This window comes from Moschus berezovskii, chromosome 17, assembly GCF_049115385.1.
Source record: "Moschus berezovskii isolate FMDL1 chromosome 17, NW_MosBer_1.0, whole genome shotgun sequence".
Classification (NCBI taxonomy): domain Eukaryota; kingdom Metazoa; phylum Chordata; class Mammalia; order Artiodactyla; family Moschidae; genus Moschus; species Moschus berezovskii.
In genome coordinates this window covers 40,593,644-40,726,964 of record NC_142476.1, presented here as the reverse complement: position 1 = coordinate 40,726,964, position 133,321 = coordinate 40,593,644, and the positions used below count along the sequence as shown (strand labels likewise).

The 133,321-nt window shown below is 58.6% G+C and overlaps 9 protein-coding genes and 1 pseudogene across 20 annotated transcripts in view; 4 read left to right on the top strand and 6 right to left on the bottom strand.

Moving 5' to 3' along the window:
• Positions 1–10,649, bottom strand: part of LOC129551400 (tyrosine-protein phosphatase non-receptor type 11-like) — a 12,400-nt gene extending 1,751 nt beyond the window's left edge. The window contains exons 1-11 of the mRNA XM_055419308.2: positions 10,616–10,649; positions 4,690–4,812; positions 3,465–3,662; positions 2,579–2,765; positions 2,384–2,503; positions 2,069–2,182; positions 1,820–1,916; positions 1,527–1,606; positions 1,039–1,194; positions 698–829; positions 1–9 (exon numbers count right to left, since the gene is read on the bottom strand). The exon at positions 1–9 is cut by the window's left edge and continues 146 nt beyond it. Coding sequence (XP_055275283.2) covers positions 1–9; positions 698–829; positions 1,039–1,194; positions 1,527–1,606; positions 1,820–1,916; positions 2,069–2,182; positions 2,384–2,503; positions 2,579–2,765; positions 3,465–3,662; positions 4,690–4,812; positions 10,616–10,629 — 1,230 coding nt within the window. The 5' untranslated portion in view covers positions 10,630–10,649. The remainder of the gene's footprint in view (positions 10–697; positions 830–1,038; positions 1,195–1,526; positions 1,607–1,819; positions 1,917–2,068; positions 2,183–2,383; positions 2,504–2,578; positions 2,766–3,464; positions 3,663–4,689; positions 4,813–10,615) is intronic.
• A 1,635-nt stretch (positions 10,650–12,284) lies between these two features.
• On the bottom strand, positions 12,285–44,687 carry AGRN (agrin). 3 transcript variants are annotated; one of them, XM_055419306.2, is made up of 36 exons: positions 44,387–44,687; positions 41,953–42,214; positions 30,648–30,695; positions 26,948–27,163; positions 26,389–26,613; positions 26,076–26,300; positions 25,684–25,890; positions 24,405–24,623; positions 24,136–24,330; positions 23,844–24,044; positions 23,613–23,761; positions 23,421–23,526; positions 22,596–22,712; positions 22,350–22,514; positions 22,065–22,208; positions 21,834–21,958; positions 21,635–21,740; positions 21,210–21,542; positions 20,993–21,130; positions 20,408–20,535; positions 20,157–20,271; positions 19,959–20,078; positions 19,420–19,551; positions 19,110–19,302; positions 18,786–19,001; positions 18,065–18,294; positions 17,842–17,976; positions 17,648–17,744; positions 17,378–17,542; positions 17,155–17,266; positions 16,584–16,700; positions 16,237–16,429; positions 16,071–16,158; positions 14,671–14,895; positions 14,102–14,205; positions 12,285–13,728 (listed from the first exon to the last, which is right to left on the bottom strand). In XM_055419306.2, the coding sequence occupies exons 1-36, from the start codon at positions 44,591–44,593 to the stop codon at positions 13,571–13,573; spliced, it is 5,916 nt and encodes a 1,971-aa protein (XP_055275281.2). In that variant the 5' UTR covers positions 44,594–44,687; the 3' UTR covers positions 12,285–13,570. The 3 variants fall into 3 exon arrangements, with proteins under 3 accessions (XP_055275281.2, XP_055275280.2, XP_055275279.2); XM_055419305.2 differs by having other exon boundaries at positions 19,420–19,767; positions 21,210–21,491; XM_055419304.2 differs by having other exon boundaries at positions 12,286–13,728; positions 19,420–19,767; positions 44,387–44,686.
• On the top strand, positions 31,616–41,659 carry LOC148775135 (uncharacterized; annotated as a pseudogene).
• Positions 44,688–46,823: 2,136 nt separating the features above from the next.
• ISG15 (ISG15 ubiquitin like modifier) lies at positions 46,824–47,942 on the bottom strand. Its single transcript, XM_055419307.2, has 2 exons — positions 47,794–47,942; positions 46,824–47,349 (listed from the first exon to the last, which is right to left on the bottom strand). The coding sequence occupies exons 1-2, from the start codon at positions 47,794–47,796 to the stop codon at positions 46,879–46,881; spliced, it is 474 nt and encodes a 157-aa protein (XP_055275282.2). The 5' UTR covers positions 47,797–47,942; the 3' UTR covers positions 46,824–46,878.
• A 9,418-nt stretch (positions 47,943–57,360) lies between these two features.
• On the top strand, positions 57,361–65,548 carry HES4 (hes family bHLH transcription factor 4). 3 transcript variants are annotated; one of them, XM_088845355.1, is made up of 6 exons: positions 57,361–57,583; positions 57,685–57,780; positions 57,867–57,954; positions 58,036–58,471; positions 60,178–60,270; positions 60,814–62,468. In XM_088845355.1, exons 1-4 carry the CDS (start codon positions 57,476–57,478, stop codon positions 58,410–58,412), a joined length of 669 nt encoding a protein of 222 aa, XP_088701481.1. In that variant the 5' UTR covers positions 57,361–57,475; the 3' UTR covers positions 58,413–58,471; positions 60,178–60,270; positions 60,814–62,468. The 3 variants fall into 3 exon arrangements, with proteins under 3 accessions (XP_088701481.1, XP_088701482.1, XP_055275278.2); XM_088845356.1 differs by adding an exon at positions 62,475–65,548 and having other exon boundaries at positions 57,362–57,583; positions 58,036–60,270; positions 60,814–61,025; XM_055419303.2 differs by having other exon boundaries at positions 57,362–57,583; positions 58,036–60,270; positions 60,814–61,025; positions 61,716–62,468.
• A 10,171-nt stretch (positions 65,549–75,719) lies between these two features.
• Positions 75,720–81,400, top strand: PERM1 (PPARGC1 and ESRR induced regulator, muscle 1). 2 transcript variants are annotated; one of them, XM_055419294.2, is made up of 4 exons: positions 75,720–76,039; positions 76,984–79,407; positions 79,922–80,047; positions 80,310–81,400. In XM_055419294.2, the coding sequence occupies exons 2-4, from the start codon at positions 77,124–77,126 to the stop codon at positions 80,423–80,425; spliced, it is 2,526 nt and encodes an 841-aa protein (XP_055275269.2). In that variant the 5' UTR covers positions 75,720–76,039; positions 76,984–77,123; the 3' UTR covers positions 80,426–81,400. The 2 variants fall into 2 exon arrangements, with proteins under 2 accessions (XP_055275269.2, XP_055275270.2); XM_055419295.2 differs by having other exon boundaries at positions 75,720–79,407.
• PLEKHN1 (pleckstrin homology domain containing N1) lies at positions 81,387–89,830 on the bottom strand. Of its 3 annotated transcripts, none has more exons than XM_088845354.1 (16): positions 89,672–89,830; positions 88,766–88,865; positions 85,843–85,989; positions 85,672–85,752; positions 85,501–85,573; positions 85,077–85,204; positions 84,875–85,006; positions 84,690–84,770; positions 83,895–83,970; positions 83,627–83,775; positions 83,358–83,504; positions 83,045–83,185; positions 82,744–82,875; positions 82,373–82,582; positions 82,062–82,110; positions 81,387–81,979 (listed from the first exon to the last, which is right to left on the bottom strand). In XM_088845354.1, exons 1-16 carry the CDS (start codon positions 89,695–89,697, stop codon positions 81,864–81,866), a joined length of 1,788 nt encoding a protein of 595 aa, XP_088701480.1. In that variant the 5' UTR covers positions 89,698–89,830; the 3' UTR covers positions 81,387–81,863. The 3 variants fall into 3 exon arrangements, with proteins under 3 accessions (XP_088701480.1, XP_055275276.2, XP_055275277.2); XM_055419301.2 differs by lacking the exon at positions 89,672–89,830 and adding an exon at positions 88,966–89,606; XM_055419302.2 differs by lacking the exon at positions 89,672–89,830 and adding an exon at positions 88,966–89,606 and having other exon boundaries at positions 84,875–84,970.
• Positions 89,831–89,885: 55 nt separating this feature from the next.
• On the bottom strand, positions 89,886–95,695 carry KLHL17 (kelch like family member 17). Of its 3 annotated transcripts, XM_055419300.2 has the most exons (12): positions 95,435–95,559; positions 94,346–94,605; positions 94,113–94,234; positions 93,732–93,953; positions 93,145–93,261; positions 92,724–92,937; positions 92,303–92,447; positions 92,052–92,219; positions 91,556–91,644; positions 91,401–91,474; positions 91,021–91,202; positions 89,886–90,753 (listed from the first exon to the last, which is right to left on the bottom strand). In XM_055419300.2, the coding sequence occupies exons 1-12, from the start codon at positions 95,542–95,544 to the stop codon at positions 90,525–90,527; spliced, it is 1,932 nt and encodes a 643-aa protein (XP_055275275.1). In that variant the 5' UTR covers positions 95,545–95,559; the 3' UTR covers positions 89,886–90,524. The 3 variants fall into 3 exon arrangements, 2 of the variants coding, with proteins under 2 accessions (XP_055275275.1, XP_055275274.2); XM_055419299.2 differs by having other exon boundaries at positions 93,732–94,234; positions 95,435–95,692; XR_016039610.1 differs by lacking the exons at positions 89,886–90,753; positions 91,021–91,202 and having other exon boundaries at positions 91,556–91,670; positions 93,732–94,234; positions 95,435–95,695.
• Positions 95,696–96,978: 1,283 nt separating this feature from the next.
• NOC2L (NOC2 like nucleolar associated transcriptional repressor) lies at positions 96,979–109,080 on the top strand. Of its 3 annotated transcripts, none has more exons than XM_055419298.2 (19): positions 96,979–97,125; positions 97,268–97,420; positions 98,862–99,036; positions 99,125–99,241; positions 99,792–99,909; positions 99,996–100,086; positions 101,888–101,966; positions 102,055–102,165; positions 102,491–102,604; positions 103,008–103,196; positions 103,346–103,485; positions 104,349–104,460; positions 105,245–105,358; positions 105,580–105,681; positions 106,826–106,969; positions 107,073–107,186; positions 107,899–108,034; positions 108,396–108,491; positions 108,781–109,080. In XM_055419298.2, the coding sequence occupies exons 1-19, from the start codon at positions 97,100–97,102 to the stop codon at positions 108,885–108,887; spliced, it is 2,238 nt and encodes a 745-aa protein (XP_055275273.2). In that variant the 5' UTR covers positions 96,979–97,099; the 3' UTR covers positions 108,888–109,080. The 3 variants fall into 3 exon arrangements, with proteins under 3 accessions (XP_055275273.2, XP_055275272.2, XP_088701479.1); XM_055419297.2 differs by having other exon boundaries at positions 99,789–99,909; XM_088845353.1 differs by lacking the exons at positions 103,008–103,196; positions 103,346–103,485; positions 104,349–104,460 and having other exon boundaries at positions 99,789–99,909.
• A 139-nt stretch (positions 109,081–109,219) lies between these two features.
• Positions 109,220–129,027, bottom strand: SAMD11 (sterile alpha motif domain containing 11). The gene is made up of 14 exons (XM_055419296.2): positions 128,118–129,027; positions 126,930–127,021; positions 123,165–123,346; positions 121,783–121,833; positions 117,815–117,939; positions 114,819–114,908; positions 114,510–114,644; positions 112,563–112,725; positions 111,456–111,571; positions 111,161–111,239; positions 110,557–111,071; positions 110,200–110,324; positions 109,796–109,906; positions 109,220–109,680 (listed from the first exon to the last, which is right to left on the bottom strand). Exons 1-14 carry the CDS (start codon positions 128,632–128,634, stop codon positions 109,435–109,437), a joined length of 2,547 nt encoding a protein of 848 aa, XP_055275271.2. The 5' UTR covers positions 128,635–129,027; the 3' UTR covers positions 109,220–109,434.
• Positions 129,028–133,321: the final 4,294 nt, after the last annotated feature.

Below are 133,321 nucleotides of genomic sequence, written 5' to 3'. Positions count from 1 at the left end.
CGTCTCCTCCTGGGTAGGGTGGGCTGGTGAGTGCCAGCTGGGAGGTCTGGGCTGTCCCAAGCGCCTCGGGCTGCTGTGACCCTTGGTTTGGAGGGGCATAGGGACTGAACCGGGGAAAGACAGGGCGTGGCCCAGCGGGGTTTGCCAGAAGGAGTGACCAGCAGGGCCCAAACAGAGCGAGAGGGAGTGGGAGGAAAAGACGGGATTCAGGGCTCGGAGGACCCGCAGATGGCCCCAGGCAGCTCGGGTCCCTGGGGAAAGGAAGAAAAACGGTCCTGGGGAGGAGCAGCTTCCAGGAAGTGAATTCTATCTAAGAAGGGCCAAATGCAGAGGCTTGCAGGAGCCCCGGTGGTTATCAAAGGGAACTGGCCAGGAGGGAAATGTGCCTGGGAGAGGAACAGGCACCAAAGGCATACAAAGAAGGCCGAAGGTACTGAGACGCCCAGGGAGGAACTGGAAGGAGAGGCCTATATGGGTGTGAGGCCACCCTGGAGCCAGACAGCTGGGTTGAGAACTTGCCTGACTGGGATCACTGTCCAGCAGGGCCCAGGCCAGGACTTTGCCCACTGGGTTGAGCGATGTGGAAGCCACCAAAGCCAGTGGGGTTGGGTGGAGGCTGGGCCAGCCCAGCTCAGACCTGGGGACTTCCCGAGCACGTCACCCTGGTCCTGAGGCTCCCGAGGCTCTTCAGGCTCACCTGGTCTGGCCTCCACACCTGCAGTTCCCGCACACAGTAGCCCTGGGCCCAGTGTTCAGCCATGTTGCACACATGCAGGTGGCTGTACTCTTGGCTGCCGTGCAGCTCTGGCCAGTATCGGAAACACTTGTTCTGGGGGGTGGGGGCATGGCATTAGCCATGCTGGAAGGCCACCAGCACCCATGCCCCTCCTCCCTGCAGGGCACACACGGGGTCTCTCCAGGGCCCTCGCTGTGCCCCAGCAGCTCTAAGACTGAAGAAGCAAAGATGGGCCAGCACCGACACAGGTCCAGTGGGGCCCACGGCAGGAGGAGGGGAGGAACATGAGCAGGAGCTCCTACCCGGCCTCTCTCCACCTCCCTGGTGGTCATGACGATGACATGTGTGTTCTCTTGGTGCACCATGGCCCAGAAAGCAGCCACTGTAGTTGGTAGACAGCCCTGGGTGGCGATGTACACCTTCCCCAGTCCACGGCCTGGCTTCTCCTCTGGGTCACTCTGAAAGAATGTGGGGTCAGCTGCCTGCTGTTTCCAGGAATTAAAGTGCCAGAGGACCAATTCAAGTTGATGCAAATGATATGCAAAGTAGCACAAGTGGCTCACACACAGTCCACGGAGGGTGGGAGGGGCTTAGGACCAATATTTAATCCAGCAGATTCTGGTTTGGCCCCTCTGAGGATCCAGTGTAGACTGCTGCACCCTCCCTGAGTATCTATTGTCTTTCCAAAGTCCACAGACCACTCCAGGAGCTCCAGGCTCATTATTATGGGGAATGGAGTGACCAGGGTTTGATTCATGTAGGACACAGGTGCAGCAGGCCAAGTACCTACCCTGATGTAGTTGGCGTTGATGTAGTCAGCTCTAGGCACTCCGTCATCCACATCATGAAGGATGACACGAGTGGTATCAACTGAGAAGGGAAGATGTGGCTCAGGTCTCCAGGGAAGTGGGATCCCCGCTTACCTGTGGTGAGCAGAGGCAGAGGACGAAGGGGCAAGAGAGGGCATCACACCAGTGGTGGAGAATGACCCCTGCCTCCACCCCCCAGGACCCCTCTGCCAGATGGGCCCTGCACTTGGTGGGTGAGGACCTGGTCCCCATGTGACCCCAGCCCCAGCCTCACAGGGAAGGATGTTCTTGTATCGATTCTTGGGCTTGTTCTCCGGCCTCTGGCCTTCCTTCCGGGGGTACAGGAGCCGGCATTCCTGCTGCTGCAGCATCTGGAGGAGTGGGGCTTTAGCCTGTGGCCCTGACCTTTCCCCAGAGCCCTCAACACCCGCCATACATGCCCTGACCCACACCCCTCTGCTGGCCCTTGCCGCAGCCCAGAGGATGGGAGTCTGAGAGGGGGCAGTGGGCAGCAAGCTGACACCTCGAACTCCTCCCAGAAGCCCTGCTTGGCCTTCTCGCTGGCATCCGTGGCCTCGCTGAGCTCCTGCACACGGCTCTCAATGCTTGCAGCGCTGATTCTTGTGGCCTTGAGGGGCTGGCAGGTAGAGGCTAGAGTCCAAGCTTAGCAAGGCCCGGTGGACCCCAGAGCACCCTGGCCCCCACACCCTTGCCTTCAGCCACCCTGCCCCAGCACTGCCTGGTGCCCTTTTTCCCTGGTGGGGCTATGCCAGAGCCCATTGTCCCCCAGTGGGAGAAGCTCACTCAGACCCCAAGGCTCAGGTGCCTGGGGACATACCTGCCGGAGATGCACCACAACCCCTGACCTCTCCACCAAGGGGTTCTTCCTGTAGCGCTCCACCAGATCTCCAAGGGTGTCAAACTGCTCACCACCTCCCACGTCGTACTTCCCATCTGGCTGTAGGGTGGCAGTGAGGGCCTGGTGGCTACCCCCTCCCCAAGCCACACCCCCAACCCCACCCCCGCCTCTTACCTGGAAGTGGATCATGATGTGGGTGACGCGCTGCTGGCGGTCTGCCCTGTCCAGCTGCTGCGTGAGCACTGACAGCACAAAGTCCCCAGGTTTGCTCTGACTCTCCCGAACCAGGAAGCTGCCTGGACGCCCTTTCTCCATCAGCAGCTTCTCAGCCTCCTTCCCAGACAGATGCCCATGATACCACCTGGCCCAGGGCAGCACACGTGAGAAAGGAGGAGGCCCTGGACTGGCCAGGTGAGGGGCACAGACCCACGAGTAGCTGAAGTCTCTGAGGCATAGACACCAAGAGAGACACACACACACCCAGACCTCGTGGGCCCGGGCAGCACCCATACCCAGGCCAACCTGGGTCAGCCCTTCCCACCTCTCGGACCCTTCTGCAAGCCTCCTCCAAACCTCCTCCAACCCAGAAAGTGGCAGGAGGCAGGACCCGCAGGCCCTGCAGGGCCCCAGGGTGGCCACCAGGTGGCAGCCTAGTCCTCAGCAAGGAGGGGGCCAGGCCGTCTCCCCAGGCCAGCCCCACCCGGCTTCCTCAGCAGGTGCAGCTGGCTCAGGCCTCCGCAGTGCAGCCAGGGAAACCGAGGCAGGGAGACCTGCTCTCCCCAGGTCACCGCCAGGCAGGCAGAGGGGAGGCCGGCTGCAGCTCTTCCACAGGCACCCCTCTGTGGCTGGTGCCTGGGACCTGGAGAACCGAGGCCAAATCCCCTGAGGGGGGAGTGCTTTATGCTCCCTCAGCTCTGCCACAATGGTGCCCAAGCCTGACCTTGAGTCCTAGGGGCAGAAGAAATCCAGAGACCGTGCCCATAGACCCCTGCCCCTCGGACCCTTGCACACACACAAGCGCAGACACAGATGTCGGCCAGATGCAGATGCAGCCGCTCACCGTTCCGACGTGGGGTCCTGGCAGCCCAGAGGGTGCCGGAGCTCCACAGGGGCCCCGCCACGCTCTCGAAGCAGCCCCCCATGCTGGCCTGTGTAGTGCTGCACCAGCTCGGCTAGCGTCGCGAACTTCTCCCCTCCATACAGATCGTAGTAGTCACCTGTGTTCTGGATCTTGATGTGAGTAACCTCATCGTGGCGCCTGGAAGGGCCAGGGCACCAGCCACCATCAGGGCCACTGTTCCCACCAACCACCCTCCTTCCCATGAGCACTCAGCTTCCCGAACAGCCCCAGGGGTGTTCTTGCCCTGAAGTCTTGGCCTCTGCCATCCCTCTGCCGGGAACAGTCACAGTCAAGGTCAGTGTCCCTCGACTGCGGCTCCCTCCCTTCTGCAGGTTCCTGCCCAGTCAGTGTCCAGGCCTCATCCTGAGTGGCGGGCACCCTGCCCCCATAGCCCCTGGGGCAGCCAGGACTGGGTTTGGCAACTACAGGCTTAACTCTCCCTTGGCTTGGTGGCCGAGGCTGGGGCAGCCTCTCAGGACAGACTCTGCCTCACCCCAGGCCACCTCCCCAGGGGCTCTGAAGGACAGGGAGCTGGACTGCTTCTCCCAGGTGCCCAGTGTGGCTGGGGAAGCCCCAGGTAAGAACAGAATGCCTGTCTCTCGGGTGAGGGAAATCCACCCTGAGGACTCAACCCACCTGCTGCCTCAGATTTAGCAGAAAACCCAGAAAAACTTGGAGTGCTTTTGGAAGACACCCCCCTCCCCAGACTCTAGACTGACCTGCCTCATGCAGGGCGGGCATGGGTCTGGCTGTCCACTCTGCTGGTCATGGCCCCTCCTGCCCATCCTCCCTACACACTGGCTCTTGCAGAGCTCTGGGCAGATATCCAGTGAGCGACATCCCCAGCAGATGGGGGTACAATTATGGCCAGTGAGGCCCCTCAGAGGGATGAGAGCATCTTGCTGACCAGGGCCCACCTCACTGAGCCATCCCTGAAGGTCTAAGTGGCCCCTCCTGCCCAGGGGCCACCTGGCCAGAACACAAGACCCTCAGATCTTGCATGTCTAGCCCCCAGCAGAGGTCCCTGCTGCTCAGAATGCTGTCCTCCCAGCCCTCTGGGAGGACTAGGGAGCCTGACCCCCTGTGGAACCCTCAACTGAGGTTATTCCCACCCCTTGAGGTCCCCTGGGGCCTCAGGCCTGTCCACCCTACACCACCCACCCACCTGACAGACAGTGTGAAGCCCCCGGGGCAGCTCTTGCTGGGTCTTGCCAAGAAGCTTCCATGCTGGCCATTGGACATGAGTAGCTGCTCAGCTTCAACTCCGCTGATGTTGGGGTGAAACCACCTGAAATGAAGAGGCAGAGCCACTGATGAGAGAGCTGGGAGATACTGGGCTGTCCTGACCACACCCACGATGCCCACTGGGGCCGCCCTGTGCCCACCCCCATCCTTGGGCTGTGCCCACAGGATCTGGGGTCTGTGGGGAAGGAGGTGAGGCTGGGAGCGTCCAGGGACATAGATGGGCAGAACCTTTCCCACAGTGGCAGGTGGGCAGGGCAGACCCCCCCTTCCCAGAAGGATACCAGCAGGAACCTCAGCTCAAGCCCTCTGCTGTCTCTCCCCAACTCAGTGCCCACCGGGCATCCCAGCTGGGCCAAAGGCACTCGAGATCCCCCATGGCCACCGCGGGGGCCCCGCCCCTCCCACCTTCTCCACCCCTCTCTGTCCTGCCACCACCCTCTCCCGAGGCACCCTAGCAGGTCTTGTCAGTCATTTGAGCAGCGCCCCTGGGAGAAGAGCACAGCCCACAGGCCCAAGTCCATCCTCCACCTGCTGCAGCCCACCAGCCTCCGCCCCTCACCACACAGGGCCATGCACCGCAGGGCCCCCCGTACCAGCTGTTCTCTCCCCCCGGGCCACACTGCGGGACTGAGACCCTCTCCCCTCACTCTTGGATGCTTATTCTGCTTCATTGTTCTTCGTAGCGCTGAAAACCGTCCTGACATACGTTACGTATTTATTGGCTTGTCTATCTCCTACAGGAGGATTTAAGTTCCACAAGGGCAGAAAACATTCTGTGCAGTGTGTACACCAGGGTATAAAACAGAGCCTGGGTACTAACAAACATACGTGAATTCAGAAGTGAATGATTAATGAACCTAAGGTGGCTGGTGGGTGGTGAGTGAGCTGGGCCGGGTGGCTGGCAGGAGCAGGTCAGGAAGGCCAGAGAGTCATCATTTATTCTGCTGGGGGTCCAGGCTGGGGGTCCAACCCTGCTCTCTCCTGCTGCTGCCCTGGGACCACCCTTCACAGTCACCCCTATTGAGATGGGGGGACAGGTCAGGGGGCCATCATCAGGGCTGCACAGGTGCCCACTGCTGAGATCATAACTGTTGTTTTCTTTACCTGGGTGGCTTCTTTTGACCAGTTAGGGCAAGAATTTCTGGGCTGGGGATTAAATCTACTTGTGTGGTAACCCCAGAGCATCTCAGGGCAGGGGCCTGGCTTGACCCCCCAGCGGGACTCTAACACAGTAACTGGACTTCCACCGGCAACAGTGAGTCTCCCATAGAGGTACAAAGGTCACTGCAGGAGGGTCTCGCGCCCTCTGGTTCAGAGGTGTGTGTCCCTGGTTCACTGCACAGATGACACACAGTGTCCAGGGTAGCCCTACCTCCAGTGGGACACCAGGGCCCCTAACTCCAATTCTGCCACCTGCCACCTCCAGGCCCCACCCAGCTGTTCGCTGTCATAACCTGGGCACAGGTGAGGCAGGGGCTGATGTGCCCTGGACAGACCCTATCCTGTCCTGTCCTTGCAGATGACCCCAGACCATCCTGCTCCATTGAGATCTTCCTGGAATGGGAATCAGTTCACGCCTCTTCCAGGTACTCCTGCCCCTCCCTCTGCCCCGTCCTGTGCTCCATTTGCCCCTGCTTTCAGCTGCTTCCTTACTCCTCCAACAAGTCATCTGTGCTCAGTCTATACCTCACCATCTGATGCTCAGCCCAGGGCAGGTGTGGGGTGTGCAGGTGAATGGATCAAAATTCAGCACAACCATAATCCCAGTTCCTGGGTCACAGTGGCCACATTTCACTGCTGAAAGCCATGTGTGGCCAGTGGAGGCTGTTGACTGCATGTGGGAAAGAATCATTTCCACCATCACAGAAAGGATGGTCCTGCACTGGTCCACACTGCTGAGTCCCCACAGGACAATTTCCCTGGGCTCTCAGGGTCTCCTCCAGCCTCCTGGGGCTGGTGGTCAGGTCTCCTCCAGAAGCATAAACTCCACTTGGGAGTTCCCCACACTCTCCTGGTTCCCCACCTCACCTGGCCTGGGTCCCCTTCCTCCTCCTGACTCCATGGTGTTGGAACCTCCCCACTGTGCCCTCCATATGTCTTCACATCCACACACCAGGGATCTAGCCCCACCTGGGATCTGAGCTTCAAGCTCACAGACACAACCCTTTCCAGCATCTCTGTCTGAAAAGGTAACAGCATCTCTATCTTGACATTTGCAAGATTCAAAAGTCCTGACAAGGCCCCTGAGGCCCTGTTCCACACAGTCCTCAGTTAGTGAAGAGAGTCACTGCCTGACATTGCCCAGTTCCCTGCCCTCAACACCCCAGCACTCTCCCAACGCTGCACCCTCTTGTCCTGACTTCCAAACAACCCAGACCCAGACCCAACCACTTCTCCCACTCCCCTGGGACCAGTGCCCACTGGCTCTTGCCTGGACTGCAGTATTGATTTCAGACCCCATCTGTGACCCCTGGCTGAGCCATGGCAGACAGACAGGTTCTCAGAAAACACACATCAGAGCCACGTAAGCCTTGTCAGTGGCCCTGTGTGGCTTTCAGGATGCTTGCACACCTCAAGGACCGCCCCCCACCCCCACTGGAAAGCACCCTCCCATCCCTTTGTTCATCTCTCTGTTCTCCAACCTCACCCCTCATCTGGCCACCTCTGGCTGGTCCTGCAGGCCATGGCTCACACTCCCTCTCTGTTCATTTCCTGAGAGACACACCCCAGCCCCCACCCTGCAGCACTGCAGCTGCATTTCTGCCCCTCCTTCCATGCGTGACAGCTGCAACAGCAAGCAGGCAGGTGTTTACAGGCTTCTGAGCTTACCTGTCCCCCAACCCCTGCCATGTCTTCACCATCAGATGTGAACCACAGGGAGGGCAGGCTCCGTTCTGACCTCCATGGCTCCCCAGGGTCCACATTCTGAGAGGTTCTGAGAGGCCCAGAAGCTCAGGTGACCTGCCCGGGGCCACCCAGAACTCCCATTCAGCTCTCCCTGGGGGAGGGAGGTATCCTGCCAGCCAGTCATTTCCTGGGCATGTTTTGGGGCTGGGGTCTCGAGCTCCCTCCCATGCTGGCTCTAGAGGGGCAGTTTTTGTTGAGTAGTCCAGCAGGTGAGGCTGCAAGGGAACGTTTCCTGGGCTAGGAGCTGCCACAAGATGAGTTCTAGGGCCAGTCACAGATGACCAGGCCAGGCTGCCAGGAAAAGGGTGAAGGCCTCCTGCTGCCAGAGACACTGCAGTGTGGAGGTGGTGGGGGGAATGGAACCAGAGGAATGTTTCTGACCCCCATCCTGGGACCACCAACTCTGCTGAAACACATCCTATCCCAGATGCCCCACCCCAGGCCCCAGACGCCTCCGACTCCAGTCTGAGATGGGTGATGCCCAGAGTGTGGGGGTAAGGGTAGAAGGGGCACCCAAGCCACAGAGCAGGGAGAAGGATGCACTGTCCTTTCGGGGGCTTTTGCTCATGCTTTCTGTCCCTCTGTCCTCCCCACAAGCTGCCCGTCTGTCAGGTGGAAATCCCCAGAGCGGGGCATCCTGAGCGGTCACAGCAGCTCACACCGCTGCCTGCCTGCAACCCCAGGCTGAGGCAGGCTTCACACCCGCCACCAGGTTGAGAGGTAGAGTCAGGTGTCCAGCAGGTTGGTGCAGCCACGGCCCTGGCTGCGGGTGGGAGGAGGTGGGAAGCTGCAAGTCCCATTTCCAATCTCCATACTAGGGTCACTTCTGTGCCGAAGGGCTCCCTGCTCTGTGGCAGGTCAGTGACTCAGTTCTGCCCTTGTCACATGGTCAGGCATGTCCGGGAGAGGGGCAGGTGGGGTGGGCAGGATACACTGGGCTCCCCACAGAGTCAAACAGCTTGGGCCCTTCAAGGTCCAACTGAGTCTGGTCGGTGCTCAGGAGTCCAAGAACAGTCCAGCCTGAACCCATTGGCCAGTGTCTGGTCCAGTGTTCTGTGTGGCCTTGGTGTCTCATCAGTAGACAGGACACCCTGGGACCCTGGGAATTCCATGAATGGCCTGTGGACATGCTATATACACGGTACCTGCAGGAAAGACACTGTTGGGATGATGGGAGATACACAGAACAGAGCGGAGGGCCCCAGGCTGGAACTCCAGGGCTGAGGACCACAGAGCACAGTTAGTGTTTGTCTCCATCTCCCTACCCCAGCCCCTCCTGGTCCCTGTTTATGCAGGCCTGTCCTGTCTATGCAGAACTGAATTAACCAGAGACATGCTTTCCTCTCCAACCTGGAGCACAGGGGGAACTCGAGGGGGCTCAGTAGCCCCCCATAGGACCCAGCTCCCTCCCAAGCACCAATATCAACACATCAAACTCAGTGCTAGACAAGACCTGAGCCCAGCCCTGCCCACAGCCAGAGTCCCAGGGTGAGTGGTGCTGAGTGTGATGCCCGTTGACCCACAAACCACAGGGCAACGGGAAGGGGCCACTGGGTGGGAGCAAGCAGGAGGGGGGTTGTGTTTCGCTTGGGATTTGGTTGGGCCTGCCCAGGTCTGATAGGGCTGTGGGCAGTGACCCAGGGGTCAGAGGAGTGACAGTCCAGATGGTCATCACAGGGTGGGGCGGGAGGGTTGGCAAGGGCAGGCAGAGCCCCACCCGGGGCTTTCCCAGGCTGACCCAGGGTCACATGAACATGACACAGACATGACCTTTTCTGAGCACCAGAACTTGCCTGGGGGACCAAGAAATGAGGCTTAGGGGAGCCTGAGGGTCATTCCAAACAGATCCCAAATGCCCTCCTCCCTGAGCTCCAGCTGGATGTTACATCTTGGAACCACAGGACTCTAGGCTGACAGGCTCTTGGAGATCAACTCACTTCCACTGTTCCTGAGTCTTAGAGGGCCATTGGCCCTGCCAGAGACCACCTTGCCAGGCCCACCACACCCCCTGTAGGGATTCTGGGGCCCTCATCACTGAGGCACTGCCCTAGACACGCAGATCAGATCTTGTCCAGCCCCTCACTGATCTAGGGAGTCATTTGGGGTGTTAGGGCAACCCCTCGTGTGACCTCCAGCCTCACCCAGCCCCAGAGAGAGGTGTTCTGGATGCACCAAGTGCTAGGAAGTGGTGACAGGCGTCTCACACCTGTGTGGCTCCCCACTGACATCCATATCCAGCTAGAGTCTGAGTTCACATGCGTGTGTGCACAACCAGGGAGTGGGGATCTGGTAGAAAGGGCAGGAAGTGCCCCTTCCTGCACATGCCCCACCTTTCCTCTTCATGGGGGCAGAGCTGCGTCCTGTCCCAGGTTGCACACACACCATTGCCAGGGATCTTGCCCCTAAACCTGGCCCTTAGGAGAGACTGGGAAGGGATAAGCCTACCTTGCAGGTCAAGGGGCTTCCAGGATGCACCCAGTCCTGAAACTGGGGAAGGGCAGACCCTCAGGTGAAAAACATCTCTGGTGGCCAAAAGAAAGGCAAGGAGTCCAGAAGAGTGAGAGAGAGAGGATCTGTCAGTGACTTGACACCTGCTGTCCACTCTAGGCTCCAGCGGCTGCCATGCAAGAGCACCATCCATTCCCTAGGGTCAGGGAACCTCTGACCTCCACCCGGGCCCAGCCCCAGATTGAAAGAGTCCTTTCCACCGGCCAAAGTGAAGCTAGGCCTCACTGTCCCGGGGCCCAGGCATCTGGCCCTGGCTGTGGCGATGTCACAGGTCACAGGTGGAGATGACATGTCAGAAGGTCAGGCCTGGGGGCCACAGGTCAGGAGCAGACTTCCCGGGTCGCATCTCTCCCGCACCCCCTGTCCGCACCCGTCGGCCCGAAGCGCATGTGGTGGGGTCCAGCGTCAGGCCACCGGGGTGCCAGGCTCACCTGCGCGAGGTCATGTCTGCTGGGCTCCAGCTCTCTGGCCGCTCTGAGGGGGCCCCGCCTACCCAGAGGATCCGCCCATCATATCCCCGCCCACCGGGACACGCCCCGCCCGAGGAGCCACGCCCATCGAGAGGTCCTGCCCCCTCCATATCTCCCTTAAAGGAGCCGAGCCCTCAGGTTTCGCTGCCTTGCTGGCAGTTTGGGTTAATAGCACCAGTTCCTAAGGTCTCTCCGAGCTTCAGGACAAGGAGTTCACGCCATATTATGGGCTCAGAGGGTGCAGGCGCCAGGTGGCCCTGGCCGGAGCTGCACGGAAAGTGATTAATTATGGGTCCTGCTCTTTGGGTGCTTTCCTTCCAAGAACCTTTCTGGCTGCGCCTCTGTCCTGAGGGAGGAAGGGTTGCACTCTCCACAACCTGGAGGGAGGGGCTGGGAGCTAGAGAAGCGGGCGGAACAGGCCCCACCCGCCCTGTGTCCCGGAGAGGACCCCAAAGGGACGGAGGTGGGAGCCCACCTGATATCTGGGTCCTTTCCTCTTACCCAGTCCTAAGTTGGGCTGCTAAGTTCCGTTCTAAGTTCCCTTCTCTCCACCTCTGCCACTCTTCTTAGGCAATGCTGACACCTCTCTGACCGTGGGGCCTTTACTCCTGCTACAGATGCCCCTGCCAGGTCCGATTGTCCCCACTGGCCAATCGCGTGGGGGCTCCACCCTTCCTTGCCTGAGCTCCTAGCTTTGGGATCCCCATTAGGAGCCTCAGCGCCTGCCCAGCACCCCAGCCCCTCTCCCTCTCAGGAGTGGTACACCACACATGGCTTGGAAACTTCCGCAGCTTGCAACCCCGACCCCAAATCCCCACCCTGAGCTCTTCCTCCTCATGCTCCCAACAACTTTGAAGGCCCAGCACCCTCAGCACTGGTTGCCCTGAAAGCCCCTCCTGGAAGCATCAGCTCCCAGAGCACCCGTTCCTGGTCCTCCCGGCATGGAGGTCTCCTCTCCTCTCATTCAGCACCAAGGAGAGTCACCTACTCCCCAGTGTGCTTGGCCTCAGCCCAGACTCCCCTCCCCCTGGTAACACACGGCCTCGTGGATTCCATTCAGGTGGCCTCAGCTCCTCAAACCTAGCCACTCCAGATGCTGCAGGAAGCCCCCCCCGCAAGGTGCTTCAGCACCTCAGTCAGTGTCTTCTCCACCCCATGTCCAGCCCAGAACAGGCCCACCCCATCCCCACCCACCAGTGTCACCCCCACCCCATCTTGACTCCCCCACAGACCCCCTTTACCCTTAGTATAGCCAACCTGCTGTCCTCATAGCTCCTCTTCCCACCCTGTGCTCACAGACACACAGACATAGGCAGATATGTGTGCAAATATGCACACACATGCACACATGGCAGGACCTGCCATCCCTAAGGAGGCTACCTGGGGTGCAGGCCTCATGGATCCACCTGGCCAGCCCCATGCACAATAGTGTGTGCACTCACTGCACAGGGTCTCCTTGCCAAAAGCAGCCCCCAACCCAGCACGCTTCCTTCATCCAGAGCCACCTAAAGAAGGTTGAAGCCTGCACGCCACCGTGAAGCTGAGCATCATGGCGCTCTCAGGACAGAAGCCAGCCAAGTGGGAGAGTGTAGGGCCAGGCGGGGCTGAGGAGGGTGGCATTGGTGTGGATACACATAAGCACCTGTTGAAAGTGTTCAGACTTTATTTCACGGTGATTGACACAGACACAGGTTGGAGTTAGTAACAGGACATATAAGGCTCCTCCAGCCTCTGAGTCTGACAGCACAGGCCTGGCTGTGAGAGAGGCTGTGGGAGGGTTGGGGTTGCCACCCCCACCATGAGAGGTGTGGATGGCTGGGGGGACGGGACCAGATGAGACCTAACATTGCAGTTTAAGGCATTTCTGGCTTCGCAGCCATCTCTGCCACCCCTGCACCTGCCCCTTGGCCTTGGTAAGACACCCAGTCTACTCCTGGTCACTTCTGGATAAGGACAACCACTCCTCACCCCAGAACCGGACAGAAGGTTTTCTATGTGGTGTCCTCAGCTGTCCTCAGGCCAGGACAGGAAAGACAACAGCCCCGCCACCCCAGGTGCCAAATAAAATCCATACATAAAGACTCCAGTTGGTGGCCATGCCTGGACATGCATCCTTGAGAGGGGATGCTCGCCAAAATCAAGCAGTCCACCATGTCACAAGTGACCCTGCTCCTTCTCAGGGCTCCTCCCGGGGACTTGGGTGGTGGGAAGGGGTCACAGCCACGTCCAGGGTGGCTGGGTGGATGGGCAGGGCCAGCCATGGGTCAGGGTGCTCTGAACAGGCCTGGGCTTGGCCTCTGCTCTCCAGTGCCCTGGGATGGGTGGGCACAACTAGAGGGAGGGGCTAGCATGGCCCCAACAATGACATTGTTTCACAGGATTGGCACATGAGGCCCAGGCTCAGCGGGCCCTGGTGAGGCTGGCCCCACCCAGCACAGGCAGGGAAGAGGGGCAGCTCAGTTGGAATCCAGAAAGGCCCCAGGCCTACACAGAGGAGGGGCCCCTCCAAACCGCACAGCGCCTTGCTGCTCTAGGGACAGGCCTCACCAGAGGGGATGTGGGCAACGTGTATATGCAAGGTCTGCCAACAGGCTGGAGAACACAGGGGCCAGCACAAGTGGACACTGTGCAGGCACAGCCTGAGAGGCCAGGACACAGTGTCCTGAGGCAGAGGGTCGCATCCCAAGGCTGCTGAGTGAGCCAAGTCCTCCATGTGCCGAGTTACCCTCCTGACCCTGAGAGTCCCTCGGCACCAAGTCCGTCTCTGCAGTTCGCCTGCCTGGTTAGGAGGGAAGCCGTGCCAGCAGTCCCTCCGGCCATCACATAGGCAAGAAAATCATATCAAAAAAGCAACAAGTTTACAAAAATAGAAAATAATTACAACAGGGTGGGCAGCAGCTGCAGCATGGCAGTGTCTCACAGGGTGGGGCAGGGCCGAAGCTCTGGTTTGGTGATGGCGTCCTCCAGCAGGTGCAGTGGGCGCTGACCCACCACCACGTCCCGCAGGCAGCCCACGAAGCCTGTGCCATAGGCTTTGGGCAGGGCCTGGCCCATGGGCAGCTTCTCCAGGCCACCTGCAGGAAGACAAAGGAAAGGCCCCCAGGCCGTGACTCAGTGATGGGCAAGTTGGGCTCTAGTAGGCAGAAAGGCTAAATGACTAGGTGAGTTACCCGACTAGGCTGGTAGTGCCCTGACTAGGCTGTCAGTGCCCTGGGGAGACCAGGTGACCAGCAGGTGTGCTCCAGCTTCCTGGCCCCACCTGCTTCTGGCTACAGCAGGGGCTAAGACAGGAGGGGAAGACCCCACCCCAACCCCAGCCCAGCCAGCCCGCCCACTGTCCTGGATGGGGCTGATACGTGCCCCTCTTATTGCCAGCCCCAGGGGGCAGAACCTGTCCTTCAGAGACTCTTGGCTGCCCCTTCCCTGGCCTCCCCCACAATCACTCACCTAGCCACAGGGCTCCATCTGTGTCCAGCTGCGTGGCACCCAGCGGGGAGGAGCCAGTCACAGGGGCCTCGTTGCCCACCTGAAGGGAACCTTCCCTCTGTTTCCTGGGGCATGGGTGGAGGGAGGCCGTCAGGGCTCCAGATCCTGACCCCCATCCCTTTCGTCCCAACACCACACCCCAGGGCCCATCACCCAGTGTCACCCTGGTGGCCTGGATAGAATGGCACCAACCCCAGGAGGGCACCTGGTAGCCAAGGGCGGGGGGACCTCCTGTGAGAAAAGCACTGTTGGAGGGGCAGCCGGACTCAGACCAGCATCCGGGCAGAGCAGGGACTCCCCTTTCCAATCAGGGGTCTCTTGGCCATCGCTGCTTCTCCTGTACTCTCTTGTCCCTCCCTCCTCATTGGCAGTGACCTCAGGTCGGGCCACTACCAGCCCTACCCACCACCCCTCCCCCCAACACACACACCAAACTCCTACCCTGGCCACAAGTGGCCAGGCATGCCCTGGCTGGGCAAGTCCAGACACCACCCGCTGCTATTCTTGGTGGCCCCGGGCTCCCTGCTGACCTGTGTGCCCTGACCCGCAACCAGCGGTTGGTATTGACGGGTACGGTGGAGCGCAGCACCACGGGCTGGGAGCCCAGGTCGTAAGCTAGCTGCAGGCGCCCGTCCACGATGGCCAGTGCGATGTAGTCAGCCCGCTCCGTGGCCTTGCCACTCCACAGCACCAGCCCCTGTGTGGCCTCCGTGCGCAGGCTCAGCTCAAAGTGGTTGCTCTGGAGTGCTTTCTCACTAGTGGGCAGAGGGCTGGTCAGGACCTCTGGGAAGGTGGTGGGGATGGGGTAGGGGAGGGAGGAAGGTGAGGGGTATGACTCCAGAGGCCATAAGGGCAGTGACGCCACCAGAGCAGCTTGGTGGGCAGGTGGTGGACATGCCCAGTGGGACGAGAGACAGATGGTGGGGCCAGGTCAGCGATTAGAGGAGCGCGTTGGACAGACAGAGGGAGGAGAGATCGACGGAGATGCTCGGAGAGATGGGAAGGCAGTGGGCAGACAGCAGGGGCCAGGGGCCACTGCTCACCTGGGACGGGCCCCGGAATCCAGAGTTTCAGGGCTTAGAAGCAGGAAAAGAGGGAGGCAGGTGAGCAGGGGGGCAGACAGGCTATAGCGCAGGGTGGGGCAGGACCCAGCAGCAGCCCTCCCCACACCCCCTCTTCACCAATGGAAGGTGGAGGAACAAACATCCATGGAGAAACACTGGCCCCACCCACTAGAGCCCTGGCAGTGACACACACGTGGGCAGACACAGAGCTGGTGGGCGTGGCCCAGGCCAGGTGCAGAGGGAAGCGCTCTGACCCGGGTGGCACGGAACAGTGACCGAGGGCCCCCGGCTGGGAGAGAGCCCTGGATGGGCCCCCACACATGTGCGTGTGTGCACATATGGGGGTGCAGGGACTCACATGCACACTGTGACACACTTGCATATGTGTGCACGCAGACGTGGGTGTGCACATGCTTACACACCGTGCTGGCGCCCTGTGGTAAGGGGCCCGGCTGCAGGGGTGGAGGGGTAGACTGGCACCCAACACGCATCTCGGAAAGGGCGATTACCTACTTCCAAGCTAGGAAGCTGAGCCCCATGCAGCGCCCCACAAAACCCCATCCTCCTCCACTGGGGAGGGAGAGTTCCGCCCTCGCCCTTGGGATGTGCTGCCAGGAGGGAGAGGAGCAGAGGACCAGGAAATGGACTACTGGTGAGAGTGGAGGTGGGGCTACTTACGCTGGGATCTCATTGGTCAGTTCGCTTGGAAACAAAGAGACAGAGACAGTGAGAAAGAAGGAGGGTGGAAGAGGGACAGAGGTGGGCTCAGAGCAGGGGCAGGTGTGGAGTGTCACGCATATGGTCCTGTACAGCTGGGCAGATGGGACACAGGACTGAGGGGTGCCTAGCTCCAGGAGACGTACTACCTCTCGGTCACAGCGTTGAGGTACTCAATGTAGGTCCGTCCATCAAAGGCCAGTGCGTCCAGGTCCCCAGCTGACTTCTCAATCAAGCCTGAAGACAGCGAGGTGAGCGCAGCCCCTGGCAGGCTCCCTCCCATGTCCAGCCTCGGCCCACGTGGGCAGCACTCACCCTTCTCACAGTGCAGCCCTGAGAAGCCCGCAGGACACAGGCACTCATAGGAAGCCTCGCGGGGAAGACAGGAAGCCCCATGGAGGCAAGGCTGACCCTTGGCCTGGGTACAAGGGTGGTCTGCAAAGGACGAGACGTCCACAGCCCGGACCACGTGCTCACGGGTCAGCAGTTGGCGGCCGTTCAGGGAGACCTGGAGGGTGGGGTGTGACAGCTTCTGTCCTGTGTCCTCCGGCCCAGAGGACAGAGGCCCCCTCTGGTATGGGCCCTTCCTTGAGACTGTACCAGGGCATCGCTGCCCACCCCCGACCCTGGGCTCCCCAGGCCCCCACCCCTGCCGTACATACCAGCTGGATGGCTCCATCAAAGCCAGAGGACACGGCGGCTGCTCTGGCCAGCTTGCTGAAGTCAGGGGCCCCCCCAACAAAGAGCGGCTCCTTTAGGTTGAGAACGGTGTGTGGCACCTGTGGGGAGGTGCAGGGTAAGGGGCGGTGAAGCCTACCCACCAGCAGGAACAGGATGCGAGCCCCAGACCAGGGCCCGCCCGCCTGTGGTGACCCACCCCACGCCCTCCAGCATGGTGGAGGCAGTTAATCACACAGATGTGGCCGTGATGTGGGGGCTTAGTGGGGAAGGAGCTACTCTAGGGGCAGAGGTGGCAGAAGATGGATGAGCAGGATGAGAAGAGACGGTACCTTGCGGGATTTCTGACATCCGAAGAGCGAGCGGGGTGGGGGTTGCAGAGCAAGGGCCAGAGAGCAGTGGGAGCAGAGAGGAGGCACAGACAGAGGCCCAGGACAGAGGGGAGAAAAAACAGTCCGGTGAGCGCCAGCTGTGGGGCGGGGGCTGTACGCCTCCCAGGAGGAGGAGGGAGGCAGGGAGCGGGGGGAGGGGGTGGCCCAGGAGACACTGACTCACCGGGGACTCCCCCAGCACGCGGGGCCCATCGCCAACCCGCATGGCTCCTTTGCGTCCATTTCGCTCCAGGGAGACCCTGGTCCAGGCACCCAGGGCCACCGGCTCCTTGCTCCTGGAGAACAGGAGTCATGAACAGACTGTGGGCTCTGACAGTCTACCTGCCAGGGGCCCCAGAAACACTGAGCACAGGCCCAGTTCAGCCCCCTGCAGCCCCCCCACCCACCTGATGACTGCTGCCCCCTTGCCCAGGTCGTAGCGGAACTCCAGGAGGCCATTGTGCAGCGCCAGGGACACAAAGTCGCCCTTGCCATCTGTCTTCTGTCCATTATAGAGGAGCAGGCCGCTGGGGCTCCGAGCCAGGAACACCACCTCCAGTGCCATCTTCTCCCTGGGGCCATGGGAGGACAGGCGGGTGACCTGATGCCCCTCACTTCACAGCTGGATGGGGGTTGGGAGGTGCTTCTTCCCCTCTTCCACCTCTCTGCCCACTGACCCCAGGTCCCGCTCAAAGGTGTGCAGGCCTTTCAGCTCCAGGTAGGAGAAGCTGCTGAAATCAGCCAGGAAGGGCTGGTTGTCCTCCGGTTCTGAGACTGTGAAGACAGGAGAGGGTCACACAGGGTTCTAAGCTTTGATTCCTGGAGCCCCCTCACCTCCCACCCTCCCCGCCCTGAGCACCGCTGCCCCCACCTGTCTGGCAGAGGCTGCCCTCCCGGCCATGGGGGCACTCGCACTTGGCCTCTCCCTGGGGCAGCATGCGGCAGGGGGCTGCTCCATGGCAGGGGTTCGGCTGACAAGGGTCCTTCTCGTCGGCACAGGTCGGGCCTGGATGGAGTCAGGATGGGTTCCAGGAGACCTGAGCCGTGCCCACAGATACACAGCCCCCCAGCACCCAGCCCTGTCTTGCCCTCACCAAAGCGGCCCGGTGGGCACTGACAGTGGAACCTGCCTGCCTCCAGGGCCTGGCACGGGGCCCCTCCGAGGCAGGGGCTAGGCAGACAGGGGTGGTCCCCGCACTCGCCCACTCTGGAGCTTTGAGTCGCAGACTCTGGCCAGCTGCTCAGCTCCAGCCTCTGATTGTTGACGTCCAGCAAGCGGATACAACCCCTAAGACCGACGCTGACAGAGGTCCGCTCTAGCACCCTGCCACCAAGATGAGGGGCAGGGGTCAGAGACCAGAGGCATTCTCTCTCACGGCCAACCATGACACTGGAGTTCCTCATGCAGTCAACCATGACACTGGAGTTCCTCATGCAGTCGGGACCACGAGTCTGGCTGCTCCCCATGCCCACCCCCTACCCTGGTGCTCACAAGATGGGCAGTCCCACAAACAGGACAGAATCAGGAGGGGGCTGGGCTGAGAGTCAAGGCGTGGGACTAAAGATCAAGGCCAGCCCAGCCCCTCCTTGGTGGTCACACTGCAGCTGGGTCCTCAGGATCAGGACAGAGTCAGGATCACTGTCAAGGGTTGGGGCTGATGCCAGTGTCACAGCGATCGTCCATGCCCATCCTTCCACCCCTGTGTTATCCCACAGGGAGCGTGGACCTACTGGATGCCACCCTCAAGAGTTGAGGATCAGAGCCAAGGTTGGGGGGTCTCTGGTTGGGGACACTCCACCCTCCTCCATGCTCACGTGGAAGCCTGATCCTCAGGAACGCCACCCACGAAAAGGTCAGTGTCCAGGTTGAGACCGTCAGTGCCACTGGGGCTCTGGCCCAGAACAGGAGTCTCACCGTCCACGGAGAGAGTGCCTTGGCGCCAGTGCCGAGACAGCTCCAGGCGATGCCACCGGCCGGGCTGCACAGGCACGGAGCTGGTCAGCACCGCCGGCCCTGAGCCTGTGTCGAACCTGGGGCAGGAGCAGGTGCTCAGGACAGCCAAACGGAGCCAGGACCACTGCCTGGCCCTGGCCCCCGCCCCTCACCCTCATCCCTGACCCCCACCACCCACCACCCACCTGAACTGCACACGGCCTCCCAGCAGCGCCAGTCCCAGGAAGTCCTTGCCCCGGGCATTGCCATTATAGAGCAGCAGCCCCTGGGGCTCCAGTGCCCGGAACTCGAGCGCCAGGCGCAGGGTGTGGTAGGCACGGAGGGTGGGAAAGGCCAGGAAGGAGTGGCCCCCGAAGGCTGGCACGGAGGGGTGCAGGGCTGCAGGAGACAGGGAGGGGCCAATGGAGGGCATGGGGGCCACAGAATCCAACATGCCCCTCACCCCACCCTGGCCCCCTCTGCCTCCCTGTCCCTCTCTGGCATGGAAGACCTTACCCTTCTCACAGACGGCACCCCCCGTGCCTGCTGGGCAGCTGCAGGTGAAGTCTGGACCGGAGCCCTGCTCCTGGCAGGTCCCCCCATGGAGGCAGGGCTGGGAGTCACAGGGCCTTCGGGGCTGCTGGGTGCCTGGGGGCAGGGGACGGCGTCCAGGCACACGACTAGGGGCAGTGGTGAGGGGCTGGCGCGTGGTCGGGGGAGGTGTGGTCCTGCTGATGGGCCGGCTTGTGTGACTGGGAAAGTGGGCCCGAGGGGTTGCAGCTGAAGGTGGCAGGCGGGCCACCGTGGTGGCTCTGGCTGTGGCTGCAGCTGGGGTGGCTCCCGTGAAGAATGCAGGAAACCAGTCTGGGGAGGGGATGCCATCAGGACCCAGAAAGGGAAGGGTTCCCAGGGCAGTGCGGGGGTTGGGGGGACAGGAAGATAGGGACAATCTGAGGGGACGGGACACCATTAAGATACACAAGAAGCAGGGGCCCCGAGGGCAGGCGGGGCACAGGGAGGGAACAAGCCATGGCAGTGCTGGACCAGGCACTCACCGAAGTCCATGAACCGCACGTGTTCCTGCAGAGGCCGCCTCACGCCCAGGGACCTGCGCCTGGACACCTGGAGCTGCCGGAGCAGGGCCCGGCCCACGTCGGACGCCCTGAAGGCTGTGGCTGGGGATGAGCAACCCTGAGTATGGTGGAGCCTAGGTTGCCCCTCCACCCCCCAGGGGGACCACGGTAGGGGCTCACTGGGGTCAAAGTGCACTTCCACAATGGCCCGGACCGAGCTGCCTGGCCCCAAGTCCCGTAGGCGGACACTTCGGAAATCCTTCTTAACGTCTGAGTTCCGGAAGAGGTCATCCAGCTATCGGTGGGGAGTGAGTTAGGCTCTGGGAGGCTGCCCAGGCTGGAGCTGGGGCCCACCCCCCAGCGCTTCTCTTGGTCAGTCCTGGAGAAAGGCTGGTGGTTTGGCAGGGCTGCAGCTCCAGCCCCACACTTACTGCGCTCTCAATGCTCCTGGCAGTCTCCCCAAACAGCTCAGACTTGGGGTCCGCCATCTCCGGCGTGTAGAACAGTTCTTGTCCCTCGACCCCCTCGAGCTCCAGCACACCCTGGAACGCCTTGGTGGCTGCAGAGGAGGGTCCAGTGAGGTCCTGCCTGGCACCTGCCTGGCTTCTGAACCAGCCATGGGCATAGGCCCCAGCAGCAAGCCACGCAGGGTGCAAGGCAGGTGGCAGTTAGTCAGATGGTCATGAGGTTAGTGGGGACCCCAGGGCAGGGGTGGCTTCGGTTACCAGGCAGACTCCTTGGAGCAGTGCCCCAGGCCAGCTTGCAATAGGAAAAACACGTTAGCCATGGGGTCCTGGGCACCCACGCGTGTGTAGGGGCAGAGAACACACATATACGTGCTTGTGCTGAATCCCCAGGACCACTGGGCACGTGTGTGCTATTAATAAAATCAGAAGACCACAAACCCTGGGTGCCCACCTGCTGGGCAGGCCTGTGGCCTGGGAGGAGAGATGGCGTCTCTAGCCGTGGCTAGGCCACGCCTCACGCTCCGCCCCAGCCCAAGGACCCCTACTCACCAGGACAGTTAGAGCCCTCTGAGTCCAGGGAGGGTGTCTTGCCATCTGAGCAGCAGCCCATAGGCGAGTTGTAGCAGGAAGCCCTTTCCATGGGTAGCCCAGGGGTCCCAGCACTGTCTCTTTCCGGGGACTCAAGTCCTGGGGAGGTACAGTCTGAGCCCAGCTGCAGTTGTAGCCCTCCTAGGCCCTGCCCCCCAGTCCCAGAGCCCATGCTCACCTCCTGAGCCAGCCCCACTGGCCTCCAAGTCACCGCTCAGCTCCTCGTCACCGCTCCCATCAGCGCTGCCAGATTCGCCGAAGGCAGAGGTGACAAGGCTGGCTGCCGGGGAGGGGGCCATGGGAGGCATGGTCAGCACTGGCCTTGCAGTGGTCCTGGGGATGCTGGCCATGGTCCAAGGTTGTGATGAGGCTTGAGAAGTGGGCTGGCTGTGGCGGGTACTGCTGGGAGCCAGGGGCAAGGCGCTGGGGGGCAGCAATGGTGCCTTGTTCAGGTCAAATGCTGAGGAAGCCACAGATGCGGATGTCAGATGGGGACCAGAAGTGATGCCTTCTGCGAGAAGAGGAGAACCCAGGTGGCAGGGTCCAGGGTCAGAGCACAGTCAGGCCTTCCTGGTCAGTCTGGGGCAGTGGGTAAGGCCTCACCCTGGCAGGGGCCGAAGCTCTGGATAGAAATCTCCAAGCCCTGGCGGCAGGCGATGGTCCTCAGTTGGCACTCATTGCCATAAGTGACTCCATCTGACCCGCAGACCTGAGGCACAGGGCAAAGATGCAGAGGGTAGGGCCTGCCCCCGCCCCCGCCCCCGCCCCACTCCTGCCACCCTCCACATTCCCCATCCCTCACCTTGGTAGCATCGGCCCCTGGACAGGTGGGTGTTGGGCACACACAGTGGGCAGAGCCAGCCTCCTCCACACAGGATGCCCCAAACTCACAAAGCATCTCAGCACAGGTGGTGGGTGGCGAAGAGTCTGGAGCACAGACACGGGAGAGTTCGCTGACTCAGGAGGCCCCATCCCTAAGACAGATCTACCCCCTAGCAGAGGGGCCTGGGGCAGTACCAGATCTGGTCCTCACCTGTTTCACAGCCAGCAGGGCCCAGAGCATGGCCATCTGGACACTGCCCACACTTGGGCCCGGCCACCCCAGGCTTACAGGAGCATAGCCCAGTCATCTGCTCACAGTCGTCCCGCACGGCGCCCCGGGGGTCACAGCTGCAGGCTGGGAGGCAGGGGGAGGAGGCTGAGGTCTATGCTGGCTTCTCCATGGGCTCTGCAGCCTGACCCAGCTCCTGTCAGGTGGGACAAGGGACACAGGGACAGGGTGGACAGGCAGGGACTGACCATGGGCCCTGTCACTCACGGGTACAGCCGCTCCGGCCGTCAGTGACGATGCCACGGAAGTTCCAGAAGCCAGGCTCACAGCGGTCACACTTGAGGCCCCCCACACCCGGGCGGCAGGAGCACTGACCTGTGACTGGGTCACAGGTGCCACCGTAGGAGCCGTGTGGGTTACATTGGCATGAGCCTGCAAGGCCAGGACAAGACAGGGTCACTCTAGTCACACGGCTCTGCTGGCTGCGGGTCAGGGCTGAGCTTGGGTACTCACTGGGGCAGCCAGCCAGGCCCACACCCCGGGCAACAGTGATGTTGTCCTGGCAGCAACCGTAGGGGGTCTGAGCGCAGTGCAGGGGAATCGCCGGTGGCAACGGGGCCAAAGTGGGGCCTGCAGGGAGGGAGAGGGGGTTTAGGTGCCAGGCAGGACTGGATGCCGAACCTGGGTGTGACCTCTCCACCTCAACCTCCCCAGCCATCACCACTCAGCCCTCCTGATGCCAATTCCCACTGGGGCCTCTGGACTGCAGCTCGGGTCACAGGTGAGAACCTCATACAACATACAAAAAAGAGAATACCTATATGCAAAGGACCAGCAATACATGAGACACCACGAATTCTGGATGTGAAGCTCTGCGTCCACGCGCACAACCAGAGCCACACTCAGATTAGTGAGCCTTTGCACGGCATCAAGACGCACACTCAGCACATCCCCTGCATGCAGACACACACAGGAGCACTTGTGCATGCTCAAAGATATGACTGCTGGTCACCATCGGTCTCCTCCCACAAGAGAACGTGCCTAATGGGTGCGCTTCACTGGTTCACTGCTGCCCTCGCACACAGCAGGTGCTCAGCGAACACTTGCTGACCAGCAGGCACACACATCCACACACCACAGTTGCATGAAGACAGATACGCACCAAAACCACACACTTCAAACACAACACACACGTTCACATACACCCACCACAGCACACACACGACAACTTCGAACAAGACGCAGACTCCCACTTCCCTCATACCCATGGGCCCACGTACCTTTAAGCATGCACACATGTGCCCACATGCAGCCTAACATGCCCACACACTCACTCACCACGGCAGGCTCCCTGGGCCACGACATACAGCTCTGGCTGTGATTCACACCTGGCCTTCTTCAGCTCACACTCAGTGCGGTAGGTGACTCCATCCGAGCCGCACACCTGGAGGAACGGCATCAGGGCAGGTGTGGGCGGCCATGGCCCCTGCCTCACTGGCCAATCAGAGCCGGGTTGTGGGGGATGCTCACCGGGCTCCTCAGGACGCCCTGGCAGCTGAAGCCGCAGACGCATGGCCCATCCTCTGAGTCCTCATCCCAGATGCCACCTCGCTGCCGGCACAGCTCAGGCTCACACTCGCCATCCTCTCCCGAGCCCGAGCCTCCGGAGCCACACTCGGCTACAGGGAGGAGGCCAGGTCACCTTGGGGTCCCGGCCGAGGCTGGCACCCAGCAGCCCACCCTAGCTGCTCACCAGCGTACCCTGCTCACATGGCCCTGCCCGGGCCTCCTCGATCTGTGTCTGCTGCTGACAGGCAGCCTCACGGAGCTCACATGAACTGCCATAGGTCACGCCATCGCTGCCACACACGGGGCCGGGTGGAGGGCGCTCACACCGGGGACACACGCACTGACCCGCTGAGCACACAGCCCCAAAGGCACACACTGTGTCTCCACAGGTCTCTAGAGAAGGCGGAGCCAGAAGGGGGTCAGTGGATACCGGGTGAAGGAGGCACGGGACCACAACCCACCAGGTATACCCAGCTCCACTCACGGCAGGGACCGGCCGAGGCCACGTGCAGACTGATCTGGCGGGTGCAGGCGTGGACGTGTAGTTCACATTCACTGGCATACGTGCGCCCGTCAGAGCCACACACAGGCTGGGCTGAGGCCACACATTCGGATGGGCACACACAGCGCCCGGTCTCAGCTTCACACAGGGCTCCAAAGCGGCACTGCCCACAGCGGTCTGGGGAGAAGACTCCATCACCATGGTGACAGGGACAGCCTCCCCACAACCAGGCCCACTTATCCACCACTGACCACAGGGTCCTCGGCGAGCCACTTGGATCTCCCGCCCAAGGGCACAGGCTGTAGCTTCCAGTTCGCACGCACTGCCATACGTGATGCCATCACTGCCACACACGGGGTCATAGACTCCTGAACACGCCTGCCGACACGCACACTCAGCTTCCCCATTCTTCACAGCACACGTTGCCCCAAATGGACACTGCACCCCACGGCATGGGGATGGGGGCTGGTCTGGGGAGGACATGGACACTCAGCAAGGTCTCCACCTGCTCTCCTAGGCAATGCACAAAGCCCCTAGCCCCAGGCAGCAGACCCCCACCCAGGGTGGGGATGGTGGAGGAAGAGTGGACCAGGAGAAGGACCAGATGCACAGGACACAGCAGAGAAAGGGACAGACACAGGAGAGACATGGACAGGGACACAGACCCAAACGGCCCTGGGCCCCTGTATGAGTGTGGGATGGGGCTGCCCTCTAGCACAGGAGTTTCTTGACTGACTTTAGTGGGGTATGGGAGGGCCAGGTTTACAAGCCCACTTAGGCCACTGACCCTTGACACAGCCCTGGGACCCATGCATGTGCAGGGGGGAATCTCTGTGGGTGGAGGAGTCTGCAACCCAGGGCCACACCCAGGGCCACACGGGGGAGGAGGTGTCTGTCCACTTGCTCTGAGGACCACAAGGCCAGGCAGCAGCGAGCCACCCCCCCCTGCCGCACGGGGGGCAGACCTCGGGCTGTGGGCTCCTGGCGGCAGGCGCGGTACCTCATCCTGCCAGCAGGTCAGGCTGGAAGACACAAGAGGTGGAGCCAAGAAGGAAGGGAGGGCAGAGGAGAGGATACAGACGTAGAAAGAGAGACCAGAAAGATGGACAGAACAACTGACGGGGACGGAGTGAGAGGTGGGCAGAGCCCCAGTGCACGCAGGACACGCTGTCTCTGCCCATCCCTGGCCCATCGAAGCTCCGCTGAGACTCTGCCTCTAAGGTGGCTGTGTGTCCCAAGAGCATGGGACCCAGAAAACCTGAGAGCTGCTACGCAGGTACCAAGGAGCTCTCCCACAGACACCAGCCTTGCACCCAACATCCCCCCAGGTGCTGCAGCCAACTTCCTGACAGATCCCACCCCCTAGAGCCCACCGACAGACAAAAGCCCTGCCAGCCCTCTTCAGAGTGACCAGCCCTCGCCCACAAGCCCAGGAGGAGCATGATTCAGCATGGAGATGGCATGTGATGACAGGCAGCGTGGACCGCCGAACCAGCCTGCTCCTGGCATGGAGCCTGCCCGCATGCTCACCACACAGGCCCTGGTGCTTCACGGGGATGCTACGCTGCTGATGACACTCGGCCTGCTGGCGCCAGCAGTCGTTGTCATACGTGTGCCCGTCATGAGCACACACAGGTCTGTAGGCCCCGTCACAGATGACGCGGTCGCAGGAACAGTGGGGGTGGCCTCGGCGGGACAGGCAGACGGCATTGAATCTGCACGGCTCCGGGCACTGATCTGGGGGAGCAGGGAGATCAGAAGAGTAAGAGAACCACACCAGACCTCCCTGGGATGGGTAGGGGCTCTATGGGCACATGGGGTGATGACTGGGGACCCAGGAGACCTGAGGGGAAGGGGGGGACGAGCAGGGTCCTGGGTCATGCAGAGTCCCAGGAAGGGGCCCTCCCCCAGGAGCCACCCACCTCGAGGCTGGCACTGGCCAGAGCGCACTTTCTGGAGGAGGAGGCCTTGAGCAGCCCCTGTTCGGCCCATGATGCAGTCATTATCGTAGGTAACCCCGTCGTCCCCACACACGGGTGTCCCACGGGGAGGGCAGCTCTCTGGTCGCAGGAGCATCTCCGGCCGCCGTGTGCGTGGGTTCACACGGCAGGTACGGCTCAGGTCACTGAGGGAGCCCTGGCAGGGGTCTGGGGGCAGGAAGATGGATGTCAGGGCACTGCCGGTTGTGTGCAAACACTGAGGGAGGTCGGGCTACAAGCGCAGGGCAGCGCTCACCGCAAGGACCGTCGAACTTCTTGAAGACGTTCTCTTGGTGGGCACAGGCTTGGCGCAAGAGCTGGCACTCGCTGGGGTAGTCATTACCGTCGCTGCCGCACACAGGGCCTTCTGGGGCCCCCAGGCACGTGGCAGGGCACAGGCACGTGGCTGTCAGTCCATCCACAGAGGGCACACAGGTGCTGCCAAAGCTACAGGTGACATTGGAGCAGGGGTCCCGGGTCCCTGTGGGCAGAGCAAGGTGGGCCAGCGGCCATCCGTACATTGGCCAGCGGCCCTCCGCATACCCACTCATCACAGGCCCCGCCCAGCCCTTCCCAATCCGCTTCACCGCAGGCCCCACCTCCATCCCCACAGGCCCCGCCCCTGCCCAGCCCTTTGCAACCCCCCTCACCGCAGGCCCCAGCCCCATCCCCAGGCCCCGCCCCCGCCCCCGCCCCGCCCCGGCCTTCCCCTCACCGTGGGGCCCCGCCCCCATCACCACAGGCCCCGCCCCCACCTTCCCCTCACCGCGGGGACCGCCCCATATTCCCTCCACCGCAGGGCCCCGCCCACTCACCGCAGGGCCCGCGGCGCAGCAGGCGGATGCGCCTCTGCTGGCTGCACTGCGCCCGCTGCAGCTCGCACTCGTTACTGTAGGTGGAGGCATCCGAGCCGCACACGGGCGCCACCACGCTGGGGCAGGCGCTCTTCTTGCACACGCAGGAGGCTCGGCCCGGCTCGTCTGCGCTGGGCTCGCAGACAGCGCCGAAGCCACACAGCATTCCTCGGCACGCTGCGGTGTGGGGTGGAAGATGCAACGGGGTGGAAGATGCAACGGGGTGGGTCGGGGCCCGGCCTCTGCCACCTCCAGGCCTCCGGTCATCACACGGACCAATGTCTGCACACCTGCCCAGACCTTGCATATGCGTGCACCCATGTTCGTGCTAGTGCTCACAGGAACCCTGGTGTGCCCATCGTGGCCAGGGCCTCAAGCCTCCCCCTCTCAACAATCCCCCCTCCCCCACCCCGCAGAGCTCCCCCATTAGAGCCTTCTCTGCTCAACTGTGGAAGGGCATCGCATCCGCTCCTGACCTAGTCCCCACACAGAGAGCAGACGGCCTCCAGGCCAACTCTGTCACAGGGAATCAGCTCCTTCTCATCAGAATTGAAGCCCCTCATCCGACTGTGGCCTACTCCTCAGAGCCTGGTCCTCCCCTCCCCATCCCTGGGAACTGCTCCAGTGACCACCCTGACACCTGGCCCCTGTCACTTCCCCAGGGACCACCTCCCCTGCCTTTCAGGGTCAGGCCTGAGGTCACACAGCTGTAGAACAGGGGGTGGGAGTATCTGAGGTTGGTCACATGCTCCACCCTGGCCCAGGACCCAGTGCCCTGCCTGCTCCAGGGCTCCTCAACTCTTCTCACTCCTTCCTCCTCCTGCTTCTCTAGAGGTCTCCCCTCTCCTCAGGCCTGTCCCCACTTGAGCCCTTCTCTGCCCACTTCCCCATCTTCCATGCCCCCCAGCCAGCATTCGCCAGGTGCATGCTCTGCTGTGGCTCCTGGCCCGCCTACCCTCCTAGGCCTCCTCGCTGCAATCTTTCCCTGGGGCCGGTGGTACTCACCCACCTCATCCTTCCCCACCTGTCCTCCTGAACTGCCACCTCAGGTCCTGCCGCCCCACATCACACTCAGCATGACCTCCTCAGGGACCCAAGCCTACACAGGGCTTTGCAGACCCGTTCTCTTCTGTAAACATTTTATCACTTTTTTTTTGGCTGTGCAGGATGCAGGATCTTAGTTCCCTAACCAGGGATTGAACCTGTGCCACCTGCTTTGGGAACTCAGAGTCTTAACTACTGGACCACCTGGAAATCCCCTTTACACATTTTAATTCCTGACTTTGTAGTGTTGCCAGTGCACGTCCTCTCACTGAGCTGCAAAGCCATCAGGACAATCCCTCCTGAGCATAGCGTCAGGGCAGGGGCAGGTGAAATCCTCAGGACCCCTGCCCAGGATGACACCCCACAGGCAGGGTAGGCCCATTACCGGTTGCAGCTGTCTGGATCTAATAAATGTTTAATTGGGTCCAGTTATCATTAATAAGTTATAGAGAGCAGGGGTGCACCTCCTCATCACTTCCCAGGGGGCTCAGGAAGTGGGGCAGAAGGAAGTACCCTCAATTCCGAGGAGGGTGGAGCCACATAGGAAACTGGAGCTGTCACCACAGCAGCAGCCCACCTGGGCTCCTGTGTATCTGTCTGGGAGTCCCTGCCCACACCCCACACAGGCTGAGTGAGGCAAGGGTAGGGTCAGCATGGATATCCCAGCCTGAAGTTCCTGCAACATCCCTGTCCTAACCCTACCTCATATGGGCAACTACCCAGATCCTTCATCGGATCCTGGAGCCAGGATTCACTGGCCATGTGACTGCGGGCAAGTTGTCACCTGGCCAAACCTCAGGATCTCCTCCCAGGAATGGAGACAATAGAACCTACCCCCCACCTCCGGGTTGTTGTGAGGCTAAATAGGCCAATACCTGCGAAGGCTCGCAGAGGCCCAGGATGCCACTGTGTGGGGGTCAACCTCCCAAGGACCACAGCTATAAAAGCTGCCAGCACGTCAGCCACTCCTCTGTCCAGGATCAATACTGTGTCCACTCTGACCTCTCTTTTCACTTGCCATCTCAACCATCTCCTTCTCTCTCCCCTCAGCACTTCCTTTTACCTTCAGCCCTCCCTTGCCCAAGGCCCTGGTGATTCCCCAGGCCAAATCCATAGGCACTTTCTCTGGCTGGCTGGCTACTTTGTTTGGCTTCAACTAGACCTACTGATCAAGGTCTCCCCGACGGTCCTGACCCCATGGCTGAGGACCTGGTCACCTCACTGTACCACAGGCTCCCTTCTCAACTGCTCTGTGTCTGTGCCCTTGGGCTCAAGCCTACCTCTCCCTCTGGTCACCCTGGTTCAACCAGACACCACTCAAGGTCCCAACCCCTGGGCCAAGGACACTTGCTTCTGTATGATCACTAGGTTCCTCATCCTCCAACACTTTCATCCTCGTCATGTAAAGTGCCCCTTCTTAGGGCAGGTGGAGTGCCCAGAGACCTGTAGGCAGCGTGGCCTTTAAGGGTCACCTCTGGAGCTTGGCCTCCTGCAGGAGCCTCACTCCCTGCTTGCCCAAGGTCCCCCTCACAACATGCAATGCTGGAGGCGGCAGTGGCTTTTTATAGCCTCTGGTTAGAGTGGGTATATTTAACTCTCTCCCCACACTTGGGTAGGTTGGAGGACGGAGCTGATGCCCTGAGCCCTGCCTGTGGCCAAGAATGTGCAGTGTGTGTGCCGAGGAGGAATGACGATGGTCAGGGGCGTGGGGGGAGGGGAGCTGTCCCCAAACGTGTGATGAGTTCAGGATGAGTTCAGAATGCAGGTGTGGGGCCACGTAGAAGGCCTGGGGAGGAGGGGCAGTGCACGTGTGAAAGCAAAGAGACATGGCAGGCCTTGGGGCTTGAGGAGAGGAGACTGAGGATACTGTTTAAATCCAACCAGCTCCAGGCCTCTTGCCCACAGACCATGGGACACAGTCCTGGGCCCAAACTCCCTGTCCAGTGCAGCCCTGCCCCTTCCCATGGCTCATCCCATTATGGATGGCCCTCTGTGTGTGTACTTCAGTCGACCTGGGCAGATGCCTGCCCAGCAGGGTTCCCAGGCACTGAAAGCAAACTTGGGAACGCTCCCTGTCTCCCAAGAGGACCTCATCCACCCCCTGCCCTCCTGCAGCACTGACAGTGTCCTCTCCTCTCATCTCACATTAGCTTAATTACAGCAGCCTGCACAGCAGGAGGCACCCAGGGGGCTGGGACCCAGCCCGCAAAGCAGGGCAAAAAGGCCAGGCCCAGCCTGCTCAGTCCAGGAACAGATCCCCCTATCTCTCCTCAGACAGCTGTCACTGGTCCTGCTGAAACCCTCCCCCTGAGCCCGAGTCCCCAGCCCTCTAACCCCTCTGCACACATCTTGTCTCACAACCTGGGGGCTCCAGTCCCAACTTTGAGGCCAAGATGCAGCCAGGCCCAGGGATTCCAGACTCCATGTTCCTTTTGTTGTCCACTACTATGGACTCCTCAGATTTCCTCCTCCAGGCTCCTCCTGCTCCAGATACTCCTAACAAGTCTGAAGTGCACACCCCAAGGATGGCTCCTGACCCCCCCCCCACAAGAGTGCCACTGCCCATCCAGGCACAGAGTTCCAAGTTCAGTCTGTCACTAGGTGAACCCCTACTCACCATCCGGAGGTGTTGGGGGCACTGGCGTGAAGTGGGTCCCAGGTTTGTCTGGAAAAAAAACAAATCTCAAGTTAGTTACCCCGGAGCCGGTCCTTCCCTAGCGTGTTCCACTGTCCAACCTGGAGGTTGTCACCTTTGCCTGCACACATCCCTCCCCTGGCTCTACTCAGAGCCATGAAGACTGGCCAAGACCTGGCAGTAGACAAAGACAGAGCCTTTGGCTCTTCTCTGCCCCTCCAGCTGTATCATCCTGGCCTGACACCTGTCAGGAAGGCCCAGTGGCAGGGGTGTAGGCACCACATATTCCTTAGATGAGCCCCAAGCCCTTCCAAAGCCCCTATTCCCAATGTAGCCAGCTGCCCCAACTCCCCAGATCCCAAAGAAAGTTGTCAATGCAGCTCAGGATGAGAGCTGGCCACCATCCTCCCACCCGTCCCCCCAGCCCATGGACAGGCTTTTGGGGACTCAGGCATTCAGAGAAAAACCCATGGTGTTCCAAGAAGATGCAGCTAATGGCCTCTCTGTAACTCTGCCTGTCCCCTAATCTTTTGGCTGAGGCAGGGGACCTCAGCCAGCAGAGGCAGGGTCACTTGGGTCCAAGAGGCAGTCACACCGGCAGACACATACAGTTGTTGAGGAAGAGTAGCACCGCGAAGCCAAGCGTGGCCGTGGCCAGGAGAATCAAGCAGACGTTACAGGGGATCATGAAATACCGCACCAGGACGGAGACCCCGCGCCGCTGCCGGCGGTCCCGCTCCAGCAGCAGTGGAGGCATGACCCAGGCTCCTCAGCCCCCACTCTTGAAGTGTGGGGCTTCTTACGGGGTGCCCTTGGGCCTCTTCCGTGCCACTCTCTCCATTCTTGGACCCCTGGGGCAGTTGACAGCCGCTCTATTCTCAAAGCTCAGCTCCAGTCACAGCCAGGGAGTGGGAAGCACCAGGCCCCCTCCACAGCCCTTGGGGCTCATAATGGGTGTGCAGAATTCTCCTGGAGCAGAAATCCCAAAATTGGACTCGGAGGGAGGCGGAGGAACAACCAAGGGCCAGCACCACCCCTGCTGTTACACCAGTCAGGGCCTGGGCCAGAGGCTCCGGTAGCTCTCGGCCGGGCTCCGGCTGTGCTCAGTCTTCCCGGAGCCAGCCTCAGTAGTTCCACAGCCCCGGATCCTGCCCGTCCGGCAGCCTGGGAGAGGCTGGTCCGAGGGGGACTGGCGGCGATCGGCCCTTCACCCAGGACTCAGCTGGGCGCGGGGCGGCGGGTCCCAGCTGCTCAGTCCCCGGCAGAGGCGGGAGCGGCGACGGCAGCGAGCGGGAGGAGCGAGCGCGCGTCCGGAGAGAAGAAAGAGCCGGCTGCCGAGGGCCGCGCCCGCTCCCGGCGCCCAGGCCGGGGCTGAGGCGGTGAGTGAGGGGCGAGGGGCGCCGCTGAGCGAGGGCGGGGAGCAGAGACAAAGGAAGACGCCTCCGGGGACCCCAGCGTCCGCGGGGAGTCACGGCTTGCGCCGCAAGAAGGATGGGGCGGATGAAGACTGGAAGGCGGCGGCACAAAAGGGAACGCATGGGCTGGGGGTACTGGGGGGGTGGCTGTGGGGACCGGGGCTGGAAGGGAGCAGGGTCTGGGGAGGGCGCAGAGGTGGGGCGCTGAGGCTGGGGAGGGTGCAGGGTCGGGCTGGGGGGCCGGGGTCGGGGTGGGAGATGAAGGGAGCGGAGGCTGGAGCTGGAGACGCAGGTGTGGGGGTGGGGTGGGGGGCTGCAGAGAGGGGTTGAGTAGGTGGGCGAGAGTGGGGTGGGACAGGGACGGGTTCCCTCCCGCTCCCAACCAGTTGGGCTGTCTTGTGCGTGTGAGCGACGACGCGGCGGAGTGTCTGAGTCCCCGCGGCGGGGCTCAGCTTGCACCAAGGACCCGGTTCTGGGCTGCAGGCTGAGTGTGCGTGTCAATGTCTCTGCTTCTGCTGGCCCCACCCTAGTACTGTGGGGGTAGCATCTCCAAGTACATATACACAGGTGGGAAGTGGGCTGGGTTCAATTGAGAGGGTGGGCCACCCCTCCCTAGGAACTGACATCAGCACCTCAAATTATCCCCGCACTCCCAACTCGCGTCCGCACGGAGAGAGGATCATGCAAATAAGTCCCATGTAAATAAGCGTTATGCAAATAGTCGCGGGGGCTCCAAGCCCGGTCCGCGGGCCCGGAGCGCCCCCCAGAGGCCGTCCGGGAAAGTCGGGACCGTGACGTCACAGCGGGCCAGGGCGCGCAGCCCACCTGGCACTCGCGTCCTCCCCACCACGTGTCCAGCTGCCTCACGAACACGTCCCTGGAGTTCTCCCACGCACACCCCGCTCACTCCCTCCTCGTCAGGTGGGCTCTTCACACCTCCCAACCTTCCTCGGCTGGGACAACCACCTGCCAGCCAGCTCTCAGTTCTGTCAGGTCCATCTCCTTGGACTCCTTTCCGTCCCACGGCCCGGCACACTGCTGCCAAATCCCAGCGGGATCAGCCCATCCTGTCCGGGTCCCCCATCACCCACGGCAGAGAAGCCCTGGAACCTAGGGTTCTACCGAAACTTGGAGGAAAAGCCAATACACAAAGTGCGACAATGGACCCAGAGCAGCAATCAGTCAGGCTACTTGGAGACTCTGCCCTGGGCTGTCCTCACTCTCTCCTCAGAGGAGCCTCCCACCCTCTCACCTCACCCTGGCACTGCCCACACCACACTGATACTGGCGGTGCCCCAGACTGGGAGCACCCAGGGCAGGGTCTGACTTTTTATCTCCTCCAGGCAGGGCTTGGCCCAGAGCCCAGAACATGGTGTGGTGAGTTCAGGCAGTGACACATTTCCCGTTTACTTTTCACTGCAGCCCCCCTAGGACTGCAATCTGATCCCTTGATTCGGGGAGGGGTCCACAGTCAGTGCTAGGAGTTAAACCATGAACTTGCCCACTGGATACATGCTGGCACAGGAGCCCTGTTTGCTGCTGCCACTGCAGCTGTGGAGCATCACGGGTGGGCCATGGGAGGGAACCAGCATGTGGGAGGGGTAAAGCCTGGGATCAGGGGGAGGCCTCCCCCAGGCAGAGATCCTGGAATCTGCCCCCAAATGAGCTGGCCTTAGATGCTCCCATGGTGGTGGTGCTGGGTGCCCTGTTGGGCTTGGCCTGGGGTAAAGGCAACCACATGCAGCCTGGTCCCTTTCAGCTCCAGTCTGAGCCCCCACAGGGGTCGGATGCCTTCAGAGAGACAAAGGGCCATTGAGGCCTCAGATCCAGTCGAAGGGGAGGAGGGCTCAGGCTACTCCGGCTATTTTGGGATCTCCAGACTCAAAGTCATTCAGCCTTGACCAGCCCAGGCAGGATCAGGTCCCAGGAAGGGAGGATGAACCAAGCCAAGAATCAGACCCCCTCTAGGCTTAAACACAGCAACATGCTACTGCTCACATGTGTACACACATACTCCGTGTTCCAGGTCTCCCATATGCGGACATACGTACAACCACTGACTCAAGTCTGCACAGGCACTGTGCAGTCACACACACACCTGCGTGCATACACACTGCACACCTTCATGCAATGCAAAACTTGCCCCTCATCCACACAGCACACATCGGGTGTACCCCCACATACACGCGTGTAGTTGGGCCCCTCCAGACGCTTCCCTGGCCCTGAGAGGAAGATGGGGAACGAAGTCCAGAGAGAATAGCAAGTCCTACCTACTTGCTTCCCTCCGATCCCTTTCACTCCGTAGGGGAGGGGCCGGCGCGCTCCAAAAGGATGGGGTGGGGGAGGGGCGGCACCGCCCTCCTGGCGGCAGGCACACTCCACGCATGCGCACACACCTTTGCTGTGGGGACCTCCGCCAGTCGCCACCCCTGGGCCCTCGAGGGTACCCCGCTAGTGTGTAAAGTGCATCGAACAGTCCAGTGCCAGGCGGCCTCCAGCCACAGGTGTCTAGCTGCCCTGGCGGGGGAGGGGAAGAGGACCGGGCAGGGCGGCCCCCTCCCCCAGCCTCCTAGTGTCGGGTCTCAGGGCCATCCCCTCCCCCTCGGCCTCAGCAGACAATGGGCGTTTCACAGCAGGACGTCGCTGCTGGACTGGGGCCAGCCGCTGGGAAGGAGGTGGCGTCCAACCGGGGCCCCGATCGCCCCCTCAGGTGAGGCTAAGGCCGGGAGGCGCCCACCTGAGTCCGCGAGCTGTGTGCCCACCCACGAGACTCCGGGCAGGGCCCACACTGCCGGTTAGACCGCGCCGTCGGGAGGTGGCATTAAGTGAGAGCTTGTGGAACAGTTGGGGCTGGTTCGCAGGGCAGCGGCCGCTGACCCCGGCACTCCTCCTCCTTCATTACTCAGCATTCATCCTGCCCCGGCCCGGCCAAGCTACTCCGGGGGTGAGCTCAGTGCAGGAGGCAGGTGCCGAGTCGGGTCAGCCCTCTGCCCCTGGGAGGTTACCCTGTAGCAGAGCTTGCCCAAATCGCAGCATCTACGTGGGGGATGTCTGTACAGAGACCCGAAGGATGGGGTCGAGGGGTTTGCACATCCAGGCAGAGCCAACTACAGAGGCCCAGTAAAAACAAGCTCAGGAGACTGCACGAGACCAGGAGAAGCCAGCCTGGTGAGGCCTCAGGGAAACAAGGGCCAAGGCCAGACCAGCAGGCCTGGGGAGCCCAGGGCCGGGACGCCTGCCAAGACACGCTTCAGCCACCAGGGGGCGCGAGCCGAACAGAGGAGGGCGTAGTAGACACCTGGAGAAAAGGTAGGGGAGCTGTCCCCAGTCTTTTGGTGCCAGGGACCACTATCATGGAAGACAGTTTTTCCACGAATTGGGAGTTGGGTGGGGAGAGGTTTGGAGATGATTCAAACGCATTACATTTATTATGCCGCCACTGATCTCACAGGAGGTAGAGCTCAGCTGGTAATGCCAAAGTGGGGAGCAGCTGTAAACACAGATGAAGTTTCGCTTGTTCACCAGCCCCTCACCCCTTTGCCGTGTGATCTGGATCCTAATAGGCCACTGACCAGTAGCGGTCCATGGCCCCGGGGTTGGGGACCCCTGAGGTAGGGGATGGGGTGGAGCTAACTGACCCATACCTCCTGTCCCTCCCCTCTAGGACAGGCCCAGATCTACCTCTTTTGGCCAGGTCCTGCCCATGTCTAGGAGGAAACAGAAAGCTGGAGGAGCCAGGGTGGCACCCAGGTGTGGTCAGTGCCAGTGAGTCAGGAGACCCTGTGTTCCTGCTGAGGCCACGGGCAGGCCAAGAGAGATGCACAGTCCAGCACAAAGGTCTGAGTCGGGGGGTGGTGCTTCTTGGAGGTATTGACCGGCTGGATGTCAAGATGAAGAGGAGTGGCAGACAGACACCTATTGGAACCAAGAGAAGCTGGGAACAAAGGGACAGAAAGACCGACCAGACAGGAGAGAGCCGCGTGGGTAGCAGCCCTTTTAGTGGTCCTATGAGGGTCTGCTGCTAGGCCCTGAGCAGACGGGTGGGTGAGGAAGGAACTGATGGATGGATTCAAGAGTGGACTCTAGCAAGCCTCACTGCCCCCCGCTCCAGGAACAGAGGTGGACACACATCCTTTCCCCACTCGTGGGTCAGGACAGGCCATAATCTGGCCCAGATGTTGTGCTTTTATTTTTCCCCAATGTACATAGAAATCATGTACCTGTTGCCAGAGGGACAGATGCCTCAGGGAGCAACAGCAGGTTGCCTGCTTCTGGGCCTGGTATGCAGAGGAGGCAGTGCAGAGGCAGCTGCTAAGAGGAGAGGCTGGGAGCTTCAAGCCCACTTCACATCAAAGGCAGACCCACCTCTCCTGACCTGCCCTGCTCCCTAATTTAGCCAGACACAGGGTCCAGCAGGCATGTGAGGGGTCAGGGAACCCAAGTGACCCCAGAGACTCTTCCTGTCCAATGCAGCCCTTCCATCTCTGGCATTGAGAAACCTAGAGCAGAGCCCACAGGAGGAAGGGCCCAGCTCTCTGCTGGGGATGGGGTGGTGGGAGGGGAGCATAGCTGGACACTGGGGCAGCAGGCAGGAGATGGGACCAAATGAAGGCAGAGGGCTACAGCCCTGTTCCCAGAACTCTGGGACACAAGCCAAGGTGGCCGGCTACCATCCCATTGGCAGAGCATCTGCAGGGTCCCCTCCCCAGGCTGAGTCCTGCAATACAAGGGTGGCAGGAACCACAGGCCACCAGCTGGAGTTTCAACCAGAACTGTTGTGTGCTGGTTGGTACACCTGAGGTTGCAGGCACACGTGCATACAAATGTACACACACACACACACATGTGCAGGCCACACAGCTGGAAACAGCCTGCTGCCTGTGAGGACAGAGAGCTTGCCCCTCCCACGCCTTGGTGGGAGGGGAGGTGGGAGGGACCATCTTCCCCTTCCCAGGTCCAGCTGTAAGCAGCCCCTAGCAGGGGGCCTTCCTCAGAGGAAGTTCTCAGGATCTGCTCTGGGGGGAGAGGCCCCTTTGAGGGGAGCTTCCCTCCCCACTGGAAGCTCCACCAGAGGCCTAGGTCACCCCTCCCCGGCTCCCAGCCACAGCCTAGGACAGGGCCCAGATCCCTCCTGAGGCCCTGTGTAGCCCATGGGGACACAGTACTCTCTGATGAGCTGGGTCACTCTCATCAGGGTAGCTGTCACTAACTGTCTCATTTCTGAGATCCCTTTTTCTCTTTGTGAGAGGTGGGCACTTCCTGGGACTCTGGAGTGTCAAGTACTATTGGGGCTACTTCAGGGATTGTCCCTGCAGCCCCCAGCTCACTGGGCTGGGCCTCAGGGACCTGTGTCAGGAGCCACAGTTCTCTGTCCCAATGGTGAGGGGGTTGCTGGGGCCTGCAGAGCAGTTCAGGCCTCTGGGCCAGTGGGGGAGGGCAGCTGGCCTGAGCCTTCAGGTGAAGGCAAAGGACTTGGGGGGCAGGGGCAGGAGAGAGGTCAGTTTCAGCAGCTGTTTTCCAACCTTCTATGGTGATGGGGTCGCGGAGAGTCGGACACGACTGAGCGACTGAACTGAACTGAACTGATGGTGATGGGGTAGGGGCAGGCTTTGATTCTCAGGGGATTGGAAAGAAAGCAAAACAGGCTGGAGGAGGCTATGCAGGGCAAGCACAGATGGCTAGATCTACAACCCTGAAGTCTGGGCTCACTCCCCTGCTAACCTTACCTGGGGCAGCCCCATCCCACACTCTGCACTCTCCCTACCTCAGTCTGAAAGGATTGGCGGGGCAGGAGGCTGGAGCCCCAGACCCAGACCAGCTAGCCCTGACCAGGTGATCCAGTTCTTCCCAGCACCCCAGAGAGGCTGAGAGTACCCCTATGGCTCTGCCTTCCTTCCACAGGCAGGCCCCACTGGAATCTACTCTGTCCAGAGTCCTGGGGAAGGCAGGTATAGACACAGCAGGGGAGGAGAGGACAGTTTCAAAACAACTTTCTTTTTTCCATTTCCAATCTGCTGGGGAGTATGGAGACTGGGGCTCTTCTCTGTGTGGGGAGCAGGGTGATGGGGTGGGGTCTGGAAAAAGTCAGGAGCTGTTTCCACCAGCTCAGGCCTGCAGCAAAGGAGCGCACTGCCTTGAAGTGATGGATCTAAAGCCCTTTGGTTTCAGCAGCAACCCTCTCCCCACCCCCCACCACACCCCAAGCCCCTGGGGCCGCCCCAGTGAGGGTATCAGCCAGCCCGCTGTGGTCCCACAAGCCCATGCTCTCGCAGACTTCCTACCGGGGACCCTAAGTGAGAGAGGACAGTGCAGGAGGAGGTCACACTCCACCTGAGCAGATGCCCCACCCCCAGTGGCTGGAAGGAAGAAGAAAGCCCGGGCACGCAGCCTCCAGCCTGGGCCTGCCCCTGCTCCAAGGACCTGCCTGGGGGAGGGGCTGCGGACGGCACTGGGGCGGGTCTGGAGGGGGTGGGGTGAGAACTTAGGTCTGGAAGAGGGAAACAGGGACAGGAAGAAGCCACCTCCCACCTCGGCAGGGAGGAATGTGGGGGAGTAGGGCGGGCTCAGGACTTGGGGGTACAGAAGCTAAATGCCAGACAGCAGAGGGAGCCAGCTCTGGCCCTGAGGGAGCCAGCCCTGGAAACTGCCCTGAGCTCCTACCTGCCCCGCTTTGCTCTGCGGAGCCAGTCCCTGTCTGGGGGTGTCTGTGTCCACATCCGGCTCCCAGGCCACAGGGCCTGCACCAAGGCCAAGGCCGGCGGTCCGGGACCCAGCATCTCTCTGGCCTGAGCTATAGCCTAGGACTACCTTCCCCAAAGGCCCAAGACTGGCCCAAAGGCCCAAAGGCTGGCGTGGCAGGGAGGAAGGGAGGGTGCTCACTGGAATCAGGCAGGCCAGGCTAGGCTGTGGCCGCCAGGACCCCTGGGTTTAGGACTGGGCAGGGCTGGGCTGGATTAATGCCAGATTCTCCGACCCTGTTCCTGTGCCAGGCCCGGAGAGGGCAGACAACACTTCCTTTCTCTGCTCTTGGCTCAGAGTTGGGGAGGGAAAGGCCTGGGGAAGGGCCCCAAGCCTGCATCCCTCCTAGGGGATTCAGGGGGGCCCAAGGACCAGTCTTCATTAGGTGGGGGAGAGGAGGGTGGTGGGAGTGTACGGATGGTGTCTGGACCAGGGTATAGTGGCCAAAGGCTGCAGGAGATGCCCGCTCAGCTGCCAGCCTGGGCAGCTCATGGTGCGTGGGCAGCTGGCACTGGAAGAGGCCAGGCCACTTCCCTGACAAAGCAGGGCGTGAGGGTCTCCTTCCTCCTTCCTGGAGCAAACCCACAGTCTCCTTCACCCACAAGTGGCGCAGAGGGAGGGACACATACCTGCCTCAGTTATGCTCGGAATGTGGCTCCCCAGGCAGAGGATTGGGGAGGAGGAGCTTCCTGGGGGCTGGAGGCTGGGAAAGGGGCCCAGAGCCAGGAAGACCCTGCAGGCCCTAAGGGAGAAACTGAGGAAGGCGATCCCCATGGACCTGGGGACCAGGCATGCCTCCCAGCAGCAAGTGCCCCTGCAGGGAGCAGGGTCCAGGTGGGGATGAGGTGGGGGTATCCAGGGGGGTGGGTCTGGCAGGATGTGTCCCCTGACCTTGGCTCCCGTGGGCCTTTTGGGGCAGGGGACAGGTGTGATAGAGACACAGGTCTTGGGGTGACTTCCACAATCAGTAGCTTCCCAGCCTTCACTCTGGGCCCTGAGGGATGGGGGCAGCTATGGGGCCCCAAGAGGAGCGAAGGGTCAGGGTCAGATGAGAGGTCATTGTAGCTCAAGCTCTGCCCATCCCTAACCCTAACCCCCATGCTAGGGTGAGGCTTGGCTCCCTGGAGAGCCTGGGGTGGGGTCAGAGGTCTTTATCTCTTACAGAATGGGAGGCATCTCCTACAGAATGGGAGGCGGGCCCTCCTACTGCCTACTCCCTGCTGAGGGAGGTGGGAAGAGGGCTGTGCCTTCCTCAAGCCTGGCCCCAGCTCCTTGGGGCCTTATCCCTCATGCCTTGGGGATCCTTAGAGGGAGGCACCCCCATCTAATCTACCCTCTCCCTGGCCCCCTGCCCTTTATGGCACTGCTTTCGTTCCAAAGAAGGGATCCGTGTCACCGGCTCAAAATTTCCAGGGCTCCCCAGAACCTTACAGTGGACCCCAAGCTTCTCATTCTGGACCCCTCCCTCCTTGGGGGCTTCCTCTCCACCACCATCCCCACACTTGCCCAGCTGGAGCTGGGGGCCTAGACTGGTCCCTATCCTGGGTAGCCAGCAGACAGCAGATGAAGTCTCGATGGGGGCTTTCCCTGTAGACCCTCCTTTCCAGGGGTCCTGTGCCCAGCCTGACATATCCAGAGCCAGGGCCTGGCCTGGGTAGAGTAGGACCTGGCAAGGTGGCAGACCCTCTTCTGCCTGGGGTGGCCCCCCTGCCACATGCCCTCTGACCCCACAGACCCTCGAACTAGACCCTTCCAGCTATGGAGTTAATGACTTGTCTTCTTGGTCTTGCAGAAACAGATTTTCTGCAGCCTGACCCCTCTTCCCACCTCTTCTTAGCCTCCAACTCATTCTCCAAAACTGGGGATCACATCCCACAACCTGCCTTTTCTCCATGCCACTCTCCCATCTTTCCCCTAGAGTACAAGCTTCCAAAGCACAGTCAGGGTCTCCAGTCCTCACCTGGTGGGAGGGCCATGCTGGGACCCCTCAGCTAAGCTAGTGCTGGGAAGGGACCAGCGACACAGCCCTGCTGGCGTCTCTGTGCAATGTTGCATCAGGACCATAGATGCAATCCCAGGAGCAAATGACTGCAGGCCAACCAGGATGCTACAGGACTCTCCACTTCAGGTTCCATACCCACCCAACCCCCCGACACACACACAGTCTGCCCCAGGCCAGATGAGTCCACCATCCAGGATCCCACAAAAGCAAGCCAGCACCACAGTAGTAAGTTGAGAAGAGGATGGAACTTCCCTACTGGCCAACAGAGCAAGTCACAGAGACAGGGTCACCTTCCCAGGACAGGAAGTCAGGGACCCTGTCTGCTGCCCTGGGAGGAAGCGATCTCTCCGCCTCCTCCCATACATCCCTCCCCAGGCAGCCATGAGGGGACAGACAGGATGTGAGGGCGACAGGCAGTTCCTACTTCTCCCTGCTACATTCCTCAGCCAAGGATCTTAGCCCCCAACTGGGATTCTCCTGGGGTGAAGGGAATGGGTGAGCCCTGGTCATGTGATTCCTGCTCATCTCTCAGAGGTTAGGATGAGGGAGAGTTGCTCTTGAGCCATTCAGAGTAGACACATGGGGACAGCAGACAAGGAAAGATACTTCAGCTCTGTTAGGGGATCCCACACCCCCTCAAATTCCTAGAAGCAGCTCACTCCACATAACTGTCCCTTCCCAGAAATGGCAGGTGTCTGGGAACACATAACAGGGTAGCCTCCCTTCCAGCACAATCTTTAAGCCCCACCCCAACGGTTCAATATCTGGGCCCCGTCTAGACATGTGTTCGGGCTTCTGCAGGACACAAACAACTGGTGTTCATTCACCTGGTCCCAGCCTCTCTCCTAGAACAGGGAACTCCAGGAAGGGGTATGCAGAGCTGGGGAGGTAGGGGGAAGAATGGGAGGCCTATTCCTTTGCAGGGCTGAGACTCCAAGATGAAAGATAGTGGCATCGCTAGGGCCAGGATGGGAAGTGCTGCTTATGTTAAGAGTCTGGAGCTGAGGTGGCCAGGAAACCAGGGAGCCAGGACCCAGAAAAGGAGGTCGGACCACAAGATGCTATGTACCCTAGCCTAGGACAAGCTCTCTTCTGCCCCCAAGGCACCTGCTCTGCTTGGCCCCACACACACCTTCCACACAGTGCTCGACCTCCTCCAGGTTCCGCAGGGTGATGCGCATGAGGCTGGAGTTTAGCATCAGCTCATTCTTGTGGGCCGGCCACAGGTATGGCGGGGCAGGGTTGACAAAGAAGATCCTGGTGTCTCCAGTGGACACCTGATTGTCACAGATGAGGGGGTCTCCGAAGCCGCCAATCACCACTTTGTTGCCTCCGTCCAGCAGGCTTTCCTGGGCCACCACATCTTTGCCTTTCAGGTACCTCCAGACCCGAACCTAGGGTGGACATGAGGGGGTGTTCAAGTATCACTGGATCTCTTCTCACTGGGTGGAGTGGGGAAGGTGGCCACAGAGGCCAGAGGCAAACACCAGACTGGTGCCTGGACTTTTCCTTCTTTTCCCACCTCACTTGCTCAGGCCAGATGTCCAGAGTATACCCAAACCCTGGGCAGATATGTGAAGTCAGCACCCCCCCAGGAGGAAGCTTCAGGGAAGCACACACACATGACAGATGCCACTGCCCTTGTCATACTCCAGGATACCTGGCCTGAGAACACACCCCTTCCCTCAAGAAGCAGCTCCCCAACCCTCAGGTTTAGGTGACCCCAGCCACCCCCATTCTAAATGTCCACCTCACTTCATGTATGGGAAGGGGACCCATCCAGCCTGGGGTGCCTGCCTTCCACACCTTACTCTCCCTGTCAACCCACCCAGTACTTGGGCCCACCTCCGGGAAGAGCCAGGAGCAACCAACATGGATGATGAAGTTTCAAGGTGATGGGATCTGAGCTCAAGGCTTCTGTCCAGCTTGGCTCCATGCAGCCCTGTGGGTGGGCTAAGACACGGTCCAGCCAGGAGGTGAAAGACCCCTCCTCCTGCAAGGCTCCTACAGTGAGTGCTGCCAAGGCAGCCTGTGAACCACAAAATCAAGTTTGGGCAGCACAGGGCAGCCCCACCCTCCACACACTGCTCTTGGGGCCCTGAGGGCACCTTCTCAGACAAACCAAGCCCTGGGGTGCCCATAGACGACTGGCAGTAGGGGCAGGAGGGCCGCAGGCACTGCAGGCAGAATGAGCTGCCCTAAAGAAACAGGCCCACGGGGACTGCCCGTGAATGCTGTCCCTGAGAAAAGACACCCCTTTCTTCAGGATCTCTGGGGGCCAGGACTTCTGGAAAGGGGAGTGAAAGACAACAGTTGCCTGTCCACCTGGCCTCCCCTGCTGGGAGCCTTGGGTCTGCAAAATCTACAGGGACTCCTTTCACCCTCCAGTGGCCCAGGGACAGTGGGGGTGCCAACTCCCCACCACCATCCCATGCCTAGATACAGAGTAGGCTCTGGAAGACCAATAACCAGCAGGGGAGGACTGGGCGGCTTTCATCGCCTCCCCCCACCCCAGCCACACCCAGGAGCAGCGGGGAGGAAGTCGGGAAAATCCTGCAGGGACTTGGCAAAGTGCCCTGGCGGTGGTGGAGGGGAGGGGGCCTGGCGGGGGATCCCAGCTGTAGTCCGCACAGGCCAGTCTGAAAGGAGCTGCCACCCCTCCCCATCTCCAAGGAAGAGGAATGATCCGATTTCTGGTCGGGGAGGTGGTTTTAGGGGCCAGAGGGGGGCAGGGGCCTGGGTCCCGTCAGCCCTCCATAGGAACAGATTGTGGGAAAAAAACCACCAGACCTACCCCAGGAGCTCCCAGATCCAACTGAAGGAGAGGCCAGGCAAGGCCCCTCTCCCTAAGGCGAGGGGAGATACAGCTCTCCCAGGAGAGGTATGGGGCACCTGCCCTGCACCCCCCGCACTTGAGGCTCAGCGATGGCCCCGCCCACTTCTCTGCTCTGGCCCCACACCCATCACTGCAGCAAGCCCCACCAGGACCCCCGCGGCTGGGAAATTAGGTGTGCACCCCTCCTCTCTCTCCGGACCACCCCTTCTCACCTCTGCGGAGGGGGCGACAGCACTGACCACAGGTCAAATCCCCACCTCCACCCCAAGCAGAAAGCGTCACCTCCCCTCGTCCCTTTTCCTTTGGCCAGTGGGGAGGAGGCACAGTAGCCGAACATTCGCCGGGGGGCGGGGCGCACTTGTTTCCAGTAAGGGAGTGGGTTTGGGGTGAAGGAGCAGAGGCCATCGGGTCTCCAGGGCCCGGGCACCGCGAGCGGGACTGCAGCGGCACCGCAGGAACTTTCCCTCCGGCGCTCGTGAGTTTTCTCAGACCCGCACCCGCCCCCACCGGGGGTCGGCGGTCGCCAAGGGAGCAGAAGCCGGAGCTGGCGCTGCAGAACGTCTGGGGCTCGTTCCCACGGCCCGGGGCGGGGGTCTCAGCGGGCGGCCGGCATCGCGACGGGAAGACCTCCGGGCTAGGGGTCCGGGATCGCGGGGGAAAAGGCCCCCAACCCGGGCTTCTAGAAGGGTCTGAAGGGGCTCAGGGTCCCGGGGGTCCCCAGGGGGCCCACCTTGCACGAGTATGTGTGCTGCACCGGGTCCACGTTGAGGATCTCCTCCACGGTGCCGGTGAGCACCACGTTCGCCTCCTCCTCGCGCCGCTCCAGCGCGCGTTCGGGGCACGTCCCGTCGGCGCTGGGCAGGGCGCGCACGGCCACCACCAGGAGCAGCAGCAAAGGCTGCAGCAGGGCCCGGCTGAACGGCCGCAGGCTGGCCATGGCGCGGGCAGAGGACGGCGGAAGGCGGCCGGAGCAAGCGCACGGACCGGGCCGCGCCGGGGACGGGACTGGACAGGACGGGACGCAGCTCAGGGGAGGCGGCGGGAGCGCGGGCGGCGCGGGGGCGGGCCGGGGGCGGGACCTTGGGCAGCACCACCCCCTTCCCGCCCCCAACAACCCCCCCCGGCACGCCCGCCCGCCAGCCCCCGCCCCCGGCTCTCCCGGCGCCCTGCGACCCGCGGCAGCCGCGAACAAAGCGCCGGGACAGCGGCGCCGGGCGGAGGCCTGGCTGGGGGAGGGAGGGGGCCGGTCTAGGTTTGGCCAAGGTGGGTGGTGGGCCTGGCCAGGCCGAGGGGCGGGGTTGTGGCGGGCTCGCGGGTGCTCTCCCTGCCGCGGCGCACTCCCACGGACGCCCCTCCCCCGTCCGCGCGGACGTTCCACCCCCCGCCCACCCGCCAGGAAATGCGGCTGAAATCGGGTTAATGCATAATCTGGAGACGACGTGACGGGACTTCCAAGGGGCTCCGGGCTGCGCCAGGGCTGGGGCGGCGGGGGCTCCCTGGCCGCAGGAAGGGGCTGCCAGATCCGAGGGCCTGCCGCCCCTCGCGCCCTAAAAGGCTGCGCCCCTCCCCCGGCGAGAGGAACCTGACGGGGTACCCTAGCCCCTCACAGGAACTGGGGACGGAAGCTCGGCCGCCCGGGACCACCGGCCAGCGGGGACCAATGCGGGCTGGGAGCTTCGGCGATTGGCCGCAGCGAAACGCAGCCCCGCCCACCTCGCGATCCCGGGTCGGCTCCCGGCCCTCTGCAGGGCGGCGGGCTCCCCCTGTTGTCTAAGGTGGGAATAGCAGCAGCGGTGGACGACCAGCCACGCCCCCTTCCCAGCTTCCCAAAGGCACTTCTCCAACCATTCCCGCTGGGTTCAGGGAGAAACTGAGATCCAGAGGGTGCAAATTAGAACCCGACCTAGCTGAAGATGGTGGGGGTGGGAGAAGGAGAGGAGATCCCTTCTGTTCCTCCAGGGCTGAGTCTGCTGCACACCCCCTCACCCAAGCCAACCACATATCTCTGAGCCAGAGGCCATGAAGGGTAAGCAGCCCAGAGGCACCTTGAAGGACCCTACCTCGCCCAGACCCTGGTGAGGGGATTCAAGAAAGGAGAATGTCACCCAGAGGGTGTGCTCACACTTGCTAAATTACAGTATGACAAAGAGGTGAGGGTGGGGGCCCAGGAAATGAGGCTAGAGCCAGGAGTCCCCCTACACACACACAGACACCTGCGTGTCTACACATAAGTGCACAGGCAAGCCAGACCTGGGGGTCCCCCAGCTCAGATGCAGACTCCCACAGATAAGAAAGGGGTCTGGGTCTCCAGCCAAATGCCCCTGAAGAGTCCAAAAGCTAAGGTCTGAGTGTCCCCAGAGTCATGGACTTTGGCCCAAGAGGTGTAGGTTCTGTGTACCCCTCCCTACCCCCGGCATTCTATCCAAGGCCGATTCGTTTGGGAAACTGGCTCAGAAAGAAGCATCTAGTGTGGAAGCAGGTATAGTTTGTTCCCCTGCCATCCATGTGAACAACAGGAGCCCCCATCCTGGGTGCCCCCTCACCTGCTGGCTGTGGCCCTTCCACGAAGTGAACTCTGAAGGAGCAGCTCACCCTAATGGTGGTGTGTGGGCCCAAGGCCCAGTCCCCAATTCCCTCCAGACCAATGCAGGCTGGACAGTGTATTCTGGTGGGTCCTGGAGGCCCTCAGCCCCCAGCTGGTGTGGGGGAGCCTCCCTTACAACTGGCCAAGGCAGGCCCTAGGGACTCACCCCCTCACCACTTCCAGGGACACTCACCGTGTGGCCTCTGGGACCCAGCCAGGCTTTTTCCCTCCCTGTGCTATCTGCTGACCCAGCTGTGAGGGTGGGGAATAGTTTTGCAGGGCTGACTGAGGCTCAACCGGAAGACAGGGATGGGCTTCAACAGACCTGCCTCTTTTTATTTCTCTAGCAGTTAATTTCCCAAAGCGGTGGGGACACATCTTCAGTTTCTCCAGAGGTTGGAGGAGGGTGTCACTATTTTGATCCCACAAAGTTTGTCCCTTAACTTGGCCACCCTAGCCTGGTGACCACCCCGTGACCCTGGGTCCCCTCACCCACTCCCTCCTCCACTCTTCCCCCAATCTCACCAGAGAGTGCAGAATGGAGGGCTGATGCTGGCCAGGGTGGAATGAACACTTCGCTACATTCGGCTTTGCTACAACTTTATTCACTGTGCTGCATGGGCCCTCCTGGCCCTTCCCTAACCCCCCCGCAGACGTAGATTCATGAACACGGTGCACCCGGTTGTGAGGCCGTAGTCCCCCAGCGGGTGCTCATCATCCATGGGCTTCCCTTCAAAAGACAGCCAGAACTGGTCCGCTTGCACATGCTCCTTTTGGCACACCTGCTGCTTGAGCACGGCCACAGTCTGTGTCAGCCGGACCTCATAGGTGCTGCTGCGACCCTTGTTGTTCCTCACCAGGATGTCCAGGGGGGCGCTGCAGTTCTGCACCACCAGCAGGACGGTGCTGCCAGCTCTCAGGCCCTGGCGGACAAGGGGCACCCCTTCCTGCAGCACCTCCCTGCTGTCAAGGTGGGCCAGGCGCTGCTGGAAAGCCGGCACGTTGATCTCCTGGGCGATGAACTGCTTCAGCTCGGATACCATCATGGAGTCCCTCAGAGGCACCAGGATCTCCTTGCCCCCTAGCATCTTCACCTTCAGGTTCCCGTCCTGTGGGCATCACACAGATTCAGGAGTCCTGGGACTACTGCACGTGTAGCACTGGCAGTGGGGCGAGTATCAGACCCTGAGGATGCAGCTCCCTCCTCTTCACCCTTCCCACCCACTGGGAGCAGGACCCCAGGCACTGGAGAGTGCAAGGGAGCAGAAGAGCCACTACCCACAGCCGTCATGTCATCTCTCCAATAAAATACCCCCCTGCCCTGTGCTGATCCCAAGGGATCTCAGGGTTGGCCGTTGGGCAGAAGCCACCTCTCAGGACCCAGACCCTGATTTCAGAAAGAGCCCTGTCCCTCTCCTCACACCTAGGGAACTGGATGCTTTGAGCAGCTCTACCTGCCTGTGCATATGTAGGCATTCATCCCCAGGGAGGTGCCACCAGGCAGGGGAGTACAGAGCCCACCTGCCCCACCTGAAACCCGCCTCACCACTCACCATGGCCGTGGGTTCTGGTGCCAGGTTCTCTGCAGACACTGGTTACCTGCGGCTGCCTCTCTGCTCTCAGCTCTCTCCAGCCCTGGCAGCTCAGCCCTTTAAAAGCCTGAGCAAACCACGTCAGAGTTGCATAGGCTAATTCAGCTTCAGTTTCGGTTTCCTTTTCCCAGGACAGCCCCAGAGTGAGAAACAGAAACAAAACAGAATGTCGATGACACAAGGAACGGAGGTGGACTGGGCAGGGGGGCTTTCCACCTGACCAGCTGGGTCTGGGACTGTGATAGCCTCCCCACCTCTAGGGCTGAGTGTTCAGAAATCCCTGCATGTTCCACACCTTGGGTCCTTTCCAAGATGCACACACATCATAATAACATGAGCTAACAATCAGAAACTTTCACTTTCCATTTACCAGTTTGCAAAATTAGTAACCTTGAAAAATATTGCCAGGGTTAATTCCAAAATAACAAAATATTGACAATCTAAACTACTCAGAGATAATCACTGTGTGTTTATGACAATATATGTTCAGATTGTTTTAATGAAAAAGAATGTATCTTTTCTATAAAAATGAACTCATGGACACTCTTGAGAAAGTGAAAAAACTACACAAAGTGGGAGAAAATATTTGCAATCCATGTGTCAGATAAGAGTCTAGTATCTGCAACATATAAGGAACTTTTACAACTCAACAACTAGAAGATAAGAAACTCAATTAAAAGTTGGGCAAATGACTTAAATAGACATTTTAAAATAGAAAATACATAAATGGTCAACAGCCACATGAAAAGATGTTCAACATCATTGGAAATGATTGGAACCAGGGAAATGCAAATCAAAACCAGATGTATTATGTCACATCCACTAGCATGAATATAATAATAATTAAAAAGAATAATAAGTGTTGGTGAAGATGTCGAAACAATGGAATCTTCATACATTGCTGATGGGATTGTGAAATGATGTAGCCACTGCAGAAAACAGTCTAATCGTTCCTCAAAAAGTTAAATAGAATTTTCGTATGACCCAGCAATTCCACTCCTAGAGTGTACCCAGAGAACTCACAACAGGTATTCAAACAAATGCTTGCACACAAATATTAACAGCAGCTCTAGCCATAGAATGGTTGAAATGGGGGGAGGAACCAAACCCATCAGCAGGTGGAGGCCAGACAAAGTGTGGTGCCTCCTTATAGTAGAATATTCCTCAGCCATAACAAAGGATGGAGTACTGATACAGGCTACAGTGTGAATGGTGCTCAGTGAAAAATAACAGACGCAGATCACAAATTGTGTGATTCGATTGATATGAAATGTCCACAATAGGCAAGTCCATAGAGACTGAAAATAGATTAGTAGTTGCCAAGAGCTGCAGGGACCAGGCATGAGGAGAGACCACTTCATGGAGATAAGGCCTCCTTTAGGAATGATAAAAATGTTTCAGAACTAGATAGAGGTGATGGTTGTACTAAATATACTAAATGCCACTGAATTATATACTACAAAGTGGTTAAGTTTATGTTACATGAGCTTCACCTCAATAAAAAAGAAAATTGAAAACAAATCCTCCTGCTGCTCTCAACATTTGGTAACCTGCTTCATTCACAGTTCAGTTCAGTCGTTCAGTCATGTTCGACTCTTTGAGACCCTAAGACTCAAAGACTGCAGCACGCCAGGCCTCCCTGTCCATCACAAACTCCTGGAACATCTGGAAGTTATCGGTTCCTATACTGTTGATGCCTGGCTTGGAGAATTTTGAGCATTCCTTTGCTAGTGTGTGAGAAAATGAGTGCAATTGTGTGGTAGTTTGAACATTCTTTGGCATTGTCTTTCTTTGGGATTGGAATGAAAACTGACCTTTTCCAGTTCTGTGGCCACTACGGAATTTTCCAAATTTGCTGGCATATTGAGTGCAGCACTTTCACAGCATCATCTCTTAGGATTTGAAAAGCTCAACTGGAATTCCATCACCTCCACTAGCTTTGTTCATAGTGATATTTCCTAAGGCCCACTTGACTTTGCATTCCAGGATCTCTGGCTCTAAGTGAGTGATCACACCATCGTGGTTATCTGGGTCATGAAGATCTTTTTTATACAGTTCTTCTGTGTATTCCTGCCACCTCTTTTGCTGCTTCTGTTAGATCCATACCATTTCTGCCCTTTATTGTGCCCATCTTTGCATGACATGTTCCCTTGATATCTCTAATTTTCTTGAAGAGATATCTAGTCTTTCTTATTCTATTATTTTCCTCTGTTTCTTTGCACTGATCACTGAGGAAGGCTTTCTTTTCTCTCCTTGCTATTCTTTGGAACTCTGCATTCAGATGGGTATATCTTTCCTTTTCTCCTTTGCCTTTTAGCTTCTCTTCTTTTCTCAGCTATTTGTAAGTCCTCATACTTTTATGCAAGTTGTTTTAAAGGCTGCATATGTGCACTTGTTGCCCATAGCAAAAAAGTCCATTATAGAATAAAGTGCAATTTAGTTAACCAGTCTCATATTGTTGAATAAATATTAGTCATTCCCACATTTTTACTATTACGAACAGCACATCTCAGGCATATGTTAGCTAAAAATAAAATAAATATTTAGGGAATTCCCTGGCAGTCCAACGGTTAGGACTTCATACTGTCAGTTCAGGAGCACAGGTTCCTTCCCTGGTTGGGAAACTAAGATCCCACAAGCTGCAGCCAAAATAAATAAATAAAATAAAAATAAATACCTAAAAATAATTAAATATTTTAAAAATAAATTTTAAATAAATAAAAGGAATGGGGAAAACCAAATTGTTTTCATATGAATTAATCATTCCATTAATTCCCCCAAAATAATCTTATAGGGCACCAAAGTTGTTAACATGCATAAAACAGTTTAAATATTGTTTATATTATTCTGAATTTCTAACTTGACTCATTCCTTGCATAAATAATATTAGTATTATAAAAAGAAAGCCACAAACATAACAAAGATTACAGAATGTGAAAATCCCTGTCTTCTTCAAAAAACCATTATTTTGATTTTATTTTTTGTGTTTTGTTGGGTTTTTTTTTGGCCATGGCATGCAGCCAGCAGGATCTTAGTTCCCTGATTAGGGATTGAACCCATGCCCCTTGCCTTGGGAGCACTAAGTCTTAACCACTGGACCACCAGGAAAGTCCCCAGATGACCATTATTAAATATGGCATATATTTAAGATAAAGGAATGAAACAACAATTCAAAAAAAATTTAAGTAATAAAAAATTTTTAAAAGATAACAAAAATATGGTATATACAGTAGTAGAACCTTTATTTTCTTTTAGTTACTTCATTGAATGTCACCTGCTTTGGACAAGAGAAACTAAATGCAAAGGCTTTAGGCGGGCAAAATGATAGCCCGGGAAGCATGTCTCCGTGCCTTGAAGGCTTTTAAGCCACCACAGACTGGGTGGCTTAAAACAACAGAAATGTATTCCCTCACAGTTCTAAAGAGCAGAGGTCTGAAATCCAGGGGGACTAAATGACCAGGATTGTCAGTCTGATTAAAAATAATCTGATTTTATACAGCTTACAGAAGACATAAATTATATGAAATATAAAGGTACAGGAAACTGAAAGTAAAAGGATGAAAAGAAACCTACCATGTAAATGTTAACTAAAAGGAGGCAGATATGACCATATTAACAATTTTACTAACAGATTAACAAAGAAACCTTATAGTCAAAGCATTATTAGATACAGAAGGCTGCATAACAATAAAAGGTTGAGCTCATTGGTAAACTGAAATTATTTTTAATTTGTATGCACCTAACAACATGACCCGGAGAAGGCAATGGCAAGCCACTCCAGTACTCTTGCCCGGAAAATCCCATGGATGGAGGAGCCTGGTAGGCTGCAGTCCGTGGGGTCACTAAGGGTCGGACACGACTGAGCGACTTCACTTTCATTTTTCACTTTCACACATTGGAGAAGGAAATGGCAACCCACTCCAGTGTTCTTGCCTGGAGAATCCCAGGGATGGGGGAGCCTGGTGGGCTTCCGTCTATGGGGTCGCACAGAGTCAGACACAACTGAAGTGACTTAGCAGCAGCAGCAGCAGCAACAACATGACCAGTCGGATGCGACTGAGTGACTTCACTTTCACTTTTCACTTTCCTGCATTGGAGAAGGAAATGGCAACCCACTCCAGTGTTCTTGCCTGGAGAATCCCAGGGACAGGGGACCCTGGCGGGCTGCCGTCTATGGGGTCGCACAGAGTCGGACATGACTGAAGCGACTTAGCAGCAGCAGCAACAACATGACCACAAAATATATATGTTCTAGACAAAAACCTGAATATCTTATTTATGAACTTACAATGGCCACTTATAAAGGGGTCTTTGGTTAATATTTGGTTTCATTTACCAACTAACTTAAACTTCCTAAAACTTTTAAAACAGTATCTATATCGTTTAATACACTTGCTTTTATTTTTAAGCCCTTCAACCATCTAACAGCAGTAGCAACAACAAAAAACTCTCTCAAGAACATCCATGACCTCATTTATTATCTATGTGCCCTCATCCACTGAGGCTGCTGTGGATATAGCCTAGTGGCTGTGCTTCTATCCTGACCCCATAATCTGTGGTGGAGCCAAGAGCCAGAGTGATCTATACACAACCGTCTCTCCCATGGCTTCCCATAATCTTTCGAGAGAAGAGAGGAGCTTAGGCTTGTTCTTCTGACCACTCTGCAGGCCCTCTAATCTCCTCTCCTGTCCACCTGCCCCCACTGAGCACTTGGCTCCAAGACTGGCTGCCTTGCATGGCAAAGAACTTCTACAAAATTCTGAGCCAAAGGTGGTGGCGGCTTGCAGCCAGTGGTGGAAAAGCAATAGGTCAGAAGTGGGTGTTTGTATACATCAGGGAGATAGAGCCACTGTAGGATCTGCCAGAGCAGCACTGCGAGTGAACTCCAAGGGTCAAGGATGATCGCAGAATGCTGGTCTGAGAACTGAGAACGGTCAGATTCAGAGGAGGCTGGTGTCTCAGTCAGGCTCCACCACTGGGCAGAGAGTGCTCCAGCTGTGTGGATAGAAAGGTTAGGGTGAAGACTTGTTTCCCAAGTACCAGAGGACTGAAAGGCACAAGGAGAAGCGGGAGGCAGAACCTGAGACAAGAGGCTGAGAGTGTGGAGGGAGGAGGCAGGATCCCAGGTCACCCTGGAAAAGCAGCAGGGATCTTGTACTGCAGACTCCGATCTGTGCCCTGTGGGCGGGGCTTCCTGGTGGGCGTGTCCTTCAGGGTGGATGGGAATCTGAGGGCTACAGTCAACACCCAGCTCCTAGGATTGGAAGCTTAGTTGCCAACTCTACACCAGGATGCCCCATGGAGGCCAGGAAGTCCAGAAGATCAACCGTGTGAATTTAGAAGTCAACAAGGACTGTGACAGGAGCCGCTGGAGAAAGTGATAGGGAATCAGGAGTGAATCTTCAGAAAGTATGGGGAGGCCCCCCCAGGGTTGCAGTGGACTTCCCAAGAGATCTGTTAATAAGATGAGGTCCAAAGCTGGGACTTCTTTTGGTGAAGAAGAATCTAGTCTGGATGTGACCAGCAGGAGAATGAAGTGTACCTCTCCAGAGAATGGTGGTCCAAGGAGACTAGAGAGAGAAGCACCCATGGAAGCCCGCAGGGAGGTGGCATCACAGGCAGACAGGGTGGGAAGCTCTGTCACCACACAGAATTGGGGGGACATGGCTTCCCCTGTGTGGAGAGGAATAATGGAGAAAGATGTTGACAATGCCCAGACCTCGGGGGAGGTGCTGTCATGCATCAGGTATTGAGGGGATGCTCCAACTGCCCAGCACCAAGGGCCGAGGGAAGGTGTCTTGGTCTGCTGGCCTGTAAAAGTGAAAGATGCCCCCTCAGGGTTAGGATTAGGGTCCTGGTCATCTGCTTCTTTCTTCTCTATACTGAATCCTGGGTTCCTCCAGCCCTAGCCTCTGCCACTTTATCATCCCAGTACCCAACTCCCATGCTCCAGGAGAGACCCTGCAATGACTCTAGCCTGGTCACATGGCAACTCTGGTCCTGGATGCCTGAGTCCACAGGCTGTTGCCCCATGGCAGGAGAGGAGGGAACAGGAGGATGGGGGTGCCAGTCATGGCCTGTGCTGTCTCTGATATCCTGGGACCCATGTGCCTGTGGGATGCTGAGGGGCAGGGTGCGAGTGCAGGTGCCACCCCCATGTCAGAGGTTGGGAGGGGCCTATGCACAGACAGCACCTGGCAGGCCCCTGAGGGACACTGTCTGAATGTTGTGGAATGCTGTCATGGGAGCCAGACATGAGAAAGACCACCCCCCCACGCCCCCAAGGCTGCAGCCCAGTGTCTGGACTGGAAAATACACTTATCTTCCCACATAGACTCCCCCACTACCTTTCCTGCCTGGTGGCCAACAGTGGTCCCTAGAGATGCCCCTGGGACCATCAGCCTACTGGGACTTGCCCAACTCAAGCCTGGATCTAGGAGGACTGATAGTTGGCCTTGGATAGCTGCAAAAGTCACCTGGTCAGATGACAGCCAGTGCTGGAAGCTCCTGTGACTCTGTGAATGCCAGAGAAAGTAAGGAACAAGGATTGGGGCTGGGGGGGTGGTTGGGAAGGGGGGTGGGTTCAGGGCTTGGGCCATCTTAGCTGTCCCAGTTACTATTGTTTCATAATGAATGACCCGAAAAGGTCACAGTAACACCAGTCATGTGAATCAAGAATGGAACAGAGCACACAGGGGCAGCTGCGAAAGTGTGAGTGGGGTCTCTGAAGCGGCAGGTTGGGATCACCTGTCTAGCAGCTGAGATTTCTAGGCTTCTAGCTCAACACTTATACAAGGCCTCTCCATGGGGCCTTTCCATGAGGCCAGTTCGGGCTTCCTCACAGAGGGGCCAGTGGTTTCCAGGAGTGAGTTTTCCAGGACAGCAAGGTTAACGTTTTTAAAGTCAAGCCTCAGAATTCACAGCTCACCACTGGCCCTGTCTTTGCTGGTTAATGTCATCACAAAATCTCACCAAGGACACACAGGTAGAGTATTTGGGGTGGACGTATTGTAGCCATCTTTGGAAAACGCAGTGTTCTATGTCAGTATTTCTCAACACAGTTTCCCCACTGCAGCCCAGGACTCACCCTCCCTACTCAGAGCAAGGGAGGCCCTACGGTCCCCAGGAGCCCCAGGTCCTACCAGAGATCAAATCCAGAGGTAAAAGGCAGGGAGGGGACAGTCAGAGGTACGAAGGGCCAGAGAGAGAGTGGGGGTGCAGCCCAGTGGGAAGGACACAGGGATGTAGATGACACCCCTGGGAACTCATTCTGCTCTGGGTGATAGAAGGCTCCTTGTTGGGGCTGGAAGGGCCAAGAAACAGGCTTCTGAAGCCCCCAGGTAGGGAGGGGATGTCTCAGAGGGTGGAGGGTACAGTGGGGCATGTGGCAGAGGTGAATCCAGGTGACTCCATCCCGCTTGCATGCGCTGGGTGCTTTCAAAATCAGATCTCATTTACCTTCTTGGTGAAAGTGTGAAAGTGTTAGTTGCTCAGTCATGTTCAACTCTTTGCAATCCCATGGACTATAGCCCAGGGCTAAATGAAAAGGTAGCCCATTTTACAGGTGAGGAAACAGGTACAGGAGGGTCCTTCCTTCAGTTATGTCCTTACTCAGTTGTGTCCTACTCTTTGCGACCCTTTTGGTTGTAGCCCGCCAGGTTGTCCATAAGATTCCCCAGGCAAGAATACTGGAGTGGGTCACCATTTCCTCCTCCAGGAAGGGGAGGCGGTGTCTTCCCCCATCCAGTGATCAAATCTGCATCACAGGCATCTGCACTGGGCCCCAGACTGGACCCCTGGGAAAAGGTATTGAGGTGGGGGCCAGCCAGCATCACCACCCACTAGGCAGAATGTAGTGTGGGAGGTGGCCCTTCCGAGCTGCCAGTCGGCCCACTATGCTGCTCAGAAAAGCCAAGCATGATTCTCCTAGACCTTTCTGGGGACCTGAAGCCCCTAGAGCCCTGCTCCTGCCTGTCCCTGCCCCTCCTCCCTTGGCCCTGAGGTTCCTTTCCATTCTGGGAATGCCACTTCCTCCTCTGGACTTGCATCTGCTGCTGCTAATTCGCTTCAGTCGTGTCCGACTCTGTGAGACCCCATAGAGGGCAGCCCACCAGGCTATGCCGTCCCTGGGATTCTCCAGGCAAGAACACTGGAGTGGGTTGCCATTTCCTTCTCCAATGCATGAAAGGGAAAAGTGAAAGTGAAGTCGCTCAGTCTTGTCTGTCTCTCAATGACCCCATGGGTTGCAGCCTACCAGGCTCCTCCGTCCATGGGATTTTCCAGGAGAGCGTACTGGAGTGGGTTGCCATTGCCTTCTCCAACAGAGCTCACTGCAAAAATACTGTCCAGACCACTCAGTGGAAAGAAGGCTTTCCGCTCCTCCAACAACCTACACATTTCTTTCTGTTTCTGGAAATCATGTCATTATTTATTTTGCTCATTTGCCTTTTCCTCCCACATCAGTTCAGAGTTCAGGAGACGCTTCCCCAGCCCCAAGGGCAATCGGGCCCACAATGGGCCTCCAGAGAGGTCTGTGGGATGCAGACAAGACTTTACAGGCCACCATGGGCTGGCATCCCCAGAACTCAAAAGATGATTGTGCCCCACAAGGGAATTTAAAGTGAAAACAACATCAAACACGAAAATAAGCTTAGCCCTCTTTCCTCCACGTGCTTCTTTGAAATAACAAACAGAAATGTAACAATTAGCCTTCATTTTTTGTGAATTCTACTTTCTTGGCTGCTGCTTGGCTCATCACTGTTGGGTAATCCAGAAGAATGACATCACCAGTGACAATACATCATTACATCCGGCTCGTGTCATCATCTACCTTAACCCTGAGACATCACCTATGATTGCCTGGAGACATCACCGGCCTGACCAGTAACAGCCTTACATTCCGTACCGTGACATCATTCTGCCTGTGATGACGTCACTATCTGCTCTGCAGCATCTCTTTCATTGGCTCTGTGATGCCACCCTGCCTCCCTCACGACTTTGGCCAGCCAGCCTCTCTCCTGTCCAGCGGCTAGTGTTCCACGTCCACTGTGTCCCCGGCATCGTGCTGGTGCTGCAGGCGGCGAGTGTCAGATTCGCAGGCCGCGCGGCAGTCCAAGGCCCCGGCGGGATCCGCGGAAGGCGGAGGCTCTCCGGTTCTCCATGAGCGCCTAAGTGCCCCTCGCGAATTTTCTTTTCAGACTTCCCGCGGTCCCCGCTCGGCCTGAAGGTGAGCCTCGCGCCTCCGCCCTCCCGGAGAGGCCCCCTCCCGGCACACAGCTCGGAACGGGGGACCGGGGCGCGGCGATTTTCCCGCCTGGCCTGCGTGGTCCGAGGCAGGCGCGGGCGGGGTACCCCGGCTCGCCTTTGTCGCCAGCGGGGCCCGTGGGCCTGGAGCTGACTCGTGACTGACAGCCGGCGGGGGCAGCGGCCGGGGGCGGGCTGCCCGGCGCCGGCGGCTCATTGGCTGGCGCGAGTGTGGGAAAGAACGCGGAGAGGGATTCCCACGCCCCGCAGCCGCGCTGCCTTAAATAGCCCGGCTGCTGCAGACAGGCGCTTGGTAGCGGAGCCTGGGACCCGCGGGAGAGGGGCCTGGGAAACCGCGCGCCCAGCCTGCCCTCGGCTGGGGGCGGCGCGGGGGCGCACCATGCCTGCGGACACCCCGGGGAAACCGAGGGCCTCGCCGCGGGCGGGAGCGCCGGCAGGCGCCAGCCGGACCCCAGACCAGCCCCGGAGCGTGGCCGAGCACCGGAAGGTGAGGACCTGGCCGGGCGGGGTTGGCAGGAGCGCGCGGGGGGCCGCGAAGGGGAGAGGGGAGCTGATGCCCGCAGGACTCAGCGGCTGCCGGCTCCGCAGTCCTCCAAGCCTGTCATGGAGAAGCGGCGCCGAGCGCGCATCAACGAGAGTCTGGCTCAGCTGCAGAGCCTCCTCCTGGACGCCCTCAGGAAAGAGGTGAGTTGGGGGTGGGGGCGAGATCGGGGAGCCTGGAATCCCGGCCTTCCCGGGCGGCCCGCCGCTCTCACCGGCCCCGCCCGCAGAGCTCCCGCCGCTCGAAGCTGGAGAAGGCGGATATCCTGGAGCTGACCGTGAGGCACCTGCAGAGCCTGCGGCGCGTGCAGGTGACAGGTGAGGCGAGGGCGGCGGCGAGGGCTCAGGGGCCGGGGCTGCAGCCGCGGGCGCCGACCGCCTGTCCCTGCCACCCCGCAGCCGCCCTCCGCTCGGACCCCGCCATCCTGGGCAAGTATCGCGCCGGCTTCCATGAGTGTCTGGCCGAAGTGAATCGCTTCCTGGCCGGCTGCGAGGGCGTCCCTGCGGACGTGCGGTCTCGTCTGCTCGGCCATCTGGCGGCCTGCCTGGCCCGGCTGGGGCCCGCACGCCGCCCGCTTCCACTGGCCGCAGCCACCAAAGCCCTGGAGCCCGAGATCTACGCTGGCCGCCCGCCGCCGCCAGCCTTTGACAGCCCTTGCCCCTTGCCGCGCCCCGGGGCGGCCTTGGCACCCATCTTCCTGCCGGGGTTGGCCCTCGCCGTCCCCGGCGCCGGGGCTCAGGGCCAGGGCGCGCCCTGGAGGCCGTGGCTGCGGTGAGGCCGAGGCCCTAGAACCGACTGAGACTGTGCCAGAAAATGGTTACTTCCAGAGACCGGGTAGGGAGTTTTGTTTTGTCGTCTTCGTAAAGGGTCCAGTTCGGCCGAGGCCCAGCGGAGGGGTCGGTTGATGTCTTCTCATGAACTGGCGGGGCGGGCCGGGCCGGGCCGGGCCATGCGGATGGATTCAGCTCCCACCCGGGCTGGCCGGTGCGCTGCTCGGGGGTTCGCCCGGCCTTGAGTTTGGCTCTGTCCCTCTGCCCTGAAGCCGACCCGCCTCTAAGAGGGAGGGTGTGTGTGTGAGATGTCCCTGGGGGTCTCAGCCAGGACTGGAACAGTCACCACTTTCCCAGAGTATCTTCCAGTGCTGAGAAGAGGTCGTGCATCATCCTGGGACATAGTTCTCTCCCCGCAACCCCTCCTGAGGCCCCTGGAAGGCAGAGAAGAGTGCACGCTGTTGTCTCTGGGGCTGAGCTGGGCTGAAGCTTGGGTTCTGGCCTGGTGCACCGCCTGCCTTCTCCTGGGGGAGCACAAAACTACCCTTGTGCACCTGTGGGTCGAGCCTGCCCCAAGCCAGTGTCTGCCCAGCAGATGGGGGCCAGCAGGAGAGGGCATCTGAGTCCTAGAGGCAGGGCCCCTGACCGCCTGACAAAGGGCACTTTGTATTGGGGCTCACCTCCCACCAGGGAGTCCTACCCTGAGAGGGGAGTCCCCCAACAGTAGGAAGGAATTGGGGGTTCTTTGGCAGGCCTATGCACCTGCCTTGAACACTGGCTGTGTGCTGACCCCACAATACAGTGATCCTAGCCGGCATGGGGCATTGGCTGGGGAGCCACTGTCCTGTGGTCCCAGGTCTCCTCAGGCTGCTGCTGGGGGCTGTGCTCCAGGGGCAGTGAGGCGGTGGTTGAGTCATGTGGCTGACACTGCAGTGTCTCATCCTGAGCTCTCTGAGGTCAAGGCAAGATGGGTTTCCCATCCACAACCAATTTCATCAGATGGTCACCAGCCACTTGCCTGGCCAGGGAGCATCAGGGAGGAGGAGGGTGAGTCACTGCTAGAGGCTTATCTTATCCTGCAATGGCCCCAACAGTTTCTGTTCCATGTCATGGTCGTGAGCAAGGTTCATCTGCCCTCCAGGACTTAGCCGTGCACACCAAGCAGGGCCCTCCAAGTCCCACCAAGCCAGTCCCCTCCTGCTCTCTGGCTGCCTGGCCCATCTCCCTGGGTGTCCAGGGTCTGGGCCAGTGGTTTGGGGCAGTGGCAGCCATGTGGGCCAGAAGCCGCACCCTGGGACCTGCACACACTCACTGGTCCAGGCCCTGGGGAGGCTCAGAGAGCTGGGTCACCAGCAGGACTATGGGGGAGTTACTGCTGACCAGCCTGGGAGGCCCTCCCAGCAGAGTTGCAGAGGGTCCATTTCAGGAGCCAGAAGTTCAGCTTGTTTGGGGAAGGGGAGCTGTTTGGAGCTGTGTAGGAGGGGAAGGCAAGAGACCTATTCATATGTTGGGATATGAAGCCAGGTGGTTGGGTGGGTAGAGGGGTGGACAGGGCCTCCTCAGAGCTGGGTTCCACGTGGCCTGAAGGAATAAAAGGGAGCTCCCCACCTGGTGGCCAGAGGGAGGAGGACTGCCCAGGAAGGTCACCTGGAGCTCAGGTCACCACTCTTCAGGGAGAGGGCAATCACAGTGTCAAAGCAGATACCCCTGTTCCTGGGCTGTGCTCCCCTTTACTTCCTTACTTCCTATTTCTGGTCATCTGTCCTCAAGACGTTGTCGCCAAAGAGGTGTTTGTGCTGAGGCCCCTGTCAGCCCTTCAGGGACCTCTCCGGCTCTGAGGGAACCACACTGTTCCTCAGACAGGCAAGTTCCTCGTGTCTCTGTCCCTTCCCTGCCCCCTTTGTCCCTTCCCTACTCAGCCCCCTCCCTGCCCCCCGAGGTTCTCTCCCCACTTTCCCACCTGAGGCGGCCAACCCAGGCTCCTTGGGCTCTGGAGGCCAGGGCCCTGTCTGTATCACTCACTCCTATCCCCAGCATCTGCTTGGAACAGAAAGAAGCTCAGGCCATACAGACCTCATTAATTAGCTTGGGTGAAAGGAGTGTCATCCTTGATTAGATTAGGGGAGTCTGAGGAAGCACAGCTAAAGCTGGGCCCCCTCCCCAGGCTGCCCCTGGGCAGCTGAGGGCAGTATCCTGGCGTCTGCTGGGGGCAGAGCTGTGGCCCTTTCCGCAGTCAGCCTGGACCCCTGCCTGGTCTGTGGAGAGCTGGGGTGGACTCCTTCCTCCCACCCTCCCCGCTCTTCCACCCATTGCCTGTCCCTCCCCTGCTTCAGAGGAGGGCTCTGGGGAATTCCTCTGCACTGCACCCCCCCCCTCAACTTTTGTGTCTTGGCTTTTGTCTTGCAGACTTTCTTGATGAATAATAGAGGAAGCACCTTCTCTGGGCAAGCTTGCGGAGCGGGTGGGGAAGGAACCAGAACTTCTTCCTTCTGGGAGAGGGTGTGGCCTCTTTCCCTTCCACTGGCAGGTGGAGCTTCGTTCCTCTGTGGCCTCCCAGCCCAGTTCCTGGCGGGAACCAAGGGTCAATGAGTGTTTGCTGAATTCCTGTGGGCAGTCAGGTACTTTGCCTGCCTCTGTGGGTGTCTCAGCCCTGTGGAACCCTGTGACTCTGGGTCCCTCTTTCTTGCCTGTGAGGTCAGGGCTTGGGGCCCAGACAATGACAGCAAATCTTAGGTGTTTGAAATCTGGAGAAAGAGTTGGTCCTAACAGTGACAGCAGTCGGCCTGGCCAGGCCCATAAAACTCCAGGCACTTGGAAATTTGAAGTGGGGTAGGACCTGGGGCTCCTGGGAGTCTTGACTTTTGAAAGGTGAGACCTTAGCTTCCCAACCAGAGCTCCTGTGATCTCCTGATTATCTCCAGGCCCCAACAGCCTCCTCTAGGCTCCAGGACCTGCTTCCCTGTCCCCCAAGAAAGAAGCTGAGCCCAGAGGGTTCTGGAGCCGTACCTGGCTGCTCTCTGCCCCCTTGAAGCTCTAGGGGCCATACCTATCCTGGGAGGCACCATTGGGCAAGGAAATAGGCCCTGGGATTGACAGCCTCCCAGGAGGCCCCCCCAAGAGCCCCGCCCTGGTATTCTACCTCTGAATGTACTGAGGTTGATGTGCATCAGCAGTAAGGTCCTGTAGAAGATGAGGTCGCAGGGGCGTCCTGGCCTGTCTCTCTCTAACATCCTCCAGTGGTGGGGAGGCCAGCTGTCCTTTGCTATGGAGAGGCCAACAGAGTGTGGGGTTTATAAGCTGGTCTCCAGCCTTCAGATGGGACCCCAGCTGCTGCCGACATCTCAACAACAATCTGAAGAGACTGAGAGCCAGGACCACCCAGCTGAGCGGTTCCAGGACTCCTATCCCTCAGAAATTGTGTGAGATAATAAGAGTTTGTTGTTTAAAACTGGTAAATCGTAGGTTAGTTTGTTGTATAGCTATAATTGACGATGATGTTTTATGTAAAATTAAAGTAATTGTAAGTAACAATAGCAATATACAACTAATGTGCCCACGGTCACCCAGGGCCGCCAGCATCACGTGCCCACTTGATGATGGGGTTGTGGAAGAGGTTGGGTGGAGCGAGGCCCAGAAACAGCCCTTGCAGTGGTGGTGATGAGCAGAGCAAACTGGACTCATATCCACTGGACTCATCACCCTGTGAGGACCAGCTGGGGGTGCAGGGACAGGCCAGCCCCCTGTCCTCTTCCATTCCCATCCTGGGCTGACCAGCCACAGCCCAGGCCCCATCCCTGTGGCTTGTGGGCAGGGCTGGGGGCCATTTCTGTTTCAGTAACTGAGGGGGCACACTGTATCAGAACATGGTGTTGGGGGTTCTGGGGCCCCAGATTTCAAACAGAAACAAGCGTGGACGATGCTCCATGCTGGGAACCACAGAGCTGAGCTGACCGCCCTGCCCAGAGAGGCCTGTTCCCATCAGCCCTGCCATTCCCAGCACAAACCCTGCAACCTGCACCAGGACCACACTGACCTGTCCCCAATGGGCACATCAACCCTTTTTGCAGCCTGGTGTCCATGGTGACCAAGAGGCAACTGGCTGCTGCTGCTTCAGAGGTCTCTTCTTGGTGTCCTGCCTGACCTGACACCCACCTGGTGACTTTGGGCTCACCTCCTGGGCTCCTGCTTCAAACAAAAAGTCTGCATGTCTGTGTGGGGATGTGGGGGCCAATTCCTGCCTTCCCGTCTTTACCCACGTGTGGGCCAGAGGCTGGTGAAGAGGAGGACTTCCCTTCGCTAGGATCCCCCAGCACCCCTTACTCTGTCTAGCACGTGGGATAGGGCTCAGCAGCTCCAGGTGTGGGGAGGCACTATGGTCCTCTCCTGGCTGCCATGTCATCCCCTGAATTATGAGCTGACCATGACCGGGGCCATACATGATATCCAGGGACTGGGCTCCAGCCAGGGCCCCTCAGCTCCTGACCCTCCCTTCACATGGCCTTTCAAAGTGCAGGCCTCTGGGGCCCTGGGCTTGGACTTTCCCTGCCAGCCCAGGGTCAGTAAAGTATTAGGGAAGACCTGGTCAAGCTTCTTCCTCTTCCTGGATCAGGAGGCTGGTTCTGGACCAAACCCCAGGTGAGACAGGGCATCATCTAGCTGTGTATACACGGGATTTTCTTCTGTGTCCCCTGAAGTTTGTTTTGTTGAATTAAGAGGTGAGGGTAACATCCCAGGACTGAGCTGACCAGTCTGCCCACTTGGAGCCCAAACTCTTTGGTCAGACTTTTTCAGAGCAGAGCCCAGGTCCTATGGACTGAATATTTGTCTGCAAACTGCCCCTTGCCCTGCAAATTCAGATGTTGAATACTACCCCCAAGGTGGTGGCTTTAGGAAGTGGGGCCTCTGGAAGGGAATTCAGTCACGGATGGGATTAGTGCCCTTCCTTTTCCAAATGGATGAGAAGGGAGAGTTCATGCTCTCTCTGCCCTGTGAGGACATGGCCGGAAGGCAGGCTTTCACCAGGAAGAAGTCCTCATGGAACACACACCCATGCTGGCATTTGCCTCTGGGTTCCTATTGTTAATTTGTGCTGTTAGGGCAGCCCGGCTGACCAGGACCCCTGGGCTTGACGTTACTACACAGACAGGAGGCTGGAGGTGGCTGCTGACTGCCCTTCCCAGGACAGGAACAGGAGTTCTAGGTATTTGGGTTGGTGCTTCTTGTGCCCAGGTCCTTCCCTGCCACACGGATTTGACTCCTGTGCAAACCCGTCCTCTTGGGTCAGGAGGAGTTCCAGCCTGAGTCCCAGGGTCCTGGGGAAAGTTGGAGCCGCCCCAGCCTGAAGCTGGGGAGTATTGTGTGGAGTGAATGAAATAAAGCCTGTAATATGTCAATGAAATTTCATTTAACTATCAAAAAGAAAAAAAAGGGAATTTTATTCGAGCCAAACTGAGGATTATAACCTGAGAAGCAGATTCTCAGAGAGTTCTGAGGACTGTTTCACCTTTGTTGTTGTTCAGTTGCTCAGTCGTGGCTGAGTCTTTGCGACCCCATGGACTATAACATGCCAGGCTTCCCTGTCCTTTCCCAGAGTTTGCTCCAAACTCATGCCCATTGAGTCGATGATGCCATCCAACCATCTCATCCACTGTTGCCCCTTTCTCCTCCTGCCCTCAATCTTTCCCAGCATCGGGGTCTTTTCCAATGACATCAAAGATAGTCTTACACTATTTTTTTGGCCACGCTGCACAGCTCGTGGAATATTAATTCCCTGATTAGGACTTGAACCTGGGCCACAGGAGTGAAAAACCCAGAATACTAACCACTAGGCCACCAGGGAACTCCCCTCATAGACATTTTTGAGACAAAGCATCTTATATCAAAATGACATACTGATATTTTACATAACGGTCACCAAGGATACATTGTCCAGGTAAGCACTCACACAGGAGCAGCAAGTCACCATGACCCCCTCCAGAGCTGGGGAAGAACTCTTCTTTAAGAAGTTTCATTGCTGACATCCAAAGAAAACAAATTGATCTTCTCTGCAGAGCAGGTGCCTGTTTGAGGAGCTCTGGTTCCTGTGTGACACCGGTGCTCACTGTGCATCGCCCAGGCCCACAGCAGTGAAAGCACTCAGTCCTAACCACCAAACAACCATGAAATTCCCAAAACATAGATTGAAAATGAAAGACTGGTACTTGGGAAGGCCCCGGTGCAGGACCTGAAGCCAGGCAGACTCCCTGCATTGAGGAGATGGAGCTGATAGTCCTAAGGGACAGAGGCAGCTGGAGCTCATAGCACAGGGGTCAGAAAGGTGCCAGGACAGAACTCCAGAGAGCTGCAGGGTACCCTCAGACCTGATTAGAACACCCTTGTGAGGAAACTCTTCAGGTCAGGGAAGGGATCCCCAGAGGGTTAGACAGCAACCCCTGAGTTCACAGAGTTCCAGTCTTCACCACCAGAACAGAAACCCTGCAACTGCAGGGCAGGTGGCAGAGTGACCAATAGGGTCTTGTCCAGCAGTGAGGAATACTCAGCACAGGTGAAACACTGCTCCAGGCCTGCCCAACGAAGTTTACAAACAAGATCTGAAAGGCTCAAGCTGTTTCCAAGTAACGCTGCACACAGAACAACTCAAGATTGTTCATAGCAGAAAAAAATTAATATCTAGAACCCAACACATTGAAATTAATGTCTGGCGTTCTGTAATAAAAAATTACTGGGCACGCAGGGAATAAGGAAAATCTGACCCATGACAAAGAGAAAGTTCAATCAATTGAAAGCACCCTAGAAATGTCACAGATAATAGACAAGGATGCTGAAACAGTAGTTAGAGCTGCACTTCACATGTTTGAGAAGCTAGAGGAAAGACTGAATGTGTTGGAGACATTGAAGGTATAAAAACCCCAAATGAACTTTTAGAAAATTATGATGGGGGCACTTACTTGGTGGTCCAGTGGCTAAGACTCCGTACTTCCAATGCAGGGGTTCAGGGTTTGATCCCTGGTCAGGAAACTGGATCCCAAATGCTGTAACTAAGAGTTCACATGCTGTAGCTGAAGATCAGCATGCTGCAACTGACTCAGCATAGCCAAATTAAAAAAAAAAAAAATCATGTTGTCTGATGTAAGGAACACATTGGGTGGGAGTAATGCAAATTAGAGATTAGACGTAGAAGAGGAAACTATTAGTAAACTGCAAATATAACAATAAAAACTGTTGAAAATAAAACAGAGTTTTAAACTAGGAGTAGAGAAAAGAGCATTAGTGAGCTGTGGTCAACATCAAGGGCCTGACATACATGTCATTAGCTTCTGGGGTAGGGGCAGGTGAGAAACATTTGAAAAAATAATGACTGGAAGCTTTACAATCTTGACATAAACGATAAGCCCACAGATCCAAGCACAAGAAGTTTAAAGAAAACTACATTAAAAAACATCATAATCAAATAGCTGAAACCCAGCAATAAAACTGATTTCTGCTCTCACCAGTTCTATTCAAAGATGTAAGCATAGTGAAGATAAAGATTCACCAAACAAGCTCTATATGTTGATTACCTATGTACATGTCACCACTTTCAAAAATCTACAGACAATCAATGTGGATAAGCACTAACTGCTGATTGTCCAGTAAAGTTGGAGAACTGCCAAACAAAAATGAAACAGACAAAAAATTCCAAAAGGTGTGGGAAGTTCTAGCCAGGCCAGTTAGGCAAGAAAGTGAAATAAAATGCATCTATATTGAAGAACAGAAGTAGAATTCTTTATTTTCAAATGATATGATCTTATACGTAGAAAGTTCCATGGAACGCACTAAGAAAAACCATTAAAATTAATAAATGACTTAAGCAAGTTTCCTGGGTACAAGATCAATATTTTAAAATCAATTATATTTCCATGCACTGTTAACAATCTGAAAATGAAATAAGAAATCAATTTATTATAACATCAAACATAATAGAAATCTTATGAATAAATTTAATAAAAGAAGAACAAAACATATTTTGAAAACTATACAACATTGTTGACAGAAATTATTTAGAAATTCTAAATTCATTTAGAAAAAAATTTTAAAAGACCTAAATAAACAAAAAGATATTCCACATTCATGGATTGGAATATTTAACATTGTTAAGATGACAGTACTTCCCAAATTGAGCTATAGAGTTAATACAATCTCTTCAAAGTTCCAGTTAACATAGAAATTGACAAGATGCTCCTAAAATTTATATGAAAATCCAAGGGACCCAGAATATCCAAAACAGTCTTGAAAAAGAACAAAGTTGTAGGACTCAAACTTGCTTATTCCAAAAGTTACTACACAGCTACAATAACCAAGACAATTCGGTATTAGCACGAGGTTGAACATATTGATTTGATGGAACAGAATTGAGAGTTCACTCTGACAGTCTAAGAAGGGTGGAATGGGGAGGGAGATGGAAGGGAGGCTTGGGAGGGAGGGGACATGGGTGTACCTATGGTTGATTCTTGATGTGTGACAGAAAACCACAAAATTTTGTAAAGCAAATATCCTTCAATTAAAAAAATAAAAAAGTAGCCAGAAAAACAAAAAGAATTGAGAGTTCAGAAACAAGAATTCACTTTTAGTCACTTGCTTTTCAACAAGGATATCAAAACAATCCAGCAGAGGAAAGAATAGTCTTTCAACAAATTGTTCTAGGATATCTGAATTTGTTGTTGTTCAGTCACTTAGTCGTGCCCAACTCTTTCCAACCCAATGGACTGCAGCACTCCAGGCTTCCCTGTCCTTCACCATCTCCCTGAGCTTGCTCAAACTCATGTCCATTGAGTCAGTAATGCCCTCCAACCATCTCATCATTGGTCGTCCTCTTCTCCTCCTGCCTTCAATCTTTCGCAGCATCAGAGTCTTTTCTAATGAGTTGGCTCTTTGCATCAGGTGACCAAAGTATTGGAGCTTCAGCTTCAGCATCAGTCCTTCCAATGAATATTCAGGATTGATTTCCTTTAGGATTGACTGGTTGGATCTCCTTGCTGTCCAAGGGATTTTCAAGAGTTTTCTCCATCACCACAATTGGAAAGCATCAATTCTTCAGTACTCAGCCTTCTTTATTGTCCAACTCTTGCATCCATTCATGACCGCTGGAAAAGAAACATGCCATTGACGATATGGACTTTTGTTGGCAAAGTGATGTCTCTGCTTTTTACTATGCTATCTAGGTTTGTCATAGCTTTTCTTCCAAGGAACAAGCGTCTTTTAATTTCATGGCTGCAGTCAACATCCATAGTGATTTTGGAGCCCAATAAAGTCTGTCACTGTTTCCACTTTTTCTCCTTCTATTTGCCATGAAGCGATGGGACCAGATGCCATGATCTTAGTGTTTTTAATGTTGAGTTTTAAGCCAGCTTTATCACTCTCCTCTTTCACCCTCATCAAAGAGCTTTAATTTCTCTTCACTTTCTGCCATTAGAGTGGTATCATCTATATATCTGAGGTTGTTACTATTTCTCCAGGCAATCTTTTTTTTTTTTTTTTCTCCAGGCAATCTTGATTCCAGCTTGTGATTCATCCAGCCTGGTATTTCACACAATGTACTCTGCATATACATTAAATAAGCAGGGTGACAATATACAGCCTTGATGTATTCCTTTCCCAATTTTGAACCAGTCAGTTGTTCCATGTCTGGTTCCAACTGTTGCTTGACTCCCATACAAGTTTCTCAGCAGACAGATAAAGTGGTCTGATAATCATATCTCTTTAAGAATTTTCCACAGTTTGTTGTGATCCACATAGTCAAAGGCTTTAGCGTAGTCAATGAAGCAGTAGTTTTCCAGTGTGGTTATCATTTTTCATCTCCATCTGGAGTGCATGAGAGTTCCAGTTGTGCTCCGCGTCCTCACCAGCTGTATGTCTGGTCAGACTTTTAAGCAGATGGTTAGTAGTGTCTCATTTTGGTTTTGATTTGCATTCCCTCAATGACTAATGATGTCAAGCATCTTTTTATGTTTAAATTCATCCACATATCTTCTTCCATAAAATAACTGGTCAAATCTTTCGCCCATTTTCTTCACTGGGCAATTTGTTTTCTTTCTTTTTCAAGAAATTTTGGCTGTGATGGGTCTTCATTGCTGCATGTGGGCTTTCTCTAGTTGCAGAGAGTAGGGGCTACTCTTCATTGTGGTGCATGGGCTTCTTACTGCAGTGGCTTCTCTTATTGTGGAGCACAGGCTCTAAAGTGTGGGCTCCAGGAGTTGTGTATGGGATTTGTTGCCATGTGGCATATGGAATCTTCCTAGACCAGGGATCAAACTTGTGTCCCCTGCATTTGCAGGTGGATTCTTCACCACTGGACCACAAGGTACTATTTGTTTTCTTATTGGTGAGTCTTAAGAGTTCTTTGTTGTTGTTTAGTAGATAAATCATGTCCAACTCTTTGCTACCCCTCTGTCCATGAGATTTCCCAGGCAAGAATACCGGAGTGGGTATTCTTCTCCAGGGGATCTTCCCAACCCAGGAATCAAACCTGGGTCTCCTACATTGCAGGCAGATTCTTTACTGCTGAGCCACCATGGAAGCCCAAGAGTTCTTTATATATTCTTTTTGTAAGTTCACACAAAGACTTAAACACAAATATTCTAGCAGCTTTATATATAATAGCACCAATAGCACCATACGTCCATCAACGTATGAAAGGATAAACAAATCTTGGCGTGTCCAACAATGGAACACTACTTATTAATTATAAAAAGACCAGGGACTTCTCTTGTGGTCCAGTGGTTAATAATCTGCCTGTCAATGCAGGGGACATGGGTTCAATCCCTGGTCCAGGAAGATTCCAGGTAACCAAGCCCACGAGTTGCAACTGCTACAGGGAAGAGCAAATTTAGACTCCACATTGGATCTGTTTCTTTGACTTTCAGTTCAGTTCAGTTGCTCAGTTGTGTCCGACTCTTTGCAGCCCCATGGACTGCGCACTCCAAGCTTCCCTGTCCATCACCAACTCTGGAGCTTACTCACACTCATGTCCATTAAGTCGGTGATGCTATCCAAACATCTCATCCTCTGTCATCCCCTTCTCCTCCCAGCTTCAATATTTCCGAGCATCAGGGTCTTTTCCAATGAGTCGTCCCTTCCCATCAGGTGGCCAAAGTACTAGAGCTTCATCTTCAGCATCAGTCCTTCCAATGAATATTCAGGACTGATTTCCTTTAGGATGGACTGGTTGGATCTCCTTGCAGTCCAAGGGACTCTCAAAAATCTTCTCCAACACCACAGTTCAAAAGCATCAGTTCTTTGGTGCTCAGCTTCCTTATGGTCCAACTCTCACATCCATACATGACTACTAGAAAACCACAGCTTTGACTAGATGGATCTTTGTCAGCAAAGTGATGTCTCTGCTTTTTCATATGCTGTCTAGGTTGGTCATAGCTTTTCTTCCAAGGAGCAATCATCTTTTAATTTCATGGCTGCAGTCATCATCTGCAGTGATTTTGGAGCCCAAGAAAATAAAGTCTCTCACTGTTTCCATTGTCTCCCCACCTATTTGCCATGAAGTGATGGAACTGGATATCATGATTTGTTTTTTGAATGTTGAGTTTTAAGCCAGTTTTTTCACTCTCCTCTTTCACCTTCATCAAGAGGCTCTTTAGCTCCTCTTTGCTTTCTGCCATATGGGTGGAGTCATATGCATATCTGAAGTTATTGATATTTCTCCCAGCATTCTTGATTCCAGCTTGTGCTTCATCCAGCCCGGCATTTTGCATGATGTACTCTGCATTTAAGTTAAATAAGCAGGGTGACAATATACACCTTTGACGTACTACTTTCCCAATTTGGAACCAGTCCGTTGTTCCATGTCTGATTCTAACTGTTGCTTCTTTATCTGCACACAAGTTTTGCAGGAGGCAGGTCAGGTGGTCTGGATTCCCATCTCTTTAAGAATTTTCCAGTTTGTTGTGATCCACACAGTCATAGGCTTTAATGTAGTCAATGAAACAGTAGATGTTTTTCTGGAATTTTCTTGTTTTTTCTTTGATCCCGTGGGTGTTGGCAATTTGATCTCTGGTTCCTCTGCCTTTTCTAGATCCAGCTTGAACATCTGGGAGTTCTCAGTTCATGTACTGTTGAAGCCTAGCTTGGAGAATTTTGAGTATTACTTTACCAGTATGTGAAGTGAGTGCAATTGTGTGGTAGTTTGAACATTCTTTGTTATTGCCTTTTTTTTGGGATTGGAATGAAAACTGATCTCTTCTAGTCCTGTGGCCATTGCTGAGTTTTCCAAATTTGCTGGCATATTGAGTGCAGCACTTTAACAGCATCATGTTTTGAATTTGAAATAGCTCAGCTGGAATTCCATCACCTCCACTCGCTTTCTTTGTAGCAATGCTTTCTTTGCAGCAATGCTTCCTAAGGCCCACTTGACTTCCTATTCCAGGATGTCAGCTTCTAGGTGAGTATCACACCATCGAGGTTATTTGAGCCATTAACATCTTTTTTGTATAGTTCTTCTGTGTGTTCTTGCCACCTCTTCTTAATATCTTCTGCTTCCATTAGGTCTGCTATTGCCGCTGCTAAGTCACTTCAGTCGTGCCCGACTCTGTGCGACCCCACCCCCCAAAATGTTCCCTTACCGGCCACCCGACCAGGGCCCGGAACCTCGCACTAGGTCGACTTCCTGTGGAGCTCGCGCGCCCTCTGGTGGCGCCTGGCGGTACCGCTGGCCGCGTACCGGACGGACCCATTCTCCGTACTCCTTACTGGTAACCCGGGAGACCTAAGGCCCCCTGCTTTAGAAGTGCGCACATGCCCAAGTTCTCCAGAGCCCTTCCCACAAGGAGGCCCATGATTGAGGAGGGGGAATGGAAGGGAACACTTCGGGTAATTCCAGCCACAGGAACCAGGCACCTCTGCCTCCCTGCAGAACCTTGCTTTCTCCCAGGGCAGTCATGGCAACTATTGAAAAACTCCTGCCCCAAACCTTCCAAACCTCCTTATTGTGTGGATCCCATGGAGGAGGCTCCACTGCTGTGCTTCTGTAGATATGCACGCGCGCGCACACACACACACAAACACACACACACACACCTGGGCCATGGAGTCCTGATGTGGTGCTTGGCCAACTGATGCCCATCTGGAAACAAAATTGTGACAGAAACTCCATCACCCACCGCCCACTGAAATCAGTTCCCACCACCCACTGATATGAGACTATGTGGGCTGTATTCCCAGTGAGAGAGGTGAAATGATAGAGCTTTAAAAACGTGCAAAGACATTGTGGAATCTTCATGATTTGGGGGAGCAGGCAAAGAGTTCTGTACAAAGACAGAAACAGTGATAAGCATAAAGGAAATTGTTGATAACTTGGACTATTTTAAAATTTAAAACTGCTGTTCAGTCGTTCAGTCGCTCGATCGTATCTGACTGTTTGTGATTCCACGGACTACAGCATGCCAGGCCTCCCTGTCCTTCACCATCTCCTGGAGCTTGCTCAAACTCATGTCCATCCAGTCAGTAATGCCATCCAACCATCTCATCTTCTGTCATCCCCTTCTCCTGCCTTCAATCTTTCCCCGTATCAGGGTCTTTACCAATGAGTCGTCCCTTCCCATCAGGTGGCCAAAGTATTGGAGCTTCAGCTTCAGCATCAGTCCTTCCAATGAATATTCAGGACTGATTTCCTTTAGGATGGACTGGTTGGATCTCCTTGCAGTCCAAGGGACTCTCAAAAATCTTCTCCAATACCACAGTTCAAAAGCATCAATTCTTTGGGGCTCAGCTTCTTTATGGTCCAAATCTCACATCCATACATGACTACTGGAAAACCATAGCTTTGATTAGATGGATCTTTGTCAGCAAAGTGATGTCTCTGCTTTTTCATATGCTGTCTAGGTTGGTCATAGCTTTTCTTCCAAGGAGCAATCATCTTTTAATTTCATGGCTGCAGTCATCATCTGCAGTGATTTTGGAGCCCAAGAAAATAAAGTCTCTCACTGTTTCCATTGTCTCCCCACCTATTTGCCATGAAGTGATGGAACTGGATATCATGATTTGTTTTTTGAATGTTGAGTTTTAAGCCAGTTTTTTCACTCTCCTCTTTCACCTTCATCAAGAGGCTCTTTAGCTCCTCTTTGCTTTCTGCCATATGGGTGGAGTCATATGCATATCTGAAGTTATTGATATTTCTCCCAGCATTCTTGATTCCAGCTTGTGCTTCATCCAGCCCGGCATTTTGCATGATGTACTCTGCATTTAAGTTAAATAAGCAGGGTGACAATATACACCTTTGACGTACTACTTTCCCAATTTGGAACCAGTCCGTTGTTCCATGTCTGATTCTAACTGTTGCTTCTTTATCTGCACACAAGTTTTGCAGGAGGCAGGTCAGGTGGTCTGGATTCCCATCTCTTTAAGAATTTTCCAGTTTGTTGTGATCCACACAGTCATAGGCTTTAATGTAGTCAATGAAACAGTAGATGTTTTTCTGGAATTTTCTTGTTTTTTCTTTGATCCCGTGGGTGTTGGCAATTTGATCTCTGGTTCCTCTGCCTTTTCTAGATCCAGCTTGAACATCTGGGAGTTCTCAGTTCATGTACTGTTGAAGCCTAGCTTGGAGAATTTTGAGTATTACTTTACTAGTATGTGAAATGAGTGCAATTGTGTGGTAGTTTGAACATTCTTTGTTATTGCCTTTTTTTGGGATTGGAATGAAAACTGACCTTTTCCAGTCCTGTGGCCACTGTTGAGTTTTCCAAATTTGCTGATCAATAGGAAAAGACAGAAGCACTGAAGAGACACACGTCCTCACTAACGATGATGCCAAAGGCCAATAACTTTATTATTAAGGAAAATGCTTCACCAGACGATGCGGGAGCAGACATGTTGGAGCAAAGGCACAGCCACCCCCTGAAACTGTTGGGCAGTGTCCTCTAGAGCTGGACAAACACCTCTGACCCCATGACTCCAAGACTGCCGAGAGAAAGGTTCCAGAATGTTCATAGCATCACTCTCAGTAATGGCTGCTGCAGACGACCCGCATGTCTGTCCATGGGAAGTGATGCAGTGGGGTGTCCCTCCTCAGCCAAGCGACCAACGGGGCCTCAGCTGCTGAGTGCAGAGTCCAGTGAGGAGCAGGCAGCGGACGGTGGGATGGCAGGAGCACGGACAGCAGAACTCCTGAAAACCTGGGAATTTCTTCTGAGAGCACAGGGCCATCTTTTGTTCTAATGAGGCTCCTGTAGGGGCTGGTCACCAGAAAGACCAAGACAGATTAGAAACTTCGAATTTTCAGCCCCACCTCCATTCTCTTGAGAAGGGAGAGGAACTGAAAATGGGGCTAATAAGTGATTATGCCTTTATGAGGAAGCCTCAGCAAAATCCCACACTGACGCATGGAGGTGTCCTTGCCCCCTGCCACCAGCCCTGCCCATCCCCCATCTGGACCTCACCCATATCCTTCATCGTATAGATGTGTGTGTCCTCTGTCGTGTCCGTCTCTTTGTGACCCTGTGGACTGTAGCCCACCAGAATCCTCTGTCCATGGGATTATCCTTCAACAAAACATCAAATTTTATAATGAACTAGTGAGCGTTAGTGAAGGTTTCCCTAAGTTCTGTGAACTCCTCTAGCAAATTAATTGAATGCAAGGGGCAGGTGGTCATGGGAACCTCTGATTTGTAGCCAAGTTAGACAGAAGTGGTTGGTGACTTGGGGACTACTCTTTGCCTTTGGCACCTGAAGTTGAGGGCAGTCTGTGGGACTGAGCTCCCAACCCAAGAATCTCTAGATACTATCAGAATTGAATTAACCTGTGGGACACCCAGCTGGTGTCACCAAATTGCCTGGCTTAGGAACCTCCCCCACCACTTTTGGTGACCAGAGTGTCGTGGTCTGCGCGCGGGAGAATTTCCAGACATGAGGCAGAATGAGAGGAGCATAAAGTTTATTAGAATGGGACATGCTGTTAGAACAATGTGCTGGCTCAAGGGAGAGATGATGTTGAACAGAGGTCCTTAGTCCATTTTTATAGCCAGGGTTCAAGGAGCATCGGGATAGGGGTCTTGTGGGTCATTTGCTGATTGGATGAGGCAAATGGAGTCCTTAGGGCCTCGGGAGGACCTGAAATTCATTAATAGTTACTACATGGGGGAGGGAAGGATGATAAAGGCCGGTCCGTTCCTGCATTCCAAGACCCTCCTTGGTTTTTTATCTGTTCTTTCATCCTGGGACACCGCACAGAGCAGTGTTTTGTGTGAGCAGCCTCGCAGGAGAGACACAGGAGGGTAACCTGGGTTTTCTCCACACTCAGTGATAAGGAAGCCCCGGGCCAGGCTCGCCCACCCGGGGTGGCGAGGGCATCTGAGGGTGCCACCTGACTGCTCTTCCTGGGTGTCCCGGTCTCCTTCACCCGAAGCCTCTGTCCTCGTGGTCCCCAGGTCCCACCTCCCCCTCCACCCGCAGGTCCTCTTCAGAGGTCCCCCTCCTCTCCCCTCTAGGTCCTTCTTATGATGTGTTGCTGTCAGAAATGATCCCATTTACCCATCTAGAGGTTTACTGCCTGACCCTACCCCCTCCTCTGTCCCCCAGCAGGAGGAGTGTGTGTCACTGTACCTGCCTGGGAATAGGCAACACCAGCCTTGAGGGCAGGGTGGCTCTGAACAGGGAGGGCCTTTAGGGCCCAGGTTCACTACTTACTAGCTGTGTGATTATGGACCAGACACTCACCCTCTCTCTGTATCTTACCAAGCTCAACAGTGAAAGAGGATTCTCCTGGCACCCCTCTCAGGACAGACACATTTTGGAAAAGTGCTCAGAGGGCTGAGCAGGATGGTGCCTGCAAGGGGCTGTTGTTCCCAGAAGCCACGTCTCCTGCCCGGTTCCTCCTGGTGACCTGCGGGTGGCAGCACCAGACCCCCGTTCCTGGAGGGACAGCCTGCTTGCCACCCCCATCTTGGGCTCTGAGGAGCCTAGGTCAGGAGAGATGCTGGCAGGAGGGACTGGCTCTCCCTGACTGCTTGCAACCACTCCCATGTGGGTGTTCTACTGAGAGCCCAACCAGGCAGGTTCACCACATTGCCAGGGGATGGGCCAGACCAGGGAGGTGCAAAGCCTGACCCAGATCAGCGGTGGCCGTGTTCAAATGACCTCTAGGAACATTCAGGACCCTCGTTTCTGGGCTCATCACTTTCTCCCCACCTCTGTTTCTCAAAGGCGTCAGGGTAAAGCCCTACGATCCAGAAGCATTCAGAGTGGTCTTGGGGGCTGCCAGCAGATGAGGAGGCAGGAGGGGCAGGGTCTGAATTTTCACTGTGGGTGGGGCTGCTTTAGGAGGAGAGAGCAGCCTTCAGCCAAGAGGGACTGCAGAGTGGCCTTCAGTTTGGGAAAGGGAGGCCCCTGTGGGCAAGACTGTTGGTCAGCATTCTCTGACCAGCATTTGACCTGACCAGTAAGGCATCCCTCACGTAGCTGGAAGCCCCTCAAATGCCATCTATTTGTGGCCTGGACCCTGCTGCCTGGCAGGAGACATGTGACCATGGGGCTGTGGTATTTTTGGCAATGGGGGTGGGGCCTGTGTAGCGAGCCCTGCACCATGCCGCTCTGGGACAGGCAGCTCGGACGCCCAGCTCCGCTGCCCCGGCTGGCTGAGGGGTCCCAGGTACAGTACTGTCAGCCCCTCATTCCCACCCTAAGAGGTCCCAAAGGGGACAGCCCCTACAGGGGGCTTCCCTAGGACCAGAGAGGAGGACAAGGGGCAGTGGGTCAGGAAGCCACGGTGCCCTGGTCTCAAGGCACCTCCATCGCAGGACTGGTCTGGCCAACAGCCTCCCACCCCCTGGGTCCAGCGGTACCTCACCAAGGGCCAAAGGGCAGCCCCCCATCGGGGGCTGAGAGGTTAGGGGCTCCCAACCAAGAAGGGCTGCCTTGGTTCAGTGAGATGCAGGGAGGAGGGCTTTGTCAGCTGGGTTGGGCAGGTCTGGGTCAGGGGCACAGACTCTGATGGTGGCCCTAGGGGGCTGGTGGGAACCAGGAGGCTCATTCTGTTCTGGGACCTCCTGCCCAGGCAGGGGCAGAGCCAGGCTCTCCCTGATGACCCCTGAGTGGGGTCTGGCAGCACTGGTGTGACCTTGGTAGGCTCAGAAGAAGCCTGGCAGCCTGTCCCAGCCAAGGCTGGTGGAAGGTCATCCCTAAAGACTGGTCACCTGCTGGACACCATGGCCCTTCCCCCCGTGGCCAGCTGCCACCTGGGGCACGTTGGGACAGTCCAGGACTATCACTCAGGTGAACTGAACCCTAGTGGGTGGTCCTTGAAATGGGCTTTGCTGCATCGAGTTGGCCTTTGTCCTAGCAGCTCTGCAGGAAAGTTGGAGGCTTTCTCAGCTGAACAGAAAAAAACACACCTTGAGGAGGGAAACTTCTGGGGATGAGGAGCCCTGTTTCAGTGAACTTCACTGACTCGAATGCAGGACTGTAGCAATATGTCCCTGTAAAGTTACCATTTGTGCTCAATTCGGAAGCAGGGAAGGCAGGAGTTTTGGATGCTCCAACTCCAGGAAGCAGCACAGCTTCTCTCTGGATTCTGTTTGTTCTGCTCTCTTTCAGGACAGAAATGGAGGGCTGGCCTCTGGGCCAGGGAAACCCAAGGGGGCAGGTGGGGTGGTGGCAGTGAGTGCGGGCCGGGGCCCCGGGCCCGGGTCTGTGAAGAAGCTGGTCTGTGGTTCATGCGCCTCTGCTGACCCAGAATGGAGAACTTCCAGTACAGCGTCCAGCTGAGCGACCAGGACTGGGCTGAGTTTTCGGCCGCCACCGAAGAGTGTGGTCTCCTGCAGGCCGGCCTGGCCTCTGGGGATGAACCCTTGTCCAGCGACACTGACCAAAGGGACAGCAGTGGCAGCAGCCCCCCAGGACCCTTGCCCTTTCTCGAGGGGCAACCGGCTCCCGGAGGAAGTAGCTGGCCCAGCTTTGAGGAGGAGGACAAGGCTGCCACCCGGCAGCTGGTCAGCAGGTCTTGGCATGAGCCCATGCTGGCCCCAGAGGCCGGTCAGCAGACGCCCAGCACGTCCGCACGGTCAGAAGCTCGGCTGTCCCTCAGCCCTGGTGCCGCCCCTCTCGTCCAGGGCTCATCCCTCCCGGGACCAGTGTCTTCCAGAGACGAGATGCAGAGGCTTCTGCAGGGGCCAGCCCCCCGGGGCCCTGCCTCTACTCCCGCTGGTGAGCCTGCTGGGAGTCCTGAGTCCCCTGGCCGCAGTGCTGCCCCCCAGAGGTCCCCTGGCAGCCCTGGAGCCCCGCCAAGAAGCCCTGGCCGAAAGAAGAGGCGCACTGCAGGCACCAAAGCGGGTGGGCGTTCGGGTGGCCCAGGCCCTGCTCCTACCCAGCTGGGTTCCCCACCGCTCACAGAGGCCAGGCCTGAGGACAGCCTCGGCCCTGCTGGGTCCCGGGGGAAGGGTCTCCCAGCAGGAGCAGCAAAGCAGACAGCAGGCACTGGGCAGATTGAGCTGGGGCCAGAGTCTGCAGGAGCCCCCGAGCAGGTGGCCAGACAAGGGCCAGGTGTGGATCTGTCTACATCTGTCCCTACTACTGAGCAGGGAACAGACCGACTTGGAATGAGCCCCAGAGCTAAGCCATGTGCTGTGTCCACATCTGACCCAGGGGCTCCTCTAGATGTCCCGATTAAGTCAGACGTGGCTCTATCCACACCTGCCTCCGAACCGCAACCTGATGAGTCTCAGTCTACACCTGCGTTCAAGCCTCAACCCGATGAACCTCAGTCTACACCCGCCTTCAACGCTCAACCCAATGTGCCTCAGCCCACACCAACCTTCAGTCCTCAACCCGATGAGCCTCAGTCCACACCTGCCTCTGAACCTCAACCCGATGAGCCTCAGTCTACACCCGCCTCTGAACCTCAACCCGATGAGCCTCAGTCCACACCCGCCTCTGAACCTCAACCCGATGAGCCTCAGTCCACACCCGCCTCTGAACCTCAACCCGATGAGCCTCAGTCTATACCCACCTTCAAGCCTAGACTGGATGTGGACCTGCTTGTGCCGGCCCCAGTGGTCCAGCCAGAGGTGGATTTATCAAAGCCTGCCTCAAAGGCTGTACCATGCACAGCTCTGCCTCACCTTGTGCTTGAGGCTGGGTCTGATGTGGGTGTGTCTACACCACCTGCTCCCACACCCCAGGCTGGGCCTGACATGGTGGAAGCAGAGGTTGTTCCCGTGACCAAGCTGGGTTTGAGCCCTGATCGGTCTCTAGAGGGGCACCAACAGAAGCCCAGAGGGGAGCCCTCAATAGATGCCCCTGGACACCACACTGGGGAGCCCCCTCTAGGCCCCATCCAAGCACCCAAGAAGAAGAAAGTGCGATTCTCCATGGCTGTGCCCAGCTCCGCAGAGCCAGGATCAGGAGAGGCCTCAGGCCCACCCTCTCTGGCCACAGCCCCCAGGATGGCATCTGGGGGCCACAGAGGTTCTGGAGCCTGGGACTCTGTGGTGGTTGGGCCCCGGAGCCCCCAGCCTCGGATTCTGAAGCACCTGCCCCCCTCTGCCCCCTCTGCCTCTGTGGGGCCAGGGCCCCGGAGCTGCTTTGCAGTGACCCTCCCGGAAGCCTATGATTTCTTCTTTTGCGACACCATTGAGGAGGAGGACGAAGAGGCTGAGAGGGCAGCAGAGGCTGCCCAGGCTCCAGCCGAAGTCCAGTGGCCAGATGTGTGTGAGTTCTTCTTCCAAGACAGCCAAATCCAGAGGTCGAGGCACCAGGAGAACTGCTCCCAGGCCCCACCCTTACAGGCTGGGCCTGTGTCGGCCCCTCCACCTGGAGAGCCCATGCCAATCTCCATCCCTGAGGTCTATGAACACTTCCTTGAGGAGGACAGGTCAGGGGGCACGCTGGGGCCAGCCGCCCTTCTCCAGATGCAGGCCACAGAGCCCCCCAGGTCAGTCCTCTGGGGAGTGGGGACTGGCGCCCCACTGGAGTCTAGCCCAGCCACAGTGGAACAGCTCGCCCTGGCCGTCAGGGAAGCAGGTGTGTGTTGCGGGGGCCTCATGGTCTGTCTAGGACCTGGGAACACACTGTCCAGGGAGTTCAGCCAAGAGGGCCATTGGGGAGGGACAGGCCAGGATCCTGGGTTGTGAGCTGGTGGGGGGGGCCTCAGGGGTGATCTGCTCAGGAAGGGCCCCTCCCCCGCCTCCTCCCCAACTCCCAGGAGACAGTCCAGGTGGGGCAGCCCCAGCCAGGCAGGGGTTGGCTCCACAGTGGCTGTCACCTTGTGTTCTGCCCCAGACAACATGGGGCATCCCCATCTCAGTCTGCACTGCCTGTAGGTCAGGCTCACATTCCCTCTAGAAGATATTTTACAAACCAGGAAACAGCACCCCAGATGCACTCGCCCAAGTCAGCCTGACTCAACTATGCCACACACTACCCTGGGTCTTGGGACCGAGGTGTCACAGGAAGGACGTGACTCAGGATAGACATGACCAGGGCAGGTGTGTCTGAGTGGGGCAGTAGGAGCTCAGGCCATGCTTCTTTTTCCCAGTGGTACCCCGGGGTCCCCTCACCTCGTTCACCTTCAGCCAGAAAGACATGTGCATGGTGTTCGTAGCCTTTGCTACCTGGGCTGTGAGAACGTCAGACCTGCATGCCCCAGACGCCTGGAAAACAGGTTTGTGGGGCCGGGGTGGGGTGGGCTGGTGTCCAGAAGTCCAGTGGAGGGGCAGTGGTGTCCAGTCCCAGCTTCTGGGCTAGCAGGGATGAGAGGCCCATGGGGAGGTGCGGGTTTCTCCGCTGACTGATTTCCTGCGTTGCGGACCCACCCTCACTCTGCCAGCCTGCCCTCATCCTTCGAGAGTCAGCCTATGTGGATGGAGGGTGGTGACCAGGCCAGAACAGAGCCGGCACTCAGGAGGTCTGTGCTTCTCTTGCAGTTCTGCTGGCCAACATTGGCACCATCTCTGCCATTCGATATTTCCGCCGGCAGGTGGAGCGGGGGCGCCACAGCCGCAGTCGCAGCCCCAGCCCCAACTCCAGCCCCAGCCCCTAGGACCCAGGCTCGGCCCAGGAAGACGCAGGACAAGGAAATGTTCACAGGTGCTCAGGACAAGGCGCTGCCCTCAGGCCTTGCCCTCTGACTCTTTGTGTTCTGCAGTGTCTAAGAAGGAGACTGTGTCCTTGGTCCCGGCTCCCCTGGACTCCACTGAGGGTCTGACCAGTACCCGAGGCCAAGGCTGTGCTCCACACTTGGGAGCGGGGAGATTCTGGAAGGCTGGGGTAGGTAGGGGCCGAGCAGGAAGCTGGTTAGTAAGGTGGCCAGGTTAGCAATAATAAAACAGGGCGTCCAATGAAACTTGAATCTCAGACACTCAGGATGAGACCCACTTATGCTAAGGAACTCTTTGTGGTTTATCTGAAACCGGAATTAACTGGAATCCTCATCCTATGCGGTTATGCTTCTGGAGAGAGGGCCACAACAGGGCAGTGGAAGTTAGAGGGGTTCAGAGCAGCAGCAAGGCCCCAGTAGGAGATCTGGGCAGGGGGCTAGGCCAAGGAGGCAGAGAGCCTCAAGGCTGGGGGGTGGGCGGTGTCCCAGCCTCTGCCCTATTTACAAGAGGCTGGGCTGATGAAGGCCTCTGAGGCTTCTCTGACCCTGGAACTGCAAGGGTCTGGTCAAGGCCTCCTTGGTTCCTGCCCGAAACAGTGAGCAGGTACCCAGAGCAGTAGGGGTCTGTAGGCAGGGCCTGGAGCCCCGCCTCTGGGGCACCCTGGAGGAGCTGCAGCGATGGAAGGCAAGGGTATCGGGAGGAGGAACTGGACCTCTGGCTTTGCCCAGGGCTGAGAGGAGCTGGAGATGGGACAGGAAAGTGGGCGGGGCACAGGCAGTGGTGGAGCAAGGGGTGCTTGGGTGGATGTCCAGCCCTGGAAGCAGCAAACGCAGGGTCCCCAGGACGCAGGACACCACTGGCTGCTGAGGACAGGACGCATGGACACACAGCACCAATAAAACCTCCTCTTTCCTTCTTGTTTGGTCTCTCGCCGGTTTCTCCTGACCAGTTCGTCCCACTCACACACGCCCAGGCCACCCTCCTCCCTCTGCTCAACATGTCTCAGACCTCACGACCTCCGACCCTTGTGCCCTCTGGTTTCACATACTCTGACCCTCGCTAACTTGACTTTCTCAGCCCTCTGACCTTTATGCTTGTGCCATCCTCCTTCTCCCAGGTGAAGCCGCTGCCCCAAGTCCCCTCCCTCATTCCTTCCCTGAGAGGCAGCCTGAGTGTGGCCCCTCTGGGTGTCCAGTCACCTTGGCCAAGGTGTCCAGAGCCCAGGGTAACTCAGGGTTCTTGAGGCTCCCTCCACCTGCTGGGGTCAGACTCGGACTCGACACTGCCTATGGCCCCACAGACAAGTCCCAGGTCCTGTTGCGGCCCCTCCTCCAGGGTCGATGCAGGCAGGTAGTCCCCAGGAGCAGCTGCTGGGGGCCATCAGATCCACTGGATGAGCCCCAGTTCAGGCTCTGGTGCTCCTTGAGGCCCCCGCCGCTGGGAAGGTGACAGAGCTTTGTCCTGGGTGCTGCCGTAGCCCCTGGGGGGGTGGCCATCTGGTGGGGAGGGCGGACATGCATGTGTCTTCAGGAGGTGACACCCCAAACTCTCCCAGAAGGGGGCAGGGCCCTCACTCACCTAGGGGAGGTGGTGAGGGGTCAGGCGAAGCTTCTTTCTCAGGGGAGACCTGGGGACCCCAACCACAGGTCTGAGAGATGGGCCCCAGGAAAGGGGGTCTGGAGACTAGCCCCGAATCTGCCTGACCCCACCCCCTCCGTTCCACCTCCCCCACCACTGCTCCCTTCCAGCCACCAAGCCCAGTCCCGGTCTCCACCCAACCCCCTCTTCCCCTGTTTCCATCTCTCCTGCTCCCTCAGGGTCCCAGAAGGACCCACGCAATTTCCTATCCCCCATAGAACCCCTTGCCCGAGGTGGGGGCTGATACTCACAAGCTGAGGGGAATCTGGGGGCCGGGGCCCCCAGCCCCTGATGGAGGCGCGATGGTGCCGAGAGGCTCGGGCCTGAGGGACTGCCTTCTCAGAGAGGAAGTGGGGGCCAGAGAGTCCACAACTGGAGTCAGAGACAGGCATGGACACGGGGACCGAGCAGAACGGGCCAGAGGGGTCAGGTCCAAGCGAGCTCTGCATCACACTGAGGAACTGTCGGGAGAACACTGGTGATCGAGGTCCCCTGAGAGGCCCCTGCCCCAGAAACCCCCTGAGCCTCCCACAGTGGCCTGAGCAGACCTCAGGCTCCGGGTGTCCTCTCAGCCTCAGGCTGTGGGCACGCCAGCTCCTTCTGTCACCTGGAAGGGACTGACCTCACCCAGGCTCTGGACGTCTGTGATCTTGCGGTGGGAAGTGGCAGGTGGCGTGTAGGGGTCAGCGTAGAGCGGGGAGTGGGGTGTCTCCAGAGAATGGTCTGGAGCCTCAGGGCCGCCATCTAGGCTCACCTATAGGCAAGAGACAGGAGACACAGCTTCCTGGGGCTGGAAGCGGCCAAGCCCTTCCTTCTCTGTGCAAGGGGCCTCTGGTGGTTTCAGGATTGAGGAGGCCAGGGAGGTGGAGGGTGGGAGGGAGCGGAGGGTCATGCCCGGAGCCAAGGTCAACATGTTGTCCCACCTTAGTCAGGTCCAGGTGTAGCAGGGGGGCTGGGCCAGGCCTCTCAGCCCGGGCCTTGTTCCTGGGTGATCGGCTGCTGCCGCCCCGTCTCAGCTTTGCCCTGTGTCCACCAACACTGGTGCAGCCAGGGTTGGCTTGCTCCTGTGGGAACCAAGGACCTTCCAGAAGGTTTCCTGGGCTCTCTCCCATACAAGCTACACAGAGTCCCTTCCCCTGAGGAACTCGGGTCCTACTTGCCATGCGGTCCCCAACACAAACTTGCCTCATGGTCCCCTGCCTCCTCTGCCCATTATCCGCCCCCCCAGATACTCACCGGTGGGGGCCGGGCCGGGCAGCCTGCAGTGGATGGTGCTGACTCAGGGAGGGAGTGGTTGGTGCAAGTGGAGGGGGGTGCCGGGCACCCTGAGTCCCAGCTGGTCCGTGCATCAGAGGAGAGTGAGCCTCGGCCACTGACCACAACCTGGGCAGCCGGCGAGGGGCAAAGGTGAGCCAGGTGGCAGGAACCTTCCCCACCTCCCCGTGCCCAGGCCCACCCGTCTGTTTTACCGCGGCCCGGCAGCACCTGCCCTGCTGACTCCTTACCTGTGTGGATGCCCGCAGCCCCGGGAGGCTCTCAGGGCCAGGTGGTGGGGAGGCCCTGTCCTCACGGCAGACTGTCTGCAGGCAGAGCAGCCAGTGGCTGTAGTCCTCGTAGCTGGCACACACCACACGGATGGTGTTGATGAGACGGCCTGGTCCATGGATACTGTGAGGGGGCCTGGCAGGCAGGGTGCTCCCTGCAAGGCCCCAGTGCAGAGCTAGGTGCCCACCCGGGGCCACAGCCCCTCTCCCAGGCCTGGCTCCCACCCACCTTCAATCAGGAAAGAGCGGATCTGCTTCTCCCTCTCTTCCAGGTTGATGTGGATGGCGCTGAGCGGGAGCTCCCCCTGCAGGGCATCAGGGGACAGGGCCTGAGTCAGGGAACAATCCCTGATCCACCACCTCGGTGAGCTCTCCCTAATTGGGTGGGCATGTGGACGCCAGGCAGAGGGCAAAGCAGGGCTGAGGCCAACACCTTGAGGGAGGCCAGGCACATCCTGTCTGTCCTAGAGGGGTGTCTTCACCCAGGCTCCAGGTGGGGCTTTCTCCAGTCTCTGACTCAGGACTGGTCGGGGACTGGTCCACTGGGCCACCCATTAAGACGGGGGTGGGTGGGAAGGGATCATGAGGAAGCCCCCTGTATTTCTCGATGACTGAAGGCCATGATCACCCCCAGAGTAGGAGGTACCCTGATGCACAGGATGGACCCTAACGCCCATGCCTACACCCACGCACGCACACACACACAACCTTCAGGCACCAGGAAGATGTCTGCTCAGAGGTACAGGCACCTTCCAGGAGCACTGTGGGCCCCATGCCACCGCCAGGTGACTGGCCTGCTGGTGACTGTGGACTTGCTAGCATGATACAGGGTGCTGAGGCAAAGTGCCCACCCTCCTTGCCCACGTCAGGCTGAGACCAGACTGACCAGGACAGCAGGCTGGGTGGGTGGGGCCACTTGTCCCAGCAGGCCCTGACATACAGGTTCCTCCTGAGCCGTTGCCCCCTCCCACCCCCATGTGCTGGGCACCTCCCTGGGGCGGGTCTGAAGTGGGGAGGGACCCACCTTAAAGCAAAGCCCATCTGCTTCCTCGGAGAAGATGGCCAGGGAGGTTGGGTACAGGACAAGGAGCCGGTCCCACTGCTCCTGCAGGGAGATCCCAGGGTGGAGTGGGGTCTCCACTGGCATGCACCTGGCCCCACCTGGAGCCTGTACCCTGCCCCCACCTCCTCCCACCTCTGTGCCCCCACCTGTGAGGGCAGATGCTGCAGCTTGACCCTTGAGGCACAGATGGCACTGCCCATCACCTGGCGCCCTGATGCTGTCCGTAGCTGGGTTAGCCTGTGCTGCAGAGTCCAGGGGAGCACATCCTCAGTGGAGCCCTGGGAGGAAAGGGTCAGGGGCAGGTGGAGGAGAGGGAAGGGAAAGGGGTGCAGGGTTCCCAGCACTGACCTGCAGGGGCTCTGGGGGGCAGCGAGGCACCCCTCCCACGAGGGCTATCTGCTTCTCCAGGTGGTAGAGCCAGTGGCCCAGCTCGGCCTTGCTGGGGCAGAGCACGAGAAGTGGGGCAGGCAGCGGGCCTGTGGGGGAGGGACAGAGTGGGCTAGGCCAGGGGCCCACAGGAGAGGTCCCTCAAGGGTTGGCAGGAGCCACTGATGACCACATGCACAGCTCTGGAGGCCCCCAGTCTGCTGTCCTCCACCCCAACCTGGCACTGCATGTGTGCCCATCAGAGGAAAAGCCAGGGCCCCTCAATGTGATCAGAGTCCTGCCAAGGTCCCAGGCCGGGTCCACAGCCAGGCTCACTGAGCAGCCTTCGTGCTGTCGCCTTGTCCTGAGGGCAAGGTCAACACAGCACCACCCATGTCCCACACACCTGTGATCTGGAAGGCGTGCTCTCTAGACCCCTCGAGGGGGCAGACACTCAGCTCCATCAGCGGTAACAGCCCCTGCCAGAGCATAGCGGGAGAGAAGGGCTAGGGCCCCTATGCCGCCCAAGGGTCTGCCCTCCCCCTCCCCAGACCTCCCTCTGCCCATCTCCCCGCACCTGGAAAGTGAGTCCTTCGGGACCATGGGCCTGGAAGTAGAGGTGGGAGGGGAACAGCTCCAGGTAGCAGTCGCTGACATTCTAGGGGAGAGAGGGGCCAGCGTCTGAGGACTCGGGGGCAGGCTCCAGGGTGGCCCCCCCAAGCATGCCCCGCTCCAGCCCGGCCCCCACCTGGCTGTGCTGGAAACGCAGCTGGACCTTGGCGTAGTGCACAACGTTGCCTAGACTCCTCACAGCTGCCCTTCGCCGCCCCTCCTTGAACACACTCAGGAAAGGCTGCTCCAGGATTTCCTGCTGGCTCTGCAAACCTGGGATGTTCTAGGGTGGGGGAAGAGCTCAGGGGAGGGGGCCTGACTGGTGACCAGCGGCCTTGGCCCACAGTCTCACCATACACAGGTTAAGAATACACGCACAGCATCACATGTGTACAGAGCCCCGTGCACACACAGTTCCTTCACATGACAATAGTGCAGAACACACACACACACAAACAGCCTCTGCTGGTCACAGAACTCTGTGGTCTAGTGATGGAGCCAGCAACCTTTCAACTCATCGGAAACTCAACTCTTAGCCTCACTATTTCCAAACTGTGTTCCCTTATTTTGGTTACCGTGCTGTTTAAAGTCCCTTCAGTCATGTCTGACTCTTTGCGACCCTATGTATTGTAGCCTGCCAGGCTCCTCTGTCCATGGGTTTCTCCGGGCAAGAATACTAGAGTGGGTTAACATGCCCTCCTCCAGGGGATCTTCCCAACCCAGGGATCCAACCCGCATCTCCTGCAGCTCCTGCGTTGCAGGTGGATTCTTTACTGCTGAGCCACCAGGGAAGTCCTATTTTGGTTACGCAACCTTCCAAATCCTGTTGGTCAGAGGGGTTTTCAGGTGTTCGAGTGAGACAATGCTCAAAACCCTCCCACACCTCAGAGTCAGCTGGTTCTGGCTTAAAACTTGGCTCTATGGAGAAAGGTTAGGGTCCATGGGGTCACAAAGAGTTTGATAAAACTGAGTGACTGAACAACAAACCGAGAAGGGGGTGCCGATCTGCAGTATTTGCCAGTTTGCCTGGTGTGAGTATTCTCATCACAGCCTGTTAAGTGCCACACTGCCACATGCCTCCATCTCCCGCTCAGCAGAGGCCAAGGTCCTGGCAAGGGCCTAGGGGTCCTCTCCCCTCACTTCAGGCATCTACTTATCTCAGGATCTTCGCTCCTGCTGCCCTCTCTGACTGGACCACTCAGCCCAGCCCCTTCTCACCTAGTCCAGCACTCGGCTCAGACCCCTTCCCTTGAGCTGCTGGCTGGGTGCCCTTCCAACACCCCAGCCTCACTGACCCCTGCCCGATTGTCCTCCTTTACATTTCACCTCAGTGCTAGCCACATCTGATGTATTATCTTTTCCTTCTTTATCTTGCCATCTGGCTTTGTCACGGATGTGAATGACATGAGAACAGGGCCTTTGTATTGTGCCTCTTTGCTGGGCCAGGACCTAGGACAGTACTGGTGTACTAGGTGCAAGCCCTCGGTGTACTAGGGCTTCAATGCCCGTCTTCTGAAGGGACGGAGGGTCAGTGCCCACCAATAGCTGACTCTGGCAAATAGAGACTCCTCTATAAGCAAGGGTTTGATGATCAGAATGGGAGCCAGATCAGGACAGGTGCCCAACTTGGGCTGGAAGGGCTGAAGTCTGGGGATCAGGGCACACTGGGGAGCTGGCAGGGGCTGCTATGCCTTGGCCAAGCTAAGCCACCCCTTGGGCAAGCCCAGGAATGTGAACAGACAGACTCAGAGCTTCCGGGCCTCTCTGTCTCTGGGTGGGGCCTCCTGCACCCACACCCAGTGCGGGGAACGATGCTGGGATGGGACCCATGAAAAATAGGCCACGGAGCAGGAAGGGCCACACAGCTGGCCCATGGCCTGGGCTCAGGCTTGAGGCAGTGGTGGGGCAGGCTCCCACGTGGGGGCAGAGCCCACCCCCTAACAGGGAAGGGGAGTGCTGGCTCCTCCCCTGGCCCCACTCCCCGAGGTTCAGCAAGCCCAGTCCCCTCTCCAGCTGCCATGTCCTGGCACAAGAGGACCACCGGGACTATATGATGTGCCCTGGACCTGCATGGAAGGAGCTGAGGTCTGAGATGTGGCCACATGGAGGGATTCTGGTCAGGGCCTTGACAGAAGTGCCCTGTCCACTTCTCTGAGGTAGCCTGGTTTCTGAAGGCAGCACAGGGAGCCCAGGGAACCCCAGGGAGCAGGAGAGGGGACAGGCCCGGGCTTCCCAGCCTGACAGGAACACTTGGAAAGGTTGCCTGGGAGCTGACACCAGCAGCTGTGAGGATGGGTGCTGGCCAGTGCTCCCCGCACAATCACAGACGTTCCTGGGGCAATAGCCTAGAGGCTCATTTCCCTCACATGCCAGGGCCTCTGCACACAGCAGAGCCTCACTCCAGCCCTTGGAGGCCGCGCCAGGTTAAAGGGCAGGTGTCTCTCCCCCTTGGTCAGCAGGTGTTCAGCTCAAAGGTGGCCCAGCATATGCTTGGGAGCCCTCCTTGCTGTGTGGCATGGGGGTACAGGATGACGCAGTGGTGGACTCCAAGGGGACGTCTCTTGGAGAAACCAGGGCCAAGGGTAGTGGAGAGGCTGGCTCACTGAGTACAAGAAGCCCCTTACTCTCTTGGAGCAACAGTGGGGGGGGTGGTTCATAGCCCCATCGCCCGCCTGACACCCATGCCCACACGGCAGCACAGACACACGTGCTTGTCCAGCTTCAACGTGCCCAGACACGCTGTCCTGCACCAGGGAGCGGGGTGGGGGCTGGACACCTGGGCCCCGGGCAGGGCTGGCACGTGGCTGGGCACGGAGGCCCCGCCCTGCCGCCCCACTGACTCAGTGCCGGGTCTCAGTTTCGCTCTCCACTCAGACTTTCGGCCTATGAGCTCCCCAGGGCGGGGCTGCACCTACTTCCTCGATGTGCTCTGGACTTGACTCTCCTGGGGGCGGACAGGGAAGACCCTGGGCCCAGTACAGATGGGACACACACGCAGTCACATGCAGACCACCGCTACCACACCCCTCCAAGCCAGGGCACGCTACCCAGTCGCTCACCGTCCCTGGGATGTAGTGGAAGATCTTGTCAGCAGTGGTGTCCCCGTCCGCACCAGCCTCGGTGCCAAACAGGCCAGCCAGCTTCCGTGCGCCGTCCTCTCTGGGGACAAGGGGTGGGGGGGGCTCACAGCCTGGCCCCTGAGGCAGATCAAGGGAGACCCTGTGACCAAGCGGCCATGGCCATACCCCGCCCCCCTCACCTATTTCCCTTCAGCGAGGGCTTTCTGGAAAAGGAGGCCCGGAGCCTCCTAGGGGCCTGGGGGACGCAGTGGCTGTTCCCCATGGGTGGCAGTGGCAGCTGACCTGAGTAAAGCAGGTCGACAGGTCTGGGTCCTTCGGTCCCGAGCCTTCTGCCCCACCTCCTGGGGCGGGGCTCTGGGCCAGCCAGCCCTGCACCTAAGGGCTGGGGAGGCGGAGTCTTTCTGGGAGGGAACTGGCCCCTACCAGAGGCTGAGCTGAGCCTTTCAGCTCCCTGCCCAGGGTCCTCCACACATCAGCCAGCCTGGGGGGTAGGGGAGGGGGAGGAGAGATTCCCCCCACTCACAGCCCAGTCAAGAGCCCCCAGTCTGTACAGGGGCTCAAAGGCCATTGCATCAGACTAGAGGTTGCCTAGGGTCAGAGGGCCGGAACGGAGCTCCCTGAGCCTAGCGACCCCCCTCCAGACATGTGAGCGCACATCCTGTTTCCATGTAAATGCCAGCCTCTGAGTCACCAGTGACTGTATGGGACGTGTGCTCACCCTCAGCTATTGAAGCAGGAGTCTGCAACTGGAGAAGGAGGAACTAGGACCCTCCTGCAGCCTCCTCTCTGCCTCCACCAACCCTCACCCCAGGTCAAGATAAACGGTCCCGAGGCTCAACCAGAAACCAGATTCCAAGAGAGAGGGTATAACCCTCCCAGGTGTACCTGGGACCAGTGAGGTCAGGGGGCATGCCATGCAGAGCCTGGGTAAGACGTGGGCCAGCACAGCCCTGCCCCTGGACGTGACGGCACTGTCTCAAAGCCCTCAGATGCCAACACGGAGCCTCGGCTCGGGCACACAGCCACCCCAGGCCCCTCCAGTCACCCCAGACAGGACCCTGAGAGGCAGAGATGGACAATCAGCCACAGACCCGCAGAGCCCAAGAAACATGTTTATTGTTCAAGTGGCTCATATTGCTGTGTGGGGTTGGCAGCGGACAGTGCCCAGCTCAGTGCAGGATCCAGAAATGACACCACAGCCATGGGAAGGAAGCCCAATTTGTGCCCTCCCTGGGAGAGTGCCTGGCTGGGTGAGGCAAGAGTGGTGTGCAAAGCACAGGCTGGGGGGTCTGCACCTGACTCAGAAAGCCCCCCTCCATACTGCTCTGCATCACCCCTCGGTCCCTCCAGGTCTGCAGAGTCCAACTGGCTCCTCACCCACGGGGAATGCCAGTGTCCACCCCATTGCTCCCCAGGGCCCTCAGTAGGGTGGGAGGACACCCAGGAGAGCAGCTTGGCCCCGGAGATAGGACACTTCAAGAGTAAACGAGGAAACGGGTAGCTGCAGCCTGCTCAACATCAATCAATAAATTAATGAGTGAATAAATAAACGCACACACAAACACTAAGAAAGAAACACAGTAACACCCGGGCTAGACGCACGGTGGACAGACGGCGCTGAATGTCCCTGGTGGGGGCCAAGCCCCGCCCCACGAGCAGGGGAGGGAGGTGCTGGGCCCTGGGGGCTTAAGGCACGAGGGAGGCCGCCGGCCGGCCTCTGTGCAGCCGTGCCACTGGGTCAGAGGCTGGTGGACGACACGGACAGCGTGGGCGAAGAGGGAGGAGGGAAGTTGAGCAGCTCCAGCACCGCCACGCCCACGCTGCTACGCCGCGTGAACATGCAGGACGCGGCCACCCACTTGTTGGTCCTCGGGTTGTACTTCTCGATGGAGTTGAGGCTGGAACTGCCGTCGTTGCCTCCCACGGCGTACAGCCATCCATCCATGGCCACCAGGTCGTGTGTGCTCCTGGGGGCAGGGTGGAAGGGGAGGAGCAGGGGGTGAGGCCAGGGGTGAGGAGGGGGCAGGGCCAGGGTCTGGGGTTGTGGCCACTGGAAAAGCCTGGGCGCGCCGCCTTGGGAGGCATCTTTGGGGCGGGGCCCTGGCGATGCGGGGGGCGGGGCCCTGAAAGGCGAGACTCAGGAGGCAGGTAGGGGACAAGCTGTGCAGGGGTGAGGCCCTGTCAGTTGGGGGAACAGAGGGCAATGGTGGCGACAGTTTTGGGGGCCCGTGCACCTTCTGATGTTCATGGGCGCCACACTCTCCCAGGCGCCTGCCTTGGGGCTGTATCTCTCCACGGAGTTGAGGCAGCTGGTTCCATCATTGCCACCAGCCACGTAGAGGGCCCCCTCCAGCACCGCCACACCTGCCGAGCTGCGCCGGCTCAGCATGGAGGCCACGGGCGTCCAGGTGTTCACCTGAGGTGGAGGGATGGGCTGGAGGCCAACCCACCACCTGCCTCCCTCCACCTCCACGTGCAGACCTCTACTCCAGGGTGGGGGGGTCTGTGAGACAGCGTGGACATAGAGGGATGGCCCTCTGGGGGACAGGGGTGGCCAGAATGTTGACCTCAGCACCTCTGGGGAACGGGGATATGTGACTGGGGAATTTCACACCTGGGGCTCATACTTCTCCACGGTGGCCAGGTGTGATGAGCTGTCATAACCACCCACGGCATACAGGTTTCCATCTGCAGGGAGTCAACACACTCATGGTGCACCTGTTATGTGTGAGTCCCTGGGGCTGGGTGCTACACAATGCAGTCACCCACCGAGCATGGCCACGCGCACGTATCGCCTCCGTGTGCTCATGGCGGCGATGGATGTCCACGTTCCCGTCAGGGGGTCATAGCGCTCAGCACTGTAGACACCAGGACTGCGGCTGACCTTGAGCAGTGGAGGAAAGGCAGTCCCGGCCCCAGGACCTGCCCTCCCCTGAAGAATGACTAAAATTCTAGGCTAGGCAGTCATGGAGGCTGACCCCAGAATCCCACTGGAGCTGGAAGCAGGGCCATGCTGGGTGGACACGAGCCACAGGCTACCTGGACAATGCTGGGCAAGTGTCCACCTGGGTCCAGGCCCTGCCCTGGGGGAAGGACCCCAGAGAGGAAAGAACATGCCACTGGGCTGGCCAAGGTACTGGGGACCCTGGGGACCTCAGGCAGGGTGCCCCTTGGCCCCTCTCAGGCAGGACCCCTGCAGTCCTGGTGCAGCCACACCTGCTGAGCCAACTCCGAAAGGCCACCCGGCCCTGACCCCGGCCACTACCTGTTGAGGCAAGAGGCCCCATCGTAGCCACCAGCTGCATACAGGAGCCCGTGTAGGGCAGCCACACCCAGGCAGCTGCGCCTCGTGCCCATGGACACCTCCGGCTGCCAGGTGTTGGTCACGGGGTCGTAGGACTCTACGGTGGCCAGATCTGAAGTCCCGTCGTAACTAGGGGAGGGTCCACTGCTGGTCAGGGCTGGCCCAGTGGGCACACGCCAAGCCCCTGACCTGAGACCAGCCTCTAGTCTTACCCGCCCACAGCATACAGCCGGTTCCCCACTGCTGCCACGCCCACCCGGGCTCGGCGTGTGGACATGGAGGCCACCACGTGCCAACGGTCAGTGCGCGTGTCGTATGCTTCACAGTCCCCGTGGATGGCGAACAGGCTCCCACCACCTAGGGATGGGGAGGTGACGGGGCAGGATGAAGGCCCAGGGAGGTAGTTGGCTAGGAGGCTCTATCACATCTCGAGATTGAGGGCCTGAAGGCTCCCAGGGCAAGTGGGGCAGGGACCAGTGAGTGGGTCACACCATGGGGGATGGAAGAACAGATGTTGGGTGAGTGCAGGATGGAACTGGTACAGGGTTGGGGAGTAGGGCTTATGCTGGGCTCATGGGTAGGGATATGGGACAGGGCTTGGGGGACAGGATGAGACAGGACAGGTGGGCATACCCACAGCAAAGAGCACAGGGCCAGCGCCTTCGCAGCGCCGGGGCCGGGTGCGGCTCGTGCCCAGGACGCCCCTCTGCTCGGGCAACAGGTGGAACTTGAGGGCCTCGATGAGTAGGTCCTTGCAGTCTGGGTGGTGCCGCACCAGGCTCTCAGCATCCACATGGCCCAGCAGGAAGTCCCGGCTTAGCAGGGGCAGGCGGACACACTTCATCAGCTGGAGTGTGGATGCTATAGTCAGGTAGCAGGCTGTGCCCTGAGACCCTCTCAGGTACCCTGGAACCTTCTTGAAACACATGTCTGCATCACCCCTGTGGGGTTTGTGGGCACAGAAGAGCCCAGGCACAGCTGGGTCCTCAGCCATTGCATCCCCTCCTGAGCACTGTGGGCCCTGCCCCCCCCCGGCCCCCGGGCCTGGCCTCACCCGAGGAACGTGCTGCCTCCGGGCATCCACATCATGCTTGACCCAGCTCAGGACAGCACGGTAGACATCCTCCTCTGAAGGCACGTTCAGGCTGTCGCTAGAGACCAGTTCCAGCACCTGGGGGTGGGGACCCTCAGACCTGAGATCTGGGGAGGATCTTGGGGCCCATGGAGCCCTGAAGGTGCCTGGGAGGGAGAGTCCAAGGGGCCCAGTGTTTCTATGAGGATGGGCCAAGCAGGGTCAGGAGCCACAGGTCCAGTTCCTGGGGGCCAGTTCCAGGGTCATCCTGGGGACGTGGAACCAGTGACTACTGGGGAAGTAGGTAGAATGTGATCAAGACAGGAGAGCATCAGGAATCAATGGCGAGTGCTTGGGTGGAGTTAGAAAATGGGATGGTTGTGCCCAAGGGACAGTGGCTGGGTTGGAAGGTGGGTCAGAAACTGGGGATAAAGGTTGAGAGACAAAGGGCCAGGTTGTTAGGGTGCAGATGATGGAGCCAGGGACCAAGGCTGGCTCTGGGGTCCAGGAACTGGGTCAGGGTCAGGATCCGGGTCAAGGTCCAGGCTGTTCCCCAACTACCACGTTACCTGCTTCAGCGGCAACAGCATGAACTCCTCGGTCTTGGCCACGTCCACGAAGTGCTGCAGCACGTACCTGTGTGCCGCCTTGAGCAGATCACCGCAGGAGTGCGTGTCGGCGAAGCCCCGGATGCCCAGGCAGTTGGAGGGGTCCAGCTGGCTCAGCAGGAACTTGCAGCAGGCGTCTCGGACGCCATTCAGCTGCAGGAGGCTGGCGGCTGGGAGCAGAGTCTGTGAGGCAAGGTGGGAGACAGGGCCAGGGGAGCAGGGGCAGAGAAACAGACGTGAGCACTGAAAGAGTGGCCACATTACAGAGGATGCTGGGGGCACGGGGTGAGCGGAGGCACCGGTGCCGTGGCAGCACGGGCCGTGAGGCTGAGGCTGCCACACCTGCACGTTGCCTTCTCCCACCACAATTTCGGCTGTGTATGCAAACTGCACCAGCTGGTCCAGGGCCTGAGGGTCGATGTCGTGCAGTGTCACGTGTGTCTGACGGCTCTCACTCATCTCGTCTGCGGTGGCGGGGTAGGGGGGTGGTGGTACAGGACAGCAAGTCAGGCTGGGGCCCACGCGAGGAGAGCCGCAGAGCCCCCTAGCACCCAGACCTGATGGGCTGTACTTGCTTGTGAACATGGCGTGGAAGTAGGGGCTGCAAGAGGCTAGCACCACCTTGTGCGCCCGGATCTCCTTGGCAGCTACGTGCAGGACGATGTCACACAGGAGGCCGCGCTGTCGCATGCGGCTCATGGCCACGAAGGCGTCGTGGTAGTGCCGCTTGGAGTTGTGGGACACAGCGTGGCCCTCGCGGCTCAGCAGCTGCATTGTGCCTTCCATGGGGGCTGTGGGCCGGGCCTGCCGGGGCCGGGCACGCTCTGCCTCAGGGCTGCACATGGGCAGTGACCCATCAGGGTGCACTCTGCACAGAACTGCTCACCCACCCTAGAGACTTTGGTCAGGGCCTGGGCATCCAGGAGGCCACCTTCCCCCAAAGAAGCCCGAACGAAGTTTCCATGAAGGACCCATGCCCCTGGGGACCCCATGTGCTCTCCAGGCACCACTCTCTCTGCTGCCTCACGGCCAGGGAGCCTCCTCGGAGTCCAGCCAGACTCTGCTCCAACCTGCTCCGCGCTGGAGGTTGGCTCCAGCCAGACCCCAGTTGTTGAACCTGTTCAGCTTCCTCTGCCACGATCCCTGCCACGATCCCTGCTCAGGCACATACTTCCCTCCCGCCGGGAGCACCCCCGGCTCCCTAGGCCCTCCTTGGGACTAGGCTCTCTGTCCATTGCTGGCCACCCTTCCCGCGCCCCCGTTGGAGTCCGGTGTCCTCCGCATGGGCTTCGGGAAGTGCACGATGTGAACCGATGCGTACTGGCCGGTGGCCCTGAAGCGGACCCCTACACCGACAGGCAATGTAACCTCTTTTGACCCTTAACCCCTCATCCTGCAGACAAGCCGCGCGAGTCTTTGAGCGGCACAGCCGGAATTCAAGGGCGGCGGGTGGGGTCAGACCTCCGGGAGCAGCCACCTCGGGATGCCCTGCCCCGCGCCGGCTGTGTGCGCGGATAACGCAGGGGGCCTGAACCCTCCGCGGTCCGACGAGCCGGCAGGGCGCCAGGCCGCGCCCTCCCGACAGCCTGCCAGGGTGGCCGCGCCCCTCCTTCCCTCCTACTCGGCCCTGGCCAGTCACTAACCCTAACCCCCGGCCCACTTACGCTGGCGGCTGCGGCGGCGGTGGCGGCGGCGGAGCCTCCGGCGCGGGCCCCGGGCTGCCGTGCTCCGGACTTTGCGTCCTGCCGGCCGGGCGCTCGCTGCGCGGCTGCATGGGCTCGGCCGCTGGCCCGCCGCCGATCCGCGGAGGACGCACAGACCAGACGATGCCGGGCGGCAGAAGGGCTGCTTCGCGGTGGCGACCGGCTCGGCGTCCCTCTATCCCGCCGCTCGCCCGCAGCCGCTGTTTCTCGGCGCCGCCCGCCCGGCCCCCCGCGCTCTCCCGCGGTTTCGGGGACGCTGCCTAGAGGGCGGATTCTCTCAATGTTTTGGGGCTCCGTCCGCCTCCTCCTCCAGGAAGCCACCCAGGCCGCGCCCGCCGCCTATATCTGAGAACCCTCCAAGATCTGCCCGCATCACCTCGTTCAAGACTTCCCAGGCCAGGGATCTTCTGGGGGCCGAACGGCCCAACGTGATTGCCCAGGATGCGTCTGCTTGCCTCTCTCCAATGCCACGCAGGCCCCTTTGCCCGTCTGGCCTCGAGGGGACGCTGGCTGAGGAGTGGGAGAGCAGGTGGGGTGCACGCCCTTAGGGCTGTGAGGTCCCCTGTCTTGGGATCTGGCTGTCCAGGCCCGCGGACCTCTGCCATTAGACGGGTGGAGGGAGAGGAGGGCATAGGTTGAGTTCTCCATCGCCTTCCTTCCCTAAGGCAATCTTCCAGCCTCACGGTCTTTGCACGGGCAGGCTGTTCCACAGACCAGGCAGAGGAAAAGTGGCTGTCTCTGCCCGGGCCGGCCTGGAGACTTAGGCAGATGCCTTAGTAACTGGAGTCCCAGGAGCGGACTCGCTGGACTGAAGTATCAGGCATCCTCTTTCAGGGAGATTTGGCCAAACTGGCTTCAATAACAATGCTTGAATCTTTCCGCTGTCTGCCCGTTCCCGCCCCTCAGTCCCGCCCAGCGCAGGTGCTAAGGGACTATCCAGTGAAGTGGTTCTCATCCTTCTGATCCTCATCAGTGTCATTTATCTTGCCGCAAACTGCTCATCCATAGTATCTCCATTTCTGTTTTCGTTTGTTTTCCGATCTGCGGAAAACTAGACTGTTGGCTTTTTATTATTGATTTGGAAAAGCTCTTTGTATAAGAGTCCTCTCTGACGCATGATTCCCCTCACCCTCATTCATTTTTTCCGCGGTCGATGTATTGACATCCTCACTGGCATGTGTTCACAGAGCTCTAGGAGGCTGTGGGCAGGGCTGGGCGAGGGCGACCCGGGCCCCAATCCCACCTTCCGCCAGTCGATGTCATTATTAGTGCCTTTTTTGGAGAAAAAGAGTCATAAGCGGAACAGTGGGATTCCGCCCTACGCAGTCCTGCTGGGTCCTGGAGCTCTGCAGTCCTTCCCTCAACAGAAGCGTGCAGGAGCCGTGACAGAACCAGGCCTGCGCCGGAAGCTCGAGTCCCGCTTGCCACCCTGGGAGTAGGGGCTCCGCCCGCCTGAAAAAGAGATGTGAACGCGCCCTCCCGCCTAGATGCCGCCTCAGCCACCGTTGTAGAACCCTAAAGCCACCTGAAGGGGCGGGGCCAGGGGCGGAGTCGGCCTGCAGGAAGTTCTCCTGGCGCAAGGGCTGCTGGGACCGGAAAGAGGGCCCACGTTGAGGTCCGGCAGTCATGGCGGCTGCGCTGAGCCGCAAGCGGTAAGTTGAGTCTCCTATCCAGCCTCCTGGCGGGTGCTTACGCCCAAAGGGGCTTCCCTTGCGCCTCTCTGTGTCCCTGGGGAGGCCGGACTGGGCACACAGGGCTGGGGGGGAGTCGTGACTCCAACGGCATGGCCCGCAGGCGCCTTGAGGAGCTAACGGTGGACGAGTTTCTGGCTTCGGGCTTTGATTCCGAGTCCGAATCGGAGCCAGAAGGAGCCCCAGAGGCGGAGACGCAGGCGGTGCGCACGGCAGCCCGGGGCCCGGATGAACCAGGTGGGAGTCCCTTGGCCAGGTGAGTGGGAGCATCCTTCACGGGCTGTGTGTAAGCCGAACCCCCTTAATTTTAACCTTCCTAGCCCGCCCTACCGAAGAAGGAAATGGCAACCCACTCCAGTGTTCTTGCCTGGAGAATCCCAGGGACGGGAGAGCCGTGAGGGCTGCCGTCTATGGGGTCGCACAGAGTCGGACACGACTGAAGCGACTTAGCAGCAGCAGCCCGCCCTACCAGAAGTGTGCTTACCACTCTTGGCGCCTCATAACTGAGGCCTAGGGATTTCTGACTCCTCCCCCAGACCCTTCGGCTTATTTATTCCTCCATCGGTGTTTACGGGGAGTCTGTTTTGTGCCAAGTCATCCAAATGATGGGCCAACGTTGAAGGATAGTCTTCTTTTCTGGTCTCAGAGAGCTTACCCGGCCTTGGATAAACGACAGTGTGTAGGGTGGTAGAACCGAAAAGTGCTGCAGACAAGAAGGAAGAGCAGAAGGGGGTGAAAAGATAAAAGAATAGGGATCCTAGCTGGGAGCGGCTGCGGCAGCGTTCAATAAAGTGAATAAAACTGTTTAAGGAGGTGTTAATTTAGCAAAATCTGAGGGAGTAAACTGCAGCAGTAGGGGAAGAATGGCAGTGAGAGTGCTCACTCAGAGGTGAGCACGGCTATGGCAGAAAAGAGGGGGAAAGTAGCAGGAGGTATATCTGGAGACATGATGGGTGGGGTCTTGTAGACTTTTTACCTGCGTTTCAGTACAGTCGGAAGTTATCTCAGGGTTTTGAGTAGTGATGTAATGTCATGTAACTGGTAACAGAATAGGTCCCTTAGATTGCTGTGCTAAGAGCAGCTGTAAGGGGCCGGGATGGACAAGGAAATTGAGAGATGTTGCTGGCTGGAGAGGAGTCATGAAAATTTTAGTTTTGATGGTGAGATCTCATGATAGATTGCATGCTCAATGTGAGAGTCAGATAGGGTTTACTTTTCACCTAAGTACCTGGAAAGGGGGAGTTTTCAACAACTGAAGTGTTGTTGTTCAGTCGCTAATTGACGTCTGATTCTTCTGCCACCCTGTGGACTGTAGGCCACGAGACTCCTCGGTGCATGAGATTTGCCAGGCAGGAATACTGGAGTGGGTTCTCCAAGAGCAGGGTGTGGGCAGAGCAAGTTTGGAGGAAGCCCAAGTTCAGCGTCATATGTGTTGGGATTGAAACAAGTGCATTGAAACATGTAGAGGGAGTGTTGAGTGTACGAGTTCGGGTTCTGGAGTTAGAGAGATCTACTGAAAACTTAGTCTGTGGAAATCCCCCTGCCTTGGTTGTTGGCAGCTGCTATGGAGGGAGCAGACTAAACCTCGTAGATTCTCTGAGGAGGACAGGAATCCTCATTTCCCCCCCAACCCAACCCCTCTCCCTTCGGCCTTGGCTGTGGCTGCCAATCAGACTTGACGACCCTCACCTTCTCAGTCGGCGTAAAGGTGGTGCGTCTGAGCACAAGGACCAGCTCTCTCGACTGAAGGACAAAGACCCCGAGTTCTACAAGTTCCTGCAGGAGAATGACCAGAGCCTGCTGAACTTCAGCGATTCAGACAGCTCTGAGGATGAAGAGGAGCAGCTCCACTCCCTGCCAAACATGCTGGAAGTGAGGCCCTACACAAAGTTGGTGGGGGACAGGGACATATTTGTGGCCTCTGCATCCCATGCATCCCGACCCCCTGTGTTTGGCGCAGGAAGCAAGTGAAGAGGAGGAGGAGGAGGACGGGGTCCCCAGAGGACCTGAGGGGAAGAGGAGCGGTTCTGTCGCTGTGACCCTTGCCATGGTTGAGAAATGGAAGCAGGCAGCGAAGGTGAGACGTGTCGGGTGTGGGGGCAGCTGACCCTCCCTTCCCCGAGTCTGCCCTTGCTTCATTTCAGTCACTTGGGGCTGTGCAGGCTCAGGACTTCATTCTCGCCTTCATTCAGAGACTATGGCTTCTGCCTTACCCTTCTTCTCAGTTTTTCTCCAGGGCTCCCTAAAGTCCACTGTGGGGAGGATGTGATCTCTGTGTCTTTGCTAGTCGATGGAGGCAGGGCCATTTTGAGGGCCTTGCAGTCGTTTCTGCAGGGAAAAGAATGGACAGAAAGGGAGAACTCCAGATACCACTTGGAGCTGGTCATTGTTCAGATCCAGGACACTCCACCCCTCCCCTGTGGCCCTTCCAGGAGGATTCTGGGCTCTCTTTTTTCCCTACATGTGGCTGAGTAACTCAGCTCCCACCTCTGCTCTTGGTCTGAAGACATGGGTGAGGGATGCCTTTCTTTCAAGGCAATTCCTGGAGCTCTAGCTAGCTGCCCTTTGCCTTGCCAAGCACAACTGACTGCACCCCCAACATCTGGGTGCTTCTGCCCCTTTAGCAGCACCTTACACCAAAGCTGTTCCGTGAAGTTGTGCAGGCGTTCCGAGCAGCGGTGGCCACCACCCAAGGAGACGAGGAAGGTGCTGAGACCAGCAAATTCCAGGTCACGGACAGTGCTGGTGAGCTGGGGCAAGGGGACCAGGGATACAGGTTCTCTGTTTGATCCTCTGTTCTGAGAATGGCATCTCTGGACCCCTCATTGCAGTGTTCAATGCTCTGGTCACCTTCTGCATCAGAGATCTTTTTGGCTGTCTCCAGAAACTGTTATTCAGAAAAACCCCAAAAGACAGCAGCAGGTAAGAAGAAAGAGGACGGCACGGGGATGTGGTCAGGCCCTGCCCTGCAAACAGCAGTGGCGCTGGGACCTAGTGGCCCCATGTGGCCCAGAAGGATGTTGAGGACAGAGCCAGGCTCTTTGCAGGGCTCTTGGCAGAGGCTGGACACTTGGGGCCCTGTGGGGATAGCTCTACCCTTTTTCCTCACTGCCCAGATTTCTCAAGAGCTGCAGAGTGTGTGCTAGGCTTTGGTCCCCCATCTTTTTGGGTCAGGATTTTCTCTTTTCTTCTTTGGACTAATCAGTCTCGCCTACTCTCCTTGGTTTTTGCTCTGTGGCATGTGTGTGCGTGTTTGTGTGTGTGTGTGTGTCTGTCTAAGCAGGGGCCTCATCCATGCAGGTTCCGGGCCTTGACTTCCATGTTAGAGGTTGCTTGAGCAGAGAATGCTGTGGAAGGGCTTCAGAGGGGAGAGATGAGTAGTTGACATGGCAGGTTGTGGGTTACATTGGGGCTCAGAGAAGTCTGGGAAGCTCCAAGGAGAGGTCTTGCTGTGACCATCTGAACGGGAGGTGGAGGAGGCCAGGATTCAGGGATGGGAATACCTAGGTCTTGTGGTGGTGGGATCTGGACTGATGGGTCAGGAAGGCGTGGCCATGTGGAGGTGGCTCTGTCTGAGGGGAACAGGAAAGCTCATAGACCGGTGAAGGTGGAGGGGGCCAGGCAGTGAGTGAGTGGGCAGCAAACATGCGGTACAGGTGTACTGGGTGTGGGCTCCCATGGGGGCCGCTACCCTACGCAGAGCAGTCTCCTTGGAAAATAGCAGGTCCTGGAGGAGGTGGCGCCACCTCCTGGGTTGTGGCTTTAGGTCCCCAGTAGCTGGCATCAGCTAGCAGACTTTCAGGGACCCCTGTCCTTTATTCTTTCACATGCTTAAGCAGTTAGAATGAAAACCTGCTTGCTGAGTTCTGTGAGTGTTGAGGAATGATGCCTTTGAGAAACTTCCAGAAGTATTCGCCACTGTTGCTGAAATTAATTTGTAAGTGGCTCGGTCTCTCTAAAGTGTATGTGACCCAGGGAGTTTGCTAGTGGTCTAAGTGGTTAGGATTCTGCAGTTTCACTGTCATGGCTCAGGTTCAGTCTCTGGTCAGGAGACCAAGATCCTGTAAGCCAGTGGTCCCAACCTTTTTGGCACCAGGGATGGGTTTCATGGAAGACAATTTTTCCATGGAGTGGGGTGGGAGTATGGTTCAGGCGAGAATTCAAGCGATGGGGAGCACAGATGAAGCTTAGATTGCTCACCCACCGCTTACCTGCTATGAGGCCTGGTTCCTAACAGGCCATGGACCAGTACTGGTCCATGGCCCAGGGATTGAGAAGCCCTCCCAAAAGCCATGAGGCGTGGCCAACAACAAAAGAGTGGCCCAAAGGAAGCCAGCTTGTGGTTCTGGTTTGTGATGCCTGGGTCAGACCTGGGACTGCAGAATGGGTGCCTGAGCCATGTTGGGGCGAGGCCAGAGGTCCATCTGGAGATTCTGGGGAAGAGGCTGACCCCAGCTCAGGGAGGACGTTTAACCCTCTGGCTGTGTGGTGGGGGTTTGAGGCTTGATGGTACCCCACCTGAAGCATAGCTAGGGGGACCCTTGAGAGAGTCCTAGTGTGTCTCTTGTGTCTGTCAAGCTGGAGAAGCCCCTGAAAGTCATGGAAAAGATGGTGGGGAGGGGGCGGCGGTGTGTCTCTCTACAGGGCCCATGTGCCCTTTTGCTTTGGACACTGGCCTCTGCCTCCTAGTGGCCTCCTGAGCTGGGGGGTGGTCTCTCCACAGGGTGCTGCAGCCGTCCAGTAGCCCACTGTGGGCCAAGCTCCGGCTAGATGTCAAGGCTTACCTGAGCTCTGTCATCCAGGTGCAGTTCTGGGAGGTGGGGCCTACCAGTCACATGGGGGCCTGGCTACTCACATCCTGGGCCTCACTGACCTCTTCTTCCTCCCCAGCTGGTGGCCTGTGTGGCAGAGGCGACAGTGGCCGCAGCCGTCCTCCAGCACGTGGGCAGCTCTGTGCCCTACTACCTGACCTTTCCCAAGCAGTGCCGCATGCTGCTAAAGGTGCGCTGGGGCGGGCCCTGCTGGCCGGTGTGCAGGTGGCTCCTGTGTTACTCCATGGGGTCTGTGTGAGCACACTCAGGGTGGCAGAGCCCAGTTACTCGAGGGTGGGCTGCCCTGCTGGTGGGCCAGCTTCCTGTCACCCCGTGCACACATGTGTGGATGGCAGGTCCGTTTTCACTGTGCGGCCTTCAGGAGGGGTGGCGTGCTGTGTTTTTGCTCCTCCTTGCTGGAGCTCTGTCTTGTGGCTTCCCCGGGCGCTGTGGGAAGGGCTGCCTCTGGTTGGGCTCTGGGGGCCGGGGCAGGTGAGGACAGCTTGCCCCTGCAGAGGATGGTGGTCCTGTGGAGCACTGGTGAGGAGACACTGCGGGTGCTGGCCTTCGTGGTCCTCGTCAAGGTCTGCCGGCACAAGAAGGATGTCTTCCTGAGCCCTGTCCTCAAGGTAGCGCTGCCCCCAAGCCTTCCCTTGGGGTCTGGGTGGAAAGTCTTGACCTGGGGGCTGGGCAGGCTGCCTCTGTGGTCGGGGCTCTTCACAAGCCAAGGGCACTGTGGCTCCTTGCCTGATCCCACGGTTATTCACGCTTCAGCTCTCTCCTTCCGGGGTCCCAGGGCTCCCAGTGAGACCCTTCCCCTGTGCGCTGCAGACCCTCCTCAGGGCTGGGGGACTCGAGGAGCAGGACCATGCTGAGGAGAGGGGTCTGCGGCAGACGTGTCTGGGCTGTGGTTCCTGCTGAGGCCAGCTCTGAGGGAAAGGCCCTGGTGTCTGGAGGGGGCTTTGAGCTGTGTGTTGGGAGCACAGGGCACCAGGAGTTCAGAGGTAGCTCTGACTGAGGTGTTTCCGGCAGCAAATGTATATCACGTACGTCAGGAACTGCAAGTTCACCTCTCCCAGCACCCTGCCCCTCATCAACTTCATGCAGCGGACCCTGACGGAGCTCCTGGCTCTGGACACTGGCGTGGCCTACCAGCATGCCTTCCTCTACATCCGCCAGCTCGCCATCCACTTGCGCAACGCCATAACAACACGCAGGAAGGTGTGCAGGAGTGGAGCCTGACCCACTGTGGGCCCTGAGCCTCGTGGGAGAGACAGCTCAGCCCCTTGGCAGGGCAGGGGCCTTGCTGGTGGGGGCTGTGGAGTAGATAGAGGGGACCCAGGGACTGACCGAGTGGATTTCCCTGGCAGGAGACATACCAGTCAGTGTACAACTGGCAGTTCGTGCACTGCCTGTACCTGTGGTGCCGTGCCCTCAGCACCATCTGCCCCAGTGAAGCTTTGCAGCCCTTGATCTACCCGCTATCCCAGGTTATCATCGGCTGTATCAAGTGAGTTGGGGATGGATGAGGCCACCCTGAGGGCCAAAGGAGGGTTACATAGGTGTCCTGGGGGGGTCAGGGCTAGGGTTACACAGGGCCTTCTGGGGACAAGGATACAGGATGCTGTCCTGGAGGTCAGGATAGGGTCGGGTCACCCAAGGAGGTATCTGGGAAGGCCAGGAGGAGCTAATTTTCCAAGAGGGTGTGGCCAGTGCCCCTGGTGACTAGGGCCTCTAGGGTGTGCTGCTGTGACTTTGGCAGCACCTGAGGAAGGTCTGGAGTTAGGCCGTCTGTGGCCTTGTGCCTACATTCCAGAATTCTTGTCAGCTGGGCTTCTGGTTGCTTGTGATCTTAAGTTGAGGATGCAGCACACACATATATTTTGAGGTAACAGGGCAGAGGAGGTGGTGTGCAGTCTGAAGGGAATTTGGGCTTACTTGCCCAGGCCTCTTGCACAGAGCAGATTTGGTGTGATGTGCCATGGTATGCATATGAATATTCAGTGTTGGTCCCTGGGAGCAGAGACGAGGAGCCATGTGTGGCCAGAAGAGGGCATCGCTGACCTCCTGAAGGGAAGAAAGGAAGCCTCACCAGAGGCTTCCGCTACCCCACCACGTCATGCCTTGAAATGAGATTGAGTTGATAGGCAGGGAGGGTGTGTCCTAGTGTAACTGAGTAAGGAGGTAGGTCCTCACAACTTCGGTGGGGGCCTTTCACTCTGCCCTTGTTCGAGGCAGGCGTGGCCACTGGCCTTGCCGGGGAAGAGCTCTCCCTGAGATTGGAGCCCAGTGGGTGGGGAGAGGTTGGGGCAGCTGGGCCAGGAGGGTCTCTGAGGCTGGGCCTTTGTTACTCCCTCCTTCCCATGTGCCCAGGTTGGTCCCCACAGCCCGCTTTTACCCACTGCGCATGCACTGCGTGCGCGCCCTGACACTGCTCTCGGAGAGCACGGGCACCTTCATCCCAGTGCTGCCCTTCATCCTCGAGGTGAGCCTGTGCCCAGGGTTGTGGGGGGAGATGCCTCCTGTTGCATGTGGCCTGATCACCCCTCACCTTGGTACCCCTGTCCTGAGTGCTGGCTCCTCGCCCATAGCACATGGGTGTGACAGCACGGAGGTGTTGTGAGGGTGCTGCTCTGCGTGGAGTCTGCCTGTGAGTATGCTGCGTGGTGGGCACGAGTGGCAACTACAGGCGAGGACAGCTGCTCTGCAGGGCCGGCCCAAGAGCACTGGGTTAGGTCACAGGCTTGGGTTGATCTGGGTGTTTGCCAGTATCACAGTGGCAGAACTGGGCCGGAAGCCCCGTTAGCTCCATAGCTGTGTTCTGTGCTCATCTCTGTGCGTGTGCATCTGTGTGTACACGTGTGCACACAGCTCAGGTCAGGAAAGGCTTCTGTGCCAACGCTAGAGACTAGGACCAGGCTGTGGGGGTGCGGTTGTGGGTGAGGAAACTGCAGTGATGGTGACCCCAGGCTGGAGGGACCCTTCTTTGTTTCCAGATGCTGGGTCTCAAGGTTTTCTGGCCCGTTTGAGGAGGAGGGCAGCAGCAGTACATGAAGGTCCTGCCCTGGTCCTGCTCCCTCAATCAGGGACCTGCTCTGTGGCAGAGGGATTCTGGGGGACCAGAGATCTGGAACTTCAGCTGATGGGGGGAAAGGCTGTGTTTGGGGGCCAAAGGGCTGGCACTGCGTTTTGTCCTTGGTTTCAAGAAGGGTCTCTAGGGACCCAGGGTCCCATCGTGTGCACGAGGGGCTGACAGGTCTTTGGGACAGATTTTCCAGCAGGTTGACTTCAACAGGAGGCCAGGGCGCATAAGTTCCAGGCCCATCAACTTCGCTGTGATCCTGAAGCTGTCCAAGGTCAACCTGCAAGAGAAGGCATATCGGGTGAGCACAGCCTCTGGGAGGGGTCCGGGAATGCCCTGGGCAGAGTCATGGCAGGATGTCGGAGGGCACTGTGTGTGGGGTGCCTGGAGGCAGGTGAGTGTGGACAGGCGAAGGCTCACTGCCCTCCAGAGTTGAACCTTGTGAGCCTCCTGGGGTTGGGGGAGCCTGATGAACCTGAGCCCCCATCTGCCCTGATGTTGACCACTCCCTCGCTGCCTCAGGACGGCCTGGTGGAGCAGCTGTATGACCTCACCCTGGAGTACCTGCACAGTCAGGCCCACAGCATCGCGTTCCCTGAGCTGGTGCTGCCCGCTGTCCTGCAGGTGTGTGCCCACTGCCTCCCGCCTGGATGCTTCCATGGGCCCAGACCCTTCAGCAGACCAGACCATCTCCTAGCGGGCTAGCTCCCCTCATGTGGGACTGGAGTGGGACTTTGCAGTCCCTGCCACACGGGAGGAGTGGCAGAGCCTGGGCAGTGTGGCGTCTCTGCTGACACTGCCTGGCAGCTAGATCCCTGGGGCGCAGCCCTGGGTGTGGAGCCTGAGGAGTGGGCTGGCATGGGTGCACCACGAGGACCCTAGGACCTGCCAGCGCATCTCTACCCCGCCACAGCCCAGGGTCCAGACCAGCCATGAGGCTGCTTGGAGGTGCTGGGGTTGAGCAGGCTGGACCTGGCCCCCCAGCTCTGGGTTGGGCTAGTCTGAATGCGTGCTTTTCCAGGTGCTCCTGGGCTGGGTGATGCAATAGGAGAGGTTTGGGGTGGGAGGAAGCCCTGGCTGTCCACCTCAGCTTTTCTTCAGGCAATACTTGGTGGGGTGGAGTGAGGGACCTTCCGTCAGCCCCAGATCTCCTAGGCCACTTGGAGGTCTGTTTAGCCTCAGCCTATGTACTTCCCATCTCAGGGAGCCCTGGTGGTGAGTGGGGCGGGCTGCCCACACATAATGTGTGTGCACCTGCTGTGTCTCAGTCCCAGGGATTGTGGTCTAGAAAAGGGTCAGCAAATGTTTTTGGTAAAAAGTCAGATGGTAAATATTTTAAGCTTTGCAGTCACGTGGTTTCTTGAAACTGCTCAACTTTCCCACAGAGGGAAGGACAAAAAACTCACAGAAATGCCTAAACAAGTGTGCCAGTACAACTTTATTTACAGAGACAGGCAGTGGGTGGGATGTATCCTGGAGAGTAGATCCATGCTGTGCCCGCCACTGCCCACCCCTCTGCCTGGCCCTCAGGCTTGGCGCGCGTTCTCCCATCAGCCCTGCATAGGCCCCCAGGGGCTAGGCTATAGAGGTCCCACAGCAACACCCCCGCCATGTGCACCAGGGCTCCCCTGTCACAGGAGTGTCCCCTAGGCCTGAAACACAGGAACCCCTGACACTGCCCCAACCCCACCCCTGCCTGTCTGCAATCACTGCACATGGTACAGAACAGCCTTGTGCCTGGAGCTAGGCTGAGCCTCTTCTTCTGCAGCTGAAATCCTTTCTCCGGGAGTGCAAGGTGGCCAACTACTGCCGTCAGGTGCGCCAGCTGCTCGAGAAGGTGCAGGAGAATGCAGAGCACGTCCGCAGTGTCCGCCAGAAAGTTTCCTTCGGCGTGTCTGATCAGCGTGCAGTGGTCAGCTGGGGGCCAGAGCCCAGGCCCTGGGGGCACTAGTCAGTGTATGGCTGGTGTATGGGAGTTTGTCTCGGTTGGGACATGACCCTGGTTTTCTGCACAGGATGCCTGGGAGAAGCGAACCCGGGAGGAGGGGACCCCGCTTACCAAGTACTACAGCCAGTGGCGAAAGCTGAGGGACCGCGAGATTCAGCTGGAGATTAGTGGCAAAGAACGAGTATGGCGGGGGTTCCGGGATATGAGCTTGGCTGGGAGGTTGTGAGTGGGGATTGGTGGGTGCTGCCCCCAGCTGCTGCTGCTCTGACAGCAGATGATGGGCAGAGCCAGGTACAGTCTAGGGCCTTCTCCTATGACCCCCAGGAGGAAAGGCCCCAGGGCTGTGCTGGGGCAGAGCATCTGCTGCCCCTTCTCAGGCCTGATGGGCTGGGACTTTTGTGGGGTGAGTTCTGGGCTGACCTTATCATGTGGGCCAGCTGTGGACCAGCAGGGAGGGCCGTGAAGAGCTCTAGCTGTCTTTGGGTCTGGTCCTGAGCAGTGGGTGTGGACGACGTGACCTGAGGGGACGGCTTCCTGCCAAGTGATATGGCTGACTGCCGCCCTGCCCTGGTGTCAGTGTGGGCTGCCGTCTGTTCTGGGGTGATGGCTGAAATTGGGGGGAGCAGGAAGGTTGCAGCTTCAATGGCACTTAGTGGCCTCCTTACTGGCCTGGTGAGGAATCCTACCCGGCGATGCTGACCAATCGTCCCAAAAGTGGCCAGGCAGGGTCCTCGCTTGGAGTGTAGGCTGGAGGCTAGAGGAAGGGTGTTCGGCGGGGAGGAGGGAGCAGGACTGGGTCTGGGTAAAGCTGTCAGTGGGAATGTGAGTGGGGCTCTGGCTGTGGTGGATGGGCTACCACCCTCACCTGCTGCTCTTGGTCCCTGTCCTTCCAGCTGGAAGATTTGAACTTCCCAGAGGTAAAGCGCCGCAAGGTGGGGGACAGGAAGGATGAGGACAGGGCAGAATTCAAGGACCTTTTCGATCTGGATAGTGATGATGAGGGTGATGCCCCGGACTTCACAAAGAAAGGTTTGGCCTGAGTGAGCTTCAGCTTGCGCTGGGGTCGTGGGGGCAGGTGGGCCTAGCAGGCTTCCCACCTCATGGAACCACAGGAAGGGTGCTTGTCATCACCCCTCTGCTCCTCCTGCCATGTGGCTGGCTTTGAGTTGGGGGCCCTCCTAGAATTGGAACACAGGCCCCTAAGCCTTGTGTCACCCCCTCCCACCACAACTTCTTAGGAACAGTTCTGGGTTTTCTCCAGTTGAACAAAGGAGACCTAAGGGAAGGTGTGGTACAAGGCTGTGCCCCTAGCCCCCCTGCTGCCTTAGCAGCCACCTCTGTGCATTTGCTGGTGGGTCCACTCCCATGGGCTCTTGTGCTTGGTTCCCAGGGATGCCTGGGTCCCCAGGAGCTTGGCAGAAAGTGGAGGAGGAGGACGATGACAGCAGCAGTAGCAGTGGGGAGGAGGAAGTCAGCAAGTCAGAGGGTAAGTGTTTCCCGGAGTGAGGGCTGCTATGGGTTTTGAGCCCATCTGTCTGGAGCCCAGGGCTGCCTTGGGGGATCTTGTGGGTGGGCAGAGCCATTGGCTCTAAGCTGGGCCCATGCCCCTCCCTGGGGACACTGGGCCAGCTGCTCCATCCTGGCTGGCTCTGGCAGCCGGCAACAGCAGCAGCGATAAATTAATTAGTGCTGTGATTAATTAGTGATGAGTAACCTCTGAGGCTGGCTTCTTCCTGATAAAGCAGAATTTATGTAGCTGTGCTCTCTCCCTGCAGATGGAAGCCCAGACACAGAGGCGGAGCTGGACCCCCAGGAGCTGTGGCAGCTGGCCCAGGGGCCAGAGGACGAGCTGCAGGATCTACAACTCTCTGAGGAGGACTGAGGGCTGCCCACCTAGAGTGTTGTGGGGGCTGCTGTGCAGTGTTCCCGCCTCCCCAGGCAGTCAGGCGTGCTGCTTCTCCATTGGGGCTGAGCCCACAGGCCCTGAGGTTAGCGCCCCTGCAGGGTGAAAGGGCAGTAGATGGAGGACAGGCCTTTATTTTTACAACATAAAAGACCAGAAAGTACCAAATGCCGTTCAGTTTCTGGAGCTGTGTCCATAAACCACCATGGGGCCCGCTTCCCACCACAGCCCATGGTGGCGGGTGGGAACGCACCTACCCAGTGAGGTGAGCTGACACAGCCATGCGGTAGGGCCAGCGCCACATGCCTCTGTGGCTCCTTGGTCTCTGGCTTATTTGCAGCTCCTGGGATGCAGAGTACCGACCCCCAGGGTCTGCCACAGGCTCTGCAGTCACCCCCAGAGTCTGTGGAAACTGAATGTCATGTGTTTAAAATTGTTTTGCATCCAAAACAAAAGGGATAAGCTGTGGGCGGAGTGGCCTTTGCCTGGGAGCAGCTGGCACTGAAGGCCTGCGTCTGACACCAGCTCAGCATAGAGGCTGGGAGGGGTCTGCAGGCCCTGGGAGCAGAGTCATGGTTCCATTCTCTTGCTTCGGTGAGGTGCGGCTGGCTGTGGGGTGCACCCCCCCAAAGGGGGAGGGGGCCAATGCTGGGGACAGGGGCTGCTCCCCTGAGCTGAGCTCCCGCTCAGGAGCCCGCACCGTCGGTGGCTGCAGTGGCAGAGCCACGGGGAAGCTGGCCATGTAGAAGACGCGGCCCAGGCGCTTGGCCACCTGTGGAGAGACAGCCCGATGGGGCCTGTGAGGCTGCTGGTGTGCAGCCACACGCAGAACTTCCGTGCTGCCCCTCGGCTGTCTGTGGAGACCACTGTCCCCTTCAGGTGCTCACCTGGGCCCGGATCTTGAGAGCAGGCCCCAGCTTCAGCCCCATGGTGGTCAGGAGGTGTTCTTCTGTCAGCAGGGGCAAGGTCTCCCCATCAATCCCCTGTTCTCTGAAAACCTGGCGGCGGGGGCGGTATCAGAGCCTGAGTGCGGGGGCTCTGTGTCCTAGGGTGGCCTTGGCTCTCCAGAGAAAGCAGAACCAAGAGAACCTGGTGGTGCAACTCGGGGAAAATGTCAGAAGAAAAGCAAACTCTCTGTTGGGCGTGTGCCCATGCTGGAGGCAGAAGCACTGACACGGGGAGGGGGGGCATTCACCAGCACCTCCCTCCCCAGGTCTTTGAGAAGTCTGGGGTGGGAAGCACAGCAGGGGAGTGGGGGGCTCAGAACCATCCTGGGCAGGTGCCCCCTCACCGGTGCGTATTCTCCACAGCCAGACAGGCCCCCCACAAAGCTGCAGACGTCGTCCACTGTCCACTTGCTGATATCCTCGGGAGCTGTGGCCTCCTCCCCATCCATGAAGAGGCCCCCCATGGTGCCTGAATTGGGGAGGAGGGTGTTACTAGGACTCTGGCCAGCTCTTTTCTATGACCCCACCCCGTCTGCTGACCTTTGCTCGCCCTAATTATTCAGAAATGTTGGATTTAACTACTGAAAGGAACTTTTCTCCCCATGAAGACCCTCCCTGAGACCCTGGGTGGGACAAAGGGGGACTGGGTCTCCTTTCACCCCATGGAAAGATCTGAAGGCATGGGGGTGGGGGGTGCCCACCTGTGTGGAAGAAGGGGCTGACAGTGTAGGGTAAGCCCAGGGGCAGTGGAGGGGGCAGCATGGACCCTGAGAGAAGACCCTTCCCCTCAGAGCTGGCCCCTCCAGGTGGGGCTTGGCCTGGGTGGGGGGCCTGGCCTCCAGTAGCCACCATCTCGGAGTCCTCGCCGTCTGAGTCCTTGGGGGGTTCATCTTCAGAACCGTCTGGTGCCCAGAGTCCAGCCCCTGTTGTCTCCTTGGACTCACTGGGCCGTCCTGAGGCAGGGCTGGGGCCCCCTTTCCGAGTAGCTCGGCGGGCAGGCTCTCGGGGTGGGGTTGGGGGCCCGGGGCCTGGGGGGCCCTGGGGAGGCAGGGCCAGAAGCGGCGCGGAGCTGTGTCTCAGCACCAGCATGGCCCCGCGCCGTTGCAGCTCCTCGGCACCGTCCGGCGGGCGCAGGGTGGCCTCGGGCGCCAGCAGTTGCGGCCGGTGGGCACTCTCCAGCTCCTTCTGGCGCAAGAGCTCTGCTGACATCTCCAGCCTGGCGGTGGGGACAGCCCGCAGGAGGTCAGGCAGCTCCGCAGAGCCACTTCCGCCCCCCCCAATCCACACCCTCGCCAAAGCACCTACCGGGCCAGATTCTGCTTCCGCAGGAGCTCCTGCTGCCGGGCGAACATCTCCGCCTGGGCAGGGGGCAGGAAGCCGTAACCTGGGGGGAAGGGGACAGACCACGAGGCCGGGTGGCCGAGTGGTCCAGGGCCACCCAAGCCCGCCCTGGTCTGTCCTTGGCTTCAATAAGGGCACGGGTGGGTTCGCCGGGAGCACTGATGGACACCGGTTCGGTAACAGACATACCCGATGGCCCCGCACCAACAGCCCCTCCCCGCGCCCGGGGGACGGAGTCGCACACCCGCCTACTGCTCACCTGGGGTCTGGCACAGGGCCGAGGGCACCCCCAAAAAGGGGGGCCTGAGGTGGGGGCCCAGAGCGATGTGTGGGGCATTCTGGGGCGACAGCAAGGGGGGCGGTTGCGACAGCTCCCTGTGGGCGGCAGGGCGAAAGCTCCCTGTGGACTGCTGGGCCGCGCGGGCCGCAGGCCCGGGCCCCCTCCTTCCCGGAACTGCCGCCCCAGCCCCCGCGGCCCCCGCTCTGGCCGCCTCTGCTAATTGCCGGCCCCGCGGGCGGTCGATGTGCGCCCGCCGCGGCTCCGGTCGTCCCTGCCCCCGCTGGCGGCGCCAATTAATCTCGGCGGCGGCGCGGAGGCGCTGGCCCGGCGGGCGGCGGCGACTGTGGCGGTAATTACCGCGCGGGAGCCCCTGGCCCCCCTTTTACCGCCCCGGCCCCCGCCCAGCCCAGCCAACCCTGTGCAGACCGGGCGCAATTAACCATGGTCGGGGAGGCGGCGGCTGCCGCGAACACCGCCCGCGTGCAGGGGGGTCTCCCGGCGGGAGGGGCGGGGAGCAGTCAAACTCCTCCAGCCCCCGCCCCTGCCTGGAGTCTCCCGGCCCCTACAAGCCTGGGGGCTCTTCCGTGCAACCCGCAGCTCCAGTGTCGGAGTCGGTGCTGCTGAGGGGTTCTCCCTTTCTTAGCCCTCTCCCGACCTCGACCTCGGGGCTGCCAGACCTCCTGCTGCTCCCCTTCATCTGCCTCAAGCCCCCTCACCTCCCTGTTGGGGAAACAAAGCCCTCAGCTGTCTCAGGGGCTCCTGGATTCAGCCCCACAGCTGCTCAACAGAAAGACACCCCACCCAGAGGAGCGGTCATCCCCACAGTCCATCCCACGAATGTTCCCCTGGGCCTCTGCCCGACTCGGGAGGCATTACGTTGCTGCTGCAGAGCAGGCCGCCAACCTAGGCCCGAGCACAGTGCCAGGTCCACTGAGGACCCGGTGGCTGTGCGGCTGGGATGGGGAGATGTGGGCTGTGGACTTGACCTACAGGCACCAGCTGATGGGTCTGCCACCTGCAGCTCTCTAGCCCAGAAGCCAGCACAGGAAATGTAGGGGCCTCTCTGAAATGCAGGCACCCTGATACCTCTCTGAGAAGGACGGGGCGCCAGCTGGGCCGGTGCTGTCTCTGTGCTGAGCCAGGCTCTGCTTCCGACGCTGACCTGCCGTGGATGAGGGTAGGTGGACTTCCAGGCCACTGGGGCTCCTCGCAGCTGCTGCTGCCACCTCCTGTCGGACCCTCAGGAGATCTGGGGAGGGTAGGCACCAGCAGTGACCCAGAGGCCAGCCCCCACCAGGCTCCCATGTCCTTCACCCTGTTGAGCATAGGACATTGGCCAAGGACACAGACTAGGAGCTTATTCTCCCAGATCCTGCTGGTTGGTCACCGGGCCAGAAAGATGAACAGAAGGCCGCAGGGCAGGGCAGGCACCAGACATCTCTCGGCAAGGTGCCTGCCTGCACCGACTGATCTTGGGAGGGGGGTCAGGTGAGCATTTATAAGGGATGTGAAGATGTTAGGAACCAAAACGTGGTTGGGATGGAGAAAGGGAAAGGCCGGGACAGGGAAGGCTGGTAGTTCAGGAACCTTGACTTCGACAAGAACTGACACTGCCAAGAGCCAAACTGCAGGGCCCGTGAGGGGATGGGTCACGCAAAGGCTAGAGTGTGGGGGCAGCGGAGCTGGAGTCCAGGAACGGGGGCAGGTCCCCAGCCCTCTCCTAGGTAACACCTGGGCTCACTGCGCAGTCTAGGCACTCTGCTCTCCACCCCCAGCCCTCTGTCCTGCTCAGGCCCAGACTTCAGAGTTCCCCACCCCGCCCCGCAGCCCCCCACCGTGCCGGCTCCGCTGCCACCGCCCGTTTATAAATTAATTACCCGAAAAGCGGAGGTGGGTCCTGCCCCGGGCTGGGTGCCAGCCCGCAGAGCCCAGCCGGCGCGGCCGCCCGCATCGATCTCGGCAGGGCCCTGCGCCCCCGCCCGCCCGCGGCCTCGGTTATTTACCGTCGGCTCCCGGCGGGGGCGGCAGGCGAAGGCCTGATTGACAGCCCGGCTCCGCGCCGCTCCTGGCGGCCGGCGCCCCTCCCCCGCACAGCCAGCGGAGCCGGCCCCAGGCAGGGCAGGGAAAGCAATTAAAAAGGAAGATTTTTAAATTATTAACATTTGGTGAATTATTCAGGCTCTCGGTGCCTGACTGCCCTGGGGGACAGTGCCTGTGTAAGGAGAGGAAATCCAGCCCCCTTTCCCAGCAAGTACCCCTCACCCAGCTCCAGCCAGGAAAGGCCAGCTACTCCCCCTGGGCTGGGGTCTGCAAGGTTAGGGTGCAGCTGGACAGGGTGCCAGACTGTGCGCCTGTGGTGGTAGGGGGACTTCCAGGTGTCCGGTCTGGGAGCGGTGCTTCTGGCTGGAGCTCCTCCTGAGCACCAGTGAAAGCTGGGCCACCAAACCTGAACTGTTGTCCATCCTGCTTCTGCACAGACACCCACGTGGACTTTCTGCTCCTGGCCCCACCCTCTGGAGAATGGGTCTGGCACTCTCACAGACTCTGCCCTGACTGCAGCTGGAGTCAGGAAGGACTACAGTATCCAGGCCACACCATTCAGATGGGGGCAGGGGTGGGCGGGGGCCCACAAGGACCTGCATGTGCTGGGCAGGGATGGGTAGGCCTGGTGAAACCCCCACCTCCCACTCTCCCTTCAGCTCCCCCAAGCAGCTTCCTCCTCTGTGAAACGGCAGTGGGCAGTGGCCATTTGAGGCCCTGCTGGGAGAGCCTTCAGGAGACTTATTGGTGAGGGACTGCCCTCCCTACCAGATCTACTCAAACAGGCCACTGTATTGGGCACAGGGAGGAAGAGGTGGGCCGCACTGTCCACCTACAAGGGCTTTCAAGGTTTGAGGAGCCAAAAGACCTGCATCCAACCCCAGTCTTGGTGTCAGTAGCCACTCTTTTCAGAGTGAGCAGAGACCTAACGGGACAGGTCGAGTCCAAAGCACATTGTGGACACTCATGTTGCCGTGGGGAGGGGCTACATACCATGGCTGGGGAGGCCCAGGTGGTAGAGACGCTGAGGGTCCTCAAAGGTACTGGCCTCACTCAGGGCAGACACCAGCCGGCGGTAATGATCCTCAGGGGCCATGCTGGGCCCTAGTTCCGGAAGCAACAGAGTCTCTGGGTTGGGCAAACACAGGAGAAGGGGCTTCTCCTTTAGACACTGCTGAGGGAGAGAAGCAGGGGCTCCCCTCTTACAATCTGCTGCTGGCTGACTATGCCCGGCAGAGGGTCCAGACTGTCCCCCTCCCTCTCCAGTGGCTGTTCCCTCATCCCCCGGGGTAAAGCCCATACCTTGAGGAGACTTGCTTCGGCTCTTCTTCTCCAAAGGGCAGTCACTGCTGGTGTGGGGGGAGCGACCCAGCCTCTTGCCCAACAGGTCACCTGGGAGAGGGCAGAGTGAACCCCATCCTGCGTTCAGGGCTCGTAAAGGCCAGGACAGGAACAACTCCGGCCCACCCCAATACCAGCCTCAATACCTGCCTCAGTGCCGGCCCAGCTCCAGCTCAGCCCAGAACCATAGTTCTCATCACTCAGGGGTGCCTATGGGTTCTGGCCAGGTTCAAGCCTTGCCCAGTCCAGCAGGGTTGGGTCAGAGTGAGGGAGTGGGACAGTCCAGACCCTGAGCTCTGGGCTGCATGTGTGTAGATGTGATGGGAGATGCATGGTTATGGCCTCAGGCAGCAACTCAGGACCCCACAGGCACCATGCTGCTCCCACCTGCCAGACGAGCCTCCTTTGCAGAGTAAGGAGCCCTCCTCCGCACCTTACCAACCTCTCCTCCTGGGGCAGGGGTGACTGACTACCAGCAGTGCAGGGTCCCATGCCAGGATAGCCCAACCTCCTCCTAGAGGCCACAGGCCCTGGAGGTCAGGTGCATCTGCCCCCATCCATTCTTCCTGGGTTCCTCCCCCACAGACCACACCCGTCATTGCCCCCAGAAAGCCCAAGGATACTACCTGTCCAGCTGGGCTAAGCACCCAAGGGCACCCCATCACCCACTGTGCACAGCCCCTCATGTGGCCCAGAGCCCGCCTCACCCCTATCCTAAAGTCCTCTTTCCGATCCCCTGGAGTCAGTCTTTCTCTACCCCAGCCTCTGGCATCCTGATGCCAGGCTCCCTCCTGAGCCCAAGTTCTGGGAGGTCTCTGTGGAACAGCTCAGCAATTGTGTCAGCTTCCAGCCCAAACCCTGCACTCCTGGCCCCGTTCCCTCCTCATGAGGCCATCTGGGTGAAGGGGCCACCCCCTCAGTGACCCAAGCACACTATGACACCTCAGCAAGGGGAGCTACTGAGAATCCCTGCGGTCAGCTCCAGAGCCTAATTCCTTTTTCTTATTCCCTTAATCTGTCATTTTTATCAGGCGAGGAAGTGCAGCAGTGGAGTGCCGATCAATCTCCACTTTACAGCTGACAGAATGGTGCTAATAACTTATTGATCTCAGCCACCTCCTGCCACTGGCCTGGGCCCAGTGGCCTAGCCCCAGACCTTGCCCTGCGAGGGATGAGGACGAGGTCCCCACTGCCCAGACAAAGGATCCTACCTTAGTGACCTGGTAGGATGGGCAGGGGGTGCTCAACCAGCATAAAGCCCCTGAGGAAGGCAAAGAGCCTCCGGCCAGCAGCACTACCAGGGCTGCAGCGTCCAGCTGTGCCAAGCCTGGGGAGGGCTGGGTCCACATCTGCTGCCTGCACCCGACCCTGCACATACCCCTTGGGGACCCAGCGAATACCCCAGGGCTTCCACTTCCTTCGATCCAGTTCTCATTCTCCACAGTGGGAAGACCCCCTCCCCTTTCTCTTGGGGGGTGATGGCTCCTCTCTGCCTGGCAGAAGTGCTTGGGAGGGGGTGGCAGGTGGGCCCACAGTGAGACCCATGCCTACGGTCATAGAGAGGTCCTGCCACGGGGGTCCGGGGCTCACCAGTCCCTGACGAGGGCCGCATATACTCACAGACACACACACAGTAAGGAGATGTCTGCAGGGCCCACCACGAGCCCGGTCCTCCCTGACCCCTCCTGCTCAGGTGAACACAGGGCTGACACGTGCTCCTGGGGAGGAGGAAGTGAGGACAGGCCAAGGCCTCCACCCAGGGGCTGGCAGAAAGACATGGAAGCTGATGAGGACTAGATTCCCAAGAAGAGGGCAGGACCTGGATGAGACCCGGACACAGGACACACATGGCACTCCATACAGATCATGTGTGACCCGTGAAATGCTCATACATGGGTCCTATACCTCAGCAGGAAGACAGTGAGGGCACTTTGACACACACATGTCACATGGGCGTAAGTGGAAGCCCTAGCCTTTGGTCAGGCCCGGGGCACACACGCACAATCAGGCCAGGCACCATGAGGAGGTCTCCCTGTGTGCAGGCAGCAGGGGAGCCCGCCGGCTCCGAATATCTCAATCACTGTGGGACTCTGGAGGCTCACCCGATCGATGGGGCAATTAGATTTTTATCAGCCGCCTGCTCAGAGCCTCTAACTCGGCTCCAGAAGCAGCAGCCCCCCACCCCCAAAAGAGGACTACCCAGGTACCGGCACACCTGGAGGGCCTGATGGGGGTACTCAGGGGTCCCAGGATGGACCACCCCCTGCCCAGCCTTCCTGAGAGCTGCAGCCACTGCTGGGAACTTCCTGGGTCTGCCCTGGTCCATAGGGCAGCAAGGGACCCCTGCCAGCTCCTCTCGACACACAGCGCCCCCTTCAGCCAAAGCTCAGCAAGCTGCCCCCTCCCTCCGAGCTCGTTTTGCCTCCAGGAGCTAGCCCTCCACAGGAACAGAGCCCCGGGAGACCACCCTCCTGCCCCAGCCCCTCTTCTCTCAGGATGTGGACCCCTCTCTCCCACGGGCCCTGGCTCTGGGCTCCGGGTGTGCAGAGCGCACCCCTGCCCATCCAGGAGCCATGCCGAGGTGTGTGCCTCCGTGAGGCCTGCCCTCCCTCACTGTCCTGCCTCCATCTGCCCCTGAGAGCAGGGGGTAGCTGTGGCCTCTGGCCACTCCAAGCCCACCCCAGCAGCAGCCACAGTGGAGCCACCGCCTCCGCCTCCTGTCTGCCCGGCTGGCTGGGATTAACACAATTACCATCACACGGAGCCCCGGGGGACAGCCGGCTTCGCCACCTCCCGCCTCCTCCGCTGGCCTCCCTGGCTGCCCGCCAAGGCTGCTGGGGGTGGCGGCATTCAGAACCGCTGAGCAGAGACGCAGGGAGGCTGTGAGGCGGCTGTCCTCACACTGCTCTGTGCAGCCTGGCAGCCCTGCTTCACCCGGCGCTGCCCTGGCTCCTCACCTGCGGCTCCCAGGCCTATTTCCACACTGCCTCTCTGGAATTCACAGCGGCTCTGATGCTCAGGCATAACGAGGTGGCGGCTGCGATGCACGCTGGATATGAGGGTGGGAAGGTCGCTGTCCTGGCTGCAGCGAAGCAAGACAGGGAAGGTGAGACCCCCTCGGGACTCCTGGCTGAGCCTGAGTGTGAGCATGCATGGTCCAGGGGACACTGAGTGTGACAACACCTCGTGCACACCATTCCTGTGAGCATCTCCATCTCCTCGTGGGTGCTGGAGTCTCACCCTGACCTACGCAGGCCCCACCTGGGACCACCAGGACCTGCTAAGTGTCTGCTGAACACAGCAGCCTTGCCCTCAGACCCCACTGCTGCTCCCAGAGAGGGTTGTCCGTGTGGAGTGCAGGGCTGGCCCCGTCCAGACTCTGCTCTCTCCAGAGAGACTGCCACTGTCCTTGCTTCTTGCTCTGGGGGGCAGCCAGGTCCCCCCAGGGCCATCAGAAGGATGCCAGAGAGGACACGTGGACCCAGCACTTGCTCCTGTGTGCATGCTATTGCAACTAAAACTTCCAACCACCCACGGACTCAGCTTTTTCAAATACAGAAACCAAGGTTGAGACCAAAATCTGCAGCCATTGAGGTGTGTCCCCATCCGGGGACATTCACGGGCATGCACACACACACTCACACGGACCTGCAGACACACCCAGACACAGATGCACACAGCAGTCACCAGTGTGCCTGTGCTCTGGACACTCCGCTCTTCCCAGGGCTCCCCATCAAGAACCTTGGGATAAACAGGAATTTAATTTCGTTCTCTCTTTGCTCTTCCTTTTAAATCAGCTCACTGCCTGTATCACAGAACCCCAGACAAAAGAGAGAGGGAATGGCCCCCGCAGCATTTGCCCTTGGGGTTCTGAGAGCATCTCTGTTAGCACAGAGAAGGGCCCCTGCCTCCTTGTAGACGTAGTTGGAGTGGCAGGAAGTCGGGACAGGACAGAAGAGGAGCAGGGAGGGACCCCAGCCCACCCTGTGGCACATCCCTCCCCAGCACCCTTGTTCCCCAGCCCACCTGTAATGGAGCAGCCTCCTGGCTGGGCCTCCACCAAGTGACCTGGGAACCAACCCTAAACCTCATTAAATAACCCCCAGGCGTTCCCCCCCCCCACCCCCGCTCTGGCCAGGGTGGCCGGAGCAGGCTAATCCAGAGCTGGCCCCTAAGCAGATCAGTTTCAGCACCAAAGCCTCCAGGGCTGGGCTCTAGAGCCGCTGGGAGACCCTGATGCAAGCTCTCTCCCCACCCCCAACCCCTCTCCCTGGAGAAGAGAAGCCTCCCCCCACACCCCCCGCCATGCAAATAAGAGGGCAGGTGGGGTGGGAGTAAGTACTTTATGGGATTAATTGGCAGCAATTCTCATCCTCTCTATCATCCTCATCAATGCGGGGGGCGGGGGTGGAAGAGAGAAGTGCTGTCCTCAGCATCAGGGAGGGGTAGGGGTGCCTAGTGCCAGGACTGCTGCGGCCACAGAGTTCTCCCTTGAAAGAACCTCCTTTTGGCGTCCCCAGGACTCCTGCAGGAGGTGGACCAACCCCCAGAGACTTAAGGTGGGGTCAGGCCCGTTCATTTGTTTCCTGTCAATCCTCAGCTGAGTGCTTACACAGGGACTGGGGCTCAGCGCTCACCACCACTGTGGCCAATAACTCAGCTGGTCACTCAGACACTTGGGTGGTGCTGCAGCTCCACGGAGGTGATGCCTTGTGGGAATCAAGACACAGCCCACACATCAAACCTCTGCTTCCTGCCTTGGGGGCTTGCCCCAGGAGCTCCAAGACAGCATGGCCTGGCCCCAGAAAACCTGTGTGGTCACTCGGTTGTGCACTGAACAAATTATGCCGGGTTTTATGTAAAGAACCATGAAGAGGGCTTCCCTGTTGGCTCAGTGGTAAAGAATCTGCCTGCCAATGCAGGAGACATAGGTTTGATCCTTGGTCTGGGAAGATCCCACATGCTATGGGCAACGTGTGCCATAACTACTAAGCCTGTGCTCTGGAGCCCAGGAACTACAACTGCTGAGCCCACATGCGGCAACTACTAAAGCCTGCACACCCTAGAGCCCATGCTCTGTAGCAGAAGCCACTGCATTGAGAAGCCCGAGTGCTACAACTAGAGAGTAGCCTGTATACATAAGACCCAGCAGAGCCAAAAATAAGTAAATAAAATTATTTTTTTTTAATGTGTGAACCATCAGACTCTTTCTCCCCATGAGGAGCCCCTCCAGTGCCTGGTATACTGTCCAGTCCTTTTCCATCTCCTGGCCAGCTCAGGGGCCTCAGGAAGGCAGGGCCCACATCTTCTGCCTGCTGCCCTGAATGCACGGGGCTTAAGGGGGAGCTCCAACCGGGCAAGTGGGTATGGCAGACTCAGGCAGACAGAGGGGTGGGGGTGAATGCATAGATAAGTGGGACTGAGGGACAGACAGACAGATGAAGACTGATGGATGAGGTCAGATGACAGGCAGATGGAGATGTACACACAAGGACAGGCACTACTGGATAAACAGAAAGGATGGAAACAGCAAACAGACAGACGGACAGAGCCTGAAGGACAGACAGCAGACTGGAGACAGAAAGACACATGGATGGGGCCAAAAGGAGCCAGGAAGAGACAAAGGCAGAGCTGAGATGGGGGTGTGTAAAGCAGCTGGGCTGTGGGCTTGCTCAGCCCTCCCTGGCCAGACTCCGGGGTGCCATAGCAGGGCGAGGTGGGGGGCAGATGGGCTGTAAGTCCTGTTGGCTAACCCCCCAATCTCCCCTCTGGTAAAATCCAGACAATCATCACAGCTGTTTTGAGGGTCCGCCACACACTGGGACCTGGCCTCTTATTGTGTCTGAACACCTGGGCCCTCTCCCACATCCCACGGCCAGCTGGGGTGAGCAGGGGGCTGCAGGCAGGGAAAGAGCAGCCTGGGATTCCCCTACAGGCCTTACTGACAAATTTCTCATGTAGCTTCCCAAGTAAAAGGCTCATAAAATGTCATCAACATTCATGACGGTTCATAAAAATGATCAGTTGAGCAGGCAACTTCAAAATGAGGTGGAAATAAGTTTAAAGATGTTTTCATTGTAATTTGGCTCCAGGACCTAGACATTCTCAGAAGTATAAATAATAACACATCTGGCACAGAGCCAGGCTGCGAGAGGGGCCCCGAAGGCACTGGATGCCCACTGCCTGCTCGGCTGGGCCTGTCCTGTGCCCTCCCTGGAAACCCGGGGCTAAGACTTGATCCCACTGACCAGACATCAGAGCCAGAGCTCCATCCTGCCTTTCTGAGATGAGGGACTTGGGTCTCCCCAACACACCCAACCTCCACATTAGGTCTTCCCATTTTTATCTCCTTACTATGGCTTGAATTTACAGCCCCTCTATGGACTGGAGCAAACCCCCAACCTGCTGGATGGGGCCTACAGCAGGACCTTGTCAAGCATACGCCAACCACTTCTCTGCTCAAGAGTTTGCAGTAGCTCCCCATTGCCTGAAGGAAAATGCCCAACAGGCCCAGTATCTAAGGCCCTTTAGCACCCAGGCCTGCCAGCTTCCCCTCCTCCCTTCTCACATCCCCTTCCCTCATTCCTCCGTGTCTCTGGAGACACCCCCTTTCCCTGGTGAGCTCCTATGTATCCTTCAAGACCCCACTCACATGTCACCATTCTCACATGCTGTTAGGTCTCTGGGAGTGTGGGAGGGGGCAGGCATGGCCTTATCTTTGGGCAGATGGGCTCAAATAGGGCTGGGCCCAGAACCCATATCTGTGCTGCTATCAGAGTTCAGGCACAAGTCAATAGACCATGGACCAGGAGAGGAGGAGGGGAGGAAGGCTGGAGGGATTTAGAGTCAGAACCAGAGGACATGGAGCGACATGTGCTGCCCATGCACACCATGTAAGGGAAGCCTGGCCCAGGCCCGGCCCTACCTGCAGGACGTCTCTCGGAAGGAGATGTTCACGTCCCAGTGGGTATGGACTCTGCAAGGAGAGAAGCAGAGGGTCAATGTGGCCTCCAGGACTCAGCTTGTGGACAGCAGAGCATGTATGTGGCATGCCCTATGTCTGCCCTGGAGTGCCAGCCTCAAGGAAACTGGGCTGGCTCAGAACCGCCTCTAGCATCTTCTGGTACCAGCTGGCCGGGACAGACCCACAGGGCAGGCGACTGCTCCAGGGCTCGGCAGACAAGGAATTGGGATGGACGGAACTGAGGTCCCACGCCTCTGCCTCTTGTTGTGGTGGAGCCAGCAGAGCCCCCACTTGTGCAGGGGTGGGGGCCCTGACTTCCTCTGCATGTGCCACTTGTGTGACTGAACTCAAATTCCTAGTTGCTAGAGCTGCTCCGGGGGTGCTGGGAACCAGGTCATGGAATGAACCCCACGGCCACCACCAGTGCCCCAATGGTGGCCCCTGGGTCCCAGCTGCTGCCAAGCTGCCTCCTGAAAGTGACAGTCACACAGCAGAGGCAGGAAGGGTCAAGCAAGGAAACAGCTCTGTGCTGTGCCCACCCTCTCACCCACAGCAGTGCCCCTGAGAAGACCCGCAGGCTGAGGGAGGGTGGTGGCAGGCCCACGCGGTGCAGGCCCACAGGTGGGAGTGGGGACTAGGAGGGGGGTTCTCTGGTGTCCAAGAGGGTTAGGGTGGGAGAAATTGGAATATGTTAAGACTGAGCAGGAAAAAGGCCTGGAAATTCTGGGGATACATATGACATGCTCGACAGACAACAATGGATGGACAGATGGATGGATGGATGGAAAAAGAGGTGAGTGGGCAGAGGGAGAGGCTTCTGCCAGGATGGAAGGGAGAAAAGAGGAGGTCAGGAACAGTGGCCCCAAGCCTGGGGGAGACAGAAAGGAGCCAAGGGAGTGGTCAGTCCAAAGAGAGTGAGTGTGAGTGTCAGGGGTGCTCCCATGAGGATCCACGCAGCTCCCTCCTCCCTGCCTGGCTGTGATGGAATGAGACCCTCCTCCCAGAGCCTTTCTCCTTCCTCAACCCCGCGGCTCTGGCCCTCCTTGGCCGTTCCCTACACAGGCTATACAGATCCTCCCTGGCCTGCTCTGGCCATGACTATTGGTGGTGCTTGCTCCTCAATGATGCCACTGAGTTCTGGCCTGGCACTCGGCCCCCAGGTGGGGGCAAGGCAGGTTCACAGTGGTCCTGAGGCATGTCCCTGGGAGTCCAGGCTTTGTTTCACGTGCAACAGCTGTCAATGTCCATGGAGACCACCTCTCGGTCTGACCTGGCCTTCAGCTGCCTGGAGACCCCATCCCCACCGAAGCCCGCGTGCCCTCCCGCCCTAGACCCTGAAGCACCTTCTCTTCATGATATGGACACGCGGCCCGTCCTCCTGCTTCAAGCCCAGACGCTGTGCACAGGCCGGACCAGTCCCATCGCTGTCGCCATCATTGGCTGAGAAGCTGGGGGTCAGCTCCTTCTTCAGGATCTGGGCAGGGGGCAGGGCAACCGTCCTCTTGTCTGCCAGCCGCCCCCGGTTCTGGACAGGGAGGGAGGAGAAAAAGGTTAGGCCAAACCATGTTGCTCAGCCTCCTGGGCGCCCCCACCTACAGCAGAGGGGCCTCCAGCCCTCCAGGACACTCACAACTGGCCAGAGGCCAGGAGAAGAGCAGGGAGGCAAGGTTTCCTTCACAAACCCATCCAGAGACTGCCTTCCACTCCACCCTGGTGGGGGCTCAGGAGTAAGCGTCTGGGCACTGCCCTGTCCAGACTCCACACTCGGCCCAGGCACTTCACAGGTGCTTGGCCTGTGTGTGGACCCCTGCTGGGGACCAACCCGGCGTTCCCAGCCCCTAAAGGGCTGCGAGCACCCGCAGGACGCTGTGTATCCTGACCCCGCAGTTACCTCTGCATACATGTCTGTCTGGCAATCCCACTCAGACTCTGTGTGAACCCCTACCCATGCTAAGCCCACTTTCGATGCTTAGTGCCAAATGAAGCCCAGCTCAGGGGTGTCTGAAGCCTGGAGTCTGAGGCTGACCCCTTGTAAATTGCAGACCTTTGGCTCACAGGTCATCTGGCAGCCAAGGCCCTTTGTTCTATGCGCCCTGGGGGCACTGATCCCCTTGGTCAGGAACTAGGAGATCAGAGTTTTTCTACGAGGTGCACCTTTCCCCTGCTCCCAGTGTGAGCAGGGAGCACAGCCTCCACAGAAGGGCCCAGACTCTGCAAACATGCTGGCAGCTTTTGCCCAGGGCCCTGCACAGCATGGCACCCACTGGCATCTGTAGGTCCCGCCACCCCAGGGAAGAAGAGCTCCCGTTTTTTGGTGGGCTGGAGGCTTTTTCTTATTTAATAACTCTGGTTCAGGATGGTGGCAGGGACCTTGGGATTATCTACTTCTCTCTCATCTTTTCAGTGACTGAGGCCTTCTAGGACTCCTCCCTCCTGTTGCCAGGACAATGTGTCCCCATCATACACAGGAGCTTGGGGAAGAAGGTATCCAGGGGGGCTTTCGACCCTCCCCACACAGTGTCCCCCTGGATCTGAAGGGCAGCTGTGTGCGGCCGCCACAGCCCTATCCTCCGAGGAGAGGTTCTCTTCAGATCCAGACCAGCCTCACCTCCAGACACATGGCCCACCCCAGTCCCAGCTTTGGGCAGTGCCCCTGAAAGGGTCAGGGAGCCACAGTCTGCCACACCTGCCCTCACAAATCCCCCCAGGAGGTGTCCCAAGGTCCTCTCTTCAACACACCCAGTGAGAGAGTGGGCAGCACTGGGGAAGGTGGGGTGGAGGGAGCAGTAAAGTTGGGGGTAGGCCTGCGAGACGAAAGGGGATTTCCCACCCACCCCCCCACTGTGCTTCTAAGACCCTGGCCTTGGCTCCAAGCTAAACCAGTGACAGCAGACCTTCAGAGAGGCAGGGAGGTGGAGGGGGTGACCGACTGGGCCCCAAGCCTCTTCTGGCCAGGCTCTGGGGGGCAGGGTTTTCAACAGCTCTGGCCTGTCTGGAGTGTGCTTGGCTGCAAAGCCCCTCAGCTCTGCCCTTCTCTAGCCTGCTGTAGGCCAAGTACCAGGACCTCCTCTCCTGCCTTTCTGCTTTAACTAAACTGTTCTCTGAAGAAAAAGTTTTCAGTGCACTTCCCTTTACTTCTCATCTGTGGGACAAGGATAAGGAGAGTGAAACAGAGCAATAAGGCTGACACTTGGGTAAGGCCATACCAGGGACAGTGGCCTGGAATGGCTCTGGTAGTGGGGAGTTAAGGAAGAGGGACCCCGATGAGCAGTCCTGACCTGAATCAAGGACAGGAACACATTTGCCTCCCACACACACCAGAGACCTCAGCTGCTGACCCCCGCTCAGCACACAGATTTAAGAATCGGGTGCTAAGCCCCTGTCCCAGCCGAGCACTGGCTCCTCAGACAGCAAGGGTGGGGCATGGAGGCAGCGGCACGACGCCTGTGCTGTGAGCACACGCATATTCTGAGACTGTGAAGTGTGCACGTATCTGTGGACCTGGCCACGGGCAGTAGTGGAAAACAACCTGTGTGAAAAAGGTGGGAACTGAAAAGACAAGGGGGTCCATGAAACCTTCCTAAGGGAGAGGCACAGGGATGGCCTGGGAGCGACCAGGCTCTGGAGAGGCAGGCACAGGTCTGAGCCCAGGTCTGTACCTGGGAGCCCCTGACAGGTGGGCAGTCCTAAGCTATGGGCCCATCCTGGCCTTCCCGTCAAGACATGTCTTAGAGGGGACTGACGCTGGGCTCAGGCCACCTGCCCACGCCCTCCTGTGGGAGACCTTCAGAAGGGGATGGTGGGAGAGGCAGGGCTCCTCCGGCCTGAGCAGAGACCCCAGACCAGCCTGGAGGGTGTCCTATCTGGCACCAGGTGCCTAAGAAGTGAGCAGGAGTTCAGCTTCCTGCCCCAGGCAGGTTTGGTGGCTTTGGGCAAAGGTAGGCTCCCTGTGAACGTGCTCTGTCTGGGGGGCTCTGCATGCAGGCTTGCCTGTGAGTACAATGAGCTCGAGCCAGACAGTGTGTAGGGTGGGCAAGTGGGGAGGCTCAGCTGTGTCCCCTTCCCCTGCCCAACCTGTGTCTTTACAGGTTTGTCTGCAGCTTCCTGGCTTGCCCATTCCCAAGGCCCACCAGGAATCCAAGACTTCCCCGCCCCCGCCCTACCACCAGTCCAAAGTAAACAAGCTGAAGGCCGCCTGCAGGGTCCTTTCAGGCGTTCCTGGCAGAGGGGGCTGCTGAGTGGTGCCAGGAGCTGTGGTCCTCATGGACTCTCCCCCAGGAGCTCAGACTGTCCCTCTCAAGACGAGATTTTCAGATGGTGCCTCCAGCCACTGCTGCCTGGAGGGCATGTGAGGGGGAAGGCAGTGCTTCGGGGCAGACACAGGCCCCAGCTCTTCTGCCCACTCCATCCCCCACCCCCCAGGCTAATGAGGGCTCAACAGACTTCTACACTGGGTTGGAGGCCCCACACCAGCTTCCAGGTGCAGTTCTCTTGACACCAAGGCCCACACTGCACCTACTGTTCTCCAGACCAGGCTGTATCCTCAGACACTCCTGGACATCCCTGGCCTTGTCCCACAAGGCTCCAGCCCTGGGCATCCATACATGCAGGTCACTCACATCCAAGCTTGTGGCCACCCCAGAATGTCCATCCAGGCTGACCAACACTGTCACGTCCTATAACAAGTGTCCCCTTAGGACCAGCTCCTCTCCCAGGCTGGGCCAGCTGACATGGAGAAACTGCGCTCCCCCCACACCCCACACACACTCCTGTAACAAGGCAAAGTCCCCAGGCCCCGATCAGATGACACTGTCCAGGGAGGGGTCCTTCACACCACGGGCTGTCCCCAGGACCTCAGGAGAAGCAGCTCCCGGGCTCCCAAAGAGACGCTTCAGGATAGGCAGGACCCTGCCCTGAATCAAGGGGGACGGGGTCTGACGCCCCAGCATACCAAAGCCCCACCAAAGCCATCTCCTCTATTCGCCCCCTGAAAGCTCCCTCCTGCCCACTGGCAGAGTTGAGGTTAGGACTGATTCTAGAAAACGTAGGCCAAGCTCCGCAGCGGAGAAACAAGACCCTGAAGCCCCAGGTTTTCTCCCACATCTCACCACCGGGGAGGATATTCGACAGCCGGGACAGTCGCAGATCGGAGGATGCACCTGCAGAATCCCCTTGGACATAAGCGTCTTCAGACTTTTCCCTGCGAGGAGAGCCGAGGCAGGACCGGTAAGGGAGCGGGGCCGGGCACAGGTGGGGCCGGGCACGCAAGCATGCTTCCGGAGCGCTGCCAGAGGCAAGGCCGGGTTCCCTCCCGCCACGAGTATGAACACCCGCCTCCGTCCAACTTCCGAACCCACACCCGGCCTCGCCGCCCACCCCACCCTCGCAGACGTCGCGGGGATCTGCAGAGCTCGGAATTCAAGATCCGGCGAGCGCCCTCCCCTGACGCAGGGCTGTCTCTCCCCCTCCTCCCCCGCCTCCGCGCGCCCCTCCTCCCGCGCTCCACCCTCTCCAAGCAGGTCCGCGGGAATCCGGAGCTGGACCGTGGAGGTCGGGCCCGGCGCAGGTGAGCGGCGCGGTCAGGACCCGGGACTGCGCTTGACCCCGCGGAGCCACGAGCCCGAGTCGACGAGCGTGACTGGGTCCCTAACTTTCTAACTATCCCCCACCCCCGCCTGGCGCTCACGCCCTCTCCCTCCGCATGCCCGCTCTGGCGCCCACACGTCGCGGCCTTGGAGCCAGACTCCTGCGGGAGCCCTGGAGACTGCTCCCAACCCTGCCGCCACTCTGCTCCGCGAGCGCTCCCGCCCCGACGCGCGCCCCCGCAGCCCCCACCTGCCTGCGCCACCCATGCACCTTGCCGTTCTCTCGACCGGCGCGCGTCCGCACCCGGCCTCACTTGTGCCCCTCCACTCCCGCCAGAACCCGTGGCTCCTCGACCCCGGAGGGGAGTATCCTGCCGAGTCGGCCTCCCGCCCGCTCTCCCGAGTTCCCCTAAACTTCCCCAGAGCCCGCAAAGGAATCCCGCAAAGACCTTCCGGGCAGAAAGAGCCGCCGGCTCGTGCGGCCAGCGCTGGGGCGGGGGACCACGGAGGCCGAGGGCGCTCAGCCCGGGTCCAACAAGGCGACCGTGCTTGGGGAAAGGGGGTGTCCCTGCGGCGGCCCCAGAGTCGCAGCGCCCTCTCTAGGCAGAACTGGAGTCTCCCAGGTGGCAGACGAGGGGGATCCGGACCCACAGGTCCTTAGGGAGCGGAGGGGAGGGACCGGAGCGGTCCGCGCCCCCACGGCGGCCGCACCTTTGTGGCGAATGCTGCGTTTCCAGTCCTTGGCCGTCTCGCGGCCGCTGACGAACTGGAACTCGTTGGGTGTGAGCCACTCGCCGCGGTGGCGGATGGACGGACCCTTGCTGCCCTGGCAGAGTTTGCGCACGTAGAGCAGCGCGCGGTTGGCGCCGCACTCCACCTCGATGCAGGGCTCGCCGTTGTCCAGCAGCGGCTGGAAATCCGGTGCTGCGGCCGCAGTGGCCGAAAAGCGCTCGAGGGCCAGAGGGTCTCTAGGCAGGTGGAGGTGCGGGGCGGCCTCATGCAGGCTCAGGTAGGCGCGAGGGGCACGGAGCGGCGGGGCCAACAGGGCCTCGTAGCCCGCTGTCGCGGCTGGTAGCGAGGCGGCCGGGGGCAGGGCGGCCGCGGCGGGCAGTGGCGCCAGGTAGCCAGGCAGCGGCGGCAGTGGCAACGCTGCCAGGGTCGGGTGGAAGGTGGCCAGAGCCAGAGCGAGGTCTTCGCGGCCGGGTAGCTCCTTCTTGACCGCCGGCATGGTGGGCCTGTGTTCCTGCAGCCTGGCCCTCCGCCGCCGGCGCAACTTGTTCCGGCCCGGGCTGGAGTTGGGTCTCGAGGGCCGGGGCTCTGGAGCCTCCTGGCTGCACACCCGCCCTCCCCGCTACTGCGCCCCAGCCGGGCCACCTCGGACCGCTGCCCGTCCGGCTGGCAGGGCCTCTGCCGCCCGAGACATGGTGCTGCCGGAGCTCTATCGATCCCCGATCGACCTGCCCAGCGCCGCAGCTCCAGGGCCTTGGGGCTCCACCGGGCGCTGGGCCACCTGCGCCCGCGCCCCCTGGGGCGGCCCGGCGCCCGGCTCGCTGCTGCGCCCGCGGGGCCGAGCCGGGCAGTGAGGAGTTGTGCAGCCTCCGGCCGCGTGCCCCGCCCCGCCCGAGGGTCCCAGGCCCCCGCCCCGCCCCACCGTCCCAGCCGCGCACCCGCGTACTCCAGCGCGCGCCCGCCCGGCGGGGACTTGGGAGACTCGCGCCGCCGCCGCCGCCACAACTTGGCCCATTTAAACGGCCCTGGCGCGGCGGGCGGGCGGCACGGGCTCCAGTAGGGGGTGCGTGACGGCCGACTGGGCTCAGATCGGGGCGACGGGACCTGGCTGCACCTCCTGCCTTATTCCCGGTTGGGCGTTCTCGTTCGGAAGGAGAGGAGACAGGTGTTTTTGGGGGGCGGGTGGGAGGTGGTGCGGGGGAAGGATGCCAGCGAGTCGCGGCGCGCACAGCCGGCGACACTGCTGAGGGAGTCACTGTTTGGGCGCCCCAGTCAGAGTCCTGGAGTCCACGTGGGGCGAGGGCTGGCTCCTTGCGAAAGAACGTATCTGGGATCGGAATTGCCGCTTTCCTGGAGGGTGCGTGTGAGCCAGCAGCTCTGGGTAGGTGGTAGGAATCAGTGCGGAGGGCGTGAGTGGTCTCCTCGGCGTCTACAGGGTGCGCTCTGTGGGTTTGTGGTGTGTGGTCGCGGAAAATGTGTTGGGGAAGGTTTGTGGTCTGTGAATAACAACGATAATTCTATCAATAACTGCCCCCCTTAACCATGCACTTCACAAGCCTTAGTTCATCTGATCATCTGAGTTTGTTTTTTTTTTTTAACACCCTAAGAGTTTTTATTTTACAGATGAGGAAGGGCGAGATGCAAAAGGGCCAAGTAACTATCCTGGTGTCACACAGTTGTTTCAATCCAGGCTGTCTGCCTCCACAGCAAACAGTATGGGGTGGGGCAAGGAAGTGGGGCTAGAGGCAATCTGGGTGGAAGGTGGGGTGTGTGGGGAGGAGGAGAGGCAGCTGAATGTGCGACTGTGCACTTGAGCATATTTCTGTTACTTGCCACGTGCGAGTCTGAGAACGAGGGACCTCTGCATCCATGTTCACCTCTTCTTCCAGCCTCGGTCTAGCCCTGGAATGAGGGGGGTTGTCCCCTGGGATCAACCCATACCTCCCTGCAGTTTGGCATGGTGGCCCCGCGGTGGGATAATTAGGAAGAGAAACTGAGAAACTCTGTGGCTTTGATAGTACTTGGTGAGACCTTGTATTTCTCCGGTGTGCCATTTTGGACAAGCTAGAAAGTAGCCTCAGCTCCCAGCTCTGCTCTCAGACCCCTGCCCCTGCCTCTCTGAGATGTACCTGGTGGGGCTCCTATATGAGCATTTTCCTGACCAGGCTCTGGGGCGGGAGTGGGGGAGGGGGGGTAGTGAGCTGGATCATAGGAGTGCTTGCACCTTCTGCAAGGGTGGACTGGGAGTGAGGGAACACTCCACCCCTATTCCCAAAGGGCCTCCTACCAGATGTCAGCACCAGCTGGGCATGTGACTGACTGTTGGGGACCCCGTGCTGATGTACACTGCTCACCTCATTCTCAGCTAAGGTATCAGCCAGCCCCAAGACCAAACTGGGGAGTGAGGTCTGGGCTCAGACCAGGAATGTGTCTGGGAACTTCCACTCCTTTACTTCTCGTATATTTGACTGTGGGGGTTTAAGGGGAGGGTGGCAAGACAGATGTGAATGTGAGTGACCCCTCCTTACTTCACCACCCTCGGGCCCATTGCTCTCTTTGTAACCTGGACTCCTGCACATACCTGACCTCAGGAGTGACAGCTATGGAGCTCCTCCCACACCCAGCCTCTGTGGCCTGTCTTGTTCTCAGGTGTGATGCTCCGTATCTAATGGATGCAGGAGGCTGTCCTCATCTGAGCGCCAAGACCCACGGGGAGCTGTCATGTTAATCTGTGGTCATAGCTCAATATGGCCATTGGACAAGAGGCCATGTCCAATGAGCCTGTTTGGCTACAGCCCTGACCCAGCTGCCAAAAGACAGCCTCCGCCCAGCTCTTCTAATGTTTGCCTGCACCTGTCCACTGAGCCTCAGGCCTCTTAACCCCTGACCTTCACGCTGTGGTCTGGGGAAGGGAGGCTGAAAGCTCATCTCTAGATCTGAGAAGATATCAGGCAGCTGTTAGGCCCGGCCTCTGCTCCGTCCTGAGTCTGAGCAGGGGCCCTCCCAGGACCACCTTTCACTCAACCCTGGCCTCTTTCATCACACATGTGCCCACAGTGGTTAGGACTGGCACAGGGGACCCCCAGGGAGGGGCCCAGCTCTCAAGGTGTGGGGCTGACCTACCGGACCCAGCTTAACCTCCATGCCGCCATCTGGCTCCAGCCTTCGTTGGAGGACAGGACCCTCCCCAGAACACCGTGACTGGGTCCAGAATTCCCTGCAGGACCCCCTCCTCCTAGGGCCACTCTTGACCCCAAGGAGACATCTTCCAGGGATCCTCTGGAGTCTTGACTGACCAGGGCAGTTCACCCCCGCCCCCACATATTTCCCCCTGTTCTTGGGAAATAGAGCCTTCTGCATACGGGGGCTCAGAGCAGCTTTCCTCTGGGGGACCAGGTATCCTCACCCTGGCTGTCATAGCCTTCCCAAAAGTACTTGTGTCCGTATGGCGCCTGAGCCCGCACGTTCCTCTGCACTTCTCAGACTGGAGTCAGGCCAGAGGGACAGAATTCTGGCATTGGGATCATCGCCACCTGGCCCTCAGGCTTGGCGACCCCGCGGAGAGCGAAGGTGGGGCCGGCGGCTGCAGCTCCTCCTCTGGCCCGAGGAGGCCCCGCCCCCGCCCGCCGGCCTCCGCGGCGCCATCGCTTCTCGAGGTTCCCCCGCGCGGGGCCCTCGGCTGCTGCTGCCGCCCGCCGCCGCCGCCGCTGCCGCCGCCGCCGCCGCCGCCAGGGAGGGAGAGGGGGTCATAAATAACCCGCGGGGCGGCGCGGCCGGCGGTGCAGACGGTGACCCGAGACGTCCCCAGGGAGCGCGGGGGCGGCCCACAGACCCTGATGCCCCCGACCCAGGCTCTGCCAGCCTTGATCGCCCGGCTGGCGCTGGCCGGCCGGTCCAAAGCTGGCGCTCCCTCCCATTCTGGAGTGCCCGCCTTCCTCCCCTCCAGACCACCCCCTCAAAGCCCCCTTTTCATCCATTCCTTCACCAATCAATCACTTATTGAGTACCAGATGTGGTAAAACCCCAGGAAGAGAGACCTAGAGGTGAGGCTGGAAAATACAGAAGAAAGCAGTGGGTGGCTGAGACCACAGGTGCAGGGGCACCTTCATTCAGCCTCCAATTTTCCTGTGCTCACCCCGGGTACCTTAGGGGGTAGGAGAGCAGGCCCAGACCCGCCCAGACAGACGGCATGCCAGGACAGATCACAGGGGCCCCACAGGTGTGGGCACAGCCTCACACACATGCCCACACAAGCACGCACAGCAACCAACAGATCCATGCCTTCTCAAAGGCACACAGACAGCAGCCCACATGCATGCTCACAGCCACACGCACACACAGCAGCTCCCAAAGCTGCTGGCACAGGACAGGTGCAGACATGGATGCTGACATCCTCAGCGCAAATATGCACAGACGGTGTGTGTGCTAACTTATGTGACAGCCAAGATGGAAGACACCACCAGTACCTATGCACGAAACATACACAGACACACGGGCCTGCAGCATGAGTACCAGATGGATATGGTTGTCATGTCCAAGACAGCTTGTCCAGTTAAAGGGTCTCATTTGCAGCACCATTCCATCAGGAAAGGGTAGATGGGAGGTCAGAGGTGAGTGGCACAGTGGCTCCCTCAGACACCCCTGCAGAAATGGTCAGAACCTTCAGGAAGCATCTGTTACTGGTTCCAGGTCAGACACAGGAGGGGCCACCCTGCTGTGACATGCCTCGCTTTTGGCCAGCTGTGAGTTGGCTGCAGGCCATGCTGTCTCTCTCTCAGGAAAGTAGGTGTTTCTGAGGCTGGTCTGTCCACTGACCTTTTGTTGTTGTTCAGTTGCTAAGTTGCATCCAACTCTTTGCAACCCCATAGATTGCAGCATACCAGGCCTCCCTGTTCCTCCCCATCTCCCAGAATTTGCACATGTTCATGTTCATTGAATCAGTGTTGCTATCCAAGTATCTCATCCTCTGCTGCCCTCTTCTCCTTTCACCTTCAATCTTTTCCAACATCAAGGTCTTTTCCAATGAGTCTGCTGTTCACATCAGGTGGCCAAAAGTATTGGCGCTTCAGCCTGAGCATCAGTCCTTCCAATGAGTATTCAGGGTTGATTTCCCTTGGGACTGACTGGTTTGATCTCCTTGCTGTCCAAGAGACTCTCAAGAGTCTTCTCCAGTACCACAGTTCAAA

What these genes read in the sequence shown, in the direction of transcription:
- HES4 (XM_088845356.1), top strand. Translation starts at nt 57,476, where the DNA reads ATGCCTGCGGACACCCCGGGGAAACCGAGGGCCTCGCCGCGGGCGGGA. An exon ending in TGGACGCCCTCAGGAAAGAG is followed by an intron (nt 57,781 to 57,866) that starts GTGAGTTGGGGG and finishes CCCCGCCCGCAG; the next exon opens with AGCTCCCGCCGCTCGAAGCT. An exon ending in GCGGCGCGTGCAGGTGACAG is followed by an intron (nt 57,955 to 58,035) that starts GTGAGGCGAGGG and finishes GCCACCCCGCAG; the next exon opens with CCGCCCTCCGCTCGGACCCC.
- PERM1 (XM_055419294.2), top strand. Translation starts at nt 77,124, where the DNA reads ATGGAGAACTTCCAGTACAGCGTCCAGCTGAGCGACCAGGACTGGGCT. An exon ending in CCTGGCCGTCAGGGAAGCAG is followed by an intron (nt 79,408 to 79,921) that starts GTGTGTGTTGCG and finishes TCTTTTTCCCAG; the next exon opens with TGGTACCCCGGGGTCCCCTC. An exon ending in CCCAGACGCCTGGAAAACAG is followed by an intron (nt 80,048 to 80,309) that starts GTTTGTGGGGCC and finishes CTTCTCTTGCAG; the next exon opens with TTCTGCTGGCCAACATTGGC.
- SAMD11 (XM_055419296.2), bottom strand. Translation starts at nt 128,634, where the DNA reads ATGCCGGCGGTCAAGAAGGAGCTACCCGGCCGCGAAGACCTCGCTCTG. An exon ending in ACGCAGCATTCGCCACAAAG is followed by an intron (nt 127,022 to 128,117) that starts GTGCGGCCGCCG and finishes CTCTCCTCGCAG; the next exon opens with GGAAAAGTCTGAAGACGCTT. An exon ending in TTCCGAGAGACGTCCTGCAG is followed by an intron (nt 117,940 to 121,782) that starts GTAGGGCCGGGC and finishes GCTTCGCTGCAG; the next exon opens with CCAGGACAGCGACCTTCCCA.
- AGRN (XM_055419304.2), bottom strand. Translation starts at nt 44,593, where the DNA reads ATGGCCAGCCTGCGGCCGTTCAGCCGGGCCCTGCTGCAGCCTTTGCTG. An exon ending in AGCACACATACTCGTGCAAG is followed by an intron (nt 42,215 to 44,386) that starts GTGGGCCCCCTG and finishes TGTCCACCCTAG; the next exon opens with GTTCGGGTCTGGAGGTACCT. An exon ending in GGCCCAGGGAGCCTGCCGTG is followed by an intron (nt 22,713 to 23,420) that starts GTGAGTGAGTGT and finishes CCCTCCCTGCAG; the next exon opens with GCCCCACTTTGGCCCCGTTG.
- PLEKHN1 (XM_055419301.2), bottom strand. Translation starts at nt 89,048, where the DNA reads ATGGGGAACAGCCACTGCGTCCCCCAGGCCCCTAGGAGGCTCCGGGCC. An exon ending in TACACCTGGACCTGACTAAG is followed by an intron (nt 82,876 to 83,044) that starts GTGGGACAACAT and finishes TCTTGCCTATAG; the next exon opens with GTGAGCCTAGATGGCGGCCC. An exon ending in CCCCTCACCACCTCCCCTAG is followed by an intron (nt 81,980 to 82,061) that starts GTGAGTGAGGGC and finishes CCTCCCCACCAG; the next exon opens with ATGGCCACCCCCCCAGGGGC.
- KLHL17 (XM_055419299.2), bottom strand. Translation starts at nt 95,544, where the DNA reads ATGCAGCCGCGCAGCGAGCGCCCGGCCGGCAGGACGCAAAGTCCGGAG. An exon ending in CCGCCGCCGCAGCCGCCAGC is followed by an intron (nt 94,606 to 95,434) that starts GTAAGTGGGCCG and finishes GCCCATGTGCAG; the next exon opens with CCCTGAGGCAGAGCGTGCCC. An exon ending in GCGCCCATGAACATCAGAAG is followed by an intron (nt 90,754 to 91,020) that starts GTGCACGGGCCC and finishes CCCTGCCCCCAG; the next exon opens with GAGCACACACGACCTGGTGG.
- NOC2L (XM_055419297.2), top strand. Translation starts at nt 97,100, where the DNA reads ATGGCGGCTGCGCTGAGCCGCAAGCG. An exon ending in AATGGAAGCAGGCAGCGAAG is followed by an intron (nt 99,242 to 99,788) that starts GTGAGACGTGTC and finishes CTGCCCCTTTAG; the next exon opens with CAGCACCTTACACCAAAGCT. An exon ending in TGCTGCCCGCTGTCCTGCAG is followed by an intron (nt 105,682 to 106,825) that starts GTGTGTGCCCAC and finishes CTTCTTCTGCAG; the next exon opens with CTGAAATCCTTTCTCCGGGA.